The sequence below is a fragment of the Chrysoperla carnea genome, chromosome 4, assembly GCF_905475395.1.
Source record: "Chrysoperla carnea chromosome 4, inChrCarn1.1, whole genome shotgun sequence".
NCBI lineage: Eukaryota > Metazoa > Arthropoda > Insecta > Neuroptera > Chrysopidae > Chrysoperla > Chrysoperla carnea.
Window position 1 is genome coordinate 48434366 of NC_058340.1, and position 144179 is coordinate 48578544.

Sequence of the window (144179 nt, forward strand, 5' to 3'; positions counted from 1 at the left end):
TATATACATATATATATATATATATATATATATATAGCCTAGTTTTTTCCTAAGCGGTACATTTTTTAGACAGTGAGTCTATTTTTGGTCAGAAGCCAACATTATAAGGTTAAAGATGAGGGATGCAACTAGGAATTTGGAATAAGGACGATAAGGTGTAAGCAGAAAAAACATGTTGGGGAAATAATATGTAGTGTGCAGATTCATTATACAGTAGAACCTCGATAAGTTAAAGTCCAAGGGAAACACAAAATATTTTAAGTTATAGAGGTTTTAAGTTATCAAGGGTCTATGTTAGGTAAAGGTTAATATAGAGGTATGTACATGTTTCTACGTACCCTAGTTAATATAGAGGTATGTACATGTTTATATGTAGTTACTGAGGGCCTATACAGAGATTATTTATTTAAGTTATAGAGGTTGCGTATTTTAAGTTATAGAGGTTTTGGGCTCTGATGGGAAGGGAACATAGTATTTTTTGAAGTAACAGAGGTTTTTATGTTACCGAGGTTTAAGTTATCGAGGTTCTACTGTATATACATATAGTGTCTGGGTAAATTATTACATTTCGTTATTCAATAGTAGCTATGTATATTTCATATAAATTGTTATAAATAGGGAAGTTAGTGAATATATTGATAAAATAAACCTCTGACCGGACATCAGTAACATTTTGAAAGTTAATATTATACCTTTAATATTTATTATATTAAATTAATGGTTTTAATACCACTCATAAGTATTAATATACAGACAAAGTCTGGCTTCAGGGCTTTTTTTTTTAATAATTTTAATTGCTAAAAGTGATATAATTGCATAATCATATTAATGTTTATTATATTTTTATTTAATTGCATTATATATGGATCATTTTTTTAAATTAATGTTTTTATTTATTAAAAATTCAATAGTTTATATTTTTTAATTTAAACTTTTTTTTATGGAACATTAAATAGACCGTAGACTTTTCTTGTGGTGAAATGGTTTTCTGTAAAAATTTTAACCTGATTATAAACGATTTCAAGTGTTTAAACATGCTATGCTGGAGATTAAAAGGTCACAGAGTTTATTTTGGAAATAGGGGTACAAACATAAATATATTTTTTCAATGTTTTGTAACTTCTTTATTTATCAGTATCAATTGATGATTATATTTACTATAAGCAGTTACTCACTCGCTTTGCTGGATAAAAAACTTTTGTCTCAAACCATGAGCACATATATCAATTTTTAAAATTTCAAAAATGACAAAGTTTAATCTAAACTTCCACCGATATTTTATGCCCTTGAAAAAAGAATATTTTGAAAAAAGTTATTCTTTAAAGACAAACTTTAAAGGCAGATATGGTCTGAGTAAAATCATAGGCGTTCTGAAGATCTTATACCACTTCCAAAGGCCTCTATTAGAAAAATTGTTGCGGCTATTACACTTAAAACTTCAAAATTGTCCCAGTTTCATACACACATTCAATCCTAATTTTAAGCCCTTAGGGGATGAATTTAAAAAATTTGAATAAATCCTTCCTCAGTCCTTTAAGTCACTCTTACGTCATTTAAGGAACATTTGTGCAAAATTTCATGGTTTTAGACCCGCGGTTTTAGCAGGGTGTAAAAGTTAGTGAGGAAATAATATATTAAAAACTCATAATTGTCTAAAATAATGCGTTTAAATAAATTTTCCGCTATATAATTTCATTTCAATTAAATATTTAAACCTAAACAAAAAGATTACATGTAAATAAAATATTACATACACAATAAATTCAAATAATAGGGAAATATTTAAAACAAAGCCATTGTACCAATCTGAGATTCAATTCTATTACATGCTATGAACAAATTTAATTGTAGACCGAATGCGACTTGTTGAAAAATCGACTAAACCGAGTGCCCAGTTTATGACGTTCTGCCCGCCTTTTTCTTTCCTGAGGTTGGGAATTTAGGAAAAAATTTAAAATCTGCAAAGAGATATTCGTTGTGTGCGTAGTCATGGTAGGGATAATAAAATCGATGCCAGCGCTTTAAGTGAAAAATTTTAGAGATAAAGGGGGCTGTTATGACTAATTTGCAATTCTTTACATGTTAATATTATAGAAACTGTCAAATTAAAATGATTGAAAAACACTAATTAATTAAACTTAATGCATTAAAAATTGTGAAAATAAGAAATCAAATTGTACAAATACTATTTTTCAAATGTAAATTATCATAATTATTTATTTAAATTTGTGAAACAAGAATATTAAATTTTAAATGTAAGTTTTCAATGCAATCCATACAATTATATATGCATCCATACAATTCTATAATTAAAGTAGTGTATCGTTGTCATGGAAACGAAACTCACGCACAGAGCGAATAGTGGTAACTTTTTGTCCTTTCCAAATAGTTTCTAATTACCATGGCAACGCTTCGAGTTTAAGAATATATTTGAATTAATATTAATGCATCAAGCTCATTTCTTTTCATTTATAATGAGCTCTGGCAGATCCTTAAATAACCAAGCATAACAAAATAACATTTCTGCAGATATTTATTGTCACTTTTTTGCAAAGTGTTTAATGGTTTGCCTGTATAAGGAAGTAATAAAACTATGCAATTAAACATAAAACAATTCTTTCATTTATTGTACATTTTAAACTTGCCATCTTCAACTGCATGATAATAATTCATTTGCTTTGTTTTAATAAGTTAATTCTTTTATTTTTCAAGTGTAAATATGTTAAATGACTGATGATACTGATTATTTAAGTTATATGGTGTGGAATTGTCTGTAATTGCCGGTGTTATACTTCAAAAAAATTAATATACTTCTAAACAATAAACTTACACCCCATTTGACCTGGAGCTCTTTGAAGCAAGAAAAAGGCGAGCCTCTAGGTTTCAATGAAACTTAGTAGAATATGTTGTTTATGATGTTTTTAAAGTTATCGGACGATAACGGGGGTACGTTCTCCCACCAAAGGAGATCAAACGGGGTAAGTATGGTCTCAAAATTTTTGCGATATGTAACCATTTCTAATTTTCGCAAAGTCTGTTGATCTTTGAAAAAATATTCGAACAATTTATTGCAGCATTTAGCCGCTACTTATTTTTTATTACAAAATCCTGTATTCGTCGCAATTCTGTAATCACATAATTTTCAAATTTTTTAAAAGAAAGCAAAAAATACTATTATTTGATGTGTTTTTAAGATTTATGGTGTACTATGAAGTATTTATTACTGCATTCAGGCGCTATTAATTTTTTATTACAAAATTCTTGTGAAATGTGCATTTTACAAGGTTACATGTATACTCATCGTCACAAAATTTGCCCGTGTTGATTATTATAGATTTATTAAATCAGTAAAAATTCTAAGGTTTCTAAGGTTTTTTAAAAATAGTTATGACATGTATATATCACATGTATATCACCAAGTATATTCTAGAGAAAAAAGTATAGCACCTTCTGTACATTTGCTCTGTGTAGATTTTGTGACGCAGAGATATCTTCTTTATTAAATAGAAAATATGATGTTCTTAGTTTAACAGGATTAAGGAGATATACAAGGATTGAATAATACAGACGAGCGTTATTACTATTATCAACTTGTATATATGCGACAAAAGTGAAGGAAAAGAGGCAGACAACTGAGCTGCTGGATATTCCTTATGAATTTTACCTTCGAGTAGACCAAAACTCGTTAGATATGTAAGTCAGCGAAAATTATTAAAAAATTTTACTTTTGGTATTTTCACTAAAAGTAGGGCTTGACCACAATTTTTTAGGATATTAGCTAATATTTTATATTTCATAAAATATAACTTTCATTCGGTAAGCAGATGGAAAATGGTCGATCCTAATTCGAATCTTAGACCAAGAGTAGAATTAAACGCATGTTATAAAGCCGGGAAGTAATTGGGCAAGAACAGTTCAATTTTGTTCAGGTGATTGACTTTTAAGATTATAAAAACAAATGTTTATCGTATCAAGAATCTCCAATAAACTTGACCTTAACATGATTTTCTTAAAAATTTCATGAATATGTATTAGTTATTAAGTTAGTTATACTATTATAGATTTGGTGACCGTCCATAAATATCTGCATATACCGGATTTTTTGAATAATATAAAAGTGAAATTTCTAAAACATTGTCTGAAAAATATACAGTAGTATTTATAAATTTTTTATCGTTTTGTGTGGTAGGTTGGTTTAGTAATGGGTGCGGTATTGTAAATGAATTGAGATATGCTATAATTTATTGGGTGTTGTCGATTTTTGCGCTTTCCAAATCAGAACATTAACCATTTTACACAAGCCCATTCTTAATGTATTTTCTTCTGTAACAGGTTCACAGTCTATATATGAACACAAAGCCCATGTATGAGCTGTATTTAAAACTATATTGTCGTAAAGCACTTATTATTTTGGCAGGCATCAATAGACCTTTTCATTTTAAAATCACGATTCACTTTTGTTTCTGACTGAATGATTTATACCCAAAATGTGATAAAATGAATAAAAAATGTCTTCTATCTTAATCCAACTAATTTAGCCCGTAAAAATAAACTCTGCACTTGCCCTTATGCTTATTGCCCATTTGATATTGTCTTTGTGCTATTTCACTGGAGTAGTTTCTAGAAATGAAATTAAATAGCATACATTAAAATATGTGACATTAACAATATAATTACAACGAATCAAATCTACTTAATTAACGACCATATTACTATTTGAGGGAGAGAAGCATCTATATTTGATGGCACGCATTATTTTAAACAGTAGTCGGTCCCCTTTTATTTTTTTATCATATTAATTAAAATTAATTTATGTAATTATTTAGCAATGAAAATATGGAATGTGCTCACCGGACTAAAAGAATATAAAAAATTTGAATTAACAAACTTCATTACCCTTGACCAAGTCTTGGCTAAAGGTTTATTTATTAGCTTTGGCTAAGGTTTGGGTTGGCGTGGCCAAACAAGACTTAATTCATTAGCCATTAGCCATTGCCAAGGCTTAGAAAAGACTTGATCGAGACTTGGGTAAACCAAAGATTAGTTCATTTGGTTGACGTTTAGGCAAGGCGTGGAATAACAAGGATTTATTTGGATTCATTTCTCAATGGTGAGCCAACCTCGATTTAATCTGCAAGCTTGGCATTTTTAACTTCGATTGTTTGTCATATTTTGGCATAACTGACTGCCTAACAGGATACATCATATTGTAACGTTCTATGTTCTACGTATTGTAAGTTTCGGTACAATAAAAACACCATACTAGGAATTCTGCCCATAGTACAAATTTTTTAATTTTTTCAAAATAAAAAATATTTTTTTATCTTATTATATTGTATCTTATTCAGACGCTTAGTTTTCGAAATGAAATTCTTGAAAAAATAGAAATGCAATTTTCGATTTCTGTTATTTCTGAAGAATCTGTTTTTTTTTTTAATATCTGAGTAATTCGCTTATCTGACGCAGCTCCTGCGCTACGAATTTTTTTGCAGAGTTAAATTCTAATCTATGTTGGTATATGTAAAAAGGTTGTTTGGAATTTTGGCAATCACACTTTTATGCATCAAATCTCTGTAATAGTCAAAAATTAAGAACATACAAAACATTTTTAGAAAAGTCTAATTGCCATCAAAATATTTTAAAATCATTTAATCGTGAATTTGTATAAAAAATTGATAAAAAATAAATATAAATAATGTTATAATATACATATAAATATTGTGTGCAAAGAATTAAATGTCTTTACAATTTTATTGACTTAGGTCAAAAGTGAAAATTTGAAAAAAACAAGTGATTAATAGCAAATATTTTTGAGTGCAGCACAGATTCATTTACATATGTTTACAATTTCTATAAAATAGCTTATGGATAATAGTAGCGGTATATACAGTTTGTCTTTGAAATAGTTATTAGTTGTATACCTGTACAATTAATTAGTTGTATATACCGGCACTGCCTTTTGGTATAATATTTTTTTTTGGCCCGGTATCCCGTTGTGAAAAGTGTTAATTACATCTAAACATTGTAGTACAGCTTGCAAAAAGAACACGTATGTATGTTACATTACGTTCTAAAATTTATGCATCTACATATTTTATTAATATGCAGTGCTTGCTTTACTCTTTTGGGGCGCGAAGAGGTTTCAGTATACGAATCTATCTAACTTTAATGTTAGGCTTGCATTCATTTGTGTTCACTATAAATACACTTGGATTCTTTATTTCATGACTGTACTGAATATTTATGCGCATTTAAAGCGCCTTAAAAGAAATAAGAAACTTGAATTTAAAAAGAACAAAAATATTGTAAAAACGGCTTTCGCTATCTACGTTGGTCCATCACTAAAAAATGAAGAAATATGAAAGGAAATGATTGCAAATGATATGGGAAAATAAAAAAGTAAAAAGAACGAGAGATGTTGTGGGACATTCGGTAGGAACTATGTTCCTATCGTATCCTTTGTACATTATAAATGTAGTGCTTACTTTTTTACTCAGATTTGCTTTAATATGTTGCTGGTTTGAATGATTATGCACATGTTCAATTTTGTAAGATCATTTTTTGCATTTTTCTACTGTCCAAATTTTGTTAAATACTCAGTGCGACTTGTAGTCGACAAAAAAAATGAAATATACAACAGGATGAAAATTATTTGAAAATACCAATAACTGTATTAGTAATTAATTATAAATATTAGTTTTGTGGTACGCTACCTTGCAGGTTTAGTGTTATTCTTTTATTTTAATTGTTTAAAAAAAATACTTTTTCTCTCTCAATTTAAAAATATTTTTATTGATATTTTGGTTATATAATATTTTGCTAATATAAAATATTTTTGTCATCTGAAACACATATTAGACTTGACACGATTCAGCCAACTGGTTATTAAAATGTTGACCGTTGTAACATTGTAATCTACCTGTTACGGAATAAGAATAAAAAATTATTTGTCAAGATTTTTCTGATTATTATAATTGAATTTTATTACTGTTATTATTACATAAAAAAAATGAAGTAATTGTGGAATATTTAACTTGTTGTGATATGTGATTCGTAATTAAAAGAAATATACTTCATTTGTACGTCCATATACAGACAACAATATGGTAAAATGTAAGCAGATGCTACGTGTTCATTAAGTTGATGTATAAAGGACTTACGCAAACCAGCCTCTTGATATATCTTGATTTTAGGATGTTTCCTACTTTTTGGTTTATGACACCTACTTTTTAATTTTTCGTTAATTTTCATCAACTTGTGTTCAGTCTATTAAGTATTTATCCAACAGAAACCGCCAGCCGTTAATCAATAGAACTCTATACCGAGTTTATGGTTTTTTCGTAAATTTTGACTACTTTGATTCCTCACTCAAATTTTATTACCTATATTCGACGGAACCAGCTGGTTGCCAGTTATGAAGCAAATTTAAAACTATCGCTTACTATATAGCCTACCCTATCGGTACTTTCAGTTTAATGTGCCAGGACTTTTACCTGACTATACGGTCTGCCTTTTGGTTTCTCACGTTTTTAGGATGTTTTCTACCTTTTGGGAGCATTTTTATGACTACACCTAGCTTTTGTGGTATGTGGTTTGACAAACTGGTACAAAATTTGTTAAAATATATTTAAAATCTTTGATTACTATACACACTTCCACTTCAGTTAGTTTTTGGCAATGTCTGTGTCGTTCGTTTGAATCAAGAGATAAAGAACGAAATTAGATTCAGATAAATGACGGCTTTAGGAAAACTGCCAAAGTTCTTTTATCAGTTCGTGTTATTGTAAGTATAAATTCAAAGGATGTTGTTATAAAATTTTCGCTGAGATGTGAGGTTTAAAATCAAATTATTTAACGATGTTTAAAAGATTAAACAAAAAAGAACAAATTAAAAAATTCATTGAGTTGAAAAAATTGCATTCGTGTCTAGAACTCGAATAGCCTAATTGGTAGGGCGCTTGACATGAATCCAAGAAGTCCGGGTTCGAGTCCTGGTTCGAGTGTATTTTTTTCAATTCTCTTTAATTAAGATTACTAGACAAGATATTTGTCAATATTTAGTTTACGAATGAATGTAACATATTATATTTCAAAATTAGTCGAATAGACGACCATGATGTAAATATTGTGTGCATGATTAAAATGTAAACAACAACAATAAGTAATGTTTAAAAGACTTTAGAGGTAGCCATTCATAGCCCGCCACTTGTGCAGGGTCTACCTAAAATTTATTCCGACTCTATTTGTATAGCTCTAGGTATTCTATAATAACAACTTAAGGAAATATGCTCTTTATATAGAGGTAATGTGGTAAGTTCATACTACAATATTCTTTAATTCATAATAATAAAATTATGTGAAATATTTAGGTATTTATATATACTTATTAAATGTAAAAAAAATAATAAACAAAAATGTATTCTTAAATTTGTATAATAATTTCACCATTGTTTTTTTTCCTTTTTATTATTTATATGCAATTTTAATTACCCATGACAGAAGAATTAAATTATCATTTATTCTATTTGGATAGGTATATATATTATATGCATATATAAATTTTGATAATTTAATGTTACATTAACAAGAATTATAATAAATTAAAATGCATTAGGTAAATATTATTTCAAATTTCTAACGATTTACTATAACAAACCTCTTTGAAGATGGCATGAACATATTTTAATGGAGGAGAAAATCAAGTATCCGAATTATGTGGTATGGCAACTTCACATGTATATCGTAAAAGAAGGCATTTATGAGATTGTAAGCTTTTGAAAGACACAAAAGAACACGTTCCCTTCAAACTTCATATAGACTTAGCAGACCTAGCCACATCTCATGAAATAAGTTACATGCAATTTCCCGCGAATCAAAATACCGCTTACTTATACATAATATGCTGAAGATACTGATAAGATAAATTTAGTTATTTATACTGATAAGTTAAGAAAAATGTCTTTGGTTGAAAAAGTTCTGATCAAAAGCTCTTACGTTCACAAAAATTTTGAACGAGTAATTTTCGCGCTACGTGATCAAAGCTACGAATATATTATAGATTTGGCTTTCTGTGAAATTTTTTCAAACCATCCCCGAAATTTTCTTCAGATCTTTCAGATCAAAAACTCTCCTGGCCACAAAACTTTTTAACGAGTAGTATTCGAGCTACGGGCGTAAAGTAAATTATATAATTTTATGCACATATCTGCGTCACTCTGATTCATAACAAATTTTTGCACGAATAATTTGCGATAAATTTTATTTTTTTCCTTCACGAGATACGATTTATGAAGTAGAATTTAAACGAAGCAGACCATAAACGCATCTCGCCAAAGAAGGTTATTACGAGTTATTACCTATGAAACGAAAGCAGAATTAAACTAAATTACGTAATTTAGTTTAATTCTGCTTTCGTTTCATAGATAATAACTCGTAATAACCTTCTTTTCGTACGTTTTCTTGGAAAGTTTGAACATATAATAGAGTAAGTATATGCTCCGTTAGTTATCGTTTTGAATTTTAAAAATTGCTCACTTGAAATTATTCAAATCGATATTTTTACAAGCAAAGAATTTATCGTTCTCTCTTTTTCATTAGCTTGCTATGTATGTATCGAAATCGTTGAACGTGATTTTCACCCTCTTCAAAACGTCGGATTGAATTGAATCTTACCACACTTATCAAGGACCAATACAATAATTTAATCAGTTTTTTCGATTATCCTGATCAAGAGCTTCAATATTGACGACTAACTAAAAAAACCTTTAATGGTGGAAGCGCAGATAACATTCCATAATATTAATAATAGTTGAAAAAAGCCACAAAACAAGCTTTAGCTAGCTGAAATAAAAGTAGAAAATAAATAATTATAAATAAGTTTTGGACATTTAAACAACTTTTGCACATCAAAAGCATTTGCAAAAATCAAAATTTTATGCAGAAGAAATTCTTTTTTCTTTGTTACTGTAAAATTTTGTTTTCTGGATATAAGACCTTACTTTATGACGGCAGTATAGAGACATTTAAGTTCAATTTTCTAAAGACACAAGGTTCAACATAAATTTCTATTTTACAAATATCAATCGATTATTTCTCAAAATTGAAACGTTAATAAGAGAAGTTTTATCTTGTTAATAGTACCTCAGATCCAAAAACTCAAAGGAACTTTCTTTGCTATTGAATGAACATATAGAATGTCACTTTTCAAAATATCTTAGCCGAAAAAGTTTTTCGATCTATTTTTCAAAAGCGGATTATGAAAGTTAAAAAGCTAACTATGATGAAAATAAGCTATTTTGTCGAAGGTCTTCTATTTTATGCAGTGTAGGGCCTATTAATTAAGATGGGAAAATAACAGTAGCCAAATTTGTGTCTCAGGCTACACGGATAATTTGTCATTATTTATTTGTCACCCTCTCACCGTAGTCTGGTTTTTTTAATACCATGTATGTATGAAATGTATATCAAGGTATACTAAGTTTAGTGCCAAGATTGTTACGCTTAAAAATATTGATGATACGAACAAAATTTTGGTATATGTGTTCATAAAATCACCTAATTAGTTCATTTCCGGTTGTCTGTCCGTCTGTCTGTACGTAAGCACGATAACTGAAAAACGAAAAGAGGTATTAAGCTGAAATACAGCGTGCTTGGGACGTAAAAACTGAGTAGGAGCCATATTGTAAACCGTTGGAGATAGATTAAAAGTTTAAGTATAAAAAATATTCCTTATAAAAAAATAAACAACTTTTGTTTGAAACATTTTCTGTAAACATCACTGTTTACCCTTGAGGGTGCAAATTAGGCGCAAATTATATAGTATGTAATTATGTATTATATGGAAATATCAGTTATGTATGTGTGGCTATGTAAGAGTCGCTATCTTTCTTTACCTACATGACGTAAAAAACAAATGAATACGTAATCAGCTCTCTTTATACATGCTATTTTAACAATTAACTCAGTCAATTGCTTGTTTTCACTTGTTTTTTATAAAGTTATTTAAAAGCTTTTTTTTAATTGGTTTTAAATAAAATTTTTATTAGCTTAACAAACTTGACTCTATATGTTTAAATAAAAATTAACCAAGATACTTTGATCTCATCCGTGTAGTTAGAATGTATGTAAATGAATAATTTACATACTTATTATAACTTCAATGTAAATAAAAAGTTGTTTTTGATTATTACTTTATTTGCAAATAGTGAAACAGTTAAATAAAAATATTTAATTTTCAATATTAAATTTCATCATAACATTATTTAGATACCTACTCAAATTTGTAATTTTGTTTGAGGGTTTTTTAATTTTTGTCTCTTCAAGGACTTGAATGGTTTGTATAAATATTCGTTTAGATTTAAGAAATTAATATTAAGCGTAATAGTCAATTTTTTTTACTCTAGATCATTTGTATTATTTATTTTGTATAACTCAATATATAACGACCTTTCAAGCTGCTCCTCCCTAGAGATTCAGAGTTCTTGCTATAAAAATCAACGTCAGTTTGATAAACGATGCTCAGCCGTTTTTATTGACTGATTATATGAAAGAGAAAATCGCAGTAGCAGGCAATGGCAACCCTCAACAAAGAATAGCCAAGAAATATCATAGAAACAAAAGAACAAACAAAATGTAATGAAAATCGGAACATGGAATATACGAATCCATAATCGCCAACGTCTGTTGAACAGGCATGGCACACAATGATGATATGAAAGATAAACGCTTCACTCTTCGTATACACCCAAATGCAACTGCGTAATTATCAGCTTGCAACCCAAGACCCAGTGTGAATGACACCTTAATTGGCTACTGAAAGATGTTTTGCATAAGACACTGATGAAAAATTGGTAAATAAATGTAATCTTCCTCAAAAAACTATTAAGATTGGTTTATACAAATTCCAAAGAATTCTCAAAAATCAATTAAGCAAAATGTAAATATATCTTTTTTAGCAATACGGGACTTTTAAAATTTTTTTCTTATAATTCATACTTGTATCTTTCAGGTAGCCCTGTTTTAGCCCATTAGCTGGCGACGCCTCTGAGACCTTATATTCTATATTATTATCTAAGCAATATGATATCTACCTTCGAAAGGCATAGAAAGCGAGACAACCTAGAAAAACCGTTTTTACCCATTTATAAATATCAACATCTAAACGATATTTTTGTGCGCAAAATTTGATTAACTAGGACTTTTTTGCTGTTGAAATCTAATAATGATTGGGTCAATTGTTCTTACCAAAAATTGTTCTCAATTTGCAACATGATACATTTAACTTTATTAAATATGCTTGTGGTTAAGAAATATTGTGGTTATAACATTATGCAATTTTACCATCCACTTGTATAAAATTAAAACTGAATTAAAGCGTTATTTTAATCAAATGTGGTTTTTTAAGAATAAATGAGATCATTATGGGTTTTTCCACAATTTATTATTGTCAGTATTGAAAATTTGCAATCATGCGAATGACATCGAAACGTAAGGATCGATCGAGTAGGGGAGCGGAGGGTAATGCCGTACACCTAACTTTAAACGTGTATTTCTTCGAACCTACTTAATAGAATACAATGTACTGGAGTAAATCTAAGCAAAAAAAGGCTGTTATATGGATTAAAAGTTCGAGCAACGAAACTTTGGGGTTTTTCTTTTCACATCAAAATAAGTATTTTTTGAAATTTTTTACTTTCCCGGAGTGGTGCAACATGTTTAAAAAACAAAATGGCGTCAAAAATGAAATTTTTTTCAGAAATTTTATCATTTTTATTTTATATTCGCAAAAGGAGACATCGGTGCATATCCAAATTTGGTAGGTTTGTAGTCCATGTTAAGAACTACTCCTCATAATTTTTTGGTGGGGTTTCGTCCCTTCCCCTCCCAGTTATATATATATGTATACATACATATGGTAAAACAGTTCATTTGACTATAACTTGAAAAATATTCGATTGATTTTAATGAAACTAATATCAATAGTAGGTTTTATTACTTACAACTTTCGGTTAAAATTTTAGCGAAATCCGTTAAATAGTTCGGCCAAAATTTCCAATTTAGGGAATTGTTTAAAATGGCTGCCATTTTATGCCATTTTGTCCTACGAGGTTAAATTTTTTTTTAAATTGTAGCATTTTTTATTATCTTTCGATTTTATAATAAGTAGCTTACCCGTAAAATGACTCCTTGATCCATATTTTTGCGAAAAACGGAAAATTTAACACTTTCTGGAAATAATTGTTTGGGGGTGTATGGACTAGCTTTGGGGGGTGTTTTTTGCTTTGGCATGAGAAAACTATTTTTAAAAGAGGTCTATATGGTTTAAAGCAAAATTTTTAAGTTTTAACCCCCGCGCTGTAAGGGGGAAGGGGTGTATGGAATAAATGTATCTTAAAAGATTTTAAAAAGAGGTCAAAATAGTTTAAAATGCTAAAGTAACCCAAAATTTTAGATGCTTTTATTAATATAGCACTTTATACAACATCCACCCCTTCCCCTCCCGCTTTCATATTTTTTGCAAATTCAAAATTTTTATGACGTATAAAGGGGTTTTGGGGGTCGCTGATCTCGAATTTTGCAATAGATTATCAAAAGCAATTGTAATATTTTTAGGGGGTGTACTTATTTGGGCCAAAAGTTCGGGATCAGCGACCCCCAAAACCCCTTTATACGTCATAAAAATTTTGAATTTGCAAAAAATATGAAAGCGGGAGGGGAAGGGGTGGATGTTGTATAAAGTGCTATATTAATAAAAGCATCTAAAATTTTGGGTTACTTTAGCATTTTAAACTATTTTGACCTCTTTTTAAAATCTTTTAAGATACATTTATTTCATACACCCCTTCCCCCTTACAGCGCGGGGGTTAAAACTTAAAAATTTTGCTTTAAACCATATAGACCTCTTTTAAAAATAGTTTTCTCATGCCAAAGCAAAAAACACCCCCCAAAGCTAGTCCATACACCCCCAAACAATTATTTCCAGAAAGTGTTAAATTTTCCGTTTTTCGCAAAAATATGGATCAAGGAGTCATTTTACGGGTAAGCTACTTATTATAAAATCGAAAGATAATAAAAAATGCTACAATTTAAAAAAAAATTTAACCTCGTAGGACAAAATGGCATAAAATGGCAGCCATTTTAAACAATTCCCTAAATTGGAAATTTTGGCCGAACTATTTAACGGATTTCGCTAAAATTTTAACCGAAAGTTGTAAGTAATAAAACCTACTATTGATATTAGTTTCATTAAAATCAATCGAATATTTTTCAAGTTATAGTCAAATGAACTGTTTTACCATATGTATGTATACATATATATATAACTGGGAGGGGAAGGGACGAAACCCCACCAAAAAATTATGAGGAGTAGTTCTTAACATGGACTACAAACCTACCAAATTTGGATATGCACCGATGTCTCCTTTTGCGAATATAAAATAAAAATGATAAAATTTCTGAAAAAAATTTCATTTTTGACGCCATTTTGTTTTTTAAACATGTTGCACCACTCCGGGAAAGTAAAAAATTTCAAAAAATACTTATTTTGATGTGAAAAGAAAAACCCCAAAGTTTCACTGCTCGAACTTTTAATCCATACACAAGGCGTAATTTCACTCTACTATTTATGTATCAAGCCATCATAAATTTAGTCTAGTTTAATATAAATAATGCATAATTGACAGTGTCAAATATGACAGTGTCAAAATCAAATTATTCTATAAAGTTATTTGTACGGAATTACCCGAGACTTGCGTCTAATTCCGTACATAATTTTAAGAACCTAAAAAGCCTGAAAAAAGGTATTTTTTCAAAAATAAAAAAAAATAATTTTAATTAACTGTGGGTAATCTTTCATTTATTCACAAAAAACACAGATATAATCGTCCGCAGAGTTTGCGCCGCTACACAAAGCGTGTGCCCATTTGTCACATGACACACATCTGTACCATAATTCTATATCTTTCATATTCATTACATATTACACACAATTAATGAACTCCTCATATTTCTAAATCATTTTTCTGGTGAAATGAGTTCATGTGATATCTCTGATTCTGCATTTACTGCTGCTTCTGGAGAAATAATATCATGCAATGCTTCATTGCGGGTAATACCGTACAGTGTACGGAAATTCCCGAAACCGAATTCAAATTTTAAGAATGAGTATTTACCTAAAAAAAATTCAATAAAGGGATTCTTTGATGAAAATCTTATTATAAAGATATTTATTGTCCGAAATATAATAATTTCATTATAAAATTTAATAAAAATAGGTACTTATATCTTATTTTTTTATGTTTAAAAGTTATAAAAACGAGCGCCAAATCACATAACATCTATTTATACCAAAATTATTACCCTTAATAGCACAGTAACTTAAGAGGCTACGCTAACACTACTGCGCTAATGATTGGCACCAAGAAAACGCACGCAGCTCAATTCCTTCAGTATAAACAGTGATGTACGGAATTAGCCGCTGTACGGTATTAGCCTCCGCTCCCCTACCCTTAAAAATAAGTATAAAAAACGTCAATTGCATTTCGCACTAGCGCCTCCCAGCGAAACTGTGGCTTACATTAGGCTGATATCATACATATATTATCATACAAATTCTTGAAAATTTAAAATAAAATATCGATTTTAAGAAAAAAAGAAAAAGCGTTCTGAGGAAATTCGCTTAGCTAACGCAGCTCCTGCTTACGAATTTTTTTATTTTATTTTAAACTTCCTGATGTGATAGAAGCTTGAAATTTTTAAGATGTCTCACGTTTAGTGACAATGCAATATTATGACAAGAAAAATAATACAAATATGGTGGAAGCGTTTGGAGAGCTAAATTGTTCTCCATTAAGTTCAAACATGTATTGAAGTACCCTCCGATAAGATAATTACCTGAAACCATAAAACATTATAATGGCATAAAAACTGGTAAAAAACTATATAAAATTTTTTTTTAAAATACCACGTTTAAAAAACGGGCTAAAAATTTAAAAAAAATTATTTTTGAATTCTTATTGCCATTACTCAAGAGATATCTGATACCTCATACTTTTTTACATAAAATTCTACAATATACTTATAATAAGTAATTATTTTGTAATTTTTAGTCCGTTGTAAAAAACGTGGTATTTTCAAAAGTATTTTTTATTATAATACATATTTTACTTTTATTCCACTATCATAAAAATTATTTGTAAAATTATATTCTGTTCACTAGTTCATCTGTCTGGTATTCATAAGCTTGTACCTACTAACATTAGCGCTCTGTATAAATAATTAATGATGATTATTATTAGAATAAACAAATTCAATAAATTTACCAGACAATTTTTTTTTTTACGAAACAAGTAAAAAATCACTTTTACTTTCAAGCATAAAGATGATAATTTTTAGTAACTACAATTATTATTTCTTAAAAATTTATCAAAAATTGTGTATTTTTTATTTGTTTATTTATTTGTTTGTGTAAAAATGATTATTATTAGAATACTTTTATATAACTAATAATTAATAGATTTTATTAAATATTTCCTTTCATTTGAAATTAAAAAGTTTACAAATTTAAAACATTCATCACAGTAGAAGTCGACAGGTATTTTTAAATGAAATTATTATTATTATATTATTATCATTATATATTTTATGTTATTTTAATTTCCGGTTCTGCACTAAAAAAATTATAACTTCAATTTTTTTAATCTGGGTATTTTTGTTAACAAAATATTATATTTTCTTGTTACAGGAAACTGAATCGAATAAAAAGACTCCTGGGACTATAACGGCACTTCCACCTTATAGCCTTGTTTGTTGGTTGGAGTAGATAAAGTAGCTTTTGCGTGGAGTAGAAAAATTATCGAAAATTTCTAAAGTATCATAGACATGTTTCAGTTCGTTGACAATTAATTATCAATTGATATAATTATCATCGATTAGTTTAAAAAAAGTATACCTCTGCGTCTGTCTGTTACACGCCAGCTACAGAATAATGCTTCAGCCAAAAGTTACCAAGGGCAATAGAAGATATTCACCTGTCTGTGTTCATGACTTTGACCTACAAATATCGAAAAACTTTAAGCGTATTTAATTTCGATTAAATGGAATAATAATATAACTTTAAGCCACATTTCCTCCGAGCGCTAAAGTTTTTCGAACAAAATTTAAATAGAAAGTGTTATTCTATATCTCTAACTTTTTAGGATCAAAATTGACTATTACAGCAACCCGGGACACTAAATCCAATCTAATGTCAGTACACGATGTTTCCGATCAAAATACCGTTTTTTAAGTTATTTTTTGATTGGTTAGCTACAAAACCAGCTATTAGGCATAATAAAATTATACTGATCCACCTTGTATACCTATTATTCGGCGTATCTTTTGGAGGCGTACATTTTAGTTTCTTTAATGGAATGAATGTTCAAATAAAGCTTTGTTCACAATGATTCCCAGACTCTAATTCGACTATATTTTTTTAATGTGTGTTACCTCAGAACTTTCTACTGGGTAAACCGATTTGGATGATTTCCCGTGTGGTCCCGTTTCCCGTGTGGTCCCATTTCATTTTGGTCCAGTTTTAACAACGGAATCCATGAGAAAACCATAAAAGTCTTAAATTTGAATTAAGTATGCACGCCAAGAGGACGAATAACTCAATATCACGCCAACCGATTTCGATGATTCGTTTTTTAGTGACTCATTAGTTGGTGTTCTTCAGATTCACTAAAAATCGCAAAACAAAAAAAAAACTTTTAACACAAAGAAAATCGACTTCAAAAGAAAAACTTTTCCAAAACAAATTAATATGCACTAAAAAGTAAAAAAATAACGATAATATAATGTAGTTAAAATTATTGTTAGTTTTGGAGTCGTTTTCAGTCAAGCTAATGTACAAAAGTGTTCTATCAAAGTTGTTTCCTTGGTTGACATCGACTATAAAAATAACAATAATTTTAGCTTCATTATATTATCGTTATTTTTTTACTTTTTAGTGCATATTAATTTGTTTTGGAAAAGTATTTCTTTTGAAGTCGTTTTTCTTTTTGTTAAAAGTTTTTTTTATTGAGAATATTTAATTTATTTTGTGTAAGAAATACATTTGATAAGGGGGGGGGGGGGGTGTAGTATGTATAGAAGTTATATGGCGTCTACTTGATATTATTTGTTCTTTTATTGCTTAGGTGACTATAGAACAGTTAAATACAATTAATCAAAATATATTATTATGCATGCACATAAATATGTAATTAAATGAATTATTCAATTTATAATAAAATTGAGACATTATTTTTAAAGTCCACCTTTTTTATTTGCGGTAAGTAAATGTTAATAAAATGCGTGTATGGGTACTGTATTGTATATACCTAACAGTGTATATTGCATTCATTAATAAATAATTAATGTAAATTTGTATTCGATTCATGCATATAGATTACAATAAGCATAATATAGATGTTATATTAGTACAATGCAGTGGCATAACAAAGGATATTTAGCCAAAGAAAGTCGCCCTATTAGCTCAGTTGGTTAAGGCTTAACCAATTCCGTCTGCAGTATGCCTTGTGCCATACAAATTTTGCCTCCGGTTTTTACACCCCTGGGGGTAGACTTCCGGAAAATCCATTCTTATCGAATGTCTACGTCATTCCCTCAAGATTCAGGTCTCTACGATGATCGGTTTAGGCTATGCGTTGATCCGATACTCATGTCATTCAGGACAAAGCATTTTATATGTATAGAAGATACAAAAGCATTTCGACTACCATGTAGTCATCATCAGTATGAATTAACTAATCGTAAATTCGTAACTACTTTTATAAATGGAATTCATTTGGTGGTAGCTATTTTGGTGACGGTTTATGATATATCCTAGAGTTTTCATTTATTAAAATTTGTATGAAATTGTTGGAAGATGCAGCGTTGCTCCCACAGGTCTAGATAGTTACCACAGGTTTTATTTGGAGATAGTATCCGTCAAAATAAACCTCTGGGGCTGCCGAAAACTTTTCAAGCCGAAAGAGAACATCTCATTTACAAGAATTGTCGAAGATATAGGGTTAATAATTAAGCCACACCGATATCAAGAGATGTATTTATCACCGCAAAATTTTTCATCATTATTTTTAATAATTTTAAAAGCGGAGAAACTTGGTATTACGCCACTGTATTCTTAAGCTCACAAAAAAAGAGATGTACTATGTAGATTTTCTATACCTAACTCTATTGTACTAAAAAAGATTTTTTTGATATTGTTTTGCATATTTTATACTTACATAATATGTCTAGAATATGCTCATAAAAATATATACCGATCGTATCCATCTGGTTGGCTGATAAGTCCCCGGTCTGACACATAAATGGCGTCGCTAGTATTAAATGCATATTATTTTTATATAGTACCAACCTTCAAATGATTCGTGTCAAAATTTGACGTCTGTAAGTCAATTAGTTTGTGAGATAGAGCGTCTTTTGTGAAGCAACTTTTGTTATTGTGAAAAAAATGGAAAAAAAGGAATTTCGTGTTTTGATAAAATACTGTTTTCTGAAGGGAAAAAATACAGTGGAAGCAAAAACTTGGCTTGATAATGAGTTTCCGGACTCTGTATTTTTTCCCTTCAGAAAACAGTATTTTATCAAAACACGAAATTCCATTTTTTCCATTTTTTTCACAATAACAAAAGTTGCTTCACAAAAGACGCTCTATCTCACAAACTAATTGACTTACAGACGTCAAATTTTGACACGAATCATTTGAAGGTTGGTACTATATAAAAATAATATGCATTTAATACTAGCGACGCTATTTATGTGTCAGACCGGGGACTTATCAGCCAACCTGTTATATACAATACGATTCCTATTGATAATAGGGATTCCTAAATTCAACCAATACTTTATTTTATTAATTTTTGAAGTGTTATATTAGCAAACGAATCGATTGCATCAAAGTTCCTTTGAGAAGAACTAAAACTTTGTGAAAATCCTTTGTGAAAACAACACATTTTCAATCGAAAATCGTGCTTCCTTTTCTGCGTATATTGCAAGAATATATTTTCTTAATAGCCTTACCAATGTATAACAGGTGTCCCATTTAAACAATCTAGCTGAAAATTGATTAAGTCATTTTTTCGTCAACCTTTTAATTTTCGGCGGAAATCCACTGCAAAAAGGATGGACTCTGTTATTTGAAGTTTTGTTCTCTATTTCCGAAAACTGAGCGCATCAAACAAACTTTCTTAAGAGCATAAATATTTCCAACAAAAGTTTTGTGTTATTTTATAAAGAACAACTTTTTAATTTAAAGTTTTCTTCTATCTCTTATCAGTTCAGAGCATGAATTGATTTTTAAAGAATATTGCAAGTCAAAGTAAAATTTACGGCTTCTGTGAAGTGTCTCCCTCCAAGTAGAGCCACTTTTACTTGGGACATTTTTTTACAATAACCCTTCGATGAAAAAATTGTCATAGTAGAGTGGTTCACGTTAAAATAATGGCAATTTGCTTGATGTGTTTTTTTCACTAGCTTGCTTCTTTTGTTAGCACAGAAGTCAGTTTTACTTTTTTAACAAGAAGTCAGTTTTAGTAGCTTATTGGCTTAAAAATTAAGACAATATTGTCTACATAAAGTCAATTTTACTGACTTCAGAATAGAGGGTTATTATTCGAATTATCAAATTTATGTTTTGCAAAGGAAAGTATTTTAGTAAAATAAATTAAAGAATTAGTTTATGTACCAAAAAATTCTCTGCTCTGGTTGTTCAACGTTAATAATTATTTAAAACAACTCAACACTATGAAGAATGCAGTTTAGATTTCCGCTAAGTGATCATAACTCATATTACATTCGTTCATAGATATTACATAAAATTTTAAAACCTGAAATTATGTTATTCTTAGCTAGCCACCATGTACAGTGTCTTCGTGCGAGAAGAAAAAATTGACTGAATGGAGATACCTAAGTTTCTTAGGAATCCATGACAGACGTTTTATTTTATTACTAGATGTTACCATTGTTCAGAAATTTGTTGCAAATTATCATTTGCTTCGTTTTTCTTTTTTCTTGATGCTCGCAAGTGGCAATAAAAGAAGAAAACGGAAGATGGTGGATTAAAGAAATTAAATTAGAAAAAAACTAGCAAGAATTTTGTAAAGAAACTTATTTTAAATGTTGGCAGTTCGTTAAAAATATAACGGTATTTACTTTTTTTACTTGTACAGCTCCAATAATTTATCGTAAATCAATAAGTTTAATCAATAAACATCGATCCATTACCAACACTGGCATCGTCTGTGTATGTTGTTAGAAGTTGCCTCAGTGGAAACTTACCTTTATGCAACAAAATTATTAATTATATTTCGTTTAATGTCATAAATAATGTTTTTGAAAACGAATGGTATATGTATGCTATGTAGGCATGTATAATGGTAAAAATCTGAATTAATACAGAATTCAAATTAGCTATTAAATATTTGAGTACTTGTGTGTTCATTTAGTACAAACGCACACAAAACTTGTTTTTTGTTTGAAAAATTTGATTTTGTAATCAATTTCTTGTTCTTGATCTTCATATAAATTTTGTAAAGATGAAGTTGCCTTTCGTATATTTTATATTACAATATTTTTAATACAGAAACTTTGTTTATATTACAATAAAATTAATGCGAACAAGGTTAGATATTATACAATGTACTTGTTTTTTCTTCTTTTTTTTTAGACAAAATGAATCATTTCTAATTGCGAAAACATTATAGATGCAGGAAAATCAAGAAGAATCAACAATTTTCAACAAGAATAATTTTTGAATACTTGTTCCCGGGGCCGTTACGAGGGTACATGCGCCTTATATATATCGGGATCAGCTCTAACGATTTTGATGGAAATTCGTATACTGATAGTATTTAACATAAGAGTAAAGGCAAAATGGGAGAGAGTCGCCATAATCGTGTCATTTTACCTTTAAAAGAGTCATTTGTGCATTTAATTGAGAAACTTTTTAAATTTATTCAAATGATAGAGTATCAAATTAAAGTATTGATTTCTCTCTACGTTTCCCAACAAAACAAGGAACTCATTACTCTTCTAAATGATACTGGGGTATTTTGCATAAGGAACTGTTTACCTCCAAAATCGAAATTTTGTTGATAATACTTAAAGTAAATAATACAAACAATAATACAAACAAAATTGGATCAAAATTGTAATTATTATTTATATGTTCGCCGTTTATTAAAAGGTATCAAAAAGTACCATTTTACCAATTTTGATAAACTAAGTATGTAATCCTACTAAATTTGGGTCATACTTTTCATATTGGTTTCAAGAATTCTCGGAATTAAGCACATAAGTGATAGTTAGCAAAAAATTGACATCACAGCTGAAAAGAATGGCCCAAAATTAGTGGGTTTCAAAAAAAATTTCATTAAGATCAAATTTGCCTGTTTTATAAAAAAAAATGGAATTTTTAACTTTATGACGTCATCAGAATCCAAAAAAATTAATTTTGCTGTATCACATCGAAATTTTATCCAATTTTGATAAACCAAGTATGTATTCCTACTAAATTTGGGTCAAATTTTTCAAATTTGTGATTCAAATTAACCTAGCTCTAATAGGTTTCAAGAATATGAAGTCCTTGTTTCGGAATTAAGCACATGAGTGATTGGTAGAAAAAACTTGACATGACAGCTGAAAAGAATGACTAAAAATTAGTGGGTTTCAAAATGTCTGTCATCTATTCTAACTAAGGATAGGAAAAGTTGAACATATTTTCCATGGAAGCGACATAAATGAAAAATTTAAATATATTTTTTGCGAATATATTTGAACAATCAAGATTATGTAAATAAATTTATCGGAAGAATTAATGCATTTTTTCAATAAACAGTAGAATACTAATAGAGTTTTCAAAAAATTCACTCAGTGATGTTTTTATTGTGTCGAGTCTACGGAGATAAAACGATACAGTATCGTTAAGACTTTAATATACAAATACTATTTCGTATTTTTTCATTATTTTCTTAAATGATACATTATATTTGACAGTTCACGTCATAGCGAATCTTTAAGAAATGAATTAAAAAGTACGAATTCGTATCTTTATCCACAGATGAAAATTAAATGCAGATATATCTGACCGATTTATTGTGTACATTACTGTTCTTTTTAAATGGCCAGACCACCGATCCACCACTACTAATTGTTATAAAATAACTTACTTAATAAATAATAATAACTACTATCCATTGTTTAATTACTTTTGTCTGCATAGCAGTAAAACTATAAACAAAAGTAAAAACTATTTAGGTAGTAATTAATTATTACATTTAAAGAGAAGGTAATTACTTATGTTATTAAGACAATGCATGGTAAACTTAATATATTTATTATATTTATACCATGTGAAGTAAACAACTAATTTACCATTAAAAAACTACATTTTATTTTGTAAATGTACTTAATCGAATAAATAACCTTTCTTAATTAATAATATTGGGACTAAATGAAGAAAAGGCTGTATTCATGAAGATTTCAGTCTCACAAGACCGGAAGGCAATGGAAGATTTAGTCATAGATGATGTAGTTTATAAGGGGTTAGCGCAATTCAAAAATCTTGGACATATCTAGAACAGGTGAACAACGAGGAGAGAATGAATGGCACCAGAAGAGAGCGGTTGCAGAGTGCAAACATGGAAACAGGACACACTTTGCAAATCTTATGGAGAACAAACTAATTTCACGCAAGACCAAACTGACCATTTTCTATACCCTGCTTCGACTCATCATAACATATGGCAGTGAAAGTTAGACGCTGACACAAGAAGACCAGGAGGAAATAAGAAGATTTGTACGAAAAATCTTAAGACGGATATATGGTGCAATTCGAGTGAGCGAGGAAGAATGGCGCATCCAAACCAACAGAAAAATTCAGAAGATACTGAAGCAAAAAGATATTGTGAAGTTCATTAAATCACCGAGGCTCAGATAGTTCGGACATGTGCTCCATTCTTTGCATGTCCAAGAAAATATTACATGCCAAAGTGTGCACCACACGAACAAGAGGAAGGTCTTGACTCAGATGATTGGACTAAATTATCGACTACCTGAAGGTCATGCGAGTCACTGGATGGAGATCCGCTGTCAAGGACTGAGCCAGCTGGAGGAAATTATTCGAAGAGGCCAAAGCCCACTTCGGACTGAAGTCTTTTGAATTGGATTGGTATAAATAATAAAACCTAGTTCGGTCCACTTAGGCAAGTGATTCTTAATAAATCTCCCAATTTTATCAATTTCTTGCCTTACGCATAATCCAACCTCCTGATGCATATAAGTTCATCTCTCCTTTTCTTTTAAATAGTTGGTCAAGGTATACATGCTGTTCCTTAGAGACTTGGCAAAAACTGTCAAATGCCGAAAAATAAATTGAATTTTTAGGGACTTTTTTATTTTATATCGCTTTTGTGCATCTTAGGATAACCCGTAGACACGGGTTGAAGATGATAAGAAAACGTAATTTTTTTGGAACGTCCTTAAATAGTACATATAGGATCAAGTTATACATATTATATATATGATCAAGTTATACATATACATAGTACATATTATGATCAACTCATCGTGGATCATTATTATTTTTTGGGAACGTCCTTAAATAGTACATATATGATCAAGTTATACATATACATAGTACATATTATGATCAACTGATCGTGGATCATTATTCTTTCAAGATGTACCTATCACATTGGACAGTAACGATATAATTATTTCAAAATTTCAACATTGATGATTTAATTGCACTTATTTTTTTTTTTTTCAAAATCAATTATGTTATGTAATAGTTTTCGCATATTATGTGATATTTAATATACAAAGTTTTATCAAATGATTAATAATTATTGGAACCTAAAAACCTAGTTATATTCATGAAATAATACATTAAATATTATAATCAAATAATATTTATAAGTTTTTTCACGCATTTATTTATTTAACTACACATTAGTTAAAAATTTGTTTATTTAATATGATTTGAATATTTAATTATACAAATTCACGAGTTTCCTATAACGTTTTCTTTTATAATAGATATTAGTCAGATTACACTGGTCGACAAAATTTAAATTTTCTGTCACTGAATTCGGAATTTCTTTTATATATAAAGATTTTATACCATGCATATATGTAATATGCAAGGTATACTAAGTTTTTACACCATGCATATTTGTAACGCTTAAAAAAATTTTGGTATAGGTGTTTATAAAGTCACCTAATTAGTCCATTTTCGGTTGTCTGTCCGTTTGTCCGTCTGTCTGTCGACTCGATAACTCAAAAACGAAAAAATATATCAAGCTGAAATTTTTACAGCGTACTCAGGACGTAAAAAGTGAGGTCAAGTTCGTAAATGAGCAACATAGGTCAATTGAGTCTTGACCTATGGGTTCGTAGAACCCATCGTGTAAACCGTTAGAGATAGAACAAAAGTTTAAGTATAAAAAATGTTCCTTATAAAAAAATAAACAACTTTTGTTTGAAACCTTACGGGTAAACATCACTGTTTACCCGTGAGAGCGCAAATTAGGCGTAAATTGTATAGTATGTATTATATAAATTGTATATGTATGTGCAATGTGATAGAGTAATCAACACTATTTATGCATGGTATTTCAACAATTAACTCAGTCAATTGTTTGTTTTCACTTGTTTTTATTAATCTCGCGCCCGGTGGTTGCAACATTAAACGCGTTATAACTTCATAAATATTAATTTTAGAAAAAAAAAGTAAAAATTTTAGGAAATTTGTAGATTTAAAAGTTAAGTTATTATCATTTTCTTGTTTAAACAAATATAAGGAGAGAAATCGGTCAAATAGTCAATAAGTAAATCGTCATAGTCGTAAAAGTCATAAACGGTTAGTGATAAAAAAAAAATGCGCTGAATTTTTTGAGTTCAAGAGATCTTTTGCACTCACGCAGTACTTTTAAGGCTGAAAGGAGATGCAAAATGCGTTTTTTTTTTTAATGGAACGGTAAGTTGGCTGATGGCTCTTTTGAAGAAGAAGAGTTTTTCGACAAGACGAATACAACAAATTATAAATTCGCTACGCCTTTTATCGCGGACAATGGTTTATAAAGAGTCGGTTTTAGTCGTTTTTATTACATTTAAAACCCACGCATATATGTAAGTGCCATAGCAAAAACAAGGACTCCATGACTAGTGATTTTCACATTTAGTTTCTTTAAATTTCCTCTGGTGTATGTGAGAAGGCATTTTGGCACTTATTGTTCAAATTCAAAATTCGTTTTATTTTAGTTTTGAAAAACCCTTTCAAATGAATCACCACTCAATCTCCATTTCATTTAAAAAAAAACCTACTTTGCCTCCTCCTGCTTCATTTAACGGGGCTGCGTGAACGGTATTATTGTGGAAAGATACGTATTATATTCTTCTTGAATTCAAAAAAACAATCTTTTATCTTGAACCGTTTGAAAGTGGTTTGAGTACTATAACCTTAGTATTAGATAATTATAAATGGGATCAAGACGAAAACGAAGATTATGTTTTTGTTCTTAAATTCCGATGGTGCTGGGAAGAATAAATGCAATTAATTTTAAAAAAAGTTACAAAAGAAATATTTTCACACTATACAGTAAAAGATGAATATCAAATTGAAATTACTTATGCGATGATGATGAAACTTAAAAATTATGTATGTATTGTAAAAAAACATGGTTGTAATAACTAACAAACTAGATGTTTTATTATCACACAACGTTGTAAAGATTATATCGTTAATAAATAATATTTTTATAGTGGATTAGTGTTATATACTTAGTGTTCCGTAGAATTATTTATTATTGACCAGTACCTTCAATCCGGGAGTTCCATTTGCGAACTGCAAGTTGCTCCTCAAAGAGGATATCTTAAAAAGGGCCAATCTTAGATGGAGTGAGGAACGTACTTGTGGTACTACAAGACAGATATGATCTAAGTAAAATAAAAGGCGTTCCGAAGAACTCATACCACTTGCAAGCGCCTCTGTTCGCAAAGATGTTACGGCTATTACAGGATACTGGTTGGGCGGCAGGCATGCTGAACGCCTGGGCCTGGCAGTGTATCACGACTACTGCAGGAGCTGTCACAATAGTGAGGAGTAGGAGACAATGTTTCATCTTCTCTGTCACTGCTCAGCTCTTGTCATGAGGAGATGGAGTTACTTGAGCCAGCCTCTCTTTGACGACCTATCCAACCTGGAGTCAGTCGACGTCAAAGCTCTCCTGTTGATCTTAAACATCTCCAAATGGTTCATGGAGTAGTGGCCGGGAATGGGCCAACCCTTTCTGGGTATCACAACGGACACTATGGTCTAAGTGTGCCCCACCTCAGTACAGCCACTCTAACCTAGCCTAACCTAACCTAGTACCTTCAATACCTATGACAAAATAAGCTTCTGCGAAAATATTTAAAAAAAATTATTACACATTTACAATGGAAGGTCTGGTCGTCTGGGAATAGTAGATTGTGTATTTAGTAGGAAAAGTAATACATTTCCGGATGATTATAGAAATTGTGCTCGTCTTGTGCCCGAATGTGCTTTTCTTACGAAATGCATACACTATTTTAACTTAAAATGTTAAAAATAGCAACTTTCAAGGATAATCGGAGCCAAGCATAGTATAGCTATTAATAAATTGGAAGCTGCAGGTTTATTAAGATTAATAATCGCTAATCAAAAGCTATAATCAAATAAATTGTAGGTTAAACAAAGTTCATCGGCCATCTAGTTACTAATAAGTTATAAAGTTACTCGGCTAATAAAGTTACTGTTTACTTTCATTATCTATTTTAATTTTATTTTGTTTAAATTAATAAATTCTATTAATTTATTTGATTTATTAATTATTAACACCGAGTCTTAGTAGTCTAATAGAGGCTGATCGATCTCCATGTATGACCCCATCCACAAAATTTTGATTCAATTTAGGGATGCAATCAATTACGTTAAAGTAACTAATTCGCTACGAAATAACAATCTCAAGTTATCACTTACCCACTTTATAATTAATTTTTATACATTTACAATATAATTTAAGCATTATAGTATCTATATCTATATTATTTACAACCAAATTGATATAAATTACAAGAGAGAAGAAGAAATCTTATTGAAATGATTAAAAAACAAGTGAAAACAAACAATTGACTGAGTTAATTGTTGAAATACCATGTATAGACAGTGTTGATTACTCCATTACACATATACGTACCTATACATGTCACACATATATAACTGATAATTCCATATTAATACATACTATAAAATTTGCATCTAATGTGTGCCCCCGTGAGTAAACAGTGACGTTTACAAAATAATGTTTCAAACAAAAATTGTTTATTTTTTGATAAGGAACATTTTTTGTATTTAAACTTTTGTTCTATCTCTAACGGTTTACAAGATAGGTCCTACAGACCCAAGACCCAAATTTCAGCTTGATATCTTTTTTCGTTTTTGAATTATCGTGTTCCCTGACGGACGGACGGAAGGACAACCGAAAATGGACTAATTAGATGATTCTATGAACACCTATACCAAAATATTTTTCGTAGCATCAATATTTTTATGCGTTACAAACTTGGGACTAAACTTAATATACTATGTATATTTCATATATGCATGGTATAAAAATTGTATAAACGATACTGAAAGTGGTATTCTTTTATTGAGGATGAGTTAAGAGATGTTTGACCGGTAATTAACCCAGGTATAAGATAATCATACCACATGTACCTACATAAATAGTAAGGTAAGTAACAAAACAACATTATAGTGCTGTTGTTCAATCTACCATTATTTATTACGTTTCTAATTCTTAATTCAAGGTTTTTTGAACTTTTAATATCAAATAATAATTATAATTATTAGAAAAGTCAATACCAAATTGAATGATTTTGTATCGTTTTCTCCACTTATAATATTTAGAAATGGTGGTAAAAGTTCAATTAAATTTGAAAAACTCTCCTTCACTTTAAATCTCTTAGGCATATCATTCACAAGTTCTTCTCTCTTCCATCAGGAGCTAGAGCTTTAGCCAATTCTGTATTTCACGGGAAACTCGAATACAGCTTTACCATTCATGCGTGTTGAATACTCTACTATATTGTGCTTCAGTGTGGAGTCTTCGATAACAATCCATAATTGAATCCTCCCAGAGTTTTTTAAGAAAATATACCAAATTATGTGGTGCTAACTTGAAGATGGCATATCACTATTGTCTCTCAAAGCAATTAAATTAGCTTTTTATTGGTCGCATGGGCGACGATTAAGTTTGATCAACACTTCCGAAATTGTTCTAATTTAGTTAAATTGAGTCTCTTAATCAAAAAACCGTCTCGATTTATTTTGACTCTAACTACATATATCCTAAATAACGATTTTATATCGAGAGCAAAGTAAAACCACTCTTGAAAAATATCAATCATATGTGGAACAAGACTTTATTAGATATATTATAACCACAGATGGATTTCAGAACTAATTGTTAACTTTCTTCTGTCCTTCATTCGAGTATTTTTACAGCTTCATACCTCGAATAAACAAGTTTTACGTTTTGTAACAATAATCAGTTGATTGCCACATGCACTCTTTGTTATTTAAATATTCCAGAAACATTATATCATCTGATTTTTGTTTTGCACTATTTACAACTTTGGACGTGATACTCTTTTCTGGAAACTCAATTCTGCGATTTGAGACTGGGAAGGCTTGCATACGGTGAAACGATTTCTCATATAAAAAATGGTCTATTTTCTGCAAACAATTTTTCTGATGAGGTTGTTTCTTATGAATGAATGAACAAATTTCTCATTCTAGTTTTTGAATTTATTTTTATTTTTTATTTTTCCATTATAAAAAAATATGTTTGTTTACTAGTTTTTTCTTCACTTTATGTGAAGTATCTCTTTATACATTTGTTTTTCTTTATTTCATGTCTAGGAATTCTTTAAAAAGTTCATAAAATCTTAAAACAAATAAATTATTATTAACTATCATCATTAGTTTTCTCCACTAATTTCAAAAATTTAAGTCTATCTTATTAAAACTTTTACTACTGGTAATGATGCAAAAAGTACACAAAATATTAAATTTGGTCCAATTTCAATTCGACTTCGTCTTTACAAGAGAGATTCACTCGACTCCATCCATTTTCCAGCTAAACAACCTCTTTCTGGAATTAGTAACTTGTTTCTTGTTTTATAGTGGAACGGCAAATTATTTGAATTTGCCTTTCGTCTTAGAAATAGGTCTTGGGCTATATTATTAGTAATAGGTCTAGGGCAAAACTGATACGGCGGGAAAAGAGTAGTATTTGACAGCTTTTTAAACTACGAAAATTTTCATATACGAAAACTTCACATGGCTATTTAAATAAGAAACACCAGGCCTCGTTTGTCACCCCCTTTGAGGTATAATTTCACTCTAAGTTTCAGGTCTCTGCGCTAAGCGGTTTAGTGAGTTGATCTTTCTGTCAGTCATTCAGAACAAAGCATTTTATATGTATTAATTTTGTAGTTTTTTTCTCAAAAACTCAAAGTACAAAACTGTATTTAAAATAATTAAATACCAATAAAATACTTTGAATGCATAATTGATAGTTCATAATTCTATTTCCAATAGATCATCGAAATATTTGAATCGGCCTGCTTGAATGTAGTACAAAGTGGTCATATACTGCTGAATTAATCAATTTTTAACTTCAGATAGTGATCAGATCATAAATAAAAATAAAAATATTTACTTTCAATATTTATGTTTAATATTGTTGATTGATAGAATGGATATTATTTTTTAAGATGATGTAATAAACACCAGTAAATATAAAATTATGGTTGTCCATCTGACTGACCTGACTTGTTTATTGAAGACCTACCAATGCAGCAGTATTTTATAGTCTTAATTTATTAATATCAGCCTTGAATATCGCCTCTATACATATATTGAATGCACATTGAGTTAAAAATTAAAATGGTTTATTGATAATTTCATATTTACATTAATTTATAACTTACAAATGTGTCAATATCTCGAATATTCGAGCATGTGAATAAAATGTTTCAGGAACGGGTAGATTTTGAACATAAGCTTTTTAAGGACACTCCGCAAGGTTCAATCGACGTTTTGAATATTAAATCCCTGTAGTCTGAGTCAATGATATTTGAAAATGAGTCTAGGTCTTAATTCTTGAGGAATATATTTTAATTTACAAATTAAGTCAAATAAATATGTAGGTAGCTACTCAAAATTATAAAACAACAAATATTAGACAATTAATGTGTTATTTTAAATAAATATTTTATTTAGAAAAAAGTAAATATTTTTGTTTAAAAAACAATGAAATATTTATTTAAGAATAAATAGTAAATATTACGCCTATGTAAATTTACTAATTTTTACATATTTTTAATATATTTTGTAAATAAAAATATATACTTTGCTTATCAAATGAACTGCGTGAAGAATGAATATATAATTGAAAAGACATTTATATTTATTCATATTATATCATATCAATTATTATACTCCACGTCTAATATATGCCTTGATAAAACAACATTTCCTGAAATAGGCAGTCCATTATCCGATCCAAACAAAAGTTCTTTGGAAATTTTAATTAATTTAACGTTTTGAAACATCTCTTATTTATTTATTTTTTTATTACCTATTACATAATTTTTAATTTTTATAATAGTTCAATGTCTTATAAAAGGGGATCCATTTTTACTTTCCTTATTGAATGAAATACACATAAAAAGCATCAATTTTTAAAAATTACGCAAGTGTTTTTATACAGGTGGTCACAGAAAGATGTAAGGGGATATGTAATGCCACTATAAGCAAATTTAATGGTTTAAATGAAAACATAAAGAAGTAGTACTTAGATAATCAGCTTGCTACGTTTCATAAACAAAACAAAAAAATTTTAAAGTCAAAACCAAAGCACAAAGTTATCAGGTAATTGCTTGAAAATTTGAGTGCTTAGTAGTATATGCCACCACTTGTTGTAAATAAAATTGCCACCCGTGTTTGCCTGGCGTACAGTTGCGGATTTATCAAGAGGATGAGAAGGCTGGAGCATATGACGGCAAATTTGAGAAGCAGCAAACTCGTCTGAGTTAGAAAAATGACAGAAGACGGACAACTTTATTTCTCTAACTAAAATGAGTAAGTTGTTACCATCGACTCTAGCAGAAAAAGCCTTTTTCTTGGTAAAAATGTATCCTAATGATTTAGAAAGTGACTTAGTTTAGGAATGTGTAAATTTTCAATGCTATATTTTACCTGAAGAATTTTATTAAAATCAGATTCTGATAGTTCCAGCGAAAATAGAATTTTGAGAACATTTATCCAAACTTGGATAGCCCTTCGCATCGCTCTATGCACCTACACCAGCAACAAATTGTTCGGGTGAGAGAAGCTTTTCTTTCTTAAAGCGGGTGAAAAAAGGTAATATAAAGTCACCGTAGGGGCGGAAAAATTGAAAGGCCTACTGGCGGCAAATGTGTAAATCCACCACCGCCTGGTGGTTTCTAAGAAATAACCGTTCAAAATCTTCAAAAATTCATTTTTATTATAATGATGACATAACTAGAAAGGTAAACATTCAAAGTTGCACTTTTTAATAAGTACTACCCGGTGAACAGAAAATTTAATGATTAATCTCTGCATGCATATGATGTCCATTATAGAAATAATGTAATTTCAAAACTGAAAATAAATTCTTTATGCCTTTATTCGTTTTATTGAATGCATTAGATGTAGTTAAAGTATAATTTATGAGAAAGTTTAATCCAATCCGTGTATATGACCCATCATCTAATTTGCATAATAATGTATATTATATATTATTGTTTGGTCCGTAGATACATTTTCAAGCATAAAGGTTAGGGTTTGAAGGTTTTCTACGCTTAATGTATCCCTTTCACCTTGGAGGTCATGTAGTAATCAATTATGCAACCCTACAATTGTAAACTCAATCTATAATCATCTTTCTATTCCTTGGGCTTTAAGTATTTTCAAAAAACTTCATGCAAAGCTTCATAAGTTTTTGTAACCTCCGACATCGCTGCTTGCTCCAGATTACTTAGATTCTTAGAAATCCATGGCTTATAATGGTAAAGGGTTCTTTGTCAATACTGGACAGCGGCAAAGTTACAAATAAAAACTATTTTCCATATTTGGAGTATGAAAATATGATGAACGATTTTTGTTGTCTACTTTGTATACCAAAAAGTCACTAACAATGGGAACTGTCATGAATAATGCCTTTAATGAGGTCGAGTTAGTATAAGTCTGTGTTTTTTTTTTGGGTTTTTGTTCCGGGTTTTTTTTTTGGAGTAGTAATTCCCGAGTTGTTTTGGTATGTAATCTTTAACATCTTCTTTTATTTGACGGACCTAAAAATTTATTCAAGCAGTTTTTGTTACACAAGGCAAAAGTCTTTTAGGCTGTTATGTACAAAATTATTTGATTGGCCTGAAACCTTACAGGCCAATGGTGGAAAAAAATTTATAAAGAAAAGCGGTTTTCCAGATAAGAATGGTTATAGTTACAATTGAATTTTAAGCACTGCGACTATACCCTTTACTCTATGGATTTGTAATTTAAATAATTTTATCTTTCGGTATTTTTTTTTTTTTGAAAATCCTGATACTTTTCTCAATTTTCATTTTGACACTCTGGTACGTAATTTATGATAATTGCGTATACAAATTTTTAATTCAATGATGCCCTCATATATATTTCAATGCCCCCACATATGTTTCCACGCCCCCATAGATATTTCCAAGATAATTTCATTCATTACTTCTTCAAGGAGAGTAGGTTCAGGTAAATCGTTCTCGTTGGTCGATCAACTGATCTAACTTCGAGTAAAAAAGGTAAAAAATTCGTCGCTTTTTGTCTTTTTTTAACAATCAGAATCCCTTAGAATTTTTTTCCTACGATTCACATCATGTTTCTATCACCTAGCCCCCACCCCCTCTTTGACTCATTGGCGGTGGTGCATTTTGCGAGTCTAGTACTTCTGCTCAGTGCTAATTTGAACCTGGTCATTTGATATTGTTACTTAGTAGCAAATGAATGAATAATTTATTGTCAGGATACTTTGTCCTCAAACTATTATCTTGCTCACATCACTGCAAACTGTTTGATATGTACAATCATTTTTTGCTTATAGTATGCTTTTATCAAAATAATTTGTACTACAAAACCATTACCGAAAATATAGTTTAAAAACTGCTTGACTAATATTTTACAATATTTATTTTATATTAAATTTAATTGTACAGTGTACAAAAATAATTAATTCAGATAGATGGACAATCATATATTTTAATAATTATGTACTTAATTTAATGGATGCTATAAAGTTATCACTGTACGGTCTTTTTAATTTATGATCAGAAATGCATAAGAATTCTGTCACAATTTACACATTTTATAAATATCACCAAGCACCATCCATCGGAGTCAAGGTCTTCCTCTTTTCCTGGCACCATAGGTCTTGGCATTTAGAATGTTATTTTAACTACTAGGATTTTAGCATTTTATAAATTTCACAATATCTTCCCCGTTCCATATGTCTCTGTTGATGCGGATACGCCACTCTGCTTCATTGTTTCTGATTGCCACATATAATCTCCTGATAATCTTTCGTTCATACCTTTTAATCTTCTCCAAGCTTTTTACCGAATGTGTCCACCTTTCTCCTCCCACTGGTTATTACTAATGAAATCAATCTCTGCTTTGCTTTTTAGGAGTTTCAAGTTGGCGAAATAACGTTGGTTACCTCTTTGAAGTCTTTCTTTGATAGTGTTTTTTTCCTAGTTAACTATTTCCCCGAGGTGAAAATATTGAAATTGGATTTTTGTACTTAGGTCTTGATATCACCATTTATTTACTTTTCTAGAAATTCACGTACAAAAGCAATGCTTATTCAAAAAATTTATAGTTAGATTTATTAAGGCCAGTTTGCTAAAGTTTCAAATGATTCCTAGAATATTTGAATATTTAATTACTATCCTTTGCTAGAAGGAAATTTTGTTTCTTGGGAATATCAATATTCAAAGTAAATTTTCTTCTTTTTTTAAGGTCCATTAATATAAAGCATCAACTATCTGATTAAATGGTTTTTACTGAATTGCATGACATAAGAGGGTGGATATGATACTGAGATAAATATTGAATCGCCTGAATCGAATTTCCTGATTCTACCAGACTTGTCTAAAATTAAGAAGAATTAATATTGCATTTAAAATCACTTCCACCGCTTTTTTTGAAGAAGACCAATAAATACAGTGAGCTAACTTGTTACAATTTATATTTTTGTTAAGATTACCTATCTGCCGTATAAATCCACTGTTCATTACTTAAATGTCTTAAAAAATCCAAACTTTCACTTTAAATCAAATAAAAAAACAGCATACAACACGAGATTTTATTATTTTATTATAAAAGTAAAGGTTAAGTTCGAAATATGTATCAAAGAGAGATCATCGATTTTATTTTTAACTGATCACAATTACTATATCGCTGTTGTAGAAAATACGCTTGGCCACGTGTTTTGCAAGAATCACGAATATTTACTATAAAAAACCTCCATTATTATAGACTTCATTTTTTATCAATATTACACGAAGTATAAAAATTAGTTATTATTATGTAACACAAAAATTTTCATGAAAATTTTCGATATCGTTCCATACAAGAGAGTTAAAAAGGGGATGTACAACGACGTTACAACAGTCTTTCAAAATTTTAACATTCCACTGATGATTTTCGAGTTACCACACATATATAGATACATTTTTTTAAATGTAGTTAAAAAGTTTCAAAAAACTCCTTATCTACCATATATTAACATGCTTGTCTTACGCTTGGTATGTATTTATGTATCTATTTATCTCTCTATTTATCTATATAACGGAATCTTCGAACGGGATTTTCACTCACGTCGAAAGATCAATTTGAATGTTAGTGTATCGCACACTTATCAATTATCGATGACAATACAATAATATAATATGTTTGTCCGATTATCTTGATCAGTATATCCAGGATTACTGATTAACCCAACTATCTTTGATGGTGGAAGCGCAGATAATAATAGCTTCCATAATATTAATAAATAATAGTTCTGCTGTCCCACAGGCTAATAAAACAAGGATATTTTATATAACCCAAGAAGATACTTACAATGTTATCTTTCTGATTCGCCCATAATCTCAAAGACTCCACGTATATTGAACACAGATGTTACAAAAATAGTTGGGATCGTTTTTACAGATATTTCTCGACGTGGACATTGTTAAACAAAAATATTTTTTTTAGAGCCATTAGGTAGGATCGATGAACATTTGAAGAAATTTTTCCAAAATTTCATCATCAGTACAAAAGCAATTGCTTCATTTCCTACGGAAATTCGCTAAAGAATGGTTTCAATTAATGAAGTACTTTAGAACATCGCAGACTACTTCAAAATCTAAATAAAACAAATTAAATTTTACATTTTCATTCCAACCTTTTCTACTACAGCAGCTATGTATAGTTTTTATTTGGAAATAAATATTATTATTATTATTAAAAATGCAAATAATGGTCATAAAATTTTTCATAGACACAATGAAGAAACAAACACCTGTATAATTAAAAGCAATTGATCGTAAAATAAATAATTAAATTATTGAAAAAATATATAAAAATACTTTCGTATTTCAAATTGGAATTTTTACAATATTTATATAAGGAAGTTCACTTAAAAGAAAATGTATTTTATATTGTCAATAAACTACGTATGTATGTAATATGTATGTATGTATGTAGGTATGTATGTACACTTGAAATAAATAAAAAATGATCCGAATTAAAATCAATCCATGGTGAATACGATCCTTAGAAAGATAACCAATAACTTCTTTGGTGTCATATCTACCAAATTTACGTTGGTGGTTCATTAGAAGATATTCGAAATTTTATTATAACTATATTTGGTAAGGTCTACTTAATAACTCTCCCCCTTGCTTTCATTTCCTCTATCCCATTTTATGACATGTTCTGTACTATATATGTATTATTAAAAAAAAAATTAATTAAAAAATTGAAGTTAACTAAATATTTAAAACTTCAAAAACAAGAAAAAATAAATAATGAAGAAATAGACGATATACAAAACTAAAATATACTTTGGTTTTGGAAATTACAGCTTCAATAACAGGCTTAAACTAGTTTTAAGCAAGCTTTGAATAAATAGATATTAAGAAGATACAATAGAAATTTACAACAACACTGGTCAAATGTATAAATGAACTATCTAATTAGAAACAGCTCACGCTTTTAATGCTCTTATCATTCCATAGACCATTACTAGTTTTTAAAGATTTAAGCGTGCTTATGATCGCCATATTGACTGCTTGACGACATTAGTGATTTTCCCAATATACAACGTACAATGCCCTCGCCCTTCTTAATAGAATAATTCTTACTGCACGGGCAGAAAAGTGAAGTTGGTTTTGAAAAAAGTGAAAATCTTTAAAAGTACGTAAAATATGAACGTTTAAAATTCCTAATTAAACAAATAGAAAGAAATAGGTTAGTGACATCATAAAACTTTGTTTTGCTAAAAGGAGATGGGCAACAATCTTTGAATGCTTGTAACATCTGCGTTTTTTAATCAATTTTAATTTCATTATCAAATTTTGTCATGGTATCAAGTCTAGTTTTACATTTTATGCGTAACATGGGATAAATTCGACATCAGGAAACTACCGTATTGTTCTTATCCCTAATTTTCATATTATCCCCTATAATCTTCCAAGAAGACATTTTGTTCGAATGAAATTAATATCACCTATCCATACTAGCCCTATTTGCAAGAACGTTTGTAATTCATTTTGGGTCTTTTTTGTTGATTTAGAGTGTATACGTCTATAAATGAAGCTAGCTAAGTCTCCAAGCGCTGCGCTGTGGTCAATGATGACCTGAGGTCTTCAAGTAGGTACATACATAGAATAATATTGTCTATAATATAATAATAATAATAATAATAATATAAAGTATAAAACACATATACGGATAGCAAGGTAATATATTTAGCCTCTAGGTACCTTTCTCCTTCAATTCGTTTGCCTGCCTACTATTTAAAGGTATTCACTTTCTTTACTTACTCATCGCAAACACCTTTGATCTTTTGAGATTATCTCTCAAAACAACGGTCGATGGTCTTCATCTCTCTGATAAAAGGTTATTCTTTTCACCCCGAAAAATGAAAATTTTATCTTTTTGCCTCGTGATACTCAGAGCGAAAATAACATTGAAATTATATTTTTAGGGGAGACTTGTTAAGGTCAAAACACTTCAACACCAAATTTGGTCAAGATTGGACATAACATTTAATATGCTAAGGTAACCCATTAGTTTTCGATCATTCAAAACTTCTATTTGTGAAATTTGATTCAAATAAGTAAAAAAATTTATTTCTTTCTTTTAACTTATTTTTCATATGATTTTCAAATTTTGATCTGATAGAGCCCAAAAGAACCAATGATAATCATCTTTTTCTTTGTTAGATTTTAACATTTCGGGTTTAGGCGCAAAATTTCTCGATTAAAAGAATGTAATCGAAATATGTAGAAAATAAATTTTACATGATCTCATTTTCATCTCAAGTTTTCTGTGTTTTCTGAAATACTTTTGAATATCTAAGCCATTAAACTGGAATAGCTAAGCGGAATGTAAATTTCACTACAATTTACTAAAACGGAAAGTTGTTGATCTGAGCTGATAAGTTCGTATTCACACGTTTTTTTTTTATACTGTAATAATGTAAGTAACATCTAAGTACATTATAAGCAATATTTATTTATTCATTGAATATCAGGGAAAATATATATAAATAAAATACAAATACTTTATCGTATATTTAATGATTTTCTAAAATAAGACCAATCAGATTTGTGGTAAAATATACCTTGAAAGTAAGTACTTTCAATAATTAGAGTGTTTAAAATATATTATCTTTATCTACCCAAAATACTAGTGAAGCCGTAATGCACAGACACATAAATTATATTATTCATTTTGTGCTTTTTATACCAGCAATTATACAATTTCAAAAGTGTCAATCATTCAATACATCCTTCTATTTTTTAGTGGGTAAATCTTTTGCCAACGCCGGTAGTAAGCAGTAGATAACTGCATCTTTTAGCTCGATTTTAAATGTATAGTCCTCATCTACATATTTGTAACAGTAAATTACATTCTCAGTGTACTTATCAAATTTAATGTTCTAGACATAAAACACTTTAGTCCAGTAAAATGAAGATTTAAACAACCATCGAAACGGAGGCCTGCATTTTTGAATATAAATTTGTTTTGACATAAATTTGAAGTATACATAGTTATAAAAAATATTGAAATCTGTTTAGGGGATAGAAAAACATTAAAAACTACCCCCAAAATCACTTTTTTCATCATTTCAAATCACTTTTAACGTATTGGCAATAAAAACTGAGATTTTTGCAATAAGCATATCTAATTTATTGATTTAATCATTCAGGGAATAGTAATATTAGCAATAGTTATGGCGGGCGAGTCAATGCCGTACGAGCGTCAGGTACATACTGGATGACGAGAGCCCGCAATACTTCTGGCGGATAACCCTATTCAATGCTGTAATATTACTTATTCTAACATAAATATTTTAGTATCTGTCTCTATATCATACCGGCATTGTAGTATATGCCACACATTTGTTACCGTGTACAAGAAAACTTCAGTGTTAATTAAATAATTAACAGCGACAATTCTGTGATATTGCCCATGATTTTGTACAATTGTAAATAATTGTAACATTGGTGTTATAATAACAATAATCTTAAGTATTTAAGTATTTGCACGCATTAAAATTTATCCACCAATTAATTTAATTCATTAGTAAACAATACTAAAATTAGTATTGAGTTCTTAATATCGTAAATTAATTTTTTTTTAAATATACCAGTAATTCTCTATTTCTTAAAAAACAGTGTTCTTAATATTTTGTGCCGGGGTAAAATTCTGGTCTACTGATCGAGGAGTTTCAGAATCCATAGTTTTAGAAACTTTGAATTGTATCCCAATTATTTACATATGTGAGGCCCTTAAGATTCAACAAGAACTACTGAAATATTTACGATTTAACAACTAATAGATCGTAAATTCATTTTCAATATTCATATTTCTATCACTTGTAAAATTGTTACTATTAATAACAGTACTACTACTGCATTACAAATTTACTAATATTATATACAATTATGTTGAATGTCTGATGCTCAATGTCTGATCTGCTATGCACGTTACATTTTCCGCTACTTATCAAGAAACGTAAAACTTTCAACAACCTATGTCTGGTATTTCAATCCAATCTGATGCATGAAAATAAAGAGTTTTATACCTGAATTTTTCTTCAATCAGTACCTTCAGTGAAGACTATCGATAAAATTGGAAAATGGAAAGACAATATGTAAGTTTTAAAACAAAACAGATTTTTGAAATGAAAACTTCTTTTGCCACGTTGAGCACTTTTTGGGTGGGTGAATAAAAATCATAGAGCTTGCGTCACCATCACCGTCACCGTCATCGCGTCTTTGTAATTGAACTCTTCCTAAACGGATGGACAGGTTTTGATGTAATTTATTTATGTGTGTTCAAGTGGATGCGAGGATGGCTTAGATTCACAATTCGTTTCACCACAAAATGTTTTTGAGAGTTCCGCACCAAAAAATTAAAACCCATGAAATAAATGGTGGAAACCGCATATATATCATACATTACATTACATCTCACTATTCCAATGTATTTATTTGCGCTCCCACCATATTTTTATAGAACAGCTATTTGGATAGTATTGAGGTATTATTTATTATTGTTCAGGTATTGTGAATAAGTATTTATTAGAGTTATTCCAAAGTTTTAAGTTTTCCCTTCCATCGGCACCCCCTATGACTTACTACCTTTTTTTTTCATAATAATTTGAAAGTGCATGATGCATTTAAATAATAAAACTGTAAATTGAGCTACGAAAATAACAGAAAAAAAATTGTATGTATAAGCTGATCATATGATCGTAATACGTAAACTTTAGAATAATTTTATTTCAAGTATCTAAGTGAGCACATTTTATACAATTTTTTTATATCATTTTATATTGTTTTTCTTCTATTAATACTCAGACACATCTATACAAACTTAAATTTTAAAAAGTCTGTACATTGAGGTAAAATTAACATACATACTACAGTTACACGGTGACTTACATACCACAATCATAACTATAATGAACATATAAAAATTTATGTTTTTAAGGTCTGTGTATTTGAAACTTATTCGGAAGGAAGTAGATATATAATAAAAATCTTCCTGTTTTCTGTTAATGGAATACAAATCTTTCAGTTTCTTTTCTCTATAGATAGATAATGTGCCTCGAATCCTGAAGACATGTATTATCGCCTTTTTTTTAGTTTTAAACTATCGTGTCTGAATAAAACTTTTTTATTACACTTAAAAAAGAAACGGTTTAACAATGAGCTTTCCGCAAAATTTTATTTTTTTAAATATTAATAGTTTCCTATTCGCACCGTGCATGAGTTTTATTGGAAGTGTTTCCATGGTAACGATAGTCTACTTCTTAGTTTACGTTGAGAAAGAATCATTTTTAAAATTTTCTTACCAGCATATTAAGTGCTGGAAATAATAAATAACCAAAAAACATAGTGTTGATTTTTCAATGTGTTTTTCCATTGTTTGATTATATTTATATTATATTATAAGACAAGATATTGTATAAGTGTTCAATTCAATTACTATTATATTTTATACCACTTTCTATCTATTATAAAACTTTTATTATTTTCATTCACATAGAATACAAATGATTATTTTTAATTTTTTTTTTTTTTTTTCAATAATATAATAACTTATAGTAGATAGGTAATATATTCTTCATTCTTCCGTAGATTACAAGTACAACAGTAACACATACAGTGTTCAATTTAAAACAGATTTCAGGAAATAATTATAATTACTCATCATATAATAATATTATATTATATTATATACATTTTATTGATCAAATAAAAATTAATTAAATTTACATTGTAGATATATGTATTAGATAAACGCTTTATTTATGTCGAATTCACTGACATGTATATTTATTATACTAATCTCTATTTAGATCAATAGGACTACGGATATAAAACTCTACTACTCAAACTTTCAAACTTTCAAACTCCAAACTAATTCTATATAATAATAATAATTTTACCAATGGAGAACTTTAGAATGAGTCTATAAAACTTTAAATGTTATAAAGGAATAAATGTTCTTCATCCCTCAAAACTATCCCATTATTTTAAAATTCAAAACTAATATTAAGACTTATTTTAGTATGGAAGTAACAAAACCAAGAGATTTTTACCGGGAATTACTCGGTCATTTGAAAATTTGAGGGGTATACGATTTGTTGTTTGAACTTTTTGTTTTCACGATTTTTTCGGAGTAACAAATCGATAACATAAAACGGGATTAAATGTGAGTATCGCCAGATTCGATTTAATATCAATGAAAATGACTATACATATATCCATACGAGACAAAATCCCAAAGCAACTTTTTTTTATGATTGTTTTTGCGTTTTTTCGGATTAACAAATTGATAACTTAAAACGGGGTAAAATGTGAGTATCGCCAGATTTGATTTAATATCAATGATAATGACTATATACCCATACGAGAAAATTCTTTTGTCGAATTAATAGTTTTATTTCATCTCTGAGTCGAAGATTTGTGTTTAATTTCTGGCCACTGATTGAAGCTGCTTACTTGCCACTCTGAAAAAAAAAACAGCCACAGTCGATTTCGTTATTCTGTCGTCCAAAATGAAAACATTTTATAAATAACATCTCATCTGGTTATCAGATGGGTGGAGAACGACCTTACCGCCTCTTAGATTTATTATGTTGTAAGTTGACAGTATTGGTGCGTGTATGTATGTACAAAATTGTATCTGCCGAGCTTACACTGGTCTATGGTAGTCTTTATCAAAGTAGGCAATAATGCCTCCTTGTGAGAGCTAGAGGCCTACAAGGAAGTGGTAAAGCTAATTTGTATTTTTTTTAATATTAAAAAATATAATTTGTAATTCAAACTTACCTTTGGAAGCGCTGAATAATAAGTGATTCTCGATGTGGGCGGTAAAGGAAATAAGTTTGAGAATCTATGCTGAATATGATTATTATACAATATCTGGATGTAAATGAGATATTATAAAGCTTGACTAGTCAGTCAGAATATTGATGAGCATATTGGTGAACCGAACAGGAAATGTGTGTTACACTTTGACCGTATTAGAGTTTAGAAGTGTATGGTAGGAACACTTTAAAGATCATATACTAATTTTTACATAACTGTATGTCCTTATTTATCTACGGAATTTATATCTAGCTCTTTTCGTTTGTTAGCAATTTAATTCTTATTTTGAGTAAAACGTTATGATTCGTAAATCTTTTGATTGAATTTTAATAAAGTAATGAGACTGACTAACACCTGATAAATTCATCCTTTGCCATCCTGGAGTTAGTTGAGTATTCAATACTTAACCTAGAGAATTAAGGTATTGCACAGAATAGTCAGTGATTCTATAAAATGCCTGCTTTATATTCTTTATCAGTTATATTTAAATCTTGCTAATAAATGGTCTACATTATGTTAATTTTGTTAACAGAAGTAATAAAACGTTAAATGTTTTCAGACTATAAGTTTTAACTTCACTTACCTGTTATTACCTATAAATAATTCTTAGTCAAACCTTTAAACGTAGAATTTTGCCGTTCAGTATTTGAAAAAATTAACGGATTCAATTTATTTATGAAAAACAAGTTCTGTCCCTAAAATATAACGCGATTTCACTCACGAACAAGATAGAGTTGCTGTGTTAGATTTCTCTTTGACACGATGAACACCACAAACAAGGATCACGAAATATATCTTCAAGAGAGGTGGTAGAAAGGTTTAAGGCCTTTATTTTGTAAAATTGTTCTACAAACCTATTTCATATTAAATGGCTCCCTCAATTTTTCATCATTAAAAATCTACTATAATGACCATTTTCTTTGTACGTATATAGCAGGGTAAATCATATTTTGGTACGTTTTTAACCACCAACACAACAACAAAAAAAGGAGGGAGGTTTTATAAGTTTACCGTGGGTATCCGTGTGCGTTTCTGAGGCAACGTAACTCCTAAACTGATGAACCGATTTTTATTTATTTATTTATTTTTGAAGAAGGGCAACTTGATAGAGAATTTTCTTAGATATGTTTCGAGTTGCTGCGTTAGACCATTTTCTCTTTGACACGATGAACACTAGAAACAAGACTATTTCATATTAAAAGACTCCCTCAGTCATTCATAATAAAAATCTACTATAATGACCATTTTCTTTGCTTCGTTCACTTTGCAGTCCGGTCAACGGTTTGTTTAAGGTGATATTGCCTTTAAAATTAAATTTTAAAATTTTTATTTTCTTTTTTGTTAATTTCTGGACTATGCAATTTTATCATATTTTGGTATACCAGTACCAGTCCATCATTTTTTTTTGGGTTCTGTTTTAATATTTACAAGTAAACAAAATTAAATAAAACAAATATACGAAAAAATTAAATTATTTTATGTAAATATTCTTTTTACAAATTAACTTCCAGGTCTTCGCAATTTTTTATACTCAAATATCTTATCATTCGCCATAACAATATTATATAAAGTCCGCCATGAACCTAACGTATTCGCTTGACTACCAAGGCACATTTGTCTTTGCGTATCACTTAATTGAACACTACACTCAATTGGATGGTACACATGTCGTAATGTTGGATCAGGTACACGGATAATATTCAAATTTGATTTAATAAATTTATCAAATAAAGTCACATCCTCTAAACCCCATCCTTGTATTGTTGTATTAAAACCACCAATTGTTTCTAAATCACATTTATATGCACTTAAAATTCCATATCCAAATAATCGCCAATATCCAACATTATCATTTATATTAAAATTATTAATATTGTTAGTTTTATTAATTAGACTTCTATAATTAATGGCAGTAGAATTAATACTTTTCGTACAAATATCATTAGGAATCGGTACATGTACATAAACCGGATCATATTCACTAAACACTATTGGAAAATAAACTTGTCTATTTTTAATTGTATTTAATCGCACTTTCATTAAAGATTTACTAGTAAAAATAATATCGACATCGATAAATAATAATAAATCATTTGTATCACATTCTCCAAGACCGATTTGTAACGCTTGACCACGTGAAAATGGACGATCAAACATTTCAACAACAGTAATATCATTATAATTCGAATACTTTTTCTGTAATTTACTAATTAAATCCATTGTTCGTTGATAATCGTATGTTGATTCGTTATTCTCGTATAAAATAATATATAATTTTGTTTTTTCTTTATTTAAAATACATACTTCTTCATAAAATGTTAAAAATCTTTGGAATGTTTCATATCGTCCCGATAATGGTAGAATTATATGAATTATTTCATTTTGAAATATATTTGTAGATTCGTAAGTTTGTAGGCCATTTGAACCGCCACCAGCTGTCACGAAAAATGGTAAAAGATTTAGTTCTTTGATTTGTTGAATACTATCATGTAATGTTTTATGAATTTTATGTCCAATATGTTTTGTTGCGTATTGTGTAGATAATGTATTAATATTTTTTCGATGATATTTATCTTTATTTGTTTCCTTGGTTTTCGTTGGTAATGGAATTTCACGTATTTCCAATCCTAAAATCCAAAATTGTTTTGTTTAGAAAATTAAATCTTATATTTTAATTCATTATAGAATTTTTACTTTTAAAATAGTCTAAGAGACGGTATAAGCTCGAACTTCACCAATCCAATAACCAAATGGGCTCGTCTATCGCAAAATGTTCATGGCTTTTTTTGATTAAATTGGTCTTAGTCAATTTTTTTTTCATTACGGTTTTTTTGGAGGCAAGCCTTTACCATTATTTTCTTAATTAAATTATCTCTCTTTTGATAGCAATTTCGATTTGTTAACAGATCGGTTAACCAATCGAAATCGGTAATTTAATTTAATTGCAAAATATTGGTATAGACTTGTCATGAACTTTTCGATGGACAAGCTATCAAAGGCGTTTATCAATCAATAAAATTTCATAAAAAACATGTTTCTTCAGATGGGTAGGTAGTTAGGTACAATATAGCTATTTTCATTTTTCAATATACAATCCAATTTCACTTCCATACCACAAAACACAACGAACTGTTAATTTTTGTGGATGTGAACGTGATTCTTGAACATTTAGGTTTATCGTATAGTGAATTTTATCGTGGGATTTATTAACGTAAATTAATGACAATTTCTGTGTTCAAGCAAATTCATTATTTCATGAAAAATTTGATTACAATCATTTTTTATTAAATGACTTCGTAAATACGCAATATTACCGCTTTGAAGTTAAGAATACTGTTCATTAATCATGTTTAAATCCAGAAAAAAAAACAGTTTTTAAATTAGGAATGGTCATGATCTAATGTCTAAAATTAAAAAGAAACCATATTTTATACCGTTTTGCTTTTATTTCAAGTTAAAGATATATAAACCCAATTTGTATCACCCCATACTAACAATCAATTCATATACATATGCAATACATGTACTGTTTAAACAATGTTGGTTGCCTATATTTCAAAAACATTTGCATAATTTTTATGCTTTTTAAGGAATAATAGTTAACTTATTACAAGTACACCAACAAATTCATTATATGGGTACTAATGAGATACAGAAAATATTATTCAGAAAAAGGAAATACAACAGACATTCTACAAAAAACCACTGAAATGTCACTCAAAATACCTGTAAACTGGATAAACTTTGGCATTCCTTAGAAGCTCAATTTTATTAAATTTTGGTAGGTTGCAACTTATAAAGAGAACAGCAACACATAAAGTTTAGAGTTTCTAAACTGACGATTGATATTAACAACGTCTGTTTAAACACAGCATTATTTTTATTGCTCATTGTATCAGAGGGACGTCTAAAAATTTTATTGTCATAGTTGAATAAGTGAACGATAAAGTGAATCAAGCCTGTGAGTTTGTGATGAAGGATCCCGGTATACATAAATGTCCGACTTGTAGTATGAGTACTACTACGCCCTATATTATTAAACTTTTTCTTTTGGAAAATACATTACCTGTAAATGTTTGCTGAACGTATGCATGTCGTCTAACAGGAACAGTCATTTTCCGACCTCTATATTTTTTATACACCAACAATAAGTCCAATACCCAATCAACACCATGTAATGGGTCCAACCTTGAATAAGCGTATAAAATTTCTTTAAAATCTATAATCCGACCCCTTTGCTTTGAGTACATATTTATTGTTTCCATAACCTAAAATCCAAGTATATAATATTAAACAGAGCTTATAAATAATATATTAAATAATAAACAAATTTATCCTAATTTTTAATGCGGAAATAATTATCTTTCAACATTTTCACAATATATTTCAGTAGCTATATAATCGTTTTATATGAATATATTGGGTGTCTTATTTTATTCTATCATCGGCAATATATCGTCGAAGAAAAGATGTTTCCAAAAAAATGACCCGTGGAAAGTTGTTGCTTTCAAAGGGGAATCAATCTTTGTCCTTCGTGTACATAAAATATAAACCCTTTTTAAAGAATTTCAGTGCATTTAAGTAGAAAGTTATTCCTAGTTTCATCTGTACGTTGCTTGAAATCAAATCTTGAAAAGTAAATCTGGCCTACTTCCCGGTTTCCGATTGAGCTCAAATTTTGCATGTAAATCGGATGACAAAGCATTTTTATGGTAAGTTAGATCTGATTTCCCCATCGCTTCCACCATATTTGATATACATATGTTTGTTATACCATGTATATAGAATATACTAAGGTATACTAAGTTTAGTCCCAAGTTTGTAACGCTTAAAAATATTGATGGTATGAACAAAATTTTGGTATAGGTGTTCATGAAATCACCTAATTAGTCCATTTTCGGCTGTCTGCCTGTCTGTCGTCTGTCGTCTGTCTGTCCGTCTGTCATCACGATTACTCCAAAATAAAAAGAGATATCAAGCTGAAATTTTTATAGCGTGCTGGGGACGTAAAAAGTGAAGTCGAGTTCGTAAATGGGCAACATAGGTCAATAGGGTCTTGGGTTCGTAGGACCCATCTTGTAAACTGTTAGAGATGGAGCAAAAGTTTAAATGTAAAAAATGTTTATTATAAAAAAATAAACAACTATTGTTTGGAACCTTTTTTCGTAAACATCACTGTAAACATAGTATGTATTATATGGGTATATCAGTTATATGTGTGTGACATGTATGTATGTGTGATGTGACAGAGTAATCAACACTGTCTATACATGGTATTTCAACAATTAACTCAGTCAATTGTTTGTTTTCACTTGTTTTTAAATAAAAAATACTTTTTTAAGAACAAACTTTTAATTTACAAAAAGTAGAAAATAATTTTGCTTATAAGTCACTCAAGCATGACTATCTGTAAAATCCGCGATATTTAAAATTTTTTTTTTACAATAAATATATAATTATTTTAATTTCAAGTATTTATCTACCTCTCGATCTAAGGTCAAATTGAATTCTACCATTGAATATTCCACTTTGATGAACGCAACAACAGCATGAGACACTCGGTAAATATAATTTTAACATAAACAAAACTTAAAATTATTTGTATAATTCTTGTAATATTCGTTTAATATACACAAATAATATACAAAATGAAACATCTGTAATACAAAAAATTGCATTTTCAAAGAATTCAAACATCTGTTATTTCCAAAAATCATTTAAACTTTAAACAATGAAATCATATTCAAATCCTCTTTGTATATTATATAGAAATATTTGTTTTAAAAAGATTTATTAATGTTACAAACAAATAGTTCAGAAACAGATATTTTTGAATATTAACTATTCATACAGAAATTTATGACTTGAATTTAAAAGGAGAGCCCAAAATCAACACTTAAGAGAGTTAGAATAATAGGTATCCAGGGAAAATATTTGTAAGGTTTTAGAAGTTTTAGCTTATAATTTACGGGTAAAGTTATACAGAGTACTTTTAAAAGTTGACAAAATTTTCCTGGGTTTTCAAGCTCAATAAAAGCCTCACTCTACTCCATAACTGGTAATCAATAGATTAAAACTTTAAATTAGAAAGTTGTAAATGATTAAAAAGGTAACATTTTTTTTTTCGAACATTTTTCGGGAAATCTAGGCCAACTTCAAAAAAAGATTTCCAATAAATCCAATAAAAGTGATTCGTTTTTCTATAAAGACCATTTTAATTCAAATTCAATGATCAAACGCACAAAAAGCTAGAATTTTGCTATCAACTAGTGTTTGAACTATTCGGCTTACAAACAAATGTATCAAACCAAAAATGTTTGCGTATTTATAAAGAACAACTTAAAACTAATTAATGTTCATCTAATGTTTGTTAGTTATGAATCAGAGTGAGGTTTTAATTGAAAATGAAAACTTAGATCGAATTCGATGCCGGTATAAGATGTGTGCATTTGAAACTATTATTTTTCGTTTGAACCATTTTCCTCGATTAATTTTATTTATCGAGTTTCGACCATATACCAACCTAAAAAAAACCCTAATTAATAGGGCTATTTCAGTCTTCTAAAACAATCAAATTCACCGCAAAAAATAAACCTGATAAAGCCGATTTACTACTACGACAGAAACATTGTAAAGGTGCATAAAGATTTTTTTCGAAAAAGTGTAAAAACATGACCGCATATCAAATATGGATAAACATAAGAATTTATTAAGTTATAAAAAATTATAAATGCATTCTCTTTCATTCAAAAATATACGTTTATAAATATTTATGTAGTACTGAATTATTATCCTAATGTGTCTGGCATCAGTCATTATCTCATAAAATTGACTACAGACTTTTACAAAATGTAAATATTGATTTAATGAATATTTGCAATCCCAGTTCAGCGAATTTAAATAATAAATAATATAAGATATCCAAGTTATTCAGTTTACAAAAAAACCACACAAATAGATGGGATTTTACACAAACTTTTTTTAAAGTGATACAAAAGGAAATTAATTACATGTTCCTTGTGTGAAAATCCCCAAGTTTTAGTATGAAAAGATATGACAAAGTTACCAAAGAAAATAATTGAAACTACACATGTCATATCTTAAACAGTACAGGCAATGTTTATTACATTAATGTAAAGTTTTTGTATTAAAGCCATTTTTTTTATTTCTTTATAATAGATCAGCATTCATTTCAAGCTATTTCAAGCAACAAGGAAGAAAAACAAGTGAAAACAAACAATTGACTGAGTTAATTGTGTTAAAATACCATGTATAGACAGTGTTGATGAGGCAATTGTTTGATTTTTAACGTCATGTAAGCAATGAAAGATAGCCACACATACATACAAGTCACACACATATAGCTAGTATTCCCATATGATAAATACTATAGAATTTGCGCCTAATTTGCGTTCTCACGGGTAAACAGTTTCAAACAAATTGTTGTTAATTTTTTAAAAGAATAATTTTTTACATTTAAACTTTTATTCTATCTCTAACGGTTTACATGATGGGTCCTACTGACCCAATCGACCTATGTTGCTCATTTACGAACTTAACCCCACTTTTTACGTCCTGAGCATGCTATAAATAAATATCAACTTGATATCTCTTTTCGTTTTTGAATTATCGTGTTGTCAAACAGGCGGGTAATCGAAAATGGGCTAATTAGGTGATTTTATGAACACCTATACCTACCAAAATTTTGTTGAAAGCATCAATATTTTTAAGCGTTAAAAAGTAAAATAAAACTGAGAAACTTAGTAAAATAAAACGATCAAAATCTCTTTAAAAATTTTTTATATTTTATGATTAGTTTTAAGCAAAAAAGTACTCTTGTGATCTGGAAGCTTAGTTTTCGAAATAAAAACTCTTGAAAAATTAAAAATGAAATATATGATTTTAAGAAAAAATGTGTTTTTTTATCTCTGAGGGAATTCGCTAAGCAAGCGCAGCTCCTGCGCTAAGAATAATCCCTGAGCTAAAAGTAAAAAAAAAAAAAAAAACAATATTAACTCATCAGACGTTATCTTTCAGATGCACCACAGTATTAGGTATTTATGTTTATTTACTTTGTTATATGCTATAAAGTTAATTTTACCTCCATTATAACATCATTAATTCCCTCTGCCAAACTTGCGTCAATTTTTTTTCTTGGATTTGATTCGGTTGCTGAATAAACTGAACGAGCGAGAAAATTCCAAACTAGCACATCTTCTAAATTTTTCGGATGATGTCTTGTTAATCCAGGTTCCACTCCTTAAAAATTATAAGCACATATATTTAAGTATGAAAAAATCACAAAATCCACAAAATCTTAAAACAAGTAAAATTATAATACGATGGAAATTGAAATTTTAAATGTAAAAGTAAATGTTGAAATTTAAGTCCAAAATTTCACATCTCAAATATTAAAAAATATTTTAAAAGAACATTAAAAATTTTAATAATTTTTTTCCTGCAAGGTTTACTACTTCCTCTAATATTTTGGCTCAACCTTTTTTAAGGTCCCGTACGGAGCCCATAGAGGATATCGAACCTTTTTTCTACGAATCTACAGAGAAAAAGAAAAAAAAATCATTTATCAATCCATTTTTTCATTTGCCATGCCTATTGGTTAATTTTTTAAAAATTTTTTTGTTTTGTAGTCTTTAATTAAAAGTATCAAACATCAATCAAATATAATTGTATCTATAGTTCTAACAATCTACAATTTATATGTATTTTTAAAATTGTTTATTTTTTATCAATTTTTATTTAAATAAAATTATCTTGATATGTATCCAAAAACTTATGTATATTTTTAGAACGAAAACACAATTAGGTACCCCGAAAATTTTTTATCAAACAAACTTTATGATTTTAAACAAGCAAATATAGTATGTTTAAAGTATAGAATGATATATTGGGTGTTCCGTAATGACTACATTTTAACATAATACAGTAACATATTGAAAGTCATAAGAATTGTTAAAATATCTATTTAATATTTTATTTTGAATAATTTAAATTTAATAATTTAACAAAGACCTCGCTCGAGCCCCAGCGAGCCACTCTCAGTACACTACTGAATTCTGTCATTAAAATTTTTTTTTTTAAATCGCCCAATCTATTTTTAAGAGGAACCTAATAATAATTAACTCAATCTGAAAACTACTGATCTGACCTTAAAAGTACCACAGCTTGTTGTGATTTTTATTTTACAGTAATATATCGAAGGCATTTAAAATTACATTTATTTGTTTTCAAAGAATATTATTTTGTAATCGACACCATTATTTAAAGTTTTGATAAGAAATTAATGAATTATAAATTTTGATTGTATTATTTTACAAACAATTATCTATTCTGCGTACCAAGTGTGTAATCGAGTAATAGAGTAAGGCAGTGGCAAACTTTGAAAAAAATTCTTTTCGAAATATATATACATATGAAAATGTGTGTTTCCTATCGGTCTCAGACAGATGACCAACTGCAGTCATATAGATTTCGTGTTCAAACTTTATTGTGCATTACGGATGCAAGTCGCATTTAATAGTAGTGGTGGAAAAGACAAAACCAAAACTAAAAGGTTTTGGCCTTGCACATTTAGTCTTTATTTAGACCAAGGCTGATTTTGCTCATCACTAGTTAAAGTGATAATTACCTGCATGAAAATGAAGAAAGAAAAAGCAGGGGAAGAAGTATTTCGACAGAGTCTGAATGATTGTGAAAACCATTGAAAATTAGAGAGTGACGAACGGCAACTCTTAAGAAAATGGACAAAGAAATCCTTCTTAGGAGAGAAGTCGCTTCGTCGAAACTTTAGCGAATACATAAGGAGAAAGCAAAATATATAATGAAAAAAGATATATACGCACGTAAGAAGTTATACTTCTTCGGTAATAATAAAGATAATAATTTAAAAATAATGTAAACAAATAATACACACTCCAGTTAATTTCAATGATACATAAAAAGTTAAGTCACTCAACTCTAAAGTAAGAGCGCATAGACGTAGAGAGACAGATAAAAACAGATGTCTCTCACTGTGGTCACAAATTCACTTATTGCGTTTCCTATGTGTATCTCTATGATATTATGCAACTCTGAAAGACAAAATTTTCTCCGGAGTAATTTCATTTCATTTCTCACGTGTTCGTTATTATGCTTTGATCACTCAAAAAAGGGGTTGAAACCTAAAATTTTGGCCAAAAATGGCTTGATAATCAATTTTTGCCAGTATATTGTTTAGTATTTGATCTAAGAAAGGGTCAAATACTGGATGTCTGTTCTATCCTTATTCTATACAGTAAAACAGTTGATTTTGTTAAGAGCAACATAAAACACATGCTGTATAAAATATAAAAAATAAAAACTGAACAAATGTTATCAGTTATAAATACTGACCTAGGAGATTCGTGTCACCTAGATATTGTGGGGAGCCTTTTAAAGCATTGTGCAGCGGTACTTCTTCAGCAATAAACTCCATTTGACCATTAACATTAAGATGTGATTGTGAACGAACAATTTCACGATGTGTTTGTATTTGAATTTGTTTCAACGATTGAATTTTTAATTCCTGTAACATATCACATAAAAATAAAAACATGACATTTCAAATCACTTCCCATAATTGGCAATTATAAAGTACTTCATAACAATATACATAATTCATAAACAATTTAATTAAATAATGATCTATGTGTGTGAATTTATCTATCATCTGCACTTAAATCATGATCTATAATGACAGTGAGTTTGCGACTTATTTATAAAACATCTTATAAAAAAACCAGTTAAATATCATATCAGTCAGTATACAGGCTTTTTAAAATGGTTAAAATATTATTACTTTTTGTTTTTGTTTACTTTTAATCATGTATACGATATTTATTTACATCATGGTCTCTCGATTATAATTGATGATACATACAGCGTAAACTAAATATTGACAAATATCTTGTCTAGTAATCTTAATTAATCTTAATTAAAGAGAATTGAAAAAAAACACTCGAACACGGACTTCTTAAGATATTTCAAACATGAACTTGTCGGCATATTAGGCCTTTTTTCACAGGCTCAGAATAATTTGTCGTTAAGATCGCGAGATAACCAGCTGCAAAGTTCGCGATTTCTCCATTCAAAGCATGTAATGTAAAATTAACTGTCTCTCCATGCAATTTTTTACGATATTAAAAAATTATTTCGAAAGAATTTTTAAAAAAAGTGGGAGAGTTGAAAGGAATGTTTTTAGAATAAAACATTGTAGATATTAATTTTCGTTTTCGAGATATTCATTATGACGTAAATTGGACAAAATTGGGAAAGTAGGCATAATTATCTCGTGTTTTAAACGGACAGAATTTCTGAAACTTTGAAATTAAAAAGTCAGTCCTATTAAGCTCTTAAATTAAATTTCAGATTTGAATCATTACAAGGTGCACAATTTTTTTTACGTATTTAATAAATATAGAGTATCATAATAAAACACAAGCATAACATGTCAGGATGGCCGAGCGGTCTAAGGCGCCAACTCAAGGCTTTTCCTTGCCTACGTTGAAGGTGTGAGTAATTCTGGCCCTCTTCGTTTCACATTTATTTAATAGTTATGGTTTCAGAATAACTCAAATTTTTTTACTTACAAAAGCAAAGTGACCTTAACTGAATTTGTCAAGTTTATCGAGAGTTAATAAACTTTAATTTCGTTATTTTGTATGTAATATTATAATAAGTAAAATGAACTCCCATCATGTGGCTGGTCTTGAATGTATTGATTCAGATGCTTTTACCAGAGATTTTTGTTTTCATACTAATCGTTGATGCAATGTAAAAAAACAATTAATATTTTATGTGAACTGTTTGGTAAAAAATGTAATGAGATCATTTTACCCACCTATTCTTACAAGGTCAGTAAAACGATCCCTTTTGAGAAGTATTGAATTGATCTAAAAATTTGAACAAATTTGCATGCCAATATTGCAACACTTAAATAAAGAAACAAACAATATTTCGACGGTATGCATATCTCAAATAATTTGGCTATAATTTCATTTCGTAAGGGGATCTTTATAGGGCACATTGCCCTAGTCTTAAAAAAGTTATCACTTTTTTTATTCAAACGTTCGTTCACAAACCGAATAGATTCGGCGAAATTTGGACACAAAATTATTATCCGTTATGAGCTTTAACTTAACCTTTGAAACATATGCCTGTATCTAGTTCACTGTACAAAAGGTTTGTGTTAAAAGATTAAATTAATCCGATCTGCTCTGTAAATACGGCTAGATAGGAAAAGTTTATAAATACCTTAAAATAATTATGCAGTCTATACATATAGGATGATTTTTTGATTGGATGTAGAGTAATGGCACGATGTACTTCACGAGTCTTCAATTTACCAGTAAACGCAGATGAACCACTTTGATTATGGTATAAAATTGATTGCATCTGAAAAAGAATAAATAACTTACTTGAAAAAGTAGAAACATTTCATTTTATTTTTTAAATCAAAACAAGATTTGTGCAAATATTATTGCATAAAATACAAGCACATGCCCTTTTTTACCATTGAGGATTAGACTTTGAAAATGAAACAGCTTATTGTAAATATATACAGTATGTCGTAAATGCGACTTTTCATGATTCAATGTTACCTCTAAGAATGTTTCCAAATTTCTGATTCCATGAAAAATTCAGTTGACCTTGAAACAAGCATTCTAAGTGAAATAAAAGGATATTATAGAATAGCACTCGAAAATTTAGTTTAGGTCACTTTGCCTTCGTAAGTTATTCATAAACCTTATTCAAAAATATTTGACTATACTACAAATTGAAGTTTCATAACTATTGAAAAAAAACAAGAAAAGAAATTGATGTTTAAATTATTATGTCAGAAGTGGGATTCGAACCCACGCCCTCAGAGAGGACCAGAATTACTCATACCTTCAACGTAGGCAAGGAAAACCCTTGAGTATGGCGCCTTAGACCGCTCGGCCATCCTGACATGTTACAAGTATATTTTATTAAGACTGTCTATATTTATTAAATATGTATACAGGATGTCTAGAAATATGCGGTAAGATGCGGAAGACATCCTCATTTTTTCGTTATTTATAGGAATATCGATTTGAAATTTTGTACAGGCATACAGGCTGATGGGTAACATTTTTTAAGACATTTCAGAAACTTTAGTGTCAAGAAATCAGAACTTTAAACTCCTACTACAGATATAAAAAAAAAACTATTAGGAAAACTTGCTTAGAATATTTTTTGATACCCATATACCGATTTTCATGACAAAATTTTCATTTTAAGTTTTCCATTATTTTGGTCTTTACTCAAAATTATTAGTTTATTGAAATATTTGAATATACATAACACTAATAAATTATCAATTTGTCCAGGTTTTTATATTCCATAGCATACTAGCTATAAAATAAAAAAATATAAACTTTGAGTAAAGACCAAAATATATGGGTATAAAAAAATATTTTAGCAACTTTTTCTTAGAATTTTTTTTGATATCTCTAACCACCTTTGATAACAAGGCAAAATATAAAGAAACGGCTGTATTTTTCAATTTTTATAAAATACAGATTTCAATATTTCCTTATCGAAGTAAGAAATTCCAACTTTACGACTGAATCGAGATTAAGCCAGCATGGAGCAATTGAACATTGGATTATTAGTCAAGCCAAATAACTCGTTAGTATACGTATAAAACTCTCTAAGGCTTCGGTTTCTTGGGCTAAGATCTGACACCCAAGTGGGCTACCTGATACCCAAGTGAAGATCTGATATACATGCTTAGCACGATATCATTCAGAGTTAAAACAAAACTAGCCCAAAGTAAGTTAGCAAATTTTGCCTACAATCTTCTACTAGACTTGAGCCGATAATATTGGGTTATTTCCTTTAAATGAAAAGTGTATCTTTGGCTCTATAATGGATTTTTTCCGTGGTTTCAAAGAAGAAATAATTGAATTACTATGAGACAACATATCGGGTGCTTTTGAAATATCATCTTAAATATTATTTAATCAACATTAATTATAGCATTTAATCCAATTGGATACAATTTAAATTAATGGATAAGACAAATATACTACATTAATAATATACTAAATACAAAGCCATTATTACTGACTATAAAATTGAGTTCTTATTTTGCATATAAGGAGTATTAATGGGAGTTTATTTTTAGTTATTATGCAATCAACTTACACAAAAATAGTTCAGTTCAAGATGGAACTGATGTATTGGAAACTTTTATCTCGACCAAGTGCGGGTTAAACTTGCGTAGGTATGGGTAATATTTGTTCAATACGACCATTTCCCCCGCGAAGCTGATTTTTGTTTAGGATTTCTTTTAATTCTGAGGACCCTTGATCTTTTTATCAAAGAGGTAAAAAGGGCTAGAAAATTCTCAATGTTCCTTTTTTTTTTAATATTTTAAACTATGCATTTTACATATACAGTGAACGCCGATTATCTGAACGCCGATTAACCGAATCGCCAATTATCCGAATCAGTGTAATTGTGTAATATAATCAATTATTATGGTTGAAAGCTAGAGGCAACAAATTGTAGAATTGTGTTTGTTAAACTTATTATAGATTATTCTATGTGTGATAGTTCGTTTTTCTTAATAACCAGTCTTTGTCCGATTATCCGAATCGACCCCAGTCCCACTTAATTCGGATAATCGGCGTTCTACTGTAATTCTTTAATACTACTACTTAACATATCGAGAGTCTCATGCCAGAAGGACGTACGTGTCAACTTGATTGTGCATATCTATCTAAATTCAAATGTGCCTATTCGCACCGTGCATGAGTTTTATAGGCGGCGTTTCCATGGTGACGATACACAACTTTAATTATAGAATTGTATGGTTGCATATATAATTGTATGGATTGCATTTATGGTTTAAATTGAAAATTTAATATTATTATCTCACAAATTTAAATAAATAATTATGATAATTTACATTTGTGCAATTTGATTTCTTATTTTCACAATTTTTATTGCATTACCTAAGTTTAATTAATTCGTGTTTTTCAATAATTTTAATTTGACATTTTCTATAATATTAACATGTAAAGAACTGCAAATTAGTCATAACAGCCTCCATTATCGCCAAAATTGTTTACTGGAAGCGCTGGCATCGATTTTTTTGTCCCTACCATGACTACGCACACAACGAATTGAGAAATTATTGAAACGGCCTGTTTTCAATACATGCGGTCATTTTATTCTAGATTAAAAATAAATATTTATTATTTATTTTAATAGTTATTATGATAAAAAACAATATTTATTTTAGTCTTCACACGATGCGAATTTATTTTTCTCTCGTCCTTCCAATGTTATTAAAAATGTGTCATTTAGAGTATTGTCTATGACAAATATTATTATATAATCTTTACTTCATTGATTATTATTAACTCCCGAACTAAAAAAAGCGGTGTTATAAGTTTGACCGCTATGTGTGTACATCGTAGCGCCTGAACGGATTAACCGATTTTAATTTTTTTGGTATATGAAAGATAATTTAACGGAGAGTGTTCTCAGCTATGTTTCAAGTGCGAGCTTAGGTTTCCGTACCCGGAAAAACTAAAAAATTGGCGGTGATTTTCAAAATCGATTCAGTTTGGAAAAAGCATGATATATAATATTTTAACATATAAAATATTACTATGGAAATGAATGGTCAAATAAACCTGGCTCAATACATTTCGAAAAATTAAATGGTAAAATAATTAGTTAATTCAAAACAAGAATTCAAAAGAACAAAGTCAACTCAAATATATCAATTTCCATTAAAATATTTCCAAAAATTTGTCCCAAAAAATGATAGATCTCTAAGTATCCTTTTCATCTCATCTAATTTCCTTGACAATCACTTTGATATTGATTTAACAAGGAGTGTTATAAGTTTAAAGTGTTTATCTGTGCGTCTGTGTGTTTCTCAGTGACATCGTAGCCCCTACACGGTCGAACCGACTTGATTGAGAACATTTTGTAGCTAAGTTTCCAAAAATCGATTTACAAGAAATAAATCGCATTTGTCGAGGGTTTTTCAAATTTTGTAAATTTCACTTGTATGAATATAAAACTGATAATATTTTAAATATATTTGTATGAAATTTGAGTAAGCAAACTAATTGTTAATTTTCATAAATAAATCTATTTGAATATTAAATATTATGTTTAGACTTTTATATATATTTATAATAAATAAATAAATCCATTGTAATTTCTATTATGCATGGCTATTTAAATAAAAATTAATATAAAGCAAATAATCTTTAGGCTATATTCACCGTTAAATGCATACACCGGTCTATTTTAACATGATTACACATACCAAGAAGTACCTACCTATCTACCTAACATTACAAATTACCCACATATGTATACAAATGTTTATTGACATGTTTATTCAATTGTGACTTACACTACAACAGTAATTCATATATGAAATGAACAACCAATGAATTGACATTTTAAAGATGTATTAAGTGCTAATTTACTCAGTATATCATTGAATGCCACACCAAAAAATCAAAAAAAAAAAAACTGCAATAAAAGTTGAACCCAAATTTATTTATTAAAAATTTTGTGATGAAAGAAATACTTGAAAGGCCTTTTAATCCGAAAAGTCAAATAAAATTTCAATAATTTCAGTTTAATAGATTTCGGTTTCGATTGAAGCCAGGGTAAAAGCCGTCAGGGTATATTGGCAAGAAACCAGGGCATAGTGGTAACTATGAAAATGCATTTTTGAGCCTCGGCGGCTCGTTTAATTTATATATTCATTTATTATTTATTTAATGACGCTTAAACTAATAACTAAGATTCCTTTATTAGGACGTAAATTATCAAATTGCAATGAAATATGGAATACAAAAATATTACCTACTCCAAAAATTTACACACACACACAGATTTATTATAACTCCGCCACTTTAAAAGTCCGACATTGTATTACCATTTCAGTAATAATTGTTTGTGTTGCAAATTGGTAATACAGACATACCACTTCCTCTATAAAGATACGGCAAAATCCGCCGGTTTTGAATCGAAAAATGACGAATCGAAAATGTTTGCAATATCTCGTTTAAAACATGCATCTGAACGTAAAAGTGCATCTGAACGTAAAAGTTGCCGGAGGGTAATCGGGTAGGATATTGTAGAATGTTTTTAAACAAATAAGTATTATTGACCACTTTTCGAGTAAAATATTCAACTCTCAAAAAGTTTATAACAAAACTAAATTTTTAATATGTATACAATTTTATTTGTAGTGTAAAGCTTACTCAAGCGCGCGAAAAACCACGCGAAAAACTTCCCAAAAATAATGCTTTTCTGTTCTATACATGTTAGAATTATGGGATTTTCACCAATCGACTCGAAATAAAGTCAAATTAATATTTTCCACAACACAACCATCCGGAAAAACAGATCAACGATTTTTCCAACTTTCCGTGGGTTGCGTTGGGGAAAAAGAAATAAAAAAGGAATTAGTCCAAAAATGCGGTATGTTTCTAGTAAGCTTTACACTACAAATAAAAATTTTATACATATTAAAAATCTGATTTTTGCATAGACTTTTTGAGGCATTGGAGGAAAATTCGTAAAAAATAGCGTTTTTTCTTTTACGAATTTCTTACTCTTAACCCTACGCCTTGACAGCAGTATAATTATAAATAAGGGTAATTTTACCAATGAATGACTTTAAATAATTAATTACCTATACCTATTGTAGTCAAATATCCAAGGTTAATTATTTTGGAATTAATTTGCAATTCTCTTATCAATTTCCCGAAAAAAACATCTAAAAATAATTGTTTTTTTAATTAAATACAGAGTTCAAGTACAGTATTAAAATAATGCAATTTTATCAAATCAATTTAATTAAATAAAATTAAAAGTAATGAAGGCCATTTAAAGGTCTAATAAGCAAGTTTTTGACACTTTCTTATTCTACCACGTACCAATGAGCAGGATTGGCAGATCAGCCCGTACGCTAAATGACAAATTCAACTATAGCTTTGCAATTCGTAATTAAGCAATAACCTAAATAATGTAAATATCAGCACCCTTTATTACCCGACTGAGCATCGCAAAGGAGTGGTAATGTGTTTATCAGTCTATAGAGTCCAAATGCGTGGACCAATTTTGATGATTCAGACGTTAATCGATTTGCCTTAACTATGCGAGTGCTACTGAAGATATGGCAGTAATGAAAATTCAATATGACGACCACTAGATGCCATATTGTGAAAAAGCATGTATATGTCTTCCTATATATTCGTTGACTACAAACAAGCATTTGACAGCCGGATACGCTCAAAACTCAAAAGCGCACTCATAGACATTGATGTAACACCTAAACTGACCAATTTAGCTATGATGACAATGACCAACTCAGAAGCGAAGGTGAAAATCGACAATATTCTGAGCGAGCCATTCAACATATCGTCCGGAGTTAAGCAAGGCGATGGGCTGTCCACTACGCTGTTCATCATAGCACTGCATAAAGCAATACAACCCATTGATCAGAGAGGGACCCTCTTCAACAAGATCACCCAAATATGCGCATATGCGGACGATATTGCCATAATAGCGAGAACTAAGGACCGTCTGATTGACGGGTTCAAGGAAATAGAAAAGAACGGTAAAGCTAGGACAGAGTGTCAACGAAAATAAAACTGTCTACATGTATATGTCAGCCTCACCCGATCGGAGGAAAGTCCAAGACCTTCAGATTGAAAATGTGATATTTAAAGGAGTCTCTTCATTCACCTCTCATCACCATTCATCTCGGAGAGCAGGTAAATAACGAAGGAAAAACTAGCATAGCAGTAAAAGAAAGACTCCAGAGAGGCAATCGAGCATACTTTGCAAATGTGAAGCTCTTGAAAAGCAAGCTGATTACAAGAAGGACAAAGTTGAAAATATACAAGACCTTGGTTCGACTAGTAATAACCTATGAGAGTGAAAACTAGCCACTCACGGTAGAAGATAAGGAGAAGATAAGAAGGTTCGAACGGAAAATAATCAGAAGAATCTATGGAGCGGTACAAATCAATGAGACAGAATGGCGTATCCGGAACAACAGGGAGATCCTGGACGGTGAAGATATTGTTAAGTTCATCAAATCGCAAAGACTCCCTTGGTTTGGGCACGTCCAGAGAATGGAAGACGCCAAGATGCTGAAAAAGATACTTAACGCCAAGATCTATGCTGCCAGGAAGAGAGGAAGGCTCATATGAATGGTCCAGGTGCTGAATGATTTGAGGACAATGTGAGTCACTGGACGAGGAACCAAGACCGCAACGTCTGGAGGCGCATTGTGGAGGAGGCCAAGGCCCACGTCGGGCTGTAGCACCTATTGTTGTTGTTTGTATGTCTTCCTATATGGCTCACTAGAGATCAAACGCTAATCATTAGTAAGCAACTATAGCAAAGTGTAAACAGCTTTTCAAGTTGTAGATTGTGTTAGATTTGCATGTGATAATAAGTAATATGAATGAAATGTGTCATCAATAGAGAAGAAAGTATCAGTACTTACTTATTTTGATTGCTTGTCAATTGATAAGATACAATATACAACATTATAATTCATATTTATTTTATTAGATAATGTTTATAGGTCATACATTATACTTATAATAATACTTACTACAATTGCGTGTATTTAAATTTGATAGCAAGCACAAAATACTTCCTTTTTTTTAACTTCCTATATGAAAAATTATTATTCGCGGTATATTCCTGTGTAAATAATATTTTATACAACAAAGTATGATTATTATTGCATGTGTATGTTACATTTAAATAGCATACAATTTTTTTGAAAGGATAGCTCTATTTAAATCGAAGACAATTTATGATAACTGGGTCAAGTAATTTATTTATTGATAACCTTGATATGTGTCACCAAATTAAAATTATTGATAGCACTTTTATATTCAAATTAAAAATATGATGAACAAATAATAACTAATTGATTTTAGAATTGAATCATGTAGTTTATAAGTTATATCACACCTACATTAAATATATTAAATACTGCTTGTGATGAGTAAATCGAGACTTACGCCGAATTCTCAATGTTTGAAAGAGTCTTACGAATTTTTTTTCGGCCAAAACTAAATATGCAAGACCAACCGGCTCAGTATCCGAGCGAGTAAGGGCGCTATCAACTTTAACTATTCGACTACTGATTGGGAGGCTGCAAATTCGAATCCAGGCAGTAGCAGTCTGATCAATTATAATTTATGGGGCCGTAAATTGATACCACTGTCGTCGCTTGTATGGAAAGTAATTGTACGCATTGGAATGTTGTTTATATAAATAAAGATTAACAATAAGGGTGTGGATGGCTGCTGTTTTAGACGTGTATGTCTGAGGAACGGAGGTTACACCCCATTGGTATTATTATTATAAAACCATTTAAAGTTAAAATTCGACTAATTAAGGATGTATGAGCACGGTAGTGGGATACAAATTTTAAAAAATATATATATTTCAATTTTGATGGCGAATTATGTTATAACTTGGCAATATAAGACGAAAAGTAAGAATAAATTTTTTCGATATCTGGAGAAAAATTTTGTTTAATTATTTAGCTTTCGTTACTTATTTCGAAAACCAAGACAAATATCGAAAAATTTTATTCTTATTTTTTTTTTTTTTTTTTTTTTTTTTTTTTTAGATATTTATTATAGCTATTAGCAAAATGGGGTTTTAAATAATAAAAAAAATCGTTGTAGAAAAACAATTTTTCTATAATTTATCATCGGACCATTTTTTTCACAAGTTTAATATTTTATTTCGGAAAAAAAAAGTCTTTGATCATAAGTTTGTATGAACCCTACCAAATATTATTGCACTACAATAACAATTATATTTCCTACCTTCGATCATGAATTGGAAAAAAAAATTTAATTTATCTTATCATTTAAATCAAGTTTTTTTGTTGAAGTTTGTGTGTTTTAAATTACTTTATTTAAACTAGGTATTTAAAAAAAAAAATTCATTCTTAAATGTTATGATAGATAATTATGTTTGACAGGATCAAGTATAGAATTAGTTAGCCTTAGGATATGAGAACATTAATAATTTCATCTGTTTAAAATGAAATATATCAAAATATATATCACACGTAGATTGAAATAAAAGCATGTCTATTATTTTAGGGATACGTACCTTATTCCTACTACGATTGTGGACAAGTTCCTTACTACATATTGAGATTATTTTAATTCTATATTGACATTAACATTTAAATAGAATCTATGTCCGATGTCCATGTGTGTGTCTGTCTACCTGTATCAACTATCGAAAGAGTAAGCTTACCCAACCAATTATTTTTTGTTTTTATGCATGTTATGTCTAATCTAAATGTGGCCTGAAAGGTCTCAAAACTCTCTTTTTAAATTTTTTTCCCATTTAAAATTGTTTATCAAATTAATTTTTTATTTTCTACTTCTTAGTATCAAATATTATACCCAATGTATATTACATAAATGATAGAACTTTCGTGCAACTCTTTATAAGGTATCAACCAATGGAAAACATTCATTGAGGAAGATAGACCAAGACATAATTACGTTGATTAAAGAAAGACGTAATCAGTGTGACATCAAAAAATGATATAACTTTTATTGGTATATTTCTTTCGGATTTAAGTAACTTATAATATTGGCCGTAAATATTGGTTACATTCTGAGTGGAACTTTCTAAGGCATTCAAGAATATTCTATCCTGCCTAGGCCACTTGGATCTCGATTTCCAACTTCCTTGCCGACTTCATATATAGTATCCATTCATTCCATTCCTTTTTATACCATGTATATATGAAATATATCAAGGTACCTATACTAAGTTAAGTCCCAAGTTTGAAACGCTTAAAATATTAATGCTACCAACAAAATTTTGGTATAGGTGTTCATAAAATCACCTAATTAGTCCATTTTCGGCTGTTCTTCCGTCCATCTCTCTGACAACACGATAACGCATAAACGAAAAAAGAAATCGATTATAAAATTGAGGTCGATTTCCTAAATGAGCAACATAGATCAATTGGGTCCAACGGACACAAGACAAAAAATCACTTTTTCGTAAATATCACTGGTTACCTGTGAAGGCGCAAATTATATAGTATGTATTATATGGGAATATCAGTTATGTGTGTGTGACATGTATGTATGTCTGGCTATCTAAAAGTAGCTATCTATCTTTACTTTTTTACCACATTTTTATGTATTTGTATAATAAAATTTCGATAATATAGAGTTTCGATATCAATCTAGGAATGTAGCATTGGTTACGAATCTTTTCAGATCTCAGAAAATTCATGCTTAACTTTTTATTTTATTATTTATTTTTTTTACATTTCAGTAATTTAGATTTAAACCCTGGAATTATTATAATTATAAAGACTTTGAGGAAGACATATGCTATATTATTCAACAATTTTTATTTTTGATTTCGTTAAAAAAGCAATTCAATTGACTTCTTTTCATGTTTAATGTGTCAAAAATATATATATTTTTTATAGATTATCTATAATAAATATTATGTATAAATTATTTGTCTTCACAGGGTGGTCACCAACTTTTTCAAAGAAATAATGAGACTTCTTAAAAAAAATGTGTAGTGACACCCCCTATAGACAGCTATCTATAAAAGGATAACAATAATTATTTTTTTTCACTCCATCTTTCCCGCGATGATTCCAAAAACATATACCCTTTCATGTATGCAAATTGAGACAATTTCATAAAAAATAAGTATAGCACAAATTTAGCCGCAACTATACCAACCAAGTTTTTCCAATGTGGCACAAAAATGTCTTTACGAAATTAAATTATTGATGTGCCTTTAGAATTCCGTTGATAGTCCAAATGACTTTGGCGCATGAAAATCGCTCTGTTATCTATTCTGTTTATTGGGTACACAAATACATAAAGCTATTCTTACAAATATGCCCTAGCCTCTGATCTTACTAATATAAGCATCCTTTGTGGAAAAATCGTGCTAATTTGAATAGAGACATTTAACTGAACGTCTTATTGTTCACGAAAATGATATAAGTTATGATTATTTAAAAAATTTCTTATTTTTATGATGAGTTTTTTCTTTATATACCAGTTTTGTTCACCACTCTGTATATTGGTGCCTCAGGCAATTAATTATAAATTGATTTCTGTATGCAGAGAATATTGATATTTAATAACAGAGTTTTTTAAGTTAAAAACATGTCAGTTAGTTTTTATTTCTCTATACTTTATAAATACCGACAAATTTTTTTTAGATATAACCTACATCACTATTTCGGTTCAAAAACTCAAAAAAGGGCGTAAAATTAATTGCCATCACTAGAAGATGTAGGGGGGTAAGATTTATGTTAAACGGGAAATTGATAAGGAAAATCCATTATTTTTTTTTTACTAAAAAACATGTGCGAAATTGTTACACACTAAATATAAATTTCCTATTTCATTTTTAATCAGTTATGCAATAAAGATGCATAAAAAATGAATTTTAAGGCTCACACTTGTTTACTCAAATATTTTGTGTAAGCTAAAGGATTCTTACATTACTATAAAGTAGGTTCTTCTGACTTAAATAGGCCTTATTTTTAAATGTTTATTTTATTTGTGTCGATATAAGCTACAAGGATTCATCATACACGTACGCCCATAATTTACCATTGCTACGTGGTTCGATATTGTCTTTTTCCAATTTTCTCTATCAAATATCTTTAATCATCCGTGATTATTATCAAAAAATATATGCCATTTTTCAAAAATATAAAAATATTCGAAACAAATAATATTATCGAAATAAAATATATCGGCGCGTTTTGAAATTTAGCTAGTTTGTGGAGTAGTCGATTTTAGATGAAGCTTTAACGTTCGAGATTTCTTAGAATATCTTCCAAACTATGAGGTTTTTCTTTTTCATGAACTTTGTTGATTACCTACCTATATATATAAAAACATAGGAGAGATGTATTTTATCAAATTTTTCGCAATCACTGCAGTTTATTTTTATTAGTTTATGCTAAATTTTTCCAAATAGTGTTATTGAATAAATTGCAAATTAAAAAGTTTAATATATCACAGGTCATCAATTAATTATTTGTTTTCAATGAAATGACACTTTAACATTTTATAGTATATTAACTTGCCGGATATCGTTCATTTAATACCAATCAAAAGATTACGTATTAATTAATTAAGAAAGTTTTAAGCAGAGGCTATATCTTCTACTGATATATTCCCTGATTTTAAGTAAATAACTATTTAAGTAAATTAGTTAATTATCTAATAGGTTTTAGATAAACTCCGAATTGCGCTTACTTTGATACTACTGAAGTTTTTTCGTAGTATTTGCATCTACTTATTATAAATGTTTGTGTAGACCAGTGGTTCCAAAACTTTTTTTTTGTCTCGTTGACCATTTGTTAGTTTTTCATAATTTAGATAGACCCCCTGTCACACATTGTCGGATAAGGACAGAGCGAGGCTCGTAACAAATTATATTAATCGACATTTTTTTTAGTCATCGTGAATCTACATTCCGAACTTTTCCCGACTTCTTATGGTTGTTTGCGTTACCGTAGACCCCTTCCGCCTTCGAGTAGACGCAAAGGGTCGCTATAGACCACTTTAGGAATGACTGATGTAGACTATATAACGCTAGCCTACACGAAAGGTAATGAAAACCAAATTTTTGCATCTTTTAAGACTATTCAACTATACTAATTTTATCAAAATTGACGGACGGCAAAGTGTTTTAAAAATTTTTAAATTTGATTTTTGAAACATACTAACAGGAGGAAATGGCAAACGTTGCCATCCACGGCATCAAAACGCTGAAGGCTTCTGCTCAACTCCTTGATACATCAAACGTTAACAATTCTGGTCCGGTATGCTAGAGATTGAAGGATAGTTCCCCACTCAATTTTTATGTCAAAAATGTTAAAATTGTTTAGTCACCTCTGTTACTGTAAAAACAAAAGTTTTGTGACCTTTTCAACCTTTCGAACAAATCTAGAGGGGATTGCAAATTTTTGATGGTTGGATTCAAAAACTTTCGAATCTATTCGGGATCCAGAATCGATAGTTTTTCGCAGAAATACAGCAATTTCGCTATAATTTGGTAGATAAGTAAAAAATTAACAATAAAATAATGACTACATAAAATTTTAACATTTTTATAATTTATTATTTAATGCAAAAAATGCGTTTATTAAATTAATTTATATAAATTATTGACCACGACCTCATATATTTAATTTATCAATTATAAATAATATTATTTATTGAATAAATTAAACTTAAATAACTAAACATTGTAAACATTTGATTTAAACAATTTATTTATTGAATTTAATACATATTATACGATTTTCAAATACAAGCGTTATTTACTAAATTGTTTTTATAATTGCGGGACCTTTTTATGCCGACTGTTTCGATTTTTGGCAGAGAAAAAATTTAGATAGATTTCTCAAAAGTCCCAATTTTTCGTTCACAGAATAACTCGTTCAAAAAATTTCAAACAGGAATTCATAAAAGGGAATTTATGAAGAAGCATTCAAGTGCTTTTATTGGATTTCTTGAAAATTCAATAACTTTATATTTCAATTTGACAACGTCTTGTGTCATATAATTGCATTTTTTGCTGTCGACTCTACAGATAGCAGTTGCATATTAATGTTGATTCAAGTTTGCGTGCACCAAAAAAAAAAACTAATCGGAAATTCGCTATCCAAATTTGAATAATAAATAAAATAATTTTTAATAAAAAAATATAATAAATAAAATAATTGTTATTAAATAATATAAGGTGGTTTACCTTGAAATAAATTAATTATGATCTTATGAACTTTAATTATTTTTTACCCAATTTAATTACTTTATTTGACGTACATAAATGTATCTAAAAAATTAAATACCTATTTTGTATTCATTTCTTATTAGTTAGAGGATTATGGCTATGACCTTGATAAAAAAAAATAAGCGCAACTTACAAGATATTAATTTGATCCCAATGGAAATGATTAGGAACCATAGAGAGACCCTAAAATAAAAAATTATTTGTTTTGTTTTAGTTCAGCTAATCTTCAATTCACGGGGATCCTTGTTTTTCCCGAGCCAATCTTAAATCACAGGGATTAAAGCCATCGTTTTCTTTGGTCCAATCTATATTTCTAATCAGAGGGAGAGCAGTTTTTGATCAACAGATAGGAATTAGGAGGATCCATTAATATTTAACAAGAATTCCCAAACTAAAGAAAGGAAATTTTAAACCAGAATTTAAGCGTCATTTTTATGTAAAAAAAATGCTAACCTCTACTTTGCTCTAGACTAGCTGAAATCTTCTCGAGATATTAGGCTTTGGCCAGTTGGAAGATGTTAAAATAGGAAATTTTTCCATTACTAGGTATTATTGAATACTCAATGAACCTGTTATACCAGGTCAGTAGAAAAAAAATTCTATCGTAATCTCTTCCAGTAGCCTGTGTTACAAAAATTGATTTTCACCCCAAAAAAGGAATTAAAATTTTGTGGTTTTATCTGCCTGAATGCCACAGAAATGTTCAGTGAGTATTAATTACACCAGGTACAGTGAATATCATTTACAGCTCGTCATTTCCAAAGACAGCTCGAAGGAGATATAATTATTATTCACTTAGATTTAATATCTATACTGCCAATACCTTCGGTGCTTGAATCAAGAAATATACATAGGTACTCATTAATTCAAGTTAATTTAAAAAGTCAAGTGCGTCCAGTACATAAACTTAGAATTCAGATTATCCGCTGTATCGATACTGATTCAGTATCGATACAGCGGATAAAATTGTGTATCATTCAAGCAGACGAAAATAACCAGGATTTCGTTTTTACCATTACAGGGTTTCGGAACAATAAAAACTAACCTTTTCTTAAATTATATTCCTAAAATGCAGAATTGTATGTTAAATTAAAACTATAAAAAAGAAGAACTCAAGGTAAATATTAATCATATTAATTATATTATTCAAATAACACATATTTTTAAATATATAAATAATATAATTATAATAATTATATTAATATTAATTATATTATATTATTAACTGAGGTGGGGTATAATTACGGCCAAGATAAGCCCCGGGCAAATTATAAACGTAAAAGATTTTTTAACCAAATATAAAGCTCTCAAGTTTCATCTTTGCATCTTTTGTTTTTGCTTATACCTGTAGTATTCTTCGAAAAAGCATTATAGCGTAAAGTGGCTTTTATTTCATCTTCAAATCCTATAAACTTAAAAAAAGCAAAAGAAATCGTGACAACATGTTTTGTGAGATTTTATATTGCAGATGAGATTATGTTCTTGTTCAACTATTTTGAAACCTAGTGGGTAGAATATGCACGAAATTAGATAACTGTTTTTGAATTTAAAGCAAAAATATCTTACATTCAATGTTGGTTTTAACGATTTGTGGACAGCTATTATATTATTTATGATATTAAATAAATCACATAGATGACTCATCGAATTGACCTTTTATAAATAAGTAGTTAGATATTGTCTATAATTCTTTTACAATAAAAACTTTTTTTTAATACTTAAAATTCATTAATGGTAATAGCAGACTCTTTTAATAATTTAATAAGAACAATAGGAAGTGACTCCTCCGCTGTCCATACCGCCACGTGACCGAGAAAAAACTTGTATACACGATATATATACATATTAAAATTCAGTATTCATTTTACAAAATCATATGTCGGTGCTTCGGTAGTTCAATTCTAATTGGCGCATCTGCTTTTATATTAGATATCAATGCACTAAATAAAGCTGAAATCTTTTTATGAATAGTTTAGACGTGCCATCGAAGTAGATATCTTGTAAAATTGAAATATTTATAACAAGTGAAAACAAACAATTGACTCAGGTAATTGTTGAAATACCATGCATAGACAGTGTTTATCAGTCTGTCACATAACAAATACATACATGTCACACATACATAAATGATATCCCCATATAATACATACTATACAAACTACGCTTAATTTGCGCCCTCATTTACGAACTCGACCTCATTTTTTACGTCCTGAGCACGCTGTAAAAATTTCAGCTTGATATCTTGTTTCGTTTTTGAGTTATCGTGTTGACAGACAGACGGACAGACAACCGAAAATGGACTAATTAGGTGATTTTATAAACAACTATACCAAAATTTTGTTGGTAGCATCAATATTTTTCAGCGTTACAAACAGCGGGACTAAACTTAGTATATATATCTTGCATATTACATATATGCATGGTATAAAAATTATTCAGAAAGTCAATTGTTTGACACCCAAATGTTATACCCACCACGAATTGCTAAAACTTATGGATAGGTACCCAAACTAACTAAATTTTGAAAGTCATCACCATAGTTTATTCTTGATAAAAGTTTGAATGAAAATTAAAATGATGATTGCTTCATCTTCTGAATCAATTAATAATATTTATTTATATAAATGTCAGACCCCTGAGTTGAAATCAATTTAAAAATACACAAATTCATTAATATTTGGTTAACATTTATAATAATATGGTTCGTGATGATCCAATCAAAAATATAACCTTAAAAAAGAGACCAATTCTTATTTAAAATGCTTCGCCAAAAAATAATTTCTTTTAGTTAAGTTTAATTTAAGAACGTTCCTCGCAAAGTATGCAATTATTTGAGACTTCTGTTTCAATTTATCAGGATGGATTTTGTAAGAGCTTAGGAAAATTAGACGAAAATTAAGAGTAAAATTTTTCGATATATAGATACTATAGTATTTGAAATATTGATGCCGAAAGATTTAGAGAAAATAGGATATAGAAGAAATAACACAAAAATGCATGCAATTTCATCTGAATTTATTTTATGGAAAATAAATATTTCCCTAAAGAATTGAGATTTTTAGGCCCTTACCGAGAAACGTCTTTAAGAATACTTCATAGAACTGCCAAACAGTGCAAACCAAAATTTTATCTAGATAATTTTGGAACAATAATTTTTATTTTAGAAAAAAGTAAGAAATAAAGCTCTTTCTTTTTAGAATTGCCATCCCAGACCGGGAACACGTGTTGATAGGTATATTACATCAATCGTACAAGGAAGTCATGTGTAGTCGCGTCAATTTTTAGTGTACTTTATTTAAGAATCCCGGTAAGTATTATCTTACTTTTTAAGTTTCCACGTACTTAATAATAAAATTGTTCGTGGAATTCTATAAATTTCATATATCATGGACCCATAACTTACGTATTTCCCACAGACAAATCGTATTTACGACACTAATTACAAATCTGGAAATTTTGGCGTTTATAACAATGCTAGTATAGGGGACTACTCCAAAAATATCTGATAATACTCTATATCAGGCATGGGCGAGTTATTTTAAGTCTTTATCGAAGTCCGCATTGCTCATAGAGGAGGAAGCAAAACGGGTATACGACTCTTTTACCTATCTCAGTTTATCTTATAGTAATGAGATAGGAAGAAAAAAATCTTGTCTCTCTGTCTTACTCGTATTTTTGGTTATCACTGGTTAGGTTATCACTGTCTTACTCGTATTTTAGATACAGAAGTGTGAGGGTCTTCTCTAAGCCACGTTTGCCCATGCCTGCTCTATATAATATTGCCGTAAGATCCATAACAAAGGCGTTATTTTCAATACTCTAGGGTATAAAACCATGGCGCCATTTACATTAGTAAATAGTAAGTTCAACTCGACAGTATGGTCTTGAGTCTCATACTACATTTCAACCCTAACCCTGATCAGGAGATATACCTTTTTTGTATCCATAATTTTACCATATTTTTTAAGGGTTTAAATGAATATACCAACCGAGTCACAAAGTTTGCGGACTAAATAGCATCCATCAATTAGTTATTTATAGAATTCGCATAATTTGCTTGCTAGTTGCAGCCAATTTATAATGTTATGAACTTGATATATGTTTTAAAGTGGTTGCTTCCTTCATGGACGAATTAATAGTTATCCATCAAGCAAACTAATATCAATAACAATAAAATTATTAATGGTCTAATTTGGGATGGGCCTTCAGCATTTTAATTTTAATTCATAAATGATTTAAAGATAATTGTAATAAGATAATGCCTGCCTACGACTAATGTTGTTGTAATCATACGGCATAAAACATGATTGTAAAATTAGCTAAAGAGTGATCAAATAAAAGTTGGCATTTTAATTAAAAAACGATTTCATGTAAATGAGCGCTTCTCCGACATAACAAGAACACTATTTAAAATTTTAAAAATACGATGCATTAACCAAAAAACCATACTAAACTTTTTTTGAGGATGTAAATGTGATTTACGAACATCTGTTTTTAGCGAAAACAGACATGTTGTGGGTTTTAACTTCAAATTCTGTGTTCAAACGGGCCCATTACTCCATCAAAAAATCGATGAAGTTCATTTTTGGTTAAATAGTTTTATGAATAAACAGAATTGACGCATTAGAGTTAAGAATGCTGCTCATAAATGATGCGTATATGTCCAAAAAAAATTAACAGTTTTAAGTGATTTGAGGAATTGATGTGTTAATCCACCATTTTTAGAAAAAAATAGCATTGCTGTTACCGCAAAGAGGCGTTTTTAGATAAAAATACAATGAACCAATACCTAAAATTTAAACAAAAACATCATATTGATATCGTATACCGTTTTGTTTTTATTTCAAATTAAAAACATAGTCCTTATTGAATCATCCTATATATATATAGGTATACATCATTGCCCTCTTATAATAAAATGGTTTGGTTCTGGTAAATAGAATGGTATTATAAACTTTTCCGAGCGTTCCGTACATGGAAAAAATATAATTTAAATTTAATATCCTATTAATTTTTCAAATATTACAACTCTCCTATTATTTTTGGGCATTTTATTTTGCATCCTAATTAGTATACTTAACATAATATGCGAAAATATATATATATAGGGCGTTCTGTTATTGATAGCAGAAAATGGTACCAGTAAATTAACCTTATCAAGACAAATGGAAAAGCTCTTTACCAAATTTCGATCTGAGGCCTGATTAGGAAGATGTGGATACGGGAAATATAGAAAAATTTATGAATTGACAAACTTATCAAATTCATTGTATATATGTCTGTCTCCTTGGCTTTTACAGTAAATGGTCGAATCGGTTTATAATTCAATTAATCTACGAAACATATGACAAAATTGCTATCAGAAAACAAAAAATGCGTTGTTATAGAAGAAAACAAGCCAAGAAACATAGCGTTTTTTGTTTATGGCTAATCAATGGCTAAATTAACCGAAACAATTCGCAAAAATCAAAAAAACTGTTTTCTTCCGATAAAAAAAAAAGTTGACGTCCAATGCAAAAAAATTAAATGGAAAAGTTGTAGCTTTCAAAAAAACCTATTGATTGACGTCTGGTAAGTCCGATTTGGATGCGCAGGTGCTGAGAACACTTGAAAAAAATGAGCGAAAATAATCGTTTCTACATTTGTTTACATTTGTTTATAACTATTTTTCTTTTTCGATTTCAAAGTTGAACTATTCGAACTATTTTGAATATACTGAACTGAACCTTCGAATGTTTAAAATTACATGATTGTTGTTCGAATTATTTATTTATATGAGACATATCATATTGTATGAACGTACGTAGTTACTGTAGCATAACTTAATAATTGTTTTGAATACTATACATGTGTGTTATATTTCATATTATAATAAACTATGGTTCTCACTAATATGTGTGCAATATGGCATTACAAGAAACGACATTTGACGACAATCATTGTAATTATAATTATAATTTATAATTTATAATTAGTAACAAACTATCCTTAAAATCAAAAAATGATTTATAGTGTAAAAAAGGAAAGTCATTTACCTTTATACAGGGTGTTTCTAAAAGTTGGGGGCAACGATCTATCACATATAGAACATTGCAAAATAAGTTGATTAAACCAAACTTACCTTAGTACAAAATAGCTTCGTTTGGAGAAATAGGCGATCTTAAAGTTCACATTTGGTAAAATATTTTTTTTAATATTTTAAATTGGTAATCACATTTTTGCTAAAATTTAACATAGAGACACTGTTTTAAAAGACAAACCCATAAAAAACAAGTTAAAACAAACAATTGACTGGGTTAATTGTTGAAATACTATGTATAGACAATATTGATTACGCTATCGTTTGTTTTTTACGTCTTGTAAGTGAAGAAAGATAAAGATAGTAACTCTTAGATATCCACATATACATACATGTCACACACACATAGCTGATATACCCATATAATACATTCCATATAATTTGCACACTCAAGTTGTTTATTTTGAACATTTTTTGCATTTTAAATTTTGTTCTATCTAGCGGTTTACAAGATGGATCCTACGGACCCAAAAGCTAATTGACCTATGTTGCTCATTTACGAACTTAGGCCCTGAGCACGGACTTTTTATGTCCTGCGCACGCTATAAAAATTCCAGCTTGCCCGATAAAAAAACATCGTTGTGACGTAATAATGTTAATTGAATAGAATACACTATATACAGTTATTAATTGACATTAGTACGTCACAACAATGTTTTACGGTAAATTATCAAATATACGATCAAAATATCTGAAACTTATGAAGATCTACTTGCAGCATGCGAAAAAGAATTCGATAAAATCTGACAAAAGTGAGTTTTAGCATAGGAACTGCAAAAGTAAGCGGTTTATTTCATTTTCCTTCATTAGTCGATTTTTGTAACATTTTTAACTGTACTAGATGAGTTTGATTAAAAATCCATAAGATGAGTGTAACATCCTACAAAAATCTGTGGCGAGCACATTAGTTTTTTTTAAACACCTACAGAATATATATAAAAAAAAATTACATCCTGATATATAAAATATTTAATATTATGGTCTAAAACTAAACCATAAACCATTAGAACATTTAACTATACCCACAGACATTTAAAAAGTCTTTTATCATGTACCTAACACAAGACACAGTAACGCGACACCTACAACCAGCTAATCCAGTTTTTTTTTTTTTTTTTAAATAAAAAAATTGAAGAAAAGGTCCATATTGTTAAATAAATCGTAGGGCTATTGAAAAAAATGGTACAGGTATTTCAATTAAAACCTACACCTAACATTTTTATATTTAGGTATATAGAGGATTTTTTTTCTAATATAATTTTGTCATAAAACTCCCACGCAAACAATCTTGACAGGAAAAATGACACTTTTGGATTTACACTATTGTATCTTCGGAAATAATGATGGCACTGAAATTTAGTTGATACCCTTGGAAAGTTTAAACCGCCTTCTTTCAAACCCATACATTTAAGTTTGTAAGAATGCCTGTCTAACTTTTGTGTCTTTTCCAATTTTCATTTTGAGAAAAAAATAATCGCAACCATTTTCTATTGTGTACAGCTTTAGGGGGCCCACCACTAACAGATTTGAAAAAAAGGAAAATTCTGCTTTCGAATGGTATCAGCTAAATTTTAGTGTGATCATTATTTCAGAAGATATAATAGTTTAAGTACAAAAGTGCCATTTTTACTTTGAATAACTCAAATCAAAAAAATAACAAGTGATTTTATTAGATTTGTTGTAAAATAGTTTTAAAATTTTTGGTACAATTCAAAGTTCATAACAAAAAGGATAACATTTTTCACCTTTTAAACCATCAGTACAGAGCTGTATGGAATGATAATAATTTTGAGCTTGAATTAAAAAAACTGCAAGCTTTCGAACGAGGTGCAAAATTTGGTGTGTTTAAAATTTCGTACTTTTAAACAGATTTAGAATTTGGATTTTAAATTTGTATTCCAGAGTTATTTTACGTTTTGAATCGATGTGTTTCTTAAAAATTTTCTCTAAATAATAATTAATGGTGCTTCCTTTTAAAATAATTTTCATATTTTCCTGAATCTGATCGACGATTTGTATGATTTTCTCGGCAAACAAGGATTGTAAAATTGATGCATTTCGATTGATAATTTTCGTTTTTTTCAATAATTATTCATATCTTTATTAATAATGTCCTTTAATTAACTTCCTTGGTGGCACACATTATATTAAGTAATATATTACCTGTATTATACAATATACAGCCCGTTATAGTCTGTATATGGAGGAAAAGTGAGAATACATACCCAGGCACTCATACTATGTTCACTGTATAAAATGATAGAAGATGTATACTAAAATACAATATTTACCGGATTGCAACCAGGGCTTGCCAAATACTTAATTAGGAATATAACAAAAAAAAGTATGAACTGTTTTGCTTATAAATTCAAAATTTAGAATGTAAAAATAAAGTTTTGAAATCAAAATTTGAAATTGCATGTTCCAAAATTTTACATTAGACTTTTAAATTTTAAAATAAATGACTTACCGCGTCTAGCTCTGAAAGTCAATTGTGATTGGCTGATGAAATTTTTAGCTTGAATGCGTTAGCTAGGCTAATTCCCCTAGAAACTGAAGACATTTTTCTTAAAATCGAATATTGCATTTTTAATTTCCAAAAATTTTATTTCGAAAACTAAGCGTCTAGAAAAAAAATCACAAAAATAGAGAGATTCCTAAACTACCAGTACATATGCAAAAAATCATGCCTCATCTATATCACGGGAACCATACATTTATTTCAAAGGGATAAACAGCATATGTGCTAATATTCCAAAATATAATCTCTGTGCCAAATTTCATCAAAATTCGTTCAGTAGTTTTTACGTGAAAGAGTAACAAACATACATCTATACAGATATCAGATTCACAATATCTGATTGCGGTCATAACGGAATATCCAATATATTAAAACTTAAACATTTAATGAATAAATTGGATAACCCTGTCCTTTATAACAGAAAAAAATAAACAACATACGATACGTTCGCTCGTAAGATTTAAATTATAAGTAACACAGGTTAACCAGACTAAGGTCAGTACATTTTTGTACGTTGATTTTTTTTTTAGTGAAATTATTTTTGTACTTTACAAAAAACAAACACTGCTTTGTGATTATGCATTATAGCTAAGACGCTTATGGCTTTGACCTTGCAAAATATCATTATACGATGCTACCTTAAAAACTCTATCAGAGATCATATTTATTCATTTATTGTGCTTTTTTTTTCATAACAACGAATGAATATGTCCAAAACGGATCCATAAAATCAAAATCCCTTTGGGGACTTTCCAACTGTACTTATTTATCAAAGGAAAATATTTTGCTGATGTCTCTCGTGCGCTAATTTGTACTTTAGCTATCAACAGCAACTACAAAAAGTTATTGAAATATTATAAAATATCCCCACTATCTCCAAATCATTGACCTGTGCAAAAAATTACCATTTTGATTCAAAGTTGAATGTTCTATATTTTTATTCCTTGCCCTTGAGAACGGTGGCACAGACATGTTACGGTTTCTCTCATGCTTACTTTAAAACTTTTTTTTTAATTTCAAATGGGATATCCAATTTTTTACTTTCACAAAAAACTTTCTATGAGAGTTTTTCTCATCACTCCCAGAAAGTCGATTAAAAAAACCGCAAGTCGGATGATTTCTTTATACCTACGGCTATCTCCGTAGTTTCCAACCAACAATATAGTATTCTTAAATAAAATAACGTCTTCACCGCGTGTCTTACCCCACTTTCATAAATGGATATTAACTTCAGTTTTTCACGTAACTGTGATAACGATTTGAGCCTTCGTTTTGGCATTTTTCAAATAAACATCCATATGATAGTAAAGGAAAACTAAAAGTGAAGGTAATAGAGGCTCAAAATAAGTTAAGTGCGAAATTTGCGGGTAGAATAATAATGAGTAAGTAAACGAACAAAACGATGTTATCTCAGTTACAGAGGTTAATGCACATAAAATTTACTCGCTGTCTCAGTTAAAGAGGCAACTATGACGATAAAATTGAAAGAACGAATCCCAGATATAGAGATTTGCTTCGTCCCACTAACAAAGTAACTTTAATATACTATTCTTTCATATGAATTAATGTATTTTCACAAGTAAAGAGTAATGATTGTGATACGTGGAACGACGAGTCTGAAGGGTTAGTAAAAGTTGATGAAATTACGTTACCTATTTGCATTCGTCATAACGAATGCATAAATTACGGCTATTTAAATAGTGGCCAGAGGGCACTACTTCCTTAAAATTGATTGCAGTCATGGCATTGCTGAATCATATTTTGCAAGGTTAAAGCCATAAGCCTATACATAATAAATGCTTAAACATTACTTGTAAATTACAATGAATGAATGCAAAGGCATCAAACCTCACAAATACACAATAAAATACACATGTGAAATAATATTACGAATCTCATCATAGTTCTTTTTTTTTTTTAAATAATTTATTATTATTATTATTTTAATGACAAATATCAAAATAAAACAGCTATGAGTTGACGTGACAATATTTCTTACCCAATACAAAATTTATTTATTACTAGCAGACACGGCCACGCGTTACTGTGGCTAAGGTTCTTGTTATAATACATTGTAGTAAACTATTGCCATGCTTTTTTACACAGAGCTCCATGACTGATTTTCTACTACCGTTACCCCTTAATACAATGAAATTATTATTTACAAATGAAGACGAAAACGTTAAAGCTGGTATAAGAATCCACTGGATTGGGATTTGAAAGGGAAGGATTTTGAACACGACTGATCAAAATTTACGTACAGTTAATATTAAACAAAAATTTATACAAAAGAAATTAATTTTAAAATTAATTTTATTTTTATTCAAGTTTGTAACAAATGAGTATATTACAAAGTTGTTAGTAAATAACATGTGACACTTAAACTTAAAAATGAGGTAGGTAGAGCAGATAATTGAATTTCACTGTACTTCGTTTATTACAAAATAAATTTAGGTTATACCTTAGCTTTAGTAACACGTGGTGTTAATGTTATTAAATTATAGCTTATATGAAACGTTTGTATTTTAAACATAGCGCCATCTATTTAATACTTACTCAATCCAGTCAACATATATCGCCATCTGTTAAAATCGTTTAAAACTAACAGATAATTGTGACTGTCAAATAGACAAATAATTTGCAATAAAATAATATTGTGACTATAAATTGAGATGCAAGCTATCTATCTTTCAAGTTGGATCAAATTGCACACGGTGTGCAAATCAAATTTAAAATCGGTTCAGTAATTTGAATCCTCACGAGGAAATAAAAATATTTACGAAAAAATGGCTCAAACAAAAGATGTTTATTTATAGAAAAAATTATCGATATCTCTTTTCGTTTTTCAGTTATCGTGCTCGCGGAAAAACGGTTGATGATTTTAATTAGATGAATTTATGAACACCTATACCAAAATTTTGTTTTTAACATCAAATATTTCAAAGCGTTACAAATTTGGGTCTAAATTTATTATACCTTGATATATTTCATGCATATGGTATATATAAAAATTAGAAATTTTTTTAAATAAACACAGTTTTAGAAAATTATAATCCTTTTATGCGCATACCAAATTTATCTCAAAAAGATCTCCTGAAAACTCAACATTAATTTTTCACAACTTGGTGTCTCTTTTACAAGCTAGCTTTTAGTTTGTATACAGAGGTAAAAATTGGCATTTATATTATAAATAAACCACATTATAATAAACTTTACAGACTAGACTTGATTGTCAACAAAGCATGTATGCGCCAAAATAGTGAACTATGTTCTACAATTTTAATTCAAATTCTGAATAGAAGTTTAGAAAAAGTAATTACTTCCGTTTCTATAATAGTATTGTTATTCCAATATCTGTACCTATTCAAAAACGTGTTAGTATTGTGACAACAGTTACAGCGAAATAAAAATTTAAAAATATAATCGAGGGCTCATTCACTTTTGAATGAAGTTGAAAAAAGAGCGATTATTTTAAAGAACCTCGCACGATTAGATAGGAAAATGGCTTTCTGTAAAACTTTGTCAAATCACTCCCAAAATGTTCTTCGGATCGTTCTGATCAAAAACTTTCACGGCCACGAAATTTGCTTTCTGTTTTGCAATCTTTAAATGCTTATAACTTCTTTGTTTTTTTACTGGCTCACAACAGAATTAAAGAAAACACAATTTTATTGGTAAAATCGTAAATACCTACATGCCACAAATATAATGAGAGGCAATACAGAATTCTTACGTGAAACCGCTTCGCTTTTGGCTTGAGTTGTTCAATTCAAAGTCATCATATCATATTCCTTAAGAATAATAATTGCTTTTATCAAGAACTACTTTAAGAAATACTTTTGGTTTTTGTTATGACCATGGAATAGCAAAAATGGGATATTTATCCATGATTACAGAATCGAATTTAATAAATTAAATCTTCCGTCTAATTACAAAAACAATGAACAATCTTCAATTTTTGAAACAATCTCCAACAAAGAAGAATTTGGAAAATATATGATATCATTTGATTAACAAATCGGATTTTTTTACAAAGAATACGCCATCCAAGCCTTTTATTTTATGGTATCATAGATTTTTTTTATAAATAAGTTATATCGAAATTCCATTCATATAAAAAATAAAAAAAAAAAAAACACACGAAACACGGTCTACAGACCAATCTACCTGTTTTATTGCTACCAATTCTCTACAGTGAATATGTATCTATTTCTCTAAACTGACAATACTAATTTTATTTTACCTCCATATGCATGTAAAATTTTCAAATTCGCTATAATGTATATTAGTCGCTCTTATTTATAATACTAGAGTGATACCCACCCGCTTCGCTGGGTTTAAAAGTAAAGATTGATAAAGATTGCTCTCGCTTATCCCCTTTCTATAACACTCGAAAAAATGGTAAGACTGTTTTACACACGTAAACTATATGTATGGTTTTTTATTTTTTAAATGTATAATAGTCGCTCATGACCATGCTATTTATGCGACTATAAAAAACTAAAATAAAAAATAAAAAATATATATAATAGTCGTAATTATTCATTGAGTAATCGAAATTGGAGAGAAAAAAATTTTCCCGATTTTTCCGATTTTTTGTACCCCTTAAAAACATTCCAAAAAATCGAAAAAAATTTATGGTTTCTGATTTGGATAAAACTTAGTATATAAGGTAATTTTGACCCAAAAAATTCAAAAATCGTATTCATTTGATGATTGGAAGCAAATTTTTTGAAATATCACCCATTTTCTCATATTTTGGCTCGATATCTCCGAAACTAGTTGCCTAACCGTTATATTAATACGATTTTTGTAATTTATGGGTCAAAATTACCTTATAAACTGAGTTTTATCGACATAATGAGTATATCAGAAAAGATGGCCGTGAAATATTTTATATTAATATATCTTTATAAATTATATCTCATGTGTTGATATGATATATCAGCAATATATCGTAACAAACAAACATGCTTATTTTTGCATTTATAATATATATAGAGATGTAAAAAATTAATCTAGGCATTAGGGCGAATTTGTAACATTATTTCAAATACCATCCCATGAGTTTTGAGTTCCCATGAATTATCTATGATAATTTTACATCTACAGGGATATTCACGTTAAACGACTCGAAAGATTATGGCTAAACTGCTTTATTTTAAGGAAATTTTCTTTCTGGGATAGATGGAGGCTTATTAGCTGTACAATAAGTCTGTAAAATCTTATCATGTAAAAACACGAAAAGTATCAAAGTTGTATTTTTAAACTGGAACATCCTATATATTATTTTATTTGCGGTCTCTAGTGAAAATAAAAGTGAGTTTCATCGGGTTTTACTTCCCTTAAAACTTACGGTTTTCGAAATTTTCATTATTTTCTGAAAATTTAGCAAGCTTATATCCGTTTTTCAAACCAAATTCAACTTGGAATCTACTAATCAATTGAGTTTCGTGCCGCAATAGTGAATAATCAAATTACGTATACAGGTTGTTCCAAAAATATGACTAAATAATTGTAAGTTTTAAACGGTAATAACTTGTTTAACTTAAATAGAACTCTGTATTTTATGTTAACAGAAAATGTAAAATGTAATTCTTTATCAAATAACATCAACTTTCCTATAGCTAACTGTTCACGTTTTCGAGGAAAACACACATTTTCAGAATGCGAACTGATTTTAAAATATGTAATATTCAGTAAGAAAAAACTGAGACAGAAAATACAGAAATTGAATTAGCGGTTATTACCTCTTTTGATTAATACCAGACCAGAAGTACTTGTTACTAATTAATTAAATCATTGAGATTCTCTTTTCCCCTATCTTACGCGAACACCACCTATTCGTTCTTGATCCATTGATTGATTATAAATATTAAATTAAATTCAAATATTGATACCAAATCAGTATATGCAAGGTGTTTAAGCTATAACTGAGTTGTTTGTATAGATGTAGTGTGGCGTTCAAATATACATTTTTATTTTACCTGTGTAAAATATCATGTCATACTAATATAAACAATTTTAGGTCGGGAACATTTATTAAAAAACCATAATCATCCCAAACACTTCCTTATAAATTTTCAATTAGTCCAATTGCTAGTTAAGTATGTTGTACCTTCGAAATTATATTATATTATTGGTCTAACGAGAATTGAGTATACTAGAGATTTTCCATTTCTGTTTTAGCGGTATATAGCGGGTGGGTCATTTTAATCTATAATACCAAAATACTGACTTGAAATTTTCGTAGTCTAACTATGAAGGGGGCTCTTAAAACATGATAAACTAACATATTAGCATAGGAAAGTTTAAAAAAATAAAATTTTTTAGGCCACCCAAAACTACCATATGTTCATTAATGATTATTTTACAAATTGCTCCGGCCTGTTTCAAAGTTGACAAACCTAGAACTATATAGTACTGACCAAGAACAACTAATAATAATCAATTTTAATGAACAAAAACTATAAAGGAAGGTGACTTCTTAAAAAATTACCATTTTAATTGAACAAAATTGTATTGTTATTAGAAAAATAAACAACTTTGATTTACTACCTACGTAATATGTAAAATAAAGTATGAACAACTTAATTAAATAATGTACAAAACGAATTTAAGTAATAATTAGCCAATAGAAAAAATCCAAATGAATCCAAATGGTGCTGAAATACGAAGAATCAGTCAAACGTTAGTTAAAAAGTTTTAACTTTGTCTTAAGCCTTATTAACACGTAGTAATATAGGGTGTCCGAAAATCACCGAAACAAACACAAACTATCCTTTATCGGGACAAACACAATGTTATAGAAAATAAGTTTTACTATAATCTAACATTAGTTTTACAGAGAAATTAACGTTCAGAGTCCTAGAATATAGGGTAAGACACAGAAGTGTGCAATTTTAAAAACGCTGTAAAAAGAAATACAATTATAGTTTTACCCCCGACGACATCAATGGTTATGTGTTTGACCGATATGTATATATGTTCATCTGTTTGAATTAAGCTTCTGAACTATCTAACTAATCATAATTTGACAAATGAGATGTCGTTGAAAACGTCTTGACCATCCGCTGGTTATAGGATATATGACGACACATTAAATTGAATATGGCGCCTTCTAAAGGACATAAAGTCAGAAACTATAAACAAATTTTGATTTATTGATATCGTGTTAGGTATCAAATGAAAGGATATAATGAGTACTTTTCAAATATACACATATGTTGTTATACTTTATCACAAAAATATAACCCAAAGGCTGTGACATTAGCAGCAGCGCCACCTGACGCTTAACTTTTATTGCGTAAATTAGGCAATAGATGTCACTGATTAATTTATTGAGATATATGATTTTTCTATATTAGGAAACCATCCGATATTTGGGTGATTATACTATTACTATATCTCAACAATAAAACAGTCAATAATTTTTTTTAACTCAAAAATAGAATAGTATATAGATCAATGTTCAGTTAGTTTTTTGAAAATATCGGGATATTTTTTTTTTTAGAATTAAACACAACCTCTCCTATGCTCTCCACCTTAATTATCCAAACTTTAATTAAACTAAGCTAGACACAGCCAATTGACATAAAATTTTCTGATACTATGCTAGACAATAACCTTAATATTTCATTTATTATTAACTAGCTTGATACCCGCCCGCTTCACTGGGCTTAAAAGTAAAAACCACCTTTTTATAACCTCCACTTCTTTTGTTTTCACTTATCCCCCTTCCATAGCATTCGAAGGGATTGTTTTACACAGCTAAAATATAGTTTTTAATTTAAGTGTAAAAAAGTCATAATTCATTGAGTATATCATTTACTACCTATTTTAAATTTTTACAGAAATCTTTAATTTATGGTTCAATATAATGGTCATAGATGGAGCAGTAAAATATCAGATTATATTTAATTTTGTTAATCCTTTTTTTCCCAATATATCTTAATAAATTACAGCTCATGTGTTATTCTGAAGTATGAGCTATATTGTTGTACACTTTCATTCAAATCTATTCGGTAGTTTTTGCATGAAAGCGTAACAAACAAACAAACAAACATCCTTACTTTCACATTTATAATATAAAGGGATTTATTTAGAAACATTATGCAGAATAATTTAGCACTTGTATGTTTACAAAATGCACGAGTTACGTCACTCAAATATTAAAAATTTTAAATCGAAATAACTTATAAATAGTTATTTATTAAAGTTAAAAAAAACAATAACAATAATAATAATACATACTTCATAGGACCAAGTACATGGAATTCCAGCAAATTTTTGCACACACCGGCCCACTTCAACATCTTCATGATTCGTATATAAATTATTTAAACAATATTGTATATGTGGTGCAATCCGTTTTAAAGTTTCACGGCTCATTATAATACCAGGACCACCCATACAAAAATTTTCATCATACTCCAACGATAACAAACCAAATTCTTCATTATTACCCCGTCCAGCTTGTCCAATAAATTGTGCTTTGGTACTATTAATTGAACGTAAAAACGCTTCTAAACGTTCTGCACGTATATATACATCATCATCCGCACGTAAGAACCATTCATATTGATCCAAAAAATTATCATACATATATTTTAACATTAAAAATGATTTTTTTTGTGGTGGATAACTATCATCGACCGATTTTAATGAAACTAACGGTATTGAATTGCTATGTGATTGTTCTGAACTAAAGAATATGATTTTACCAGGTAATTCTTTACCCCATGTATTATAAACAGCTTTAGCACGTGTTTCTAAGTATTTAGCAGCCGTCATCACACCAACAAATATTAATGTTTTATCTGGTAATATTGTTGTTTCATTTATCAATGGCTCAATTGTTGGTTCCCATATTTTTTGATTGTTAGCCATTGTACAATTTATTGGTAATTGTAATTGTTGTCGTAAAAAATGTCCAATAAATATACCAACAAATATTCCTAATATTAAATGTAAAGTACGTTTTTTACGTGCCATAATAATTGTTTATTAACATTATAATAATTTTATTTAATTTTTTCATAATTAAAATTTATACCACAATATACATTTACGGAATTATTTTTATATTTTTGTTTATTGTTTAAAATCATTTTCTTGATAAATAATTGAATTTATTGATAAAAAAAATTTTAATTTTATAATTGCTTGCACCGTGCACAATAAAAAAAGTTATGGATTTTTAAAATCACTTAAAATTTGTCATAATATCTATAAAAATTGAAAACACTTGCTAAATAAATAGTAAAAAACACACTATTGGAACACGTTAATAATTCCGCGCCGCGATTCACACAAGTAGTTTTGACGACTGCGGCTAAATATTTTTCATTTATTCATACTCACACGTCGCGTCGCGTCGCTGTTATAACAGTGAACTGAAGGCTGGTGGACTTCATTGCACTTCAGACTCACAGAGTTTGGTGATGATGTGTGTGTTGTCGTCTTTTGTACATAGTTTCTGTATATGTGGTAGCAGTCCCATATGAATCTTAAAACATCTTTAAGATTATTTTACACGATTCACTTATAAAAAAATTGTTGGAAGATTTGCAATAGACCAGCCAGCATTGAACCTTTGAATAGTAAGAATTCAGGACCGAAACTTAAACAGGGGAACCGGGGAGTGCCTCAGGGGTCCGCCACAACACGGACGTTCCTTTTCAAAATAAGTTAAAAAAATATTTCAAAACAATTTTTGAATATTTTTTTTTTTGGCGACCAAAAATATTTCCTGTCGATACTGTAGATTAATTACTTCAAACTTCCCAGCGTTTGCTACATTAATTACTTCAAACTTCGCTTCAATTGATATACTTCAAATACGTATCTAAATCTAAGCACATAAGTAAGTTAATATCCATATAAGTAAATAAGTATAGCATAACGTCGATTATAATTATGAAATATATTCTCGTCGAGAACAGCGTTAGCAACCTCGGGGGAGTGGTAATTATAGTACCAGGCACCTTCATTAAGAATATGGAGTTTTTTTTTCAAAAATAATTCCTGTAAAATTTTGGAATTAATCACTGCAGCTATTTCCTGACTGTATTTAAAAGTAAACATACTTTTGAAGATAAAAATAAATATTGATCTTTATGTGAATAAAAAATTGTTAGCTTTGATATTATCATAAACTAGTTAGAACCAAATATTAATATTAAAAAAAAAATTATATATCTAAAAATTGCTCATGAAATGCATCTTCAGAATATACAATAGCTCCACTTATATAATTAATAGTTAATTAGTTACTCATGACTAAAAAATTTGAAATACCATATATCTCTTTAAAGATTTTCTTATTATATGGCTAGGCGTTTTCGTGAGGCATTTTCTAAATTTACCGTATTGTAAATTTTCCGAAATCCGTAGATAGAATATTCTTCGTAGAAAATGAAATAGTATAGTAAAATTATACATCGAGATTAACATTAAATTAAGATTCGGAAAAATTTTAATGGTAGGTAATCATTCTTCAGTACTTTATAAAAGATGTTCAAAGATGATTTTGAGATTTTGAAAAGGTCACAAATTAAATATATTTGCATTAATTTTCAACTTTGTAAAATAACCTTTTTGGAGTTTTTCCAAACATTAAACTGTTAATAACTCAAAAACGGTGAACTTAAGGCAAAAATCACAAGATACCTTTTTGACGTTAAATTACCCAAAAAACCAGTAGCATTATTTGGTTCAAAAAATTGACATTCGACTGTTTCTGTGGAGGGGGGCATACAAAAATTAGAATAATTAACAAATTATTTTATCTTTTCAAATTTTCTTGCTTAAGTTTTATTTTACGCACAGTAAAATAACATACACTAAAAGTGAATCGTGTTATTATATCGTTATATATAAAAGCCAATCGAACGACTAGTATTCAAATTTCAATATGCGTGATTGCTGATCAGTGAACTAACTTTTTTTTTTTGCATAATCCATATCAAATCACAAATATTAGTAGAGTTTACAAAATGTTATCCTTACACACACAAAATAAAAAATATTTTGTATATATTCATCAAATAGTTTACTTTCAGTTTAATAAAACAGTCAATGAGTCAATAGAAACATAAAATATACAAATTCTTGTATAAGGCAAAACAGACTGCGAATATCAAACCTGACAAATTCGAAAAAAATCTAATAAAAAAAAATTAAAATTATAGTTGCCTTTCGAAATAATAATCTAATTTCGAATCGCAATAGCTCGTTTGAAAACTTGTAGATACTTTCTAGTTTTCGAATTTATTGCTCAAAAACTTTTATCACCCCTTGCCGCTTTTTACGTAGTATTTGAAGCGAATAAAAGCTTAAAGCGATCACCTAAAAATATCCAGGGTGATTTGGAGCAATCTTTTACAAATAGTCATGAGTAACTCAGAAAAAGAATTAATTTCTATATTTTTCTACAGTAAAAGCTTGCCCCTAAAATTTAAATCGAAGAGGCGTATGGAGTAACCAATTACAGTGTTATCATTGGGAAGAAATATAGTTTTCCACTGCTTCCATAATATTTTTATTATTTGTACGTCTTAATATTATATTGTTAACCGACTAACACATGCCCTGCTATTTTCAGCTATCTACTTCCTCGGAAAGTACCTTAATTTTCAACTACACGATTTGTACCAGATAAATAAAAACGAAAGCGAACTGAAAAATAATAAAATCAAGCAACATTTTGTTAGTTAACTAATTATAATTTTTCAATTATTCGAAAACTTGCACTTTCTTATTTTTGAATTAGAGGCTCATAAATATCATCTGAAAGATGAAAATTATAAATATGTACACGAAATGTAAAAATTTGTTTCAATCCAATAAATGCATTCGAGCTTTTATTATTTATGCATTTCCGTATGAGCTTTTTGGAGCAAGTTATTGACTATCGAAGTAGAATTTACCAATTTCACATTATAAAATAATTCCCATTTATTACAAAATATAGGCAATATTACTACATGAATGATGAAGTTATTGTATTGAAACTCATAGTAATAAGATATTGTAAAATTAACAAAATATCTAATACATATTATAATGATTAAATTAAATTATTATTCGAATTTACAGAAATATATTATTTAAAGATATAAATAAATAATAAAAACATTAAAAGCGGTGAAAGTTCACGATTTTTCGAAATTAAAATGAAGAGAGGTGGCTGGTAAGTTGACACTCTCAAAAGGCCTAAATTAGCCTACATATAAATTTTAAGCCCTCTTGCTCCATTTGGAGAAGGTGAGAAGAATTTGGGTCCCTACAATTGAAGATATAGATGAACGAAATTTGGTGCAAAGTGGCGTGAATGTTCATTGCAACTTAAGTTACTTGTTTCCGGATGCAACCGAAAAAGTCTTACCGGAATTTGGGCAATACAATTTAATGTTTAACTATTTAATAAAATGCTTTACAATTATTTGTAAGAAACCATTAGAATTATAATCCAGGGTAATACTAAAATTTTACTTTTATGCATAATGTTTTGCATAAAAACTATAAAAATTGCAGTCTCAAACACAAGTTTAGTTAAAATAAAATATCCTAGTAACGCAATTCTACAAACAAACAATTAATTAAAAAAAGACAATATTGCTGATGATAACAAAATTCATAAAAAGATAATTAGAAAAATAATTAATAAATGTAATAATTATTTTACGATTTTATACCTTTCCTAAATGAACACGTTTTGAAATGACAGTGTTACCAAGTAAATAAAAATTTTTCACGTTATAATTAGTTACAATGTTTGTGATTTGACATACAGAAAAACATTCTGTTTCGTTTAGATATTAAATTTAGTTTTCTAATTATTAATTGTAATAATAAGGTAAATTTTTCTATTTAATTTGTTGATTTAAAATATGTGAACTTATGATTTTAAAGTTGGCGGAATATATATTAACAACGTTGATTAATAATAACATTACGTTTTGCGCAGGCGTTCGGTCGATAGGTGGCTGGCGGATATGCGTTTGAATTTGCGGTAGCATTCAAGTAATATTACATGTAGCATACAAAAATTAAAATTACTGTATAATTTTATTTTGTGATTTCTATTATCACTGTAGCATGTAACTTTTATTTTAATCATATAAAATTAATTTTAAAAGAATATAATACCATGCTATTTTAAAAAATTTTTGAGCCCTACCCTATTTTACATTAAAATCAAGCGCATTATATTTTTTCAGATTAAGGTATATTTTGTTTAAGTTTAGAATAATTAATTAAACAGTGTTAATTTATGTTAAGTTTTTAAGATTTTATTATTGAAGATAATGATTATGGGTGAATATGATATTCATAGTATGTTTCTTAGTTGGTAGCGGCGCTCTGAGCACACCTTTCTGAGCCGACGGAAGTAGTGTAGCTGCCATTACAGTAGGATAGCTTGTCGTGTGGGAACCGGCTGTTGGTCAGTTTAGTTAGCATTTATTTAGTGGTTTAGCAAGTAATGCGAGTTCCTCAAGACATGGATGACGATGAAAAAGGGTATTTATAACATATTTCTTATATTTAATATAAAAGTTGTTATTGTTTACGTTTATTATTTTGATAATAATCGTATTTTAGGTCATGACGTGCTAAGGCTTGGCACAAAAACCTCATGTTTTGTCGACCTTACTTTATATATAGTTCGCTTATTTAGGTTAATTTACACTATATAATGTTTGTTTTAATACATATTTATTAAAATATTCGATTTACAAAAATTTATTTTATATTTTACAAGTCACATATTGCTTATGTAGTGTAAACCGGCTTTAAGCGGGCAGCGACCCCAAGCCGTTTAACTGGCGTTGTGAACGGTCAAAGAATGACAATATATTTTTACCGTTTTAAAGGAGGCAAAGTTATTACGTATATATGATTTTTTATTTTCATAAGTTTTATTATCAAAATATATACAATGTCTTCATTCACTTCAATTTTGGAATGAACTAAAATTATAATATTTTAATTTTTTACGTTTTCTACCTTGACCAAATAATTAAGCACAATTAACTTAACAACGAAGTTTTTTTTTGCAAATCAATGTTTATTTCTACTTTAAACAATATTTTATTAATTTCTATTCATGATTCATGAAATTTCAAGAATTTTCAATTATAGTTATCTACATTATCAAGTTTTTAAAACAATGCTTGTATTTATGACTTAATATCTTAATGTTTGAATATATTTTAACAGAAAATTATTTGTGGGTGGATTATCATGGGAAACATCACAAGACAATCTACAGCGATATTTTTCGCGGTATGGCGAGGTAATAGATTGCGTTGTTATGAAAAATTCTGAATCAGGACGTTCTCGGGGTTTTGGTTTCGTCACATTCTCAGATCCAGCAAATGTCGCACTTGTTTTACAAAGTGGTCCACACACACTTGATGGCCGGTATGTACTTTTTTTTTTTTTTTTAATATTATATTTCTTAGAATTTTGATCGATTGTTTGCGATTTATACTTCAAGATTTAGTTAAATACTGCAGATTATCATAATTTAATAGATAGGCTTCAAAAGCTCGTTGAAACTCATTAAATAGACATTATTACAATTTTAGAAATTCTAGTAAACAATACTTAGAATTTTATAAATGAAAAAGTTCATATTTTATTGTCTGTCCACTGTCAAAAATGGACGTTCAGTTCTAAAAACACTTGAAGGAGAAAAATTTTGTACATAGCTTATTTGAATCAAGTTTAATTGTAAAGTTTTTCTTAATTTGGGGCTTCGAAAAACACCAAAAGATGCTGCCAAGCGAAAATATTTATTGGCGCTAAAATTTATGTTCAGAATTAGATATTCGGAACAGTTCGAAATGGTGAAATTATGTGGTTTATATTGTATTGAATAAAAGTCTTTGTTTTCGACCTCCGGTAAAGCACAGATTTATCGCAATCGGCGTTTAAAATATAGATCATGTATTCATAAACTTATTGAGTTTGTATTCTATATCTTCACAGATACAATTAAACTAATATGTAAATAGCTAGCTTGACCCGTGCGGAATTCCGCAATGCGGTACTTGTGGCTAAAACAGGCTAGAGAAATAATACATAAGTAATGATCAACAATAATTTATAATCTTTTTATAAGCAATTTTATTACAGATTATGATATACAAATTACATATTGAACAAAATTAAATCTTAATATTATTTCTCTAGCCTATTTTTTTTTTTACTGAGCGATACGTTTTTAGAGCGGGAGTTTATTTTTCATCATTATCCAGCACGATAAACTTTAAAATGAAGGATAAATCATGGAAATTAATAAAGGAATAATGAAGATCTTTGCAATGTGACAGAAAAGCAGGCTAGAGAAATAATATATCATAATATTAAAAAGATAATTCTAGATTTTTGAATGTGCCTGTCCGCTACTTGGAATATTCACTTTAATATTATAGGTTTTCCATGTGTACAACAATAGTTCTGTCGAGTAGAAAAAAGCGAACGCCCTATTTTCTGCTGAAAACATTTTAGTGGAAACATTAAACATTTTTTATTTGCTGCCTGTAATTGTGAAGCAGTGGCAAATCTGTGCTGTGAAAAATTGTTTATTTTTAAAAAACAAACGTTTGTTGTATTTGAATTTTCCTTCTATCTGTTACGGTTTAAAAGATAGATTTTCTGATTTTCGAACATCGATTACGAAAGATTGAAATATTATGCAGCCAAAATTCCATACATTATGAGTATTTTTAAATCATTTTTAAAGCTAGCTGTAGAGGCATTTGCCTCTTGGAAGCATCCTGTTACCTGATCATAGGAACGTTACCTCTAAAATAAATGAATCGATCAATTTTCTAAGTAAACAATATTTGCGCGTAATTTAATATGTTCGTAATTGTATTATTTTTTAAATTATTTAGAACAATCGATCCTAAGCCATGTAATCCTCGTACATTACAAAAGCCAAAACGTGGCGGAGGTTATCCAAAAGTTTTTCTTGGTGGATTACCGTCAAATGTTACTGAGACTGATTTGAGGACATATTTTACTCGTTTTGGTAAAGTAATGGAAGTTGTGATTATGTACGATCAAGAAAAGAAGAAATCTAGAGGTAAGACTTAATGAACATTTTTTTTTAAATGTGTTATTATTTGGCACCAATATATCTGTAAACATGGTTAAATTTGGAGAAGGGGTGTACATAAACACCAAATGACTTAAATATTAATTATATTTATTTCCTATTATTTTAAAGTAATTTCACTAACATTTAACTTTCAATGAAATGCTTTTCAATCAATGGATTCGATTACTAATAATTTTAATGTGTTGGCTTCATACTTTAAAGTCTTCTTTTTTTAGAATTTTGATTAAAATGAGTACCGCAAGGTTATTAATGCAAACAAATTAAAATTAATTTTACTTATCACAATGTTTGCTTTAATCTCCATATTTTCAGATTGTGTAAAAAACAGTTTTTACCGCCTTGATATTTTTTGTTAAGTCTAAAATAAGAATATAGTAGTTCAAAACATAGGAGACGAATTGCAGCTCAATCGAATTCATAGAAACTTATTATCTAAATTAAATAAAACAACGGCCCTGGCAGATTTTTCAATATTTATTTTTATTGATATTCTAATATAAAAAATCCTTGAACTGTTAAGATTGGGAAAAAGGTATATTTTAGAACATGTTAAGTCTGTTAGTCTATTCCTAAGGTAAAAATTGTTTTTTTTTTTCTCAGCTAGCCTTTTCTCGACTTTTGAATGTTGTGTAATCATATAAACTAGAAACCATAATAATCATAAAAACAAGAATAAATGTGTAATGTATTTTAACCAGCACCGGAGGGTGTTATATGACAATATACCAGAATAGATCAAAAGTGTCAAAATACAAATTGCCGCGCATTTAAAAAAGGCGCAAAAGTATATTCTTGCTTCTAAATGTTATAAAATTATTACACAGATTATAATATATTAAATCTGAATTTACACTTTCTAAAGTGTTAGCCAGTTATCTCTAGGCTGTAACTTTCCATCTACCTAGTACACACAAACAAAATTTGTTAATAGTGTAAATCTTAAGTAAAATATTAAACAACAGCACCATATAGAGTCGAAAACTATCCGCACAATGATATATATTTTACAATGACAACTAGAAATTTTAATGCTGCGATGCTTATGGCGATTTAATAACCAGCATGGTATCTCAAAAATTATATTTTAAACTCTTTATATTACTGTATATACATATAATATAGTGATTTAGAGCTATAGATTTTTTTTTTTTGGGATACATCTTTTTTCTAAAACACGGAAGAGTATCTTGTTTCTATTATCTATTTTTTAGTTTTAAAAGTATATTCACATTTTAGATGAAATGACACCAAATTTTTTTTAGTTTGTTACCATTTTTTCACATACGAAAAAAAAGTAAATTCGCACAATGCCTTTAAACGTAGAAGATTTATACTCAACAGCTATGTTTCTCGTAATAGATTGAAACCGAAATTTAAGGTAATTTGTTATCCCAAATCACTTAGTCAAACCGGCAATCATTTTTTAATTGTATTTTACAACTGATGATAAAACAATTTATTGATCAAATTTAATACACGTTAACAATATAAAAATCGTAAAAACATTTTTAAAAACTGAGTTGACTAAAATTAAATTCCATGATCAGTTGTTTAAATGTATCATTTTTTTTTTTTTTTAAACAAAAGACAACGTAATTTTAATTTACATATTATTTTGATTATGAATAAAATAAAACAATATATATTATTAATATTAAATTAATATTTGTTGATATTTAATTATGCTACCATTCATAAAAGCATTATATGTAATCTAAGGAATTTTTTTCAATTTAAATTTTCGCACAAAATGCGTTTTAATATTTCCGTTAAACAACAGAGATAGAAGCCAGATGATATTAAAAAATTAACTAAACAGAAAGTATACGGTAAATCGTTTTGAATTTTTTCTATTGTACGTTTGAGACTTTGTTCTGTCTATTAAACATTTTTTTGGTAGCTCAAGTTTGTCGATTTTTTATAAACCTTCGATTTTCGGAGTTATTGAACAATGACACTCATAATATTCCATTTATAAATCTCCTGAATCATGCGTTAAAAAATCTGATTTTTTTATCAATTGATGTATTCATAATATTTCAACTAAAAACCAAAAATGCGGGGTCATCTTTAAGTGATTTGGGTAACAACTACCTTAATTCGCAAACTAGAAGAGTTTTTAGTAAAATTTTTGAGCATAAGTAAATCAATAGTCGACATCAAAGAATTCGTATTATGTTAACCTTAAAATCATCAACAATTCATCTATCAAGAAGTTTTCAATTGAAATTATTATTTCTGTTATCATTATCGATTTATCTTAAGTTTTCCTGCTGTTATTTGTAGATAGTATTAAATAAATTGGTTATTTGATATTTTAATTTGTTTACATTATTGAATATTTACAACATATTTAAAATATTTATAGTTGAAATATTAACTGATCTTTCATTAAAATTTATTTAATATATTGTATAGTTAAAATAACACAAGTCATTACACAAATATTTTGGCAATTGTAATTAAAAATTATAATATTGAAATCAGATAAAGTGATCAAGGTTTAGCTATGACAAAATCGTTTATTATTTATTATCAAGAAAAATTTTATGTGTCCATGCTTGAAGTTTATAGAAAAAAATTCGAAAGTACTTATTTTATGGCAGTCATTGTCAATTAATTACTTTGTTGGAAAATTTTAGAGAAATTTGTTGAAAAATTTTTGATTTTTTAAGCCGTGCAGTTAAAATGTCTCGCCGTAGCGGGTTTTTCCTGTTCAAACCTCTATTGATTGTAGGAATAAATACCGGGAGAGTGCAGAAAACCCCTAACTTCATAAAAAATAATTTTCTATCAGCTATAGATTAAATAAAACAAGTTCAAACAGACAATTGACTAGAGATGGGCAAAATTTAATCGAATAACGAATAAGAATAACCAAATTATTCCTGAATGACGGATAAAATTATAGAATTATTATTCTTATTCGAATAAATTATTTGTGGAATAATATATTCGCTAATTGTAGCGTTTTGTAGCGTTTCTCGAAAAATAATTTACTAAACATAAATGAAAGACTGTTGTTTGTACCAATACAACAACAAAACTATGAAACAACTATGGATTAATCAAAAAACCTTGAATATTTTCTAGAATTATGCGAATAAATCACTCGTGAATAAAAAAAATTGTGTATTATTAATAATTATTCAGATAAAAAATTATTCGAATAATGCCCATCTCTGACTGCAACTTCCACATATTTTTTTGAAATAGTACAGAATTTGTTTCACCTCTAAAATTACCGACACTAAACTATCATGGATAACAATTGATTACTTAAAAATATTTGATGACCAAGAGTTAGATTTTTATATAATAACATTTTTAACAATTAACAAAATTAATTTTTCCAATAGCGAAAATATAGCAAAGTTTGTTAATTCATACCTAAGATAAAAACCTAATTAAAGTTTAAAATTAAAAACGATTTTAGACCAGAAAAAAAAGCTTTTCCATAGGTATACAAAAAAAATATTTTTGCAGGTTTCGGATTTTTATCATTTGAGGACGATGATGCGGTTGATCGTTGTGTGTCCGAACACTTTGTAAACTTAAATGGTAAACAAGTTGAAATTAAAAAAGCTGAACCACGAGACGGATCAGGTGCCGGTAAATTAACTGGAGCAGACGCAAGTGCTTGGGGGCCCCCACAAGCACCAATGGGAATGATGCAAGGACCAAATGGACAAATGGGTGGTCCACCAATGAACATGGGAGCACCAATGGGGCCAAATATGTTACAAGGATATCAAGGTTGGGGTACATCTCCACAACAACAAAGTTACGCTGGATACGGTACACCATCAGGGCCAGGTTCATATCAAGGCTGGGGTGCACCTCCAGCTCCTCAAGGTCCACCACCACAATGGGGAAATAACTATGGAGGACCACCTCAACAACAAGGATATGGATCTTATGGTAAGTGAAATTTAAATGAATTTTAGTTAAAATAATTGAGTAAATGTGACAAATTGAGCATTTCCCCTAGGTCCAGGAACCGGTAGCGGTGCGGCTAATTGGAATAGCTGGAACATGCCTCAGAACAGCCAATCAGCTGGACCATCTGGTAATTTTTTTTCCATCCTTTTTCGCAATAGAATGAATGAGTTTAGATTTTTCCAAATTATGCTCTCATTTGAAAACGTTTGATATTTTAAAAAATACTAAAATATTTGTTATAGGAGATATGTATTCACGTCAACAATCTGGTCCGGCCGGACCAGCAACTGCAAGTGCACCTCCAATGGCGCAATCTACAACAGCTGCTAGCAAACCTGCTTCTGATTATTCAAGTTATGGAGCTGGCTATGGTACTGGTTATGGCGCTGATGCAACTGGTTATGGACAACCACCACGTTCATACGGCAGCGACGCGGGATCCCAAGCTGGAGGGTATGCCTCTCAGCCACCCAACGCAGGTGCAAAACATTTCAATGATTTTAAAGAGTGGCCCAGCTCTTGACAACTTTTTGATAATATTGGGGACAATCCGGCTGTTATTTCCGGCCAGCCTGATAACACTACTTTAAAAAATTATTATCAACCAGAACTTTATAAAAATGCTGCTACAAATACAGCACAAGCCACTTACTATCCAGAAAGTGGTGTTAAATTAAATGTTGAAGCTAGCGTTTATGCAGCTCGTACAGGCGCTTATCAGACCGACCTGAATACAGCCGGATTGAAACACATTGATCATAAGATGAATAACGTGAATATTGTGTCTTGCAACAGTTGGACACGCGCTGGCGTGATTGACATGAAGAGAGCCGGGCTGGTCGCACCTGCCAAACTTAATTTCAATGATTAACAGACACGTCACAGACAAGTCACTGTAATGAATCACTGTATTGACCAACGAACCATATAAAAAAGTCAAAAACACACACACACACACACGATGTACACCCAAGGAGATTCATTAGTGTGCATATTTTAATTTTAAAATTGGATCATTTTTTAGTTTTTAAGACAGACAGACAGAAATGTTGACTATTTTTAAGCACTGCTCAAGTTGTCGTTAAGCATATAATAATTAAAAACAAAAAATACATAGCATTATTAAAACGTATCCCTTTTTGAAAAAACTTCAACGATACGAAGTTTGTCCCAGTGTTTGAGTCTACTACAATATTCTTTGTCGTTCGTAATTAAGATAAAAAAACAAGCAAAACACAATAAAATAAATGAAATAATAATTATTAATTAAAAATATTCTGCATGTGTTTATTTATTTTTAAAATATTTTTTGTATATTTTGAATTTATGTAAATATTTTATATATTTTATATATTGAAGATGAGAATTATTGTAGGTATTTAGATAGATTAGACTGACAGTGACAGACAAACTTAAAACTAAAAAACTCGATAATCGACATTTCATTTACCCTCTCACAGACCATTCGAACATTTTTACAATTTAATTATATTTAATAAATAATAAAAAAGAAGCCTTGTCCAATCAATAAAATAATTATTAATCGAGTGTAATTGATTTTATATTTTTAAATTTAACGATAAGATGAATTAAATTAAATTATACTTATAAGTATAGTTTTTTACTACAAATATTTGTATTAGACTCACACTGTGTTTTTTTTTTGTTTGTTTAAAAATAATGGTCTCTCCCTAGACTAACTAAATTAAATAATTCTCAATTTTTAAAATATTTGTTACTAATAATTTACTTAAATCTCAAGGATATTTTTTAAATAATATTAATTATATTTAAATTTAGAACAGAAAAATTTATATTTACAAAAAAGGACTATAAAATAAAAAATACACAATACTTATTTAGGAAATTTTACAAATAAAAATGAGAAAAAACATCTAGTTTAATTAATAATTGTAATTTTGACGTAATATTAATTCTTATAGATCTGTTTGGGAAAAGTTGATTCAGGGAAATGTTTGTCCTTAGGTAATATTATAGTTCGTATTATTGTATCGTATCTTAACCTTATTGTAAAAAAAAAGAAACAAAACAAAATCTAGCAGTAAGCCGCTAGGCACAATCAATAAAAAATACGCCTGACGCCTTGCACCACAAATGCTCGACCTGACGCCATTGTTCATTAATTAATTATATTTATTATTGATAATAAAAACATTGCTCTGTTTATGTCACCTTTCCTCTGAATTTCATAGCATTTAAATAATTCGTCATATCCGTATGACATGTTTTTGATTCATTTTAATAACTCCACATTGGAAAAAGAGGTGATGTGGCTACAGCAGAAATATATGTGTTCTCTAATCCAAAGTATTTAATTATTATAAATATATTTTGTTATTAATTTTCCCAAACTATTTATATAGTTAAAAAGTTTTATATGTGAGACTCTACATAGTTAAAATATTATACAAATTTTAATTCTGACGTATGAGACTAGATAAATATTATTACTTATAAAAAAAAAAACACTAGAGTATTTTTATCTTACTACATAGGACGATTATTGTGACAACAGTACCTTTTTAACTTTAAGATTGTGTTTGAGTGTAGAAAATTTCGAGGAGCCAATCATGAGCATTTTATAAATCTTATTTATATAGTATATTATCTTACTAATTACTATTATTAATTAATATAAATCTAAAATTATAAAAATTGTGTATCTGAAAAAACAAAATGATTGATGATAAACATGTCCACAATGCATATTTAGCATATTAAATAGCTGTTACTTGTACTTGTACAGTGAAAATAAACTCTTAGTTTAAATTTGGTTGTGATATTAAATCTACTTTTAATATAAATAATGCTACTTGTAGAATTACTAAATAATATAACTAAAATTAAGTTTTAAATGCAATGTGGACATGTATAAAATTATATTAATATGAAAACCAGATACATGTTTACTGTACTGTTTAGAGATTGAAAAACTGATCAACAACTGGATTCCTCACTTGAACAACAATTCATCGTTGTGTCAATTAATTAATTATTAATTATCTATATTTAATTATTTATTAATATTATTTCTTAATTCGTTTATTTTAATTTAATTTTTTATTTTTCGCTTTTATGTCGTAGAATTAATATTAAATTAAATGTATGAAATAAATTATAAAAAAAAAAAAATGTTCTGGCGGCCTTTGCACAAAATGCTGATTGGCACCTCTAGCACTGCTCTACACTGAAACGTAGCTTGATATAAATTACGCGTATTTAAATTTTTTTCTAGGGAATTAAAATATATTTAAAACATAGTTAAATTATTAATTAAAAGATTTAAAAAAAAAAAGAAATTCCTATCTGAATAGAAAATTTAAAGTTATTAATTCACATCGTAGACAATTCAATAAACCTTAATTAGTAATATTTAAAATATTAAATAGCTAGTAAATATTATTCTGTCTGTCTGCTCTGAGTACTCTCCGTGTCTGAGTAATCAGTGAGTATTAAGAATTTTTTGTAAGCTATCCTCACTGTGTATGCTACGTGTGTGCACCATCCCACTTGTTTGTCTCTGACATTGAACTTCTGCCATCCAGGATTTATAAACGGGAGTGTGCAGAACCGAAACCAAACCATCAAGCAAGGGCTGGATGATGCATCATATATTTTCAACTACATTACTTGCTAAATTTACTAAAACTATTATAAATATTTAAATTAAATTCGAATAATGTGTGTACCTATTTGAAGTCTGATTTAAATTATTATAATAATAAAATTACAATTATAAAAATATTAATTTTAAAATAATTTACATATAATTTTTTAAACACAAAAACAAAATTAACGATTCACCGATTAGTTTATTATTATTACAAATAAAAAATAAAAATTTGTATTTTTTAACATGTCGAAAGCTTACAAAATATAAAAATGGCTGCGGATAAACAGCGTGGCACTGTTCTTAAACATTTTTCATTCATATTATTATAAACAATATATATATTATTATATTATTATTAATTCTATATAATATTAAAACAAACATATTTATAAACAAAATACTTCTTTGCTTAGTTTTCCGGTTGTCTGGTTGTAGGAAATCTTTGACATTTAACAGAATGGTTCAAGTTTAATAAAGTAGGGGCGCGTTTTTGTGTATTGTTTTTACTATTTCTAAATAATAATAAATCTTAAAAACTATATTTAGTGTTGTGCATATATTAATTAATAATTAGTCGATATAATAATTAGTTATTTTTTAAAGTAAAAAAAAATTGTATATTTGTTTCGAATCACAAATAAAAATTAAGTAAATTAAAAAGAAATATATATCGACTTTTTTGAATAAAAAAAAATAATGTAATATTTTTGGGTCATATCAAAATGCCACAGCACTATATTCTACCTTAACAAAATGAAAACTTGATACTAGTTACAATTTAAACTTATTCTAAAAAAAAAGAAATATTGTATTGTCAGTTGGAACAACAACATATTCATCCTCTTAGTATTTAAATTACTTTTAGGTACATATTTATTAATTCAATACAAAAAACAAATTTAATTAAAAATACAATTTAGAATGAGAGAGAGGTCACTTTTACCTATTTACAATTAATAAAATATTTAAAAAAAAACAATTTAGAGTCACAGATTTTAAGATATTAAGTCGTTAATTAAATCTTGTTATTAATTATTAATCTAGTTATTGAGAAATGAAATTTAGGACAATTTTTGACTGATGTACAGAGACACATACAGAATAAGTTTTAAATTATAATCTTATATTAAATATAATTAAATCGTTTGCTTATTAGTGTTTCAATTGATTGATATAAGATTTAATTCTTTTGATTGCTCATTTAATATTTATTTTAAAAAGTTGGATAAAATTTAAACTCCTTATGGATACAAATGAAACACTTTTAAGTCGTGTAAGATTTGTAGATTTAAAAAAGTATTATTGCTTATGCGTTTATTATTATTTTTTTGTGTGAGTATCAACTATATAGATTTTTTTCAAAATTTTGTTGTTTAAATCGCCTTTTAATGATCGAAAAAAACTGCCTTTTTAAAAATAAATAGAATTTGACGAAAAAAAACTTAAATAATTTTTATATATTCATAAAATGGTATCTATGTAGTTGATGCTCATTATATTTACGACACTAAACCAAAAAAAAGAAAATTGCCCAATCAATAACCTTAAAAGTTCATAATTTAATATTGAAGTACAACATTTGGAGTATTGTTTGGTTAATTTTTTTTTTTATTGAATATGATCTGACTGTTTTTTCCCTTAATTATGAAACTTGTTGAGTTACTATAATACATTTTGTTATATAACTTGTCCCCTCTTTGTAACTTAAGCAAAATTCCTTATGCATTTTTTTTCCACACTTAATTTGTCCGATATTATATAATTTAATTTATTTTACGTTTTTGTCATATAATAATTAATGCCAACATGTTGTTTCTTAGTATTCACGCTAATTTATTTGTTACAAGATTTTTGTTGTACCTATTATATTAAATATTTGGAATTATTTTGACTAACCATTAATTAATTTAATTATTATTTCTGTGTATGTTTTTTTTTACAATTTTTAAAATAATAGCCATAATTTTCATGTTTATTATTAAAAACAAAAATTATATATTATACACAACACTTGTATGTGAAAAACAGTATCTTTCTTATATATATTGAAAAGAAGAAAAAAGTATATATAAATATATAAATTATATATATTGTAAAATTAGAATAGTTTAAATAAAAAAGTTTGTCTGGGTTAGTTCACTCTAAATAATAGCGTAGAATACACTTGATCGTAGTAGTATCTTTAAAATTAAGCTTACAATTATTACTTGCTATATTTGAAAACAAATTAATATGTATGAAATTACTATCTTAAGACAACTATGATTAAAAAAACGTAGTAAAAATGAAAAAGTGTTTTATTTGCCTTGCCGCCGGCCCCCCTATTTCTAATATATACTCGATTTCCTTTCGACAATAATTTGGTGTGATATAATGTAATGCGTATGAATGGTTAAAAAATAGCACTAAAAATACTAAGAGTGGGCAAGTTTTGAAAAAATGTAAATTTAAATATTTTCAAAATTTTCTCGTATATTTACTATTTTTATTTATAAGTTGAGTCAACGAACGGTGAAAATAACCAAGATAACTCTTTATCTTCAAGAATAATTTCGATTTTGATAATTTTCCCATTTATAATGTCGGTTTTTGTATTTTATTTATAATATCAGAAACTTACTTGGGGTCGGTTCAGAAAAAATTGCATTTTAAATATCTAAATATGTAATATACACAACAGTTAGTTGAAATCGATTTGAAGACAGTTATACAAAAAATTTGTATTTAAAAGTTTTGTATATTTTAATGAACTTGAAGAAAAAATTTATCATTTTTACCCGATTTCGACAAAAATAAATTTCTCATAAGAATCTTTTTTGTAGAAAAATTCCGGATTATCAGTAATTTTTTTATTTTTGTTCTGTAATCTGATAAAAAAAAAAAAAAAAATAGAATCCTTGTAGAAACACGTCACAGGCGATTTTACTCCGAATCTATTAGACCGAAAATATTTGGTATATTTACAGACTAAGATGACCCAATGACGGACCTCATAGCGTATTAAAATGGACCTATTACGTTTTGACTTAGGGCGTTACTTGGACAAAGCAGGGATAGTGGCCGTTTTAATAAGAAGTTTAAAAAAATTGTCAAATGCGCAGTTTAAAATTGTCTAAGATTTTGGGAAATAATAATAATTTTAAAACTTTGTCTCACCCATAGAGTTTGCTTTATGGGTTGACTTTACTACGAAAATTTTGAAACTAATGTTTTTGAAACTAATATACAAAATTGAACATATTCGTGAAAATTTCTAACAAAATTTAAAAAAAATTTAAATGTAAATATTCGTAATAGAAATTGAATTTATTAATTCAAATACTTTCTATCACACGATTTTTAAAATTTGTTAGCCCACTTATACAAGAACATAAGACAAGAAAGGATTCAACGATAAAATAATCTTCAATTTTCATTTACAAACTTTAGGTCAGGTTTTAAAAACGTGGTAGGTAATGCTGTGAATGGTAGAACGGGTAAATATTTAAAAAAATCATAATCGAAACTTTTCTTGAAGTTAAAACCTTTTTTGACTTGACTAATATTTTAGATTTAAAAATTAATTAATAACTTAGTATTAATTAATATTAGTTTAAATTTGCCTCAAAATTGTTAAATTTGTCTCCATATTTAATAATTAGTTTTAAAATTAGCTACAAATTTTACATAGTCAATGATTATCTGTTTGCAAATTTTTCAAAACGTGTGTCTAAACAAAAATATGTGTAACTCAACATTATCCCTATCCAACTTCAAATTTACTGTAATCCTATCCTAATTTCACATATCCTATAATCCAGGAATGCTCCATATGTTGATTCCATCTTTCCGTTCAACAACTGTGAGACGCAAGAGTGAGGAGAGTTTGAACTCACGTTCTTCACCCGCAGGTGACTACAATACAGCAGCAGGTGATTCAACTTATTCCGGTGGTGGCCCACAACGAGGAGGTAACTACACGCCGGTACAACAAACGTCGTATCATCCATATCGACGTTAAAAATTTCATCCAAATACAAATACACAACTTAGTTCATGTTTTAAAACACAAACTACCGGTAAAAATATCCCATGGAGTCTGCTTGGAAGGGGATAATAAAACAAATTTTTGTTTATTTTTTTGCTATCTTTTTATATTTATTTTATTACGACAGAATTTATTTCCAAATATAACTTAACAACAATATCTGAAATGGATTGCGATTGATATATGAAAGAGCAGAAGGAGCAGAAGCCCAAAAAAATAAGGAAACAATTTCATTTGATCATTCTTATTTTTTGTGTATCAAATTGCATGAGTCGTGACTACTTTTCCAACATGAATTCAATTTCGATATTCATTTAAAATGTCTATTAATATTTAAATTAGTATTTCGTAAATATTTCTTTTTTGTTTTTCTTAATAATTATTGCCATATTCTTTTGGCGCGACCAATTTTTTTTTTTTTTATTAAAAGGAAATCATTTTTGACTATACAATTTGTAGCTGTTACAAAATTAGAATAATAACGTTAACATTTAGTGGTACTTTGTATTATTTAGTTAGAATTTGTTTTTATTTTTGATGTATCTACAAATTAACATTTAGTGTTAGTGTATGTATTTTCCATTCATTATAAGTGTACTCTGTCATTTATTATTTCTATCATAAATATGTGATTTTAACTATTTTTGTACCTACTTCATTTTCTTTGAAAACAAAAAAACTGCAAAGAACTTCTATATCTGAATAATGTGGTTCATCATATATATATTAAAAATAATAATATGCTTTAAATTTGTAGTCATTTTCAATTTGAAACCTTATCATTTGATTAATGAAGAGAGCTTTATTTAACTTTGGTACATAGATTTCTAACAAAGAAAAGTAAGTTAGTTTAAATGACGTCTATGGCTGAACGCGTCGAACACAAGTTATCATTTTATCAAAAATATGAGATAATTTTTATGATATAATATTCTAAAGGTAAGTAAGAAATACAAATTTTTCCAGGTTAAGTTATTCACTTTTATTTTGTAAGAAACCAAACGCATTTGTATCTCATTATCTATGTGAGCTCCGTAAGAAAAAAATTTATATTTTTACAGTTGCCAACTCTCCCGGCTACATTTTTGAAAAAGAGTCTCCGGTTTTCGGAACGTTTTTTCGATTTTCGAAGCATAATCTGCGGTTTTCTTAAAACTATAGTAATATTATTTAATTTAATACTGTGATTATATGAATAATTTGTCGAAAATTAAAATATAAATACGCATATTTACGTAGACCAAAAAAAGTTATCTCCGGTTTTGTTGAAAATTTAGATTTGGCAGCCATATATGTAAACGAAACTGCACATTTCAATAGATGCATATTTCGTTTTATTTATAAACAAATTGAAAGAAGTGTTAAAATATTCGTTAAGTTTGATTTTTAGGCGATATTAGATTCAACCTTTTCAAAGCTGTTTAAAACATATTGATTATGCAGATCAGATTATTTTTAAAATTTAGCCGTTGTTTGATCATTTGTAAATCCTTGGCCAAAGTTCCATTTAGTGTTTCTGCGTGATTTTCTCGATATTGAATTAGCATGTTTCCATCAAAGATAATGTAGTGTATTGGTTTCCATGTACATTTCAGTGGCTGGGGTCAGAATCTAGAATGATTTTTTTTATCCTCGTTACATTTTTGTCCATTAATCACTGCTTTTGTGCAATCTATTTGAGTTTGTTACATACTTAGATAATATATTTTCAAAGGTTACATACTTGCGACAAACTGATGATGTACTAACGCATCGATTTTCATCAATAACAAATCGGGGAAGTTGATCAATTAAAGTTCATCTTTAATTTAACATTATTGGCCCATGATTTAGCTAGGTAACCCTTTTGAGATTTATCAATTTTCTTTTCCATCATCAAATAACAGATGTGGGTAGGTTTATTTCTCAAATCGTACATTTTTTATACCATGTATATATGAAATATACATAGTATATTAAGTTTCGTCCCAAGTTTGTAACGCTTAAAAATATTGATGCTACGAACAAAATTTTGGTATAGGTGTTCATAGAATCACCTAATTAATCCATTTCCGGTTGCCCGTCCGTCCGTCTGTGGACACGATAACTCAAAAACGAAAAAAGATATCGATCTGAAATTTTTACAGCGTACTCAGGACGTAAAAAGTCAGGTCAAGTTCGTAAATGAGCATCATAGGTCAATTGGGTCTTGGGTCCGTAGGACCCATCTTGTAAACCGTTAGAGATAGAACAAAAGTTTAAATGTAAAAAATGTTGCTTATAAAAAAATAAAAAACTTTTGTTTGAAACATTTTTTTGTAAACATCACTGTTTACCCACGAGGGCGTTAATTGGTGCAAATTTTATAGTATGTTTTAATATAGGGATATCAAAGTGAATATCTTTTGTTATTTACGTGACGTCAAAAAAACAAACGATTGCGCATCAACACTTGCGCATTATATGAGAATATCAGTTAAATATGTCAGATATGTATGTATGTGAAATGTGACAGTTATCAACACTGCCTATACATGGTATTTCAACAATTAACTCAGTCAATTGTTTTTTTTTTCACTTGTTATATCGTTTTTTTAGATCTTTTATATCAGTTCATTCATATATATTTATACCATTCTCACAAACTTTCACTTTAATAATAGTAGTAGGAGGATCTGTAGACTCATAGACGTCAAGGTCTCTATTAGATTACTCCCTGATCCCCTTTGAATCTATTTTTGTTACATTAAACGAGTAAAAGGTCGTACATGGTCGTACTATTGAAATTTATATTATTTATTACCTTATTCTGTTTTTAAATGCGTTTTCCTGCATAGAGGGCACTTCACCCGGTATATAAAAACTCGCCAATGTCCATTTTTCTACCAAGGATTCTACACCTACAAGTAAATAAAATTGAAATTTCAAAATAAAAACTTTATACGTAATGCATATGAATGTTTCGGTAAAGTTATTTATAAATCTTTAATAAATACTGTGATAGCTTTTTGTGAAGCTGCATTTTCCATAGAATACATGTTCTATAGTATTTTCTGGGTTAAGTTATGAACCTTAAATTAGTGTGTTTAACTTGAACATCGTTTCATGAAATCCAAGAACAGGAATGACTTCATATTTTGGCTGACCTTTCCTTATTATAATAATTGATAGCCCTTGTTATAATAATTGACTGTCAATTTTTGTAAACTTCTGCCATTAAATAGCATTTTCTTCATAACAACTTTATTTTCATCGTTTGAATATTTTAATTATGGCACTTATTAGAAGACAAATAAATATAAATACAATTAAAAAAACTGATAAACTGAATAGAAATAATTCAAATAGTACCTAATTCCCGTTATTAAAAAAAAAAAAGTTCATTTAAAGTGCCTTACTCCAGGGGGCTTTTTGGACAACATTTGATGTTCAGTAGAGTTACCTATCTATGTAATAAATTATAATCTGTGTATGACATCTTTTTATTAAATGCATTCAACATAGGAATAAGTCAAATTATTTTGTTTTCTTGGTAATGTAATTATGAGACATGCTGTAGGTATAAAATAAATTTTTATCCAGTGTCATGCAGATAATATGACATGACATTGATTAAATGATGGAATAATTTTTAGCAAAGAAATAGTAATCGAAATAATAAAAATGATAATGGTGCTATTATTGTATACCCTTATCATGTTGACCACAGCCCACTAGTTAAAATAGAAGAGTTCGACCAACCCTTTTACGAAATCGATTGTGTTTAGGTCACGGCAAAGGCATAATAATATAAATAAATAAATAAATAATATTAAGTATTGTTATAGCCAAAGTATATGTTATCAGTGCATAAAACTTTAATTAAGTATTATAGTAAACTTTAATTAAATATCATTTTCTTCATGTTATTTTGCTGTTTATAGCAGACATTATTCGTTGAGTGCAGAACAGTACTAGCGCCACAGATAGCAAATTTACCTACTTCAAATAATTAAAAATAATTCTTATTTTTTAAGAAATGTAGGCAATTTTACTACAGGAATGATAAAATGATTGTGTATAATAACTTATTGTATTTAAGATTTTTGAATTCATTGATTTTTTCCCACGCGAAATAATTGGAATTAAATATAGAACGACTGGAAAAAATTATTACAATTCTCTTTAAATATAACGTTAATAGATTAATCCGAATGGATAGTGACTTTTGGTCTACTCTGTATAATAAATGGAGTGTGAGATTATACGTATTTTTACGGGCTGGCGTAGAAATCAATCTTTCTAGCTTGAATTATAAATCGATTCATAAATATCTGGGATTTGATTACATTTTTTCGAGTCTTAAAAGAATGGAGCTGCCCTCTTGGTGACGCTGTTGCCTATGCTTTTCTTTTAATATGCCTTTTTAAGTGTCGTGTTGTTGTCATTCTTGTAATACAGTGGAAATCTACATTCTTTAAAAAGATGAACCTTTCGTTAAGGTGTAAAGCTATGTTGAAACAATTATAATTATTTAAATGACATTGAAAATTTGTTATTATAATTTATATAAATTATGAACCACAGTTATGGATAATAAATAAGCAAAAAATAAAAACTCCCATCTATTAATTAAAATCAATAATAATGATGGTACAAAAAATAATTTTCCACGAGAAAAATTTCTTGAATTCAGGTGTTATTTTGAAATACAGTTTGACCTATATCATAGATTATTTATTTATCAATAAATACTCATAGTTAGTATACGGCTTTCCATTAAGAAGTGTCATTTTAATTTTATAAAAAAAAACATATTTGTAACTAAAATATTAGGTATTATAACTATATTTGCAGTTCAATTTCAGGCAGAAACTCTCGGCTTGATGACCCGTGGAACATGGTATCAGTGAAATGGTTATCACGGCTACAAATTTCCATTCTTTGAAAGAAATGCTGCAACATTTTGCCAGAAATTGGCTACAAAATAAGAGCCCGAATGTTATTCTTGAGCATTTCAATTGTTATGAGGATTGGCATATATTTGATGTAGCTCCACAGGAAAAAGTAGCAGTTTTAAACCATACGACCAAGCTTTATAATCTCTGTAGTGAATTTTCACTATTTGTGATCTTTGTTAGAGCGTATATCATAACATTTTCGTAAATCAATTAGTTTTTACTTTGCTGTAAAAAAATAACAGTCAAATCTTTGACACTATAAAAATTCTACAAACTTTAAAATCGCACCTCTTAATGGAAAACCGTTTATGTTCAATTGAATATAGTTTTTGCCTCTATGTACATATACATAATAAGCTACTGATCGAGACATCTATGAATTTAATGCCGAGCTTCTATCAATTTTGCGCCAGCTCCCCATACAGACCAAATTTCCGAATATGACCCTGACTTAAACGGACCAATATTCCGAACAAAAGTAGTTTATTTTTTGACGAATAGCTTTCCAAATTAAAATTTTTCTTATCTCTTATCAGTTACGAACATGAGTTCAATTTAGCTTTTTTTGATAATAGCCTGAGTGGATCATCTAAATCAATCAAAAGTATTGTTAGCTGCCAGTCTATAAACGATTATTTTAAAATGATGGAGTGCTTTTTGGCAGTACCACATTTGATAAGCTGTTTGTTTTAAAAGCTTGGCGAATATTGGATTCTATTATTTTCCCTGATCTCTATATAACTGGATAGAGGATCTATATGGCGTCAAATAAAATTAAGTCCCTTGTATTAAAGCATTCCCACCGCCTCAGAATGTTTGGTTGGGAACAATATAAAGCCATTCAACGAATGTGCGATATTTATATAATATACATATTTTTTTTAGTTCTAGCCACTCATTTGGTGGCGCTAGTATATATCTCAAATTAGGAAATTCAGACCAATTTCAATACATGGGATCCTCTATCCAGTTATATAGAGATCAGTGATTATTTTATATGCGTATAGAGGCTATGTGGAGTTCATATTGGTTTCTTTATTTTATTTTATTTTATGCATAAAACTTAATCTCAATGTTTTTACAGAGACTACAGAGAGGCTTTTTAAAGGGAGCTTGATACGATCAATAATACTACCTGTGTTAAATAATAATATCAGTATTACATAAAATTTTCAGTTTCGTACGATGCAATACTGTCAAGGCAATACCAACTGTTGTATGTGATGCAAAACTAACATAACGAGAAATATATCAAAGTTTATTTTGTTTTGATATCTTGATATTGTTGGTGATATAAGTGAATGGATAAACAATGGCTTCCCTTAAGAAGCCTTGCCACGATGTCAACATTCGTAGATTATACAGCAGGGTTTTTCTACCCCGGAGGATATTTGATTGGAAATTTGGTGGTCTAGATTTTAATGAGCCCCGACTGTTAAAGCCGCTATATAAACTACTGGACTTGGGATAAGAAATACAATTAAAAATTTTTTTTTTGTTTCTTTTTATTAAATATATATATATATATATATATATATACATATATATATATATATATATATATATATATATATATATATATATATATATATATATATATATATATATACATATATATATATATATATATATATATATATATATTCTTGATTTGTTTAAATGAATTTTAAGCATAAATACTAGTCAAGATATGGACTTTTAAAATCGATTTTTATTGTTTTTAATCCTTGTTAATATATAAAGCTGAAGAATTTGTTTGTTTGGTTGAACGCATTAATCTCAGGAATTACTTATTCGAATTGAAAAATAATTTTAGTTTTGGAAATATATAGGTTACATAACTTCACGCTAGCATTTACCCGCCCACTTCGCTGGATAGTCTTCGAAAACTCGAAAAAATGAATGGATTTTAATGAAAATTTACTATAATATAGCTTATACATCAGAATAACACGTAGGTTTTAGTTTATAAAGATAGCAGTTACCCGTATTTGAATTTGTGATAATTATTTCATGAGATATAGCAGTTTAAAATCAAAAGTAACGATTTTACTTTAACAGTGAATAACTCCATCAAAAAAGCTCATACGAGAGTGTTTGTTTGTATGCTTATTGTCATGAGATATCAACAACCTTTAAAGTACTTTTATTGAAAAATAATTTGTTTAATTTGTTACCCTTTCTTACCCTTTCAATTTTCGGTACAAAGTGGTAGAGGAACACAAGTTTGAACAATGCTTTTAAAAACTGGAAAGTAAGAGCTTCCTAATGACCTATTCGTGACTAGATAATATTATTTTGCTAGTCCTTAGAAATTTCGGTAAAATTTTTGTTTGTAAAAAATCTATCCTTTAATACTTTTGCCCAGTATATTTTATTAATTTCATAGACACTTGTAACTACTATATTAGATTAATTACAAATAGTTCAAGGTAAATCAGACGATTAAAGCCAAATTGTAGGTTTAAACCATTATGTTACATAGTTGGTAAAGTATAAAGTTGAAAATTGTTTTTTAAGTGGAATTAAATGAAAGCTTTAATTGAAAATTATATAATTACATGTATAATTTTATTAACTTATACTTTTATCCATTCCGTATCGAAAGTGTAAGAAATGAACCCCTTTGAAATGGTTTTTTTCGTACATATCTACATGAAAAATTTGGGAAATTTGTAAAGGAAATAAAGTGGAAACTTTAATAAAGTGCATAGGTGGGCGAAAAATGTAGTACCTACTTGAAACTATGTTTATGCGTCTATTTTCCAATTTCATGCATACACTTCCGGGCCAATAGCGTATTCTACTATGTTTGAAAAAGTACTTCAAAAGATTGATGTTCCTAATAAAAAGCCACAAAAGATATAGGCATTTCTGTTGATGGTAACATAATCTACAATTACTATGAAAGTCATCAACAAATTGGTAATTATGCATATTATTTTTAACTATTATACACTTCGACCATATTTTAATTAAGCTTTTCAGTTTTGAATGAAAAATTTTAATAAATACCTATAATCAATCCACATAACAGAAATTCGGGCACGCCACGCTTTTTAACGTTAAATTTTACATTTAAATTATGTAGTTATTAGTTACAAACTTTTGCGGCCTCTTTAAAAACTTGGTATATGAAAAAGAATTATTATTAAAATTCTTTTTATTCATGGGCATTTTCAAAATGGTCGCGAACTGGTAATTATTATAAAATTATTTAATCTGTTTTTTCACAATATTTGTGTGATGTCCTTATAAAAGTGTCCTTTAAAACATGTACCTACATAAAATTTAATAAAATTTTTAACGAGCTATATTTCATTATAACAAATTTATGCATCGTAGAACATATAAGTTATTGTTTTAGAATTGTTCATCCGTTTATTGCCCGAATAACGTTTGTATATAAACATAATATATAGGGTGAGTCATTTTAATATATAATGACTAATAGCTCGACTGAGTTTGATGGAGAACATCATGTTCTGATATCAGATTGGACCTAGTTCTATGGGTTGCTTTAATAACTAGTTTCGTTTTCAAACGGTAAGAGATAGAATAACACTTTAAATTTAGAAAGTTGATCGAAAAGCGTTAGCTTTTGGAGGAAATATGACTTAAAATATGTCATTATTGCATATAATCGAAAGAAAATAGTACGCTAAATGTTTATCGATAATTTTAGATCAAAGGGGACAGCCAGACGAATGTCCCCTTTTTCCCTTGACAACTTTTGGCTAAAGCATTTTTTCGTAGTAAGCACATTTTCTTTCTATTAAATTCAGTAATGACTATTTTAAATCACATTTCCTCCGTAAGCTGACGATTTTCGAAAAAATATTTTAGATGAAAAATGTTTTATTTTTATACCATGCATATATGTAATATGCAAGGTATACTAAGTTTAGTCTCAAGTTTGTAACGCTTAAAAATATTGATGCTACGAACAAAATTTTGGTATAGATGTTCACAGAATCACCCTGTTAGTCCATTTCCGTCCGTCCGTCCGTCTGTGGGCACGATAACTCAAAAACGAAAAAAGATATCAAGCTGAAATTTTTACAGCGTACTCAGGATGTAAAAAGTGAAGTCGAGTTCGTAAATGAGCAACATAGGTCAATTGGGTCTTGACCTATGGGTGAAGAATTAAATGTGAAAAATCTTCCTTATCAAAAAATAAACAACTTTTGTTTGAAACATTTTTTCGTAAACATCATTGTTTACCCGTGAGGGCACAAATTAGGCGTAAATTGTATAGTATGTATTATATAAATTGTATATGTATGTGCAATGTAATAGAGTAATCAACACTATTTATGCATGGTATCTCAACAATTAACTCAGTCAATTGTTTGTTTTCACTTATTTCTTATAAGGATCAGCATTTTCTAATTTAAAGTGTTATTCTATCTCTTATCGTTTAGAATCTAAATTAGCTATTAAAGATATTCGAAGATCTGGATCCAATCTGATGTCAGAACATGATGTCCCCCATCAAACTCTGTAACTTTTATTAAAGTTATTTTGATTGGTTAACTATTATAGATTAAAATGACTCACCCGGTATACCTACATTGTACATGTTCAGTACATAGACAGACTACATTCAGTAAGAGGAAGCTGAGGAAGGGTACGCTATATAAAGCTAATGTCATATCCTGACATTTGTAATATTTTATACCTAAATGTTATTATCCTAGTCTTTTCATATGTTATACTCGTTTTTGTGAAATACAAAAAGGTTGAAATTGATTCCACAACAGTTTATTATAATATTCCACCCAAAAAACTAGAATCCTCAAACTTTTTGTAGTCCTTAAAAAACTAACCCATATAAATAAAGTTTTATTTATACTCCCTTTCTTAATTTTTATCGTTATCACGAGTCTGCCTCCAAAGACAAGCAGACATGTAGACACTACGAGTTAAAAGAAAGGGTTTCAAAAACATTACTCATAATAATCATATACATTAACAACTTATAAACCATAATTAAAACATTCAAAAAAGTGCTGAATTTTTCCATAATTTTCATGATACTGATGACTCATAGTTTAATATTTAAAACTTGAAATAATAAATTTTCTGTTATTTTCTGCTTCTACAGAAAATACTATGTATTTTTGGTGTTGGTGCAGAGAAGTTGGAAATATTGGTATCTTGACTCTTGATTATTTTCTGCAATTGAAATATATTTATTATTGAATCAAATTTAGAGTTAGTGCACAATTTATTCAAAATTTAACTATCATGGTTTCCACATTTGGCCCAAGGAGTGGTATAAGCGACTTACTAATGCGAAAGATAGAAAGTACAACCCAAAGTTAGTATGTTTTTAAAAAAATTTCATTCAAATCGAAGAAAATTTATCCATGATATCCAAAAATTGATTTTTTATACACTATGACGTCATTAAAATCAAAAAAATTGATTTTGTTCTATCACACCCAAGTTTTATCCTATTTTAACAAACTAAGTATGTTATCCCACTAATTTTAGGTCATACTTTTCAAATTTCTGATCAAATTTAGAGTTAGTGCAATATTTTTCAATATTTAACTACCATGGTTTCCACTTTTTGCCCAAGGAGTGGTATAAGCGACTCATTAATACGAAAGATTATCTATATATCTATATCTATCTATATCTATATCTATATCTATATCTATATCTATATCTATATATATATATTATTATTAATACGAAATACAACCCAAAGTTTGTATGTTTTAAAAAAAATTTCATGCAAATCGAATAGAATTTGGCCTAGATAACTAAAAAATTGATTTTTTATGCTCTATGACGTCATTAAAATCCAAAAAAATTGATTTGGCTCTATCACACCCAAATATTATCTCATTTTAATAAACCAAGTATTTTATCTCACTAAATTTGGGCCATACTTTTCTAATAAAAGAACGGCACTCACGAAGTTTCATTTTTCATGGTCTATTAGCTGAGGAAAATTTCTTAATTTGTAGAACTAGGTACCGATATAATTTTCAAGGGAAGCAGAAAGTGGTAGATTTTCCATAAAAAGTAAAAACACAAATTGTTAAGAAGAAAAAGTTTTTTTCTTGATTCGACTACAAGAGTGTATATTTTGTAAAAACAGATATAATAAACTAAAACAGCGTGGCTAAGTGTTTTTACTTTTAGATATTTATACAACATAAAAAATGACATTTAAACGGGGTTATTGCCTAAATGTTGTCATTCCATTCCGAGTCCATTTTTTACTTTATTATTTTAGGTATGTTTTACGGTAATCGGAAAAAATATATACTTGGAAAAAATAGACGCAGAAAAATATACCGAACAAGTGAAAACTAACAATTGACTGAGTTAATTGTTTAAATACCATGCATAGACAGTGTTGATTACTCGATTATATACCCAAGACCCAATTGACCTATGTTGCTCATTTACGAACTCGAACTCACTTTTTACGTCCTGAGTACGCTGTAAAAATTTCAGCTTGATATCTTTTTTTGTTTTTGAGTTATGGTATTGACAGACAGGCCGACAGACAGCCGAAAATGGACTAATTAGATGATTTTATAAACACCTATACCAAAATTTTGTTCATAGCATCAATATTTTTAAGCGTTTCAAACTTGGGACTAAACTTAGTATACCTTGCATATTACATATATGCATGGTATAAAAAGTAGACCGAAAATTTTATAGGCCCGGAATATTGTTATAATTAGGAGTTGTCTGGGTTGAGTTTGTAGACTATAAAGAGGAGTTGATTAGGTTCTGAAGAGTTTTAATATTTGAAAGGTTGAGTTTCTTAATGAGAAAAATCGACAGATAAACTAGGGGTGGGGGCTGGGGTACTAATTTTTGTATTTTTTGATCAGTTTCTAGTAAATAAGTACTCTTGTGATTTTTTTCCCTAGGTGTCTTAGTTTTCGAAATAAAAATTCTTGGAAAACTAAACATCCAATATTCGATTTTAAGAAAAATGCTTTATTTTTTTCAATCTTTGAGGAAATTCGCTTAGCTAACGCAGCTCTTGGGCTACGAATTTTTTTGTGATATCAGGATGACAAAAAATTATTTTTGCCCATTTGACGTATACCATTAGAGGAGATAATAGATATTATTGATTTTTTAGCTGTAGGTACGTCAACATACTGAAACTACAATGAAATATTTATTATGTCTAAGGTTATGCATTTACGATGTTAAAATTTGACACGACTCGTCTATCCGTGGCAGTATGCAAAGTTCTTTATATTAAAATAATTAACATACTTCAAACAGAAATTCCTGCTTTTCAACTAATAGTGCATTATATTTCAGTTTAACGTTTTCGTAAAAGGACATATTTTCTTCAGAAATCAACCAAACAACTTTGATTTTTCTAAAAAAGGACCTATTTTTGGCTCTAATTAAAATAATTTTTTTTGGATCGAAATAAATTGTACGTTTTGTTGTTGATAGGTGACATAAACCAAGATTATTTTTCTAAGATTATTTTTCTATTTCTAGAAATAATTACGCTGTAAATATAAAATACAAAAAACATAGATATTTTAAATTTATATCACTTCTTCAGTTATTAATTATTTAAAGTATAAAAATTGATTATTTTTGAATAGCTAGTTATTAATAGTTTAATTAATTTAGCTTATCTTAGTAAATATAATTATTTTTACGATTAGATAATTATTTTTCAGGATAAATAATTTGTCGCAATTAGTATTCTTTGAAAGGACACAACTTTCTCGGGTGAAATTCACAAAAATTAAAAAAACCTTCGCGACAAAAAATAAAAAACATTAAAAAAAAGAAAAAAATTTAATTCTTAAAAGTTAAAACAAATTAACAGATTAGTATCGAATAAAGATAAAAACCAATCCAATTAAATTAGCCCATCAATTTAAAAAAATTTTCCATCCGTTGGAAAGAGAGGTAGGAACATGAAAGAATATGCATAATTATGGTGGAAGCGATGAGTAAATATCCTATGCACTTCTTTTCACGTAAAAATATCGAAAGCTTTTTATTTTTCCGATTATAATCGAAATATTTACATTAGATTTTGTTTGTATTATCTTAAATATTTGTACTATTTGTATGAATTAAAGTGAGGAGTTGGATTTAATATAAATACGCACTTTGCTATTATGCTATTACTCGAAACAATTACTTACATATTACGTTATAAATGCATAAATGCAAGTTTAGGTGCGTTTTGTTAAAGTAAAACTATCAAAGATAATTTATAAGAACTCTAGGTACTAGAAATAAAATTTCAAATTCATTCCAATGCCCAGATAAATTTTTTGTATTATAAATACATATTTTAACTACGATGTAGTCATCGTCAATACCAAATTAATTGTAATTCGCCTGAGAGATGTGAAACAGTCGAAAAATTAACAACGAGTAGCTAATTTTTTGACATAGTTTCATCAAAATAGCAACGGATAATGAGATTTTTCATAAAGTATCTTTGGTAAAATTTTACGTTTACTAATCACATTGGAACTTATATAACGCAATATGAGTAATTATTTCGAGTAACAGCACATAATTCCATTCAGTATGATAATGCAAAGCTATATCATTCCATAAATACCATTGAAGCAATTTTCACTAATTAATTATGCAAAAACTGGTCAAGTGTTAGTCGAACTCGCACACGAAGGGCTTCGTACCATTATACAAGTTATTACAATATAAGACTGAACTATGCTTTCCAGCATGATTGAAATTTGTTTTAAAATTTGGATGGCAAATCATTTTTTAATTCGCTTATTGGTTATTATTATTTGTTGTTCTAGCGACAATAGTAATACACCCTCTGTTAAAATTTCTGCTGTCTTACTATTGCTATTTATGAGATTCAGCCGGCTTGCAGACATACAGACGAACGGCGGACTGTTAGTAATAGGGTTCCGTTGGTTATCCTTTGGGTACGGAACCATAAAAATGATAATAAGGGTACCTAACAAGTTATAAAATTATTTTATCAGTATGATATGTCAACACAATGTTTTATATGTTTATTGACTTTCTTTTCTTGAATATATATTTGTACCTAGTAATAAACTTTATCGATTCAAATATGTACAGTGGAGTGAAATTGAGTTTATGCGATACCTCCAAATAGATGAAAGCTACACAGATTCTAATGATTTAATCATAATTTTTATTTGAATTTATAACTAAACATTGTAATGCTATAAGCGGACCTAAAATTCTGAAACGATTGAATTGGGGCGGGGGAGGATGTAATTTTCATGTCTGTAAAACTGAGAAACCTAATTTTGGAGGATTTTTTCGATTTTTTCTGGGTTTGCGATGTGGGTAGTACAATTTTTAGAACTATTCTGTTAATTTGACTTTATTCCGAGTCGATTGGTGAAAATCCCATCCTTCTAGCATGTAAATGTTACAGGGAAAGACGATTTTTAGTAAAAGTTCACTTTTCCTAGGCAGAGTAAACTGTTACTAAAAGTTCAGAATCAGTTCATCAGTAACAGTTGAACAGATTGAAAATGAGTGAACACTTTCTTAGGAAGATTTTTTTTATACGGTAAGGATATACGGACACTATCGTGTGCTTAGCGTGCTTCTCATGTTAAGACAATTTGGAGTAGATAATCAAAGTAAACATAATATTATCTAACTTTTTCCACGAGTTGATCATTAATGGAATCGAAATAGCACGGGTCTGCGGATGTTTTTGCTTATTGGTTAACCCGGTGATCACGTTCATTCACTGATTCTCAGAAAATCTGAGAAAAGCTCTAAAAACTCGGATAATATTCTGTACACGCTAATCATTTACTTCCAATTATATTAATGTGAGACTCAAGTTATACGCAAGATAATGTCCGTATAACATCAGCCTTTTTTTATTATATAGTAATTTTTATTAGTTTTTTTTTTTAAACTTTTCTATGACTACTTATTAGAATTACTTACGTACAGTAATTTTTATTAGTTTTTTTAAAATTTTTCCTTGTACACTTATTAATTAAGTATTTGTTATTTGTTTTTTATTAGTCGTTAGACCGTTTCCTTTTAAAAAGTCAACTTTTACTATCTCAAACCGAAAGAGTATACTTTACTTAGCTATTGTTAACTCTAGTAAATGTTGATCCAATTTCAATACTTTCCGGTTTTAATCAACTCTTACTGAGAAGGTCAGTAACAGTCGACTTTAGCTTGGAAGAGTCAACTCCTCCTCGAGAATCATCTTTTCCTATAGCAGATAGGTACAACAGAAAAACGTAATTATGGGGGGAGTTTTTTTCTATTTTCCGGGAGGCTGCGATGTGGTTTATGTATCATCTTTCTAACATGTATAGAACATAAAAAAAAGTAATTTTTGGAGTTTCAATTTTTCCAGGGGGTTGTAATGAAAACGTTGAAGTTTTTTGTTTATTACCGGGGGATTGAAGCAGTTTTGCGTTGAATGCAGCATTGGGTAGAAGTGCCTTAGAATCTGTATATGTCTGTCAGTCAGTCAGTCAGCATCCGTTTGGGAATTTGCATTTTATTTTACTGTGGTTTAAAAAGTTGGCATGTTGTATTTTTACCGGCTTGCTGCATTAAAATTAAAACAGTTTTGTTATCATGGAGCCAGTTTTACTGATTTGCTAACTGCGCTTAAAATACTGGTAACGTGCGTACTAGATTTTAATATAAGAGAGAGCTTTTTTATTTTGGAGTAAGAAATATTAGTCAGACCCTCCCCCAATACGTTAAGGATGACCCTAGACCTTGGAAATTTTAAGCACTTTTTGGTACGTCAAATAAGAAAGAAGTGAAAAATTATACAGGCGGTGGGAATCAAACCTGGTCCACGTAGCACTTTGGCATTTAAACTACAACCTTTGTACTTCAGCCTACGAGTAACTTCACCGCTTCAAATAATTCTATAAGTGCACCTACTATATGGGTATTGGCTGGTAGTTTTTAAAACTAATAGAATGCATCTTGGAATCATTTATTTTTTAAGTATACGTATTTTCTTGGAAAAAGACAAAGTGCTAAGTTTTCATTAATTTTTATAAAACGTTATCATAAATATTGTATCTTTTCGCACAGTTTAAAATACACTCTATAAATGGTGTGTTTAGTTATTTTATCAGTCAGCGTTTTAATTTTTACATATTGATTATTTAATATTAAATATTGTGATAAAATTGCTAAATTGATAAAGTACATAAAACATATAGTTTTATATTTCATAGGAATGTTAGATATAAAGGCAGACTTCTATTGAAAACTAAATAACACACCTATTTCCTGTACTAATTTTAAATTCTTTAGAAGAAAAATGATTATTGACATAATAAATGAACGTCAGAAAATTATGAAACAGGCACAGAATTCGCAGATAAAATAAATTTAAATAATATGATCGATATTAGTTGGCTAATCACAATGAGCATTCCGTAACATCAAGCTCAGCGAAAATATTGAAAAAGGAAAGAATATTATGAACTTATGAGAGTTTGGGTATAGGAATATAAAAACACAAGATACAAGATTTATTTTAGTTAGGTATAATAAAAATCAAGTCTTACGCTTTAAGACATCGGCCAAGGACGGTTCTTTTCTCATTTAGTGTACCCATTTCCATTTCAACTTTTCATTAAGCTTGACCTGCTGATTCCGAATTTTGAGGACGGAATAACTAAAAGTGGCTCTGTTTATAACAAATTATTATAAACAAATATAATTTTTTAATATTTCCGGTTTTGCTAGCAAAATTGCGGATTAAAATAGATTGATAGAATTTTTCATAAATCTTTATTAGGTAAAAAATTATTGCAAAATAAAGTTCATGGCACGTCACTTACCCCTATTATTTCCTAGCTAAGAATTTATCAATATTTAACGTCTCTGAATCAAAATAAAGGCTTAGAACGAAGAAAAGTTATGGCCATTTTGGTGTAGAAGCTTTTGCCTAATAATGGAAAATTTAATACAAAAGTGCGTGTCTTTTGGGTTGCCGGTTTTGATAGAAATTTTTTAGTATAGGTATAATATAAAGAATTAGAGACGTTAAAATATTTCCCAAAATTTTGCTAGCAATGCCGGAAATATAAAAAAAAGAATGTTATAAATTGGTTATAAACAATTGATGTCAAATAATACCATTTTTAGATATTCACCTTCAAAATTCTAATGAAAATTCAGAGTGAACCACCCTTAAACCGCTGTATCACTTACCAAATATATAGCTTCCCGTCACCTCCACCATTTATATTTATATTCGTTCCGTATTTTACCATATATTATAGTCAATAACTTTATCTGTGAATCTGTTCTACGCCCAATAGATTTTTATTCGAATAAATTCATTCTAAATATTTATCGACTTGAAATAAATTGACCCTATATTATTTTTGTCACAATTAATAAATTTAAATTTGATTTCGCTATAAAAAATATTGCACTTATTTTAATTGGTTGGATTCCACAATTATATATGTATTTTACATTTACACTATGCAGACAAGATTATAGTTTTGAAGGAGTCGGGAAAATTTTCCTAAAATCAATTTTAATATATACTTACGTTATAACCGTAAATTTGATTTGGTTTGGCCCAATTGAAATTTCCGAATAATAATACGAGCGCCAAGGCAAGTTTAGACTTGTGGTTGAAATTATTTGTACCTTATTTTCAAGTTTGATGATTATATTTTGTTATAACTTCATGAATGTAGACGAAAAATAAGAATAAAATTTTTCGTCAAGCACAATCGTTTTTTTTTTGTTTTCAATAATTTATTAAGGTTTTAACTTTAATTGAAATAGTTTTCATTTAATTTCCACCGACTGGTTTTGAGAAATCTATGAAAACATATCATCAATCTACGGTTTTCGCATAAGACCAATGTTAAGTATGCCTACTTTGGAGGTCAATCATTTATTTAAATAATCGGGCACAGCCCACTTCCTAAAATTTTCAGAATTGATTTAAACTCTTTCCAACTTTATATAAAAAAATCAAGCCTTTTATCCAAAATTTGCCTGCTGCTCGTATATCTTTAATCATTGTTAAAATGAAAAAAATAATTCTGACTATACTTTATTAAGTCTCAAGTAAAGTGTTACACTATCTTAGGCTGGATTAATATTTATCCATCCACCTGCATAGGGTAAATAAATAAAAATATCTAAAAATACTCAATATTTGCAGTCATGTAACTTTGTTATCATTGATTCTTTTGGTTTCCCGATTTTTCGTTTCCCCTTCCAATTAGATTTGTCTTTTAAGCCAAAGAATAAAAGTATTACTTAGCAACGAACACATTTTTGTACTTACATGTAAAAATAGTACAAAAAGGCTAATATGTTTTGACGATAAGTGTTGGAACCAGAATTTCGCTTGGCAAAATGATGATTCTGATTCAGGAACATGAATATTCACTCAAACGTGAATACTTTAAATAAAAATTGAAGGAAAACATTTTGGTAGACGAATGCGAACTGATCGCCTTGTCTAATGTGCCATACATGTGATTTAGTTATATTGATATTGACTGTTCATGAACTAGAAATGAAATATGGTCAAATCATATTTATTTAAAATAAATAATAATACTATTCGTACTATTAAATTGATTTGTTTGCCTCCAACAATATAATAATAATAATTATTATTATTTCTATTATTATTATTATTATCATTAATATTATTATTATTATATAATCATTTTATTGAAAAACCGCAGATATTCAAATGCAATAAATTATTCGTTTAGTAACTTTGAAACTGTTGGTAGACCAGTCATTTAAGCTTAATTTAGGTAAGAATCTCGGAATTCGAGATACCCAGCTGTAAGTCTGTAAATAGTTGTATATTGACACCCTAAAAGTTGTCTCAAAACCTACATATGGTAGGGTGTAAGCAACTATTAAATTTCAAGGTCAAAGGTCACAAAAATCGGTTTTTTGCGCTTTTTTTGGAAATATCTCATTTCCTATGGGTTTTTTGCTATTTGTATTTATTATCAATATTGTAGAATACAAAATTCTCTACAAATTTTGATCAAAAAAATTTTTTATACGGTGAACCGTTTTCGAGATAGAGGGCAGAGAGCGCGCGGTCACCGCATCACTTCAGGTCAACCGGTGCCTCCGGTCGAAAACGCGCCATATATAGTTGATGAACTATCAATAAATCAATGATTATAAATATTTGTCAATTTTTATTAACTATTATATTATATTTTATCATTTTTTTCCTAACTTATCCACTTTTTATTCAGTATTAATTTATTTAACAACACTTACCTACCCATGTAATTGCAGAATTATTAATGAAAATATAAGAATTATATTTGAATTTTAACCTAATTAATAATAATAACTTCTTACATGATGAAAAAAAACAAATAAATTATGAATTAATCTTTTTATTAAAAAATATCATTGAATAAATTTTTTTTTATTGAAAGTAAAAAAATGGAATAAAGGGTAGAAAAACTACAATTTATAATTTTAAACATCTTCTTCCTCTTCATCGTCGTCTTCTGGCTGCTGGTAAATTTCAAACTGGTCTTCATTATCGTCTTCAACGACATTTGTCTCAAGTTCTTCCATGATTTCGGGATCAAAGGTTCCATCTTCGTTAATGTCGCTCTGATATGGTAGAGCATTGAGACAAGCTTGCCCATTACATTGGCCACGAGCTAAAGAGCATTGCAAGCCCGCTTTCCTGCATCCGCATCGCGAACCACAACCACTTTTGCAGTTGCAGAAAATTGTATTTAGCAAATCTTCTGGAGCATTAAAGAATTAAAAAAGTAAAAATAAATATTAATTAATTAAATTAAATAATATGTTAATTTTTCAATTAACATATTAATGAACTTATCTTTGTTATTTCGATTTGATAAGAATTTTTCTTGAGTAACTGGTACAACCATTGTTTCATCGAAACAGACTTCGTACGTTTTTGAAAGTGCAGCAGTTCTTCTCTGCTGCTCCATAGCTTTTACGTTCTTACAGTAGTCTGAATATCCGTCAAATACAACAATTATTTTGGAACTGTAATGCCTTTGTAAATAATTCATGTATTTATCAAAAATAATAGAAATTAATTTAATTAAATAATAGAAATTATTAGTGTAAATGGGAATATAATTATATTATGATTTAAGTTTTTCTCTTAATTATTTTTTAATTTTAGTAAACGGTTATCAGTATTATTGAATAGATATAGATTTAATGCATGAAGAAATTGATAAAATATAATATAATAGTTAATAAAAATTGGCAAATATTTATAATCATTGATTTATTGATAGTTCGTCAACTATATATGGCGCGTTTTCCACCGGAGGCACCGGTTGACCTGAAGTGATGCGGTGACCGCGCGCTCTCCGCCCTCTATCTCGAAAACGGTTCACCGTATAAAAAATTTTTTAAACAAAATTTGTAGAGAATTTTGTATTCTACAATATTGATAATAAATATAAATAGCAAAAAACCCATAGGAAATGAGATATTTCCAAAAAAAGCGCAAAAAACCGATTTTTGTGACCTTTGACCTTGAAATTTAATAGTTGCTTACACCCTACCATATGTAGGTTTTGAGACAACTTTTAGGGTGTCAATATACAACTATTTACAGACTTACAGCTGGGTATCTCGAATTCCGAGGTGAACTTACTATAATGACTGGATAATGGGTGCTGAGTACTTAAAATCGATTTTTAAATCATCGACTATTTTACAAGCTTTTATTTAGTTTCACCTGTCCCGTTGTCTGTCTGTATTTTTACAAGCTTTAATTTAGTTTCAACTGTCCCGTTGTCTGTCTGTAAACAAATCTTGAAAGTCAAATTTGATCCACTTCTAGATCCACATTTAGTTTGGATGACAATGCATGTGTAAGGTTGTGGCGTCCTGATTTTCCCATCGCTTCCACCATATTTGATATATATTCATTTTTTTAGTCTTAAATTTAAAAAAAAAAATATTTATTAAGGGAAAATTTCTACTAAAAAGTAGAAAATAATTTTATCTATGAGTCACGCATACCCGACTATTTGTAAAAGCTTGAGGCGCTTAATATCAATTTGTATTTTAAATTGAGCAAAAATATGACAAAACATCAACGGTAATTTATTTTCTTTTTAGTGTGTATAGACAATTTTATTACAGATATGATTCACAAATTACATACTGAACAAAATTATAGCACGATAAGCTTTAAAATGAAAGATAAAGCATGGTATTTGATAAAGGATTAAGGAAAATCTCGTGGACCCACAAAAAACAGGCTAGAGAAATAATTTATAAGATTGTAGCGCTCATATTAAATAGATGGTGTTGGCGCTATAACTAAAAAACAAATATAAAAAAATTCGTTTTTTTTCTTTAAATTTATACAATTTTTATCAAAAATCAATTTTTATCAAAATATATATATTTTATCGATGATTATTTCATCTTCTCAATTATTTTGAGAGGCTGGGTACACCTCCTTCATGCATATACCATGCACTACAACAGCTCATCACAACAATCAATTAAATAAAATTTTGTTGTGCGGGGAAAACAGCGGGAGTCCGCTACTCTAGACAGACCGCATACGTAATTGGTTACGCTTTAGGGCTAGCTTTATAATTATACAATAAACTCATTGAATTGAGAATAAATTTGAATTAATTGTTTTAGTCATTTAATTCAATTTTCAATGATGACTTCAGTTTGATCGAATTTTAACGCGTGACCGACCTATTGTATACATAATATATATGACGTCATATCCGATATGATATTAGTACGATTGAAATATTATGTTGTTAATTATTAACAAAGAAGAAATTAACTTTCTTAGTTTTTAAAGTTCAAATGAAACATTCGAATATGAAGAAATATCGAATAAAAAAATATAGGTATTTAATAATTAAAAAAAAAGTTGAAAAATATAGATAAGACGTAGTGTCTGTAGTCCAGTATTCCGTAGTCGGACAGAAATTTAAAATTTCAAGAGAGTTGACAGTGTTGAAAGATCGAAGGTTCAATTTAGATTTACCCGATCCAGAATTTAGCAATCAAGGTATGAGATATAAAAAAAAAACATAATTTTGTAATTTTAAAAATATTCTGGTATATTTTCATAAAAAAAATTTTTAAATTGAGCCAGTGGAAAATAGTGAGAATCGTCGAGCCACATAAAAAAAAAAAAAAAAAAAAATTTCCACGCTGTTCCAAATTGATTTCTTTAATACATTAATACTTGAATATGAACAGAGGAATCAATAAAATATTCATTTTTAGTGAAGTCAAATAAAAAAAACTCAAATTTAAACGAATCAAAAAACTCATTTGATTCGATTTAAATTTGATTTTTGTCAAAAATTGCCTTGCCTGTTTTGTTTAATTAAAAAATAAGCTGTAAGTAATTGAAAAGAAATTCTTCGTTCAGGAACTAATATTTAGTATGTAATTGCTAATAAAGTGTTCGTACGGGAAATCGATCCGTAGGTTTTCGAGTAATTTTGACTACTGACTTAAAAAAAAGTTTTGAGAAAATCGCTATTAAAGTTTGATATCTACATGAATAAAATAGAGAAATACATGGATAAAATAGCGATAAAAAAGAGCGACTGAAGACTCAAATGTCTATAATTTGGAAAGTCTTGCTCCTCATTACTTCAAATTTTCCGATAATATTGTAGTATCAGATAATAAAAATTTAAAAAATCGATTTTCAGATAATCATAATTTTTAATTCTAAATCTCTAGAATATCGTTGATCGAAAATGAGAGTGTTTTCAGCATATGTTTATAGATATGCAGTTTTTTTTTTATTAAAGAGATCTCATATTAAAATATTAATTACACACCCTGTTTAATTTATATAATACAAACTCGTGATATTTGAAAAAGAAACAGTTGTGTTCAGGCCCATGTGAAGGAATTGTCGAAGGGAGGGGTTCAAACTTTTTTGAGACAGAGAACATTTAATTAGGTCCAAATGTGATATTCAGTCACTATTTTTCAATAAGTTAATTTTGCAAGCTACAGAAGAAAACTTTTCAAAACTCTATGTGTATCAATTTCTACACCGTAATGTACATTGAGCAAGATTGAAAAGAAGCGTTCATTCATACTTTTGTCACAGACAAAGACAAAGAACACGAAGCATTTGGTTGACATTCGGAAACGCATTTTTGTTGCAATATGCCGAGTGCTTCGAGTGAATTTTTGGCACCCCGTCCAGAAATGCGTCTTTGCCAAAGTTGAACTTCGTCGACCCAGATGTCACAGGAATCATTGTACAAAATTGAATATTCTAGTTAAAAAAGTCGAGCAAGAAATGTTATCAAAATTTTTCAAGAAAATTTTTTGTTGAGAAAGAGACAATCAAAATCTGAGAAAATATTGCGATGATTTAAAAATCGATCTATAATCATAAAATGAATCAGTCTGTATATTCGAGCGTTGAGTCTGTTATTTTTCGAATCTTGGCTTCCGCAATTCTATGCCGTATTCATCGCAGATATCGCTCATGTTTTTCCTGAACTCTGAACTCTTCTCCAGCGTTTCCTCTTCTTTTAATCGAAATATGTTTGGCAGCATCAGCCAGCTCGATAGCATTACCGAGATCCAGACTTTTTGTTTGAAGTACTCGGCTCAACGACAAAATCAAAGAATGTACAGAGCTCAAAATATGCATGGATATCTGATTCGTCAGTGGAAATTTGTCACGTAAATGCACCCATTTGCAGGACTACATCATTAATTCAAAATTTATGAGGACAAATTCACAATGGGAGAGGGTTTTGACCCCCAAAAAACCCTTCCGTACGCACGGGCCTGGCTGTGTGACACGAGCTTATGAATTTAAAAGAAAAACAACTAAAAATGAAAACATTAGCAAATTAGTTGTATTGAAAATATAAATTGTGTCAAAATGGTGACATTGATGTGTTGTTAGTGTAGGTAGGAAGTTACCATTAAAAAGAAAAAGTCACAATAAAATCTTTTTCCCATAAATTTTATGAAGTACAAACAATATGAATAAAAAATATCAATAGAAAAACTTAACTATAGGGGATTGTAGTTTTATTACAATCTAACCCCACAATTGAGCTGACTCACAGGTGTATTTATATTACGAGTCGTTACCACTATGACTAGCCACTCACATGAGTCCTGTGTGTCCAGCGATAAGTTTTACGCACCGAAGTTCGCCACCAAATTAGCAACGAGCAACATATACAATAAGAGTAATTACGATTAGCTAATTCATACTGATGATGACTACTTGGTAGTCGAAATACGTATTTATATAATACTGATCTAGCAAATTGGGGAAAAAATCGAAAATTAAGAATTGTATTCTTAATGTAAGCTATTTATAAATATGTAAGTTACAGACAGTAAAAGCCATTAAAATTAGATTCGAATGTTTATTATCTGTTAATTTCCTTTTTTATAAACAAGTATTTATTTCTATCCGTTTTATTAATTGTTTACACAATACAAAATGTAATATATTATAATGTTACACTTTTCAAAGATGACTGGCTAGTCTTAATAGTAACAGCCTGTTTTATTTTCTTTGGAGTACGGAGTATTTCAACTTTAATTAATCAATAATCAAACTTAACGAAAAAATAAGGGAAAAATCTCATCAAAGAGTTTTCGCTTGCAAAATATAAAATGATTAAAATCTGAAAATAAGTATATAATTTTTATTATTTAGTTTAAGATTTTCTTCAAAGAAAAGAAAAAAATAATAATTAATTCATGGAGTTTCCATTTTCAAAATATAGTTGGTATTACAGAAATTATTTCAAAGGTTTATGATCTTTTATTTAAAAATGGATAATTTTTAGCCATATGTTTATACAAACTTTTTTTTTATTTGTCTATGAATGGAATCACAAATTAAATCAAGACGATTTGATATCTCAGTATTTTGTTCGAATCTTTACCATTGCCAATTTCGAAATCGAAATGTCTTTTACCACACATGAACTTTTTTCTTTTTTGTATTCCTTATTTTTGTTCAGGTTTTTTTACAAAATTAATGAGTTATATATTAGAAGCGAGATATAGCGTGATTTTCATCAAAAACTGGGCAAATATATTGGATGAGATGATTGCGCTTTACGTACATTATTTTTACCTAAAATATCAAAATTTACATTTTATGATTGAATTATAAATAAATATAAAAGCATGCAATAAAAAAAAGGCTAAAAAACATATATCATAACTAGTGAAAACAAACAAGTGACTGAGTTAATTGTTGAAATACCATGTATAGAAAGTCTTGAATATCACTGCTTCCATTATTATTATTATTATTTTTAATTAGAAAAGTTTCAAAAATTAACACAATTATGGAGGCCTTTCGACCGTCATTTCTTTGGTTTTCCTTAATTTCGAAAGTTTTCGAAACTATTTCTATTCGTTTTTCGAGAATATTTTAAACTACGATTTGAAGCTACCTGCAAATTTTCAACTCCCTATCTTTGATAGTTTTGGAGAAACTACTTTACTAGAAAATACTTCGAAAAACTGAAAATAATCCGATAATATTGCAGTTTTTCAAGTATTTTGCAGCTAGCACAACTTTTTTTTGCTTGCAAAACGTAGTTTCACACTCCATTAAGGTATCCAAATAACATAATAAAAAAGCAGCTTTATATCGCCTTCCAGGCGTCATTTGTACTAGTTGTCAAAAATTTTGATAATTTGTTGAAGTATTTTCTAGATATTTTCATCTCTCTATCTTTTGTATTTTTGGAGAAAAACGACACCAAAGTTTTGCCTTTATTTGCCTCTGCAAGAAAAAACAATGATGTTTACGAAAAATTTTCAAATTGTTCAAACAAAAGTTGTTTATTTTAGTAATGAATCGGAAATGGACTCTTTAGGTGATTTTTTGAACACCTATACCAAAATTTTGTTCGTAGCAAAATATTTTAAGCGTTACAAACTTGGGACTAAACTTAGTATACCTTGATATATTTCATATATACATGATATAAAAATATGTATATACCTAATATTTATATTTACGTAAAACAAAAAAATAATCAAATACATTGTACACACATAATTCGTAGTTACTATATAAACGAATGCTTTACTTGTTTTTAGTAGCGTCGCGGCGAGCGTCATTAATACATCATACATTACAACAACACTACTACAGACTTATAATAATAATATATCTATGTAAATTCTAAAATATAAATATTTTATACAACATTATAGGTATATTTTTAATAACAACAATAAATAAATAAAATAATAATAAAATATATTTATATCTTAAAAAAAAAAGAAGCATTTTATTTAAATAATTTTAAACAATAATTTTTTTTTTACATATAGATGGTAATAATAACATGTGAGTCAATTCAGTATTATACTCGCAACTACCTTGATATAAAATAAAATAAAATCATTGATTTAAAATAGACATATAAAGAATTTTTATGTCTTATCAAATAATAATAATGATTGTGACGCCGCCTCGATTACTAATAATATTCTATTTAAAATAAATAAAATCGTTTTAAAAATTTTGTGAACGTATTCTATCATAAAATAAGATAGATAAAGTAACTTAATTAAGTAATATATAGTATATACCTAACTAGTGTTTTTAGTATCTCTGCCAAAGTTTTAATAATCATACTGTTTTTTTAATATTTAATTTCGCGGCCAATAATAAATAATAATAATATATATATACTTACTTTGTGCGTTCATCATTATTCTACATATTTGTGATAATTATATTTGATTAATTAATAAACTGCAATCAATTTTATTTATTAATTATATTAAAGTGTAAATGAATTATATGTTAATATATTATTATTTTATTTTTAAAGTTTAATATCATTTTCAAGACATTCGTGTGTTTGTTGTGGTTATAAAAATACTTCGATATTGATATATATATCTATCTATGTTGGAGTTAATACAAGGTATTTATTTATTTTTTTTGTTGATTGTTATTTACGTTTAGAAATTGAACATATTTTATATGAAAAACGTGAAAATTCATTGCGCTCGCTCTAGAGCGAATCAATCTTGAAAGTTTGCCTTAAAGCGCTTAAATTTTGAATCGTTTTACTGGTTGATTATATTAATTTTAAGCACAAAGAAACGGCCTTTTTTCGTTAAATCTGTTGCCCTTGCAAAATTTGTTGCCCTTGGTTTTTTGGGAATCTGCCAGTGTTCTGCGCGTGTCGTGTTTTGATTATTTTTTCGCCTGCCATAAATGTTAAAAGTCAATGACAATATAAAATTTGCAAACAAATGACAGGAGGTTTCCAACTGTCGGAAGAGTTAAAAAATTTGGCAAATCGGAAAATTGCACTTTTTGCGACTTTGCGAGATTTTCGAAAACTTTATACCATTTGTTATTTCGTATTGTGCTGTCGATGACTCTTTTATAGTTCTATTTCGATTCTAAAACATATCTAGAGTTAATACAATGTATTTACTTTCCTTTTTCTGATTTTTTATTTATGTTTGGTAGATTAATCTATTGTTACCAATGAAAAACCGATACAAAGATTTAAAAAATATCTATCTGCCTTTTCATATTTACGTTAAAAGACAAAAAAATCGCCGAAAAATTCGACTACCTCCTCCTATCTAGATGGGAGGCAAAAAGAATCATAGAAATTTCATTTCATTATGGATTCACATACACAATTCTACAATTACGTTTTTCTCAATTCCGTTGAAAAATACGAAAGTTGTTGCAAGAATCATTTTTTAACCCGCGAACCAAAATAAGGTTGTTATTAAGTTTGACCGCTATGTGTGTGTGTCTGTGTGTCTGTCTGTCTGTGCGGCATCGTAGCGCCTAAACGGATGAACCAATTTTGATTTTTTTATTTCGTTTGAAAGGAAATTTAATGGAGAGTTTTCTTAGCTATATTTCAAGTGCGAGTTTAGGATCCCATACCCGAAACAACTAAAAAATAGGCGATGATCTTCAACATCGGTTCAGCTTGGAGAAGGCTTTAAAAAAAAGGTAATTCAATAGAGAGTGTTCTTAGATATGTTTCAAGTGCGAGCTTAACCCCCCAAAAATTTGTCAGTGGGTTTTTAAATTTTGTAAACTTCACTTGTGTTTATTTAGAACGTTCTTCGAAACAATGTATTATTGTATATTTTTCATATTTTAAAATAAAAAATCATAAGGTTTTTGAAATACATTTGAAGAGAAAAAATAATCTTCCTCGTAATATCAGTTTTTAGTTTTTTGCCCTTTAAATTGTCTTTTCGTTCTATCGAAATGAAATATTCATAATCAAGTCAAACAGAATACTTAAGCTTGGATTATTATTTATTATGATAAATTCATTACACTTAAAATAATGTTTTCACATTAAGAATAGGCGTTAATAATACGCCCTTTATATAATTTATTTATTAAGCTGCGCCTCTCGTAAAATTTAGTGTATTTGAATAACTATTGGACACAAATAGAATTTTAATTAATTTTTATTAATTCGATTTTGATATATTAACTTTATAGTGTAGAAAATTAGAAAAGCAAAGCCAGTCTGGTATGTCCAACATCAATCGTAAATAAGAAAAAATCATATAGTTGGTAAATTACATATGTACACGAGAAGGGATGCTAGTTTTTTAGTGTTAACTTTTAACTTTGTGATTATAATAAAATAATAAATAAAAACTGAAAAATAATTTTTATATATGTAAAGTAAAATTAATGGTCATCAGTTCAAAGTTCTCGATATATCCGTTATCTCGATTATCTCTCGTTAAGGCGCTCAAAACCTGTCCAAATTCTCTAATTTTTAAATTTTATAAATATTTCACAACTTGTTTGATTATTTCATAAACAATTATGGCAACGATTTCTGCCACTCTTAAAACTTTGTAGGCCCACTCCATGATAAAAAAGTAGACATAATTGTACTATCCATGTTTCAATAAAAGTATTAATTTTTTATTTTTATAATGTAATTATTTAAAACAGTGAATTAATTTAATAGCTTCCAGTTTAAAGATGTTCCCGTCGCTTCCACCAATATCTGGAGTTTTATATCGTTGCGTAAAGTACTTTAGACGTATTAATATATGTATAAGCATTTAATATGTTTAACTAATTTTTAATGATTAAGTGTCTGGAGAAAGCATGACTTGTGTTAGCTAGAGTGAGTACCTACTCTTGTTTGGCCGTATTTTCACTTCTCAGGGAAAATTATAAATATTGGAATTCAAGATAATGAAAAAATACACTCAGGACATCAAGAGATGAACCAAGACCTCTTGGATGCATTCCAAGCGCCTTAGCCAATTTGGCCATACGTGCTCTAGACACAGAATATTCTTTGAACTCATCAAATTTTTATTGTTGTTTAATAGTCAACATTAACTTATTTTATTGTGTATGGTTCACTATACTCATGTATAAATATTACAATTTCTTGGAATCTTTGAATCTTTTTTTAGATTTCTAAAATCTGTATTAATTTTTGAGATGTACATGCAAAAAACTAAATCCCTATTTTTTTTACACTAACTTTTACAATTTTTGCAAGCGGTACTTTATTTTTTTCAAAAATCATCTATGTGTTATCCAGAATCGACTGATACCTTGCTCATAATTTTCCGAAACTCCTGAAAAAAGTTGAACAAAAAAGCACATTTGGACTAGTAGCTGAATAGTCAGTATAATTGCATTGTAGATATAAAAAAGATTCCGATTTGTGCACCTAAAAAGTGCCGCCAAAGCCTCTATACCCGTGCTTTTTGGTGATCACTTCATTACTAGCACCGATATAACTTCTAATATGGATATTTTCTTCAAAATAACGATATAACGTATCATCCCTACTGTTTACGTCAAATTCTTCTAATTTCAAGCATGGAACATACAAGTGGCGATATTTGAAATTTTAAATATCGAAGTTTTCACAATTCTCGTTCAGATTGTATTAAAATAAATTATGTTTGTTTGAAAAACATTATTAAAATAATCATTTATAATTTTTATACCATGCATATATGTAATATGCAAGGTATACTAAGTTTAGTCCCAAGTTTGTAACGCTTAAAAATATTAATGCTATGAACAAAATTTTGGTAAAGGTATGTATAAAATCACCTACTCAAAAACGAAAAAAGATATCAAGCTGAAATTTTTACAGAGTACTCAGAACGTAAAAAGTGAGGTCAAGTTCGTAAATGAGCAACATAGGTCAATTGGGTCTTGACCTATGGGTCCGTAGGACCCATCTTGTAAACCGTTAGAGATAGAACAAAAGTTTAAACGAAAAAATACTTTCTTATAAAAAAATAAACAACTGTTATTAGAAACATTTTTTCGTAAACATCACGTTGTTTACCCGTGAGGCGCAAATTAGGCGTAAATTGTATAGTATGTATATTGGCATATCAGTTACGTTGTTACGTATGTGTGACATTAGGTATGTGTAATTTGATAGAGTAATCAACATCTGTATGTCTATGCATGGTATTTCAACATTTAACTCAGTCAATTGTTTGTTTTCACTTGTTTTTTAATAAAAACAAACAAAATACTAGTTCATTCAATCATGAAAAACCAATCTAATCCAATCGAACGTTGCTCAACCTAAAAAAATCAAACTAAAAGTACTTAGAGCCTATTCATTAATTACGTAAAAATGATTTTGATGATTCTTTATTCCCATTCCCCCATAAGCATACATAAGATTTCTCGATCAACCCTGTCCCTCTTACCTAAGAATCAATCTCGTTATTCCGAATAATAAAACGTTGTTAGAAAAGAATCAGTTACACTAAAACTCACAGTTTGATGTAAATTACAGAGTTTTATTCTTTAGCAGATCATTAAGGTATACATTATTTCTAATATTAAATTTCAACTAACTACAATCTTGAGTAAGAATAGGTTTTACCACCCCCTTCCCCCAAAATGCTTACATAATTAATGATGGCTCCTTAAATATGTGTCATTTACTATTTTTATTGGCTTATTGTTTCTTCTTCTTGGATTTCTTGGGTAACCACAATAAGATTATTGTTTCCACTTGGTATCGTCTTGTAGTTGCATCTTCAAAAATTTCTAAACTGATTTTGATGTTTCAAAATAGTAAACCTTGAGATAAGTCAATTATGGTTGTTGATTGATAGGTACAGCCTGAAATAAAATATTACTTATCCACATAAGTAAAAAAATTGATGATAACTGACTTTAATCAAATTTTGTATTTATTTTGCTCATATTTTATAAACAACAATGCATGGGCCAATGGGAGTGAGATTTCACATTGAAAGGTGTTAACTTCAGACTTGCGGTTCAAGTGCCGAAGTTCTCGAAAATTTATTATCTATAACAAGAACAATTTTTAAAATTATTTTCCCAATAATTAATTTATTTTAGGTTTATCTATTTGATACATTTTACGTTATCAGTACAAAAATAATGATAATACATAAAATAGAGTGGACATAAAATTATTACCAGAAAAATTATTGATAAAAATATTTGTAATTGAAAAATATTTTTAACACAAGCACGTGAAATAAAAATTTTGAACGAAAAATGGTTTTAATTACGTAAATATGTTTATATCTAAAAATAAAATCATGTACATAAGATTTATGAATAAATCGATTATAAGAAATTGGATAAATACCAAAAAATTATAATATGTCTATTGGAATGTATCGTTTTAACTAAAGTTACCTACCTTGACGTATTTAGATTTTATTTGGTACGTCGAACTTATAGCCCCAATCTTATTAAATTATTATTTCACTTTTACACCGATTTTTGCATTAGTCATTTAGTAAACAAAATGCAGTAAAAACAGTTTGAACATTTTAGATTCATTATTCAAATTTGTTTCGCAAAAAAACTTTTAACAGAAAGAAAACCGACTTCAAAAGAAAAACTTTTTCAAAACAAATTAATATGCACTAAAAAATTGAATTCCTGATATGATTTGGGAATTCCTGGATTGCAAGTAAAGGTCAAAGTCAGCATGTAAAACTTATAATTGCATTATTTGCATGAAAAAAATAAAATATTCACAAAGTAATATTAACAATGTTAGTATTTTTATAACTTTTGTCATGCGAATATTTTTTTAAATTTAAAAACATTATAGAAGTTTTTACAGTAATTAATTCTCAATTAATTAATCAATATTTCATTTATTGATTTACTATTATCCATTATCTTTCTGAATATCAAAAAGTATTAATTCACCATTATCTGACTGTAAATGACAAAGGCTTAAGCTTGCAAAAAAATTCGAATAGAGAGCTATTGCAGTCCAGTGAGGGTGGAAAATCAGCCTCAAAATTCAGGGTTTTTGGGATTCAATTGATTCTACCTTTTTTATTTTGCTGTAATTTCGAGCAAAAATTTGTCCTCATCGTTCACCTTTAAACGTATATCGCGTCGACATGGATAAACGTATATTCACTTTTAAAATTGATTCTTCTTACTCGAAAGAAGAGCTCCTCTTTTCGTTCCTCTTTTCGTTCACTATTATCGCATATATACTACAAGTAGTCGAGGAAACGAAACACTATGAACAGTCAAAGTTCGGAAGAGCGTCAGCAAATTTTGTGACCTAAATTGATTTATAAGAAATTAAAAATATGTAATTTGCATAAATAATATGCATTTTATAATTGCATTTTAAATTAACCGTAAACATACTAAATTCACAATTCGGTTAATAGTGATGAAAATGATTCCAAACTTGTTATTCGAGATTTTTTGGGGTCGCTGCCCAGGGTAAATGGTATACTTGTCGTCTCCTGGAGTTTTCGGGAAATTTGTTATATAATCGGTTCAAGCCTGTCACTCGGGGGATTCTGGAGTTGCTGAAAAGGTATATCGTCTCAGAAACAGGCACCAGGTACCTAGTGCTCGGGGTGTCCTTGGTGCCAGGTACCTCGGAGATCAATACGCAAAAATCCCCAAGTCACAAGTTCGGAATCATATCACTATTAGCCGAATTGTGAATTTAGTATATTTACGGTTAATTTAAAATACAACTATGAAATGCATATTTTTAATTTCTTATAAATTAATTTAGGTCACAAAATTTCCTGACGCTCGAACGAATGGAATGCAGTAAACCGCATTCAAATCCGTCTTATTGTTCACATTTTCGAACTTCAGTATTTCGTTTCCGCGACAAAAGTTGATAAAAGTAATTACATTCGTCTGCTTATTCATTGACTCGTATTTCAATAAAGATAATTTTATTGCAAATACGGTGGTATATGTTTATCCGCGAAATATCGGTCAAAAAATAAAGTTTTCCAATTTTTGATATTTTTATTAAAATTAAATCTTGATTATACTTTTTTAGGCAACGCATTACAGGGATATTTGTTAATATTTTACATTTCACAAGAATCACGAACTTTCATTCGGTATACTGATGAGTGAAGGTCGACCTTAATTCAGATCTTGTACTATAATAAGTATAATTATTGAAAGTTTTCGTTCATATACTGATCATGCGATTAAGCCAGTGTGACGCTACTAGTTTGTCACATATTTATCAATTTTTGTAAAGTCTTAATAAGTAAGGTATTGAAACAAGTAAAGTAGACATTAAAAAAATAAATATTTTTACATAAGGGCAATAAAAAATTCTTTTGGGCTTAAATTATTTACTTATGGAATTAGTAACGCATTAAAATGTTTTTTTATCTAAGTACTCTAATAAAACGTGGATGATCCTTGAATTGAAGGTGCGCTACCAATTGCTAGCATTAGCCCATTGGAAATTAAGGTAACAAAATAGAAACTCATTTCATGTGACCTCATATCTTTATGATTCTCTTAAAAAAGTTTTTTTTTTTTTATAATATCTTTTTTTGAAAATTTTTAAAAGTTGTATGTTTCCTTGACTTTTTCTGACATGGAGAATAGTTTTATGGAACTTTGTGTCATTGGAAATTTTTGTTTTCAACCAAAATATACCATTACGGAATTGGGGTGCCTGATTTTGATTACACATCCATCTAAAAAAAGGGATAAACTAAATTTCATCTAGCAATAAAGATTTGTTAAAACCTGGAAGTATTTCGTATATATGATATAAAAAGAAGGAAATATAACTAAATGTACATTTGATCAACTAAATTTGGTCAATTTAAGGAAGTACGAGCGCCAAGGCAAGTTTAGTTTAGACTTGTGGTTGAAATTATTTGTACCTTATTTTCAACTTTTATGATGCATTTTGTTATAGCTTCATGAATGTAAACGAAAAATTAGACTACAATTTTTCGATATCTTCCTTGGTTTTCGAAATATCGAAAGCTAAATAATTATACCAAATTTTCAATATTTCGGGTTCTATTGCAAATACGTCAGAAGTGATTAGAAATGATTTTATAGAAAGTATATATCTTATGTTTTTCTTATGTATGTTTTCGAGATATTTTCAAAAAAGTGATTTTGGGAGTAGTTTTCAATGTATTTTTATCCCCTTAATAGAAATCAATATTTTTAAACTATGTATACTCAAATTTAAGTCAAAACGAACTTCAAAAATGCAGGCTTCCGTTTTGATGGTAGTTTAAATCTTCATTTTATTGGACTAAATGTTCCATACATATACCATACATTTTTCTATACAATCCCAGAAATCAGAAACCCTCTGATTTTTATTGAGCCCAGATTATTCTGACTTTGTCTTTATACCTATATACTGTACAACGTACGCAATGTTGAATTGATCAACCTCTACATAGAGGACGAGTGATGTTCTACATAAAATTTTTCACCTGTTGTATACCTAGATAGATAGGTAATAATTAATTGTATGTATCACGTTTGGTTTTGAACATTTAATAATTTTTTTTTAAGTAAACATCTAAGGATCGATTGAATTTATATTTCAAAAATAATATTTAATATTGAATAAATATTTGAACATAATTATAATGTTGTCAAGTCATCGTATCGTAAGTCTAGTATATACAGTGTGTCGCATTTAGGATGAAGACACCCTTATATTTTTTAAGGTACTTAACCGAAAGCAGAACTTTAAACTCAGCCTACTACAAATTGACCAATATAGAGGGCCGATTCTTAATATTTTGTCTAGCGTTAGATTGTTTATGTTTATTAATATCGAATATATTTATTAATATCGAAAATAACTATTGGAAAAAGTTGCTTAGAATTTTTTTTATACCCATATATCGATTTTCATGACAAAATTAGCATTATTAATTTTTCATTATTTTTGTGTTTACTCAAAATCATTGTTTTTATTGAAATATAATTAAATTATCAATTTGTCCAGTTTATACATTTCATACCACACTAGTTTTAAAATTAAAAATAAACTCTTATAACTCGTGGGCTATGGAATGTAAAATATGGACAAATTGATAATTTAACAGTGTTATATATTCACATATTTCAATAAATTTGTAATAATTTTTAGTAAAGACCACAATAATGAACAAATTAAAAATTAGAATTTTGTCATGCCAATCGGTGTATGGGTATAAAAAAATATTATAGGCATACTTTTTCTAATAGTTTTTTTCGATATCTCTAACCATATCTCTGACGCTAGGTAAAATATTAAGAATCGTCCCTATTTATCAATTTGTAGTCTAAGCTTAAAGTTCTGATTTAGATTGAGTATTTTAAAAAATGTGATCCATCATTCTGTATGACAATGAAAATATGAGTGTGTCTTCATCTTAAATGTGACACACTGTATAAATATGTATGTATGTATATAATTGTAACGAAATCATTTATTTATAAATTAAAAACCATGTAATAAATTGATATCATTTAAATAAGTGCTATAATAATAAAATATAAATAAATAATTTTAAATAATCACACTTAATAACAAGAGAATGAAGTTTGGTTGGATAAAACCTTAAAAGGCTAAACCAATAAGTTTCTGATTAATTATATTATCATATATTCACTAGCTGAACCGACACACTTCGTTCGATCAAAAATTTTTGGCCTGTCGCAGTCCAATAAATAAAAAAAACGTATTTCAAAGTGATCATTTTATTAATTTAATGTCTCAATAATAAACAACGATTTCTTACAAAAATAATTTTTCTGTAGATAAAATCTACATAAAATTGAAGTTCGATTTTTTTTACATTCATTTTTATTTATATAGAAGAAAATAGATTCACAAGGCTCGCCTGGGGTTTGAAAATTAGTTTCCATGGTGCTAGTCCAGTAGTCCTATCACTGAGTCACGATCCATCTTAAAATTAGTTATATTTTTTTACATTAAGGTCCAGTCCTCCACAGTAATAGAAAATAACGAGAGGTGTTGTGGAATATACGGTAGGAACTATGTTTCTTTCGTACAAATAGCTGTATTAGTAATAAATTATAAATATTAGTTTTGTGGTACGCTTCCTTGCAGGTTTGGTGTAATTAGTATGTTTTAATTGTTTTTTTTTATTTTTTCTCTCTCGATACTTTTTGCATTTCTGATAATTTTAGGTTTAAACTGTTTTTTTTTTTTCATTTTTTCTTGCATGATACTTGCATATCTGTTCATTGGTAATTTTGAAAATTTTTAAAGTATTAATTTAAGAAGATAAATACTTGTTTTATTGTTTAAAGAATTAAATTAAATTATAGCTACTTTTAAACTCTACAGTCGACTAGGCATAAAGAGCATACATGCAGTCTCAAAGATTAGGTGATCCCGAATATTTATAGGCCATGGCTCCAGGACTAATTGTTATTATTTTTTATTATTTACAAAAATCTCCTACTATTGGATATATGTATATCCAATGAAAATACTAAATTAAATTAAATTGACACCGCCTTAAAACACGTGATGTACCATATATGCAGAAACACCCTGTATACTGTATATGAATACTTATTCTTTACAAATTATTTGTTTCTCGTTCCTTCTAAAATTTGGTTTTTATACACTTTATTCGGATGCAATATTGATTTATTTGATTTTACTCACACAAACAATTTTTATAAGAAAATTTTCGATTTTAGGAGTAAATAAAATAATTTCAACCAGACAATTAAAATCTTTTAAACCTATTACGACAATAATAATTTTTTACAATATGCTTAAAATACAAAGATATTGTTTGTAAAATAGCAACAATTATTATTGTTGTATACAAGTTTCTTTTATTATTATCTAATAATAATTGTAAGTTTTGCGTACTTATATTAGTTAATTACATTGAATCATTAAACATAACTAATGAATTTAACTTCATGATTTTCAAAATTTATAAAATTTAAAAAAAATAAAGAACTTATGAATGTGTTTTATGAAGTGTGTCAAACGTGAAAAACGTTTCTAAATTATGTTTAACTTTAACCTACTAATAATGTTTGTTTATACTTAGGTTAATATATTTGAAGTTTTTATAAATATATTGCTTGTTTTTGTTTAGTCTTGGCAAAGAAAACTAAATGATATGATATGATTGTTCTGAAGTGTTGTAGTAAGAGTGATAGAGCAAAGAAAACCTTATACAAAGCTTGTTCATCACAATTTTTCATTCAAGAGAATATTATAGTTCATAAGCCGGGGTGCATAGGAAAAGTGGGGAAACAGAACCGATTTTAATGAAACTTTTGTAACGTGTTTTTAGGACCCAAAAGAACATTCAGGCAACGTAATATAGTCATAAGGGGGCATAGGGCCTCAGTGAAGGGCATCTGACTCGGGTGATATGTAGCCCAAAAGTAGTTTGAAATGCTTATTTTGGCTTGTCTTCCGAAAATGTCCTTTGATTATAATCAAAAGTTTTCCAGGCGAAAATCTAGTGCAATTTTTTAAATCAATTTTCTTTTCAACAACTGTCAAATGGAAACTTTTTGGACCAAGTGAGTAGGCTAGCTTAGGCTATATTGGCAGTCTACGAGAGACACACTTGGGCCATAGGGCCCATTTTGATACAATATGTGTGATTTACCACCTTTTCCGCTGATAATTTGATTTACCAGCTTCTCAATTATAAGAGGTTGAGTATACCTCCTTCATACATATACCATGCACTACACCAGCCCATTACAACCTCAAAAAAGTGCACTACCCCAGCTCATCACAACCTCAAAAAGGGTACGGTAACTTCGATTATATGAGTAGATATAATAAATAAGATAAATTATTAAAAAATTAAAAACCCGACCGGGTAAAATAAAATCTGAAAAGAAAGAAGCAAATCCTGTAGTTTACAAAGCGACTTTAACAGTCGCGGCCCATTAATATCTGGACCGGCCCAAAACTTTCCAATAATGGGCCCCGACTGTTAAAGTCGCTTTGTAAACTACAGGACTTACTTCTTTCTTTTTAGATTTTATTTAACGCAGTCGGATTTTTAATTTTTTAATAATTTATCTTATTTATTATATCTGCTCATATAATCGGAGTTACCTTTTTTTTGGTACCAGGTTAACGGACAAAAAACGAAAAGAAATGACCTCATTAGGTGATTTTTTGAACACCTATTTACTAAATTTTTACCAAAAATGTTTCTGTTTTAAAAACTATAGACTAATCTTAATATACCCTCATATACTTCATACATGCAGGGTTTACAAATTACACATTTTCATTTAAAACATTTAAGGTATTTTATGAATTATTTACGAATATTAAACATTCTGTTTTAATTTTTGTTAACATAGAATTAAATTAAATTCTGTTTTAATTTTTTAATGTTATTGATTTATTCATGAGAGGAGTGAGCGCATTTTTAG

General features: G+C 28.8%; 2 protein-coding genes and 1 non-coding gene across 7 annotated transcripts; 1 reads left to right on the top strand and 2 right to left on the bottom strand.

Annotated features, from left to right (window-relative positions):
• Nucleotides 1–44734: 44734 nt before the first annotated feature.
• LOC123298566 (chondroitin sulfate synthase 1) lies at nucleotides 44735–86765 on the bottom strand (the record flags this gene model as incomplete). The annotated part of the gene is made up of 6 exons (XM_044880608.1): nucleotides 44735–45905; nucleotides 47345–47546; nucleotides 51380–51537; nucleotides 53668–53839; nucleotides 55567–55707; nucleotides 86037–86765. Coding segments are annotated over 6 exons (2529 nt in total), but the record flags the coding sequence as incomplete, so codon positions are not given.
• Trnal-caa lies at nucleotides 56148–56263 on the bottom strand. Its single transcript has 2 exons — nucleotides 56226–56263; nucleotides 56148–56192 (listed from the first exon to the last, which is right to left on the bottom strand). It is a non-coding gene; the product is annotated as a tRNA-Leu (tRNA).
• A 4382-nt stretch (nucleotides 86766–91147) lies between the features above and the next one.
• Nucleotides 91148–105931, top strand: LOC123298572 (heterogeneous nuclear ribonucleoprotein 27C). 5 transcript variants are annotated; one of them, XM_044880620.1, is made up of 7 exons: nucleotides 91149–91307; nucleotides 92007–92210; nucleotides 93692–93882; nucleotides 97405–97839; nucleotides 97910–97987; nucleotides 98103–98339; nucleotides 105385–105852. In XM_044880620.1, the coding sequence occupies exons 1-7, from the start codon at nucleotides 91270–91272 to the stop codon at nucleotides 105492–105494; spliced, it is 1293 nt and encodes a 430-aa protein (XP_044736555.1). In that variant the 5' UTR covers nucleotides 91149–91269; the 3' UTR covers nucleotides 105495–105852. The 5 variants fall into 5 exon arrangements, with proteins under 5 accessions (XP_044736558.1, XP_044736555.1, XP_044736557.1 ...); XM_044880622.1 differs by lacking the exon at nucleotides 105385–105852 and adding an exon at nucleotides 101908–102049; XM_044880621.1 differs by lacking the exon at nucleotides 105385–105852 and adding an exon at nucleotides 101427–101625.
• Nucleotides 105932–144179: the final 38248 nt, after the last annotated feature.

Excerpts from the sequence above, each read along its gene's own strand:
- LOC123298572 (XM_044880620.1), top strand. The coding sequence starts at position 91,270 with ATGCGAGTTCCTCAAGACATGGATGACGATGAAAAAGG. Across the intron at positions 97,988-98,102 it reads CCAATCAGCTGGACCATCTG|GAGATATGTATTCACGTCAA; the intron begins GTAATTTTTTTT and ends TATTTGTTATAG. Across the intron at positions 98,340-105,384 it reads CTCTCAGCCACCCAACGCAG|GTGACTACAATACAGCAGCA; the intron begins GTGCAAAACATT and ends CTTCACCCGCAG.